At 40.6% G+C, this 144,179-nt stretch overlaps 1 protein-coding gene and 1 long non-coding RNA gene across 5 annotated transcripts; one reads left to right on the top strand and one right to left on the bottom strand.

The window, feature by feature from the left end:
- Positions 1-61,783: 61,783 nt before the first annotated feature.
- On the bottom strand, positions 61,784-138,102 carry MIB1 (mindbomb E3 ubiquitin protein ligase 1). 3 transcript variants are annotated; one of them, XM_030446491.1, is made up of 21 exons: positions 137,492-138,102; positions 126,582-126,753; positions 123,493-123,622; positions 121,600-121,704; positions 114,050-114,116; positions 111,478-111,682; positions 109,724-109,907; positions 109,267-109,411; positions 107,982-108,115; positions 106,891-106,998; positions 105,037-105,234; positions 102,391-102,542; positions 83,513-83,645; positions 83,049-83,135; positions 80,623-80,784; positions 76,881-77,062; positions 75,412-75,604; positions 74,861-74,939; positions 73,183-73,296; positions 72,302-72,402; positions 61,784-67,137 (listed from the first exon to the last, which is right to left on the bottom strand). In XM_030446491.1, exons 1-21 carry the CDS (start codon positions 137,718-137,720, stop codon positions 66,997-66,999), a joined length of 3,021 nt encoding a protein of 1,006 aa, XP_030302351.1. In that variant the 5' UTR covers positions 137,721-138,102; the 3' UTR covers positions 61,784-66,996. The 3 variants fall into 3 exon arrangements, with proteins under 3 accessions (XP_030302351.1, XP_030302354.1, XP_030302352.1); XM_030446494.1 differs by having other exon boundaries at positions 80,656-80,784; XM_030446492.1 differs by having other exon boundaries at positions 65,547-67,137; positions 73,210-73,296.
- On the top strand, positions 92,308-96,029 carry LOC115597960. Of its 2 annotated transcripts, XR_003987299.1 has the most exons (3): positions 92,308-92,729; positions 92,838-93,031; positions 94,395-96,029. It is a non-coding gene; the product is annotated as an uncharacterized LOC115597960 (long non-coding RNA). The 2 variants fall into 2 exon arrangements; XR_003987298.1 differs by having other exon boundaries at positions 92,308-93,031.
- Positions 138,103-144,179: the final 6,077 nt, after the last annotated feature.

Genomic DNA, 144,179 nt, shown 5'->3' with positions numbered 1-144,179 from the left:
TCCCAAGCTCTTGGCAAAATCATAAGTCAGAGGCACAGAAATGCATTTCAGGCACCAAATAGTTAGTCCTTGCTCATGGAGGGGGTCAACCCACTCACGCACTTACAAAGCTTATCTACACGAGCAACATTAAAACCAAACCTAGGAAACCAGGTCAAGGATGGTGCCTGACACTGGGCAGATGTCACAGAATTTGGATTTTTGGGATGCCAATTTAGTTGTGGCAGGTAAAAAAGATGCAGAAGATAAAAAAACTGCCAGTGCTGAGTAGAAGTAGGAGTGCAGATGCATACAGCACATGCCCTCTGGTGTGCTCTCCAAAGAGATGCTGAATCCTCTTCTTTCTTCATTCCTCCCTCTCCATTTCTGTCCCCTGTGGAGAAGTACTCGAGTGGACATGCCTGCAAGCAGTACAGTGCATAAGCTCTCTGCATTCTCCCTTCTGTAACATCCAGAGAGCGAGTATGGTCTAAGGAACAAATGATCTATAAAAGATGTGCAATGTGTGAGAAATGTGAGATACTGGGAGGCTGGATTCTTGGCTATGCAAAAGGTACACATCTGGGCTAGTGAGCTGTCTTGTTTTATGGGGAAATAGGTATTTCTGCAAGGTGACATCTTTCATCCTAGCATAAATATGCAAACAAAAGTAGGTTAAAACAATCCTTTCCATTAAATGTCTCTTGCCATCAATTATCAGATAAATTAGCTGGAATTACATATTTAACTTTCTATTAAGTGGGATGAATCTCTTCCCTTGGGTCCCAGCTGCTTAGATGTCGTTCAGAATTTCTTGTCTTCTACAAGTCACATTTCCTGTTAACTGGAATTACAGAGAGAACCAACACAGCAGGTTGTCCAAGGAAAAGAGGAGTTTCTTGGAGAGGCTGCTTTTTTGAGACCTCTGACTCTCCACCTCACGCCCACATATGTAGCAATGACATATTCCATCTTCATGCAAATCAAGCAATTATGGTTGAGCACAGCAGTGTCTAGGCACAAAGATTATGCCTGGGCTTCTCTGAGTCATTTCAGGAAATGTGAGGAAATTTGTATATCCAGATAACAGTGCAGGAAGAGGGTACATGAGAAGGCTACAGGGGAGGGGAGAAAATGTGTTTTTATTAGAACAGTTATTACTAATATATACTAATTTATATCTTTTATTTTGCACTGGTTTGGCTGGGTTGGTTTGGCTTTTTTCCCCCCAAAGAAACACAGTACTTAAGGAGTAACTATATTTTTTTGCACTCATTTGCTGATAACCATTGTGGAAAAGCTGCAGACTTCCAGCCTCAGAAACACCTGAATAAATGGCTGCTCAGAGGCAGCGTGACAATATTTCTGGCATCCTGAGGCTGGCAAGCCAGTGAAGAGGACCACAGCACAGCTCCAAACATTAGCTATTTCTACTCTCTGCTTGGTCTCCTGCAGACTGAGAGATGGAATAAGAAACATTCCAGCAGCTTTTGTCCATCAGAGGCATCCCCCAAGCAGAAGAATCCTTGGAAACACTGCCTTAAAAAAAAAAAAATCTAATTCATTCCTTAATTGTGATTAATTGTTTAACTTAGTTTGGCTATAAATCATAAAGCAAGCTCAGGGATTTATCCAGCAGACACATGCACAGTTTTTTTGACACACCACTGGCACCAAATCTCTCGATTCACTGGCAGAAGTGCTCGCAGTAAAACCCAGAAAAAGAAACTGCAAAAACAAACAAGAGCAATAAAATAATACGCTTTGCAGAGGATCAAGAAAAGGCTAAACTCAGCATTTTAACTGATAGTCTGTCTTCAGGAAATGCCTGTGAAAACAGTTTTGGAAAGTAATAGCTGATCTGGCTGCAGATATTCCTTGAAATAAGGAAGGTGCAAAATCCTTATTTTTTTTTTTCTTAAGAAAACAAAATCGTTCTCACCAGAGGAAAATCATTCTGCCACCTGGTGAAAGGCAGGGCTCCTTATTATGGGTAAATTATTAGAAGATACAAAGCTGACAGAAGAAGGATTCATGTATTTGTTAGGGCAAAAGGAAATAGCCCAGCATTAAAATTGCATGAATGGAAAGGGACAGACAAACACAGAGGAGGCTGCTACAGTGATGAAGTGTTTACCTAGCAAGGCTGTCCCTGAATCTCTGAGTGCCATCATCACAGTTTTCCTCATTCTCAGAATTTTTTATGGTGTTTTGTTGGTTTTTTTTTAATTGACAGGCAATTGTACCCATGGAAAACTGAACTCTGGCATGCTTTGCTGCATACCTCGTCTTCTTCACTCGCACAAGGCCAAATGTTCTGCAGGTGAGAGAAACAGATGGAGGGCTGGCAGGTGTCATACTCCCATTAAAGTCAAGAAAAAGACAAAAATCTTTTTATTGTTATAACATTTTGTCTCATTACTCCAATTAAGCAAGGCACTGTATGAGTTATATGTAAAAGCAAGCTCTCCTTCTTTCCTCACATTCAGACTTGCTCAAATCACATGTGCCTCTTGCAATGGCAGTGAAATTAATTTCACTGTGTCAATACCTTTTCCAGGGAGACAGAAGTTGAGTGCAAGGCAGAGCAGCCCCACATCTGCAATGCAAATGATAACCTAAACCTATCAGCAGAAAACGAATGCACAGGATGTGGAAGGCCTGGCAGATACACTGTCCTGAAACCTGGGAGCAGCACAGAAAATGCTAACTTCATCACTCTGAGTCCTAGGGCAAAGATAGAGCAGGGGCACATTTAACTGAGGGAGGTGCTTCCTAGCCTGACAGATAAGTGGGTGTGCTTCAGTGTATGGTTTATTGTCCATTTCTTTAAATATAGTTGGAAGCTGCCAAGGACTGGCAGATGAGAGGTGTCCCAGTGCCTGGAGGTGGAGGAGGAGTTAATAAGAGGGATGGCTGGAAGATGTGGCACCTCCTGGGCTTCTTGGTGGAAACAGCAACTCAAACCCCCATGGTTACCTTAGCTGTGGTTTATGGATCCTTAGAAGGAGGGGAATTTCAGGGAGAATAGAGGAGCTGATGTTATAAACCAGCCGTAAGTCAAATATTGGCTTTTCTGGTCAACGTGAGGATTTGTAGAAGCATCTTTCAGATTGCCCAGGCTGTCATGCACTGGGACAGCTCTTAGTGACCTGGTCAATACTGGGATCAAGCGAGCTGTGTAACGGAGGCAGGAAATACATGACGGACAATACTGGGATTGGGATCGGAGGGTGCTGGCTAAGGTGGGCACTTGGGAGCTGTAGAAACACGTGCATTTTAGCCAGCTGTGGCCAGCTGCTGGTCTTTAGTTGCAATGACTGAGTTGCAGGGAAGGAAACATGGAGCAGTGCTCAGTAGCTTTGGGAAAGCCAAAGACAATCCATAGAATCCCAGTATGTGGAGGGGTCCTTCCCAGAGCCCCTGAAAGTCTCTGGTATAATAAAAGTAGTAAGCTTGGGTATTGGATGCAGCATGCCTGGAAATTGTTTGATAGAAATGAAGTGCCAGCCTGTCATTCAATATGGCCATGTCAGTGTCCATGTCTTCTTCATATCTGAATCAATTGAACAGTCTGGGTTCTGATCTGTTATGGCTGTTACTGGCATGGAAATGGGAATGGAATCATACCAAACAATAGCAGCATAATTAATACCTCTTTAGAAACTGCCTAAGCAAACAGGCACAGTAAGCTAATCCAACCAAAAATAAAAAATTATGCCCCTGAACAGCAGCAAGTGGATGATAAGAACCAGTCTTTTATCAAGGCCAGAGGCCTCTTGGACAGGAGGAAAAACAAGTGGAAGATCAAATGGATTGTGGGTCAAGTAAAGCATTAGGCAAAGAGGTTTGAAGCCAAACCACAGGACACATTTGTCAAGCTCTTAAAAAAATAGAAATACAGGATCAAAGCAGAAGCACTTTGCAAATATTAACATTTGTCACCTACTTTTACTTTTGATGTACTTAATTTTGAAGACATTTCTCCCTTTTCTCTTTTTTTTCAAACAGGATAATCTAATCTTTCAGTACACATACTTGCCTCCTTCAAAAGAAACACAGTGACAATATTACTGAAACATGGAAGACTTTAATAAGAACAGATTAAAAGAACCAACATATGGAAAACAAATAATAAAAATATACCAAAAGGTAATGCAGGGGAAAGCTGACAGTGTTGTTAAATGTTCTAATGCAAAGGTCTTGATAGTTTTCCCAGCAAAATATAACTGAAACAGTAACTCTTTGTATTGCCTCATATTCAAGTGGAGGAAGAGCATTCCTCTAGCACTTGAGTCAGCAGCAACATAAGTAAAGAAAATCACTTTAGCACCAAGTGGATCACAGTCCTTACTGATGTGTATGTATTGTTTTGGAGATGCTACCCCATTGATTAAGAAGAACAAATTAGGAATTAAAAGAAGGAAAATTAAAAGCTTGAAAACTTTTTCTGGAGTGTTTTCAGCTGTGTACAGGCCCTGCTACACCAGCTCTGCATCTCATGTCCTTCAGGCAAAGATAGAATCATAGAGTTTGCAGGGTTGGAAGGGACCTTTAAGATCATCTAGTTCCAACCCCCCTTCCATGGGCAGGGACACCTCCCACAGATAAAGTTGCTCAGAGCCCTGTCCAGCCTGGCCTTAAAAACTTCCAGGGAGCTGGGGCTTCCACCCCCCCTCTGGGCAACTTGTTCTGGTATCTCACCACCCTCATAGTGAAGAACTTCTTTCTAACCTCTAATCTAAATCTACTCTCCTCTAGTTAGAATCCATTCCCCCTAGTTCTACCACTACCTGATATCCTACAAAGTCCCTCACCAGCTTTCTTTTAGGCCTCCTTCAGATACTGGAAGGTATCCTCAGAGCCTTCTCTCCAGGTTGAATAAAGATGGTGAGACAAGTCCTAATCCAGTGTCGGGCTGATGTTCCTACAAGTCTGGCTGACAGTTTTGTTTTCTTCCTCCCTTCAGTCAAAACCTTTTTACGTCTCTGCTAACACCCTGATCCGTGGAACTGCAGAGGGAAGCAGCATTTGAAGTCCTCCAGCATGCATCCACAGTGACTTTCCTGCACGCTGAGATTTACAGCTCTGCGGCCAAGGTGCTGCTTTGCAGAGCGCCAGATACATGGAACAACAACAATACCTCAGGCTGAATTTAGGAAATTCGGTAATTGTCAAGTGTGGTAAATCATCTTTAAAGCAAACACTCTTAAAAGCAGAGAGATAAAGTTCATTCCCCCACGACGAGGCGGTAGCGAGGAACACGGGGAGGCTGTGGGCAGGGTTTCAAAGCAGCTTGGGCGCGCTGGGCGAGATCCTGCTGCCTGCTCCCCGACGATCTCTGAGACTGCTGGCACCAGGGTGACAGGCCTGTAATCGTTAACAGGGGAAGTCTGTCTGGTGCCTGCTCTTTGTTCCAGTCCCACTTTCATATTTGAGAACCCTTATGGTATACTTTCTATTCACGGCAACGTTTTAGCCTGTCGCAAGTGTGGCCCCAGTGATTATAGTTGGGCAAATACAGCAAGAACCCACACATGCTTGAGCCTTTCAAAGTATCTTTTTTTTCACCACCCTTCCCTCAGTTTCCACTTGTTAATCTTTGACTGAGTCTGTAGTTTGAACAAGTACTTCCCAAATATATTTCAGCTTAAAAAAAAAAAAAAAAAAAAAAAGGAAAAAAGCCACTGAAACATTTACAGTGCTCAGAGCATTTATGGCTGAAACTCGTTCCACAGGTTCATCCATCTGTCCTGCCTGTCCTTGCACAACAGTGCTCTTGTAAGAAACCCTCTGTCATCCTACTGGGGAACTCACAAGGTCCTTGGCACCACATTCAGTTCCTGGACATCTCATTGGGGGTGACTTCTTGGAAGCAGTAAAAGCAAGGAAGATTCTAGGAAGAGGCATCTCAAAACTCTTACAGCTCTAATGGGGAAGCAGTTATTGAAATGCAGATAGCAATCTCTCCAGGGATCCACCAGAGGAAAGCACATGCCCAAAATGAAGGACTGTGATCACCTCCATAGAAAGAGGGTGCTGTGACACATACCTCTGACTACATCAAAGTTAATTGCAGTATCAGTAGAAACATCAGAGCTGGACCACTCAGATTGCCAACTACTTTCCATATAAAAGAGCTTGTCAAGGGGATCCATTCTTGATACATACCAGTGGAGAAATGTACCTGAAATTTCACAGAACTTGGAATGAACAGGGTCCCATCAACTCCAGCAGCTGCTCCTTCAAGCATTTTGTGAAGGTCTGTCTAGGCAGTCTTGGCACAGGTGAATTTACACAAAGGCTTCTTCATTCTGGTTCTGGCAACATAAACCATTTTTAAAGAGGTAATCAATGATACCATTCTGATGGGAGTTATAACAATTGTTCTCAAGTGAACCTGTTCAGCTATTTTAAATCTCCTTAATCCTGTGCCAGGAAAAATGTGAAATTGGAGAATTTTACATGCCCAGCTTCTTTTTTGAGCCATGCACATATATCAGTCCTGGATTTCATATTTCTGTACAGGAGACTATTCACTGTATGGTGATATTGTTTGTACACCATGATGGGGAAATGAGGATGCTGCAATAATAATAAGGAAGTCTTTTTTCCCTCTGAAGAAAAGCTCTTTGTTTTTTTAAAGCTTTATGGTAGAGGCAAACAATTGTGTGTTCTTAGAAATTACAGGTATTTTTAACATGTAAATGCAGCATTACTGCAATAACCTTCAGCAAGCCTGAAAGACTTTCAAATGAGCAAAGAGTGAGGCTGGGATGTTCATCTCAAAGCTTTTCTCAGACTTACAAGAATCATAAAAATAGGGTGGAATCTTCACTGCATGACAGCAATTCCACTTTCATATTGCCTTGCTTGTGGCCGGAAAAAAAATTACTTTAGGTGAAGCTTTGGCTTTCTGCAGTACTTAAAAAATTCTAATCTCACCTAATCATAGGGAGGACAAAAAGTGTTGGGAAGGCTGAAAAAAGGGAGAGAAAGTTTTCGTAAGAAGATGACTTTTGGTAAATACGTAATAAGGTCAATAACATTTATTAACAGTGCAGGATAAGTGTTTGAATCAAGTACATTTTTTAATGGATCTGTCTTGCTTTACCATAGGAAACTTCAGAACCAAAGAAACACCCACACTCAAGAAGAACTGAAAACCATTGCTGTCCTCCTTGATGCTGTTCCAGGGCTGGTGAAACCACACTATCTCACACTGCCCCATGCAAATGTTCAGGGTGAAGGCACAGTTTATGTTGGTCTGGGTTTTACCTGGCCCCTTAAAACCCAATTCTCTACTGGTTTCTCCCCATTCCTCTCCCAGACCATGGATGTTGCCTCTTGGATGTTGCCTCTCCACCCTTGCTCCACCTCTCCATCCACACAATGTAGATGTTAATGCCCCATCTCCATGGCCTCTCCCCTGTTATCCCTTTTTCCATGTGTGGCTTTACCTTTGTAGATGCTTATTCCACTGTATCTTCTAATCTTCTACTTTCTGTCTGGGAAAACACAATTGGAGATGTTAGGGTGTTTTTTTCTCTGGAAGATACCACTTTTTCTGTAGCCCAGGAAAAGATCTTGGCTTTCTATTAAGTAATAATATCTCAGCAGCTCAAGCAGGAAAGCAGAAGCAACCAGGAAGCCCTTCTCTACAGAGTCTATGGTTGCTGTAGAAAAAAACCTTCTCTACAGCAGTTCTCCATCCTGCAAATGCAGCCACGAAGCGGCTCACATTGTCAAAGTGTAAATCAGGCTCATATCTTGGATGCAGCTGGTACAGTTAGATTACAGTCTGTTTAAATCAGCTCAGAAAGTGAAAAGCAAATAATGAATGAGCACAGAAAATGAGCTTGGCATAACTCCACCACGATGATTTGTTTTCCAAAGTGGAGCTGATTTAGAGATTTGAGGCCTCCATTGGTGCTGTCCAGGTTTAAAGCAAGATATTTCAATAAAAATTATAGCTGAAGAGCAGTTCTGCTGATCCAGGAAATGTTCTGAGGGTGACAGTAAATGCTCGAGGTATGTGCAGAAGGGCTAAACCCCAGCTGGTACTGTTACATCTCTACACAAAGCAGCCAAGCAAGAGGAGTTCCTCAATTTATTGGCTTTCCAGACCCCCACCCTGTCCACAGCCCTGTGACCACCCCTCTACCCCAGTGGGCCAAGAGTGGGTTTATTCAGATTCCTGTGGATTCCCGCATTAGAGGCATCCTCTGGTCAGAATGGGCATGCAGAGGCTCAGATGCCTCTGCACAGCTCCCACCTACCCACCACTGAAACCACCCCTTTCCATGGGAGGGGGGAGAGGCGATTGCCCAAATAGTTTGGGTGCTGGTGCTACACCAGCTACCTGATCTTGCCTGTAGACAGTGAGGAATAATGCATCTGATTTTAAAGCAGCCTTTTTGACCCAGCAGCTTTGGGAAAGCTTTTTGCTTGCTTGCTGGGGTGGCTACAGTGACCTGGGAGTCCAGCTGAAGATGGAGCAGACCCTGCAGTGGGTCCCTCACTTCTGCCACACCACACAGGGCAGAGGAAAGCCCTCAAGAGCCAAACCACTCCTTACAGCCCTTGGAGGATACCAGTGCTGAACAAGTCCTCCCTTGGGCCTACTGCAGTTCTTCTTGTCCTGACAATAAAGAACAAGATCTCCATGTGCTTGCTCCTATCTGCTTTCTATCCCCACGTGTTTAATGTCCATCACATTCTTGAGCAAGGAACCAGCAGTTCTAGCAGAGACTGACCTGTGCGCTTTGTTGGTTGTAATGGAAGTTTTATCCCTTAATGAACTGGAAAATTACCTTTTTTTTTTTTTTTTTTTTGGTGACAGAGGCACTGGCAGCTGACACCAAGTGGAACACCTGGCTGCACGCCTGCCTCTTGTGGGAAGGTGCCCACAGGCATTTAGGAGCTCTCCAGAATGGAGCAGCAGCTTTTTTATACTGCAGCCTGCAATTAGATGATTGAAATCTAAACTATTTTAAGATATGACAAAGTGCCCATCAGAGATTAGATAAGCAGTACAGCCCTACTAATTTCAGTGTCCTGAACATAAACTTACCGTGTCAATTTAAAAAAGCAAAACCAAAGCACAATGCAACCATCTGTCTTTTAGATGATGTGACAGACTGGCTAGGAAAGAAACATGGGTGTTTACTACCAGCTTCCTCATGAATAAAAATGGGGAAAAGGGTTCATCAAACTTTTAAGTTTTTAAAGTTAAGAAGACATATGCAAACCATGAAACCACATATGATGTAATGAATGAAGAAAGAGCTCCTTCCACTATGGGGGAAAGGTGGCTTTTTTTCTACCATACATGAATTCTAGAAGTGACGAAGCAATGGAATGGCTGGTGGTACTTTCTTGGTCTGTGGAAAGAGAAGCTAAAAGGTTCTGCCACAATATTCTCGTTACCAGAAATACTGGCATTTATCAAACCATCCTTAGGAAGCTAGGAGAGGATTTAAGAAGAGCTTTAATAGGACAGAAAGTGGAAGAAGACACACTCAAACTACCCAGAAACTACTTGACTGCAGAAGAGGTTAGGCAGAAACTTAAACTTAGAGTCAAAGGCATAAGATTTTCAAAGTGGCATTGTGAAGGCTGGTGAAGGGACTCGAGCACAGACCCTATGAGGAGAGGCTGAGGGAGCTGGGGGTGTTCAGCCTAAAGAAGAGGCGGCTCAGGGGAGACCTCATCGCTCTCTACAACTCCCTGAAAGGAGGGTGTAGCCAGGTGGGAGTTGGGCTCTTTTGCGAAACGACTTTCAACAAGACAAGAGGGCACAGTCTTAAGTTGTGCCAGGAGAAGTTTAGGTTAGATATCAGAAAGAATTTCTTTCTGGAGAGGGTGATCCGTCATTGGAATGGGCTGCCCAGGGAAGCAGTGGATTCTCCATCCCTGGAGATATTTAAAAAGAGACTGGATGTGGCACTCAGTGCCGTGCTCTAGCAACCGCAACGGTGGTTCAAGGGTTGGACTCGATGATCTCTGAGGTCCCTTCCAACCCAGCCAATTCTATGATTCTATGATTCTATGATTGTGATGCCTTGCTTGAGGCTGCCTGGACCATGCAGATACCTGAAACCAGCAGTGTATGAGGCATCCTCTCAATCAAGCAATACAGAGAGGTGGGTGTTGCAGAAAGCCCTGTCCTGACACCAGGATGTTCCCACTGAATGGACATGGGACAGGAATGCCCACATTGGTCCATCTGGGTGGAAAGGGATGAACCCACACCCTCCTCCTCACCCAGTGTCTGGCCATCAAGGTGTTCCTGGGTTAGGAGCATTTTTTCATCTTTTTCTTAGGAAAGGAGAAAACCTTTCCCGTTTTCTTTTTTTTTTTTTTTTTCTTGCTTCACTCCCTAGCTCTGACTTCTTTCATGCTAAAAGTTCTTCCTCTTTATTCCGTCACCATGACTTCTTTCTTCTCACAAACAGAAGGGGAAAAAATAAAAGGAAAAAAAATAAAAGAGAACAGGTGATGGTGACTAACCAAAAAGGGGAAAAAAACCCCAAAACAAAACACAAAAAACCCACAGCAAAATGTCTATTTTTCAATGCCAGATTTATTATCACGAAAAAATGTTGGTGGAATAACAAGAACACCTCCAAGGAATGTATTTTTCTGAATACATATTCTGAAATTTCTGCTTCTGCTTTTTTTTTAATTTACAAATTCTCAACTTGGCTGCTTCCTATATCTGCAAAATAACCTTAGAAAGACATAATTGCTCCTAAGGGTAGATGAAACCAAACTCAGTGCCTTGAGAGGTAAAATCCTCAGAAGGACAGCAGGCAGCAATCCAAAGCATGAGACTATTACTACCTATATTTGTACATCTTCATTATCTAATTGAAGGTAAGAAAGGGAAAAACAGAGAGCTGGCTTCCTGTGGCTACCAGAGAAAATATTCAATTTCCTTTATGTGGATAGTATTATTTTTCATCAGTGCTTCTAGGCTACAATAAGGGGACATCTTGGCCCTGTATATGCCATTTACTCAGAATGTTGTGTTGGTGGCATGAGCAGTTTCGGGTGCTGCAGAGGTTTTTATGGTTTTGGGGGATTTTGAGAGGCTTTTTTTTTTTCCCAAGTGCTTTACTTTCTTTCACATGGGCAAAGTTTTGTGTAATTTTCCAGTGACCTTGATTATGCAATGCTTTGTGGCTGCTGGCCTAGGTGACATCAAAGATGGCACTTTTGCTATCAGGTGGTGGTGAGCAGCCCCAGCCAGGAGAGGAACACTCCAGGGGGGCACTTGGCAGTGCCAGGGGCAGATGGCTCTCCAGCCTGCATTGATTAATGAGCTTCTCCTGGGGAAGCTCTTATTGCTCCCCCTTTATTTATTTATTTATTTATTTATTTCTGTTAGGAGAAGGAAGTTACAGGGACTGGCAGTCATAAAACACACAGAGGCATCATCAGGTAGATGATGATATACCAGAAATAAACCGAATTTATTTATCTCCCCTTTCAAACTGAGAGAGGGGATGGTCCTAACCCAGCAACAACGTGTGCTTAACTTCAACCAGGAGGTCAAACCCCACTCAAAGGGTTAAATCCAACCTCCTTTGAAGTCGGCAAGGGCAAACCTTCATCTCAATAGGCCCAGTTCCTCCTCCCAGCGTTAAGTGCTTTGATGAATCAGCACTGAAACACCCAAACGAGGTGCAAAGCAACATCCTCTCTCCCAGTGTCCCTCCCTGATGAAGGCATAAGTCTCTCCATCCAGAGTGGAGCCAGAGCCAGGGCATGGCCCTTCCACCCTTTCTCAGGAATATCAGTGGGAAACACCACTCTCATTGAGTCCCTACCCCTTTCTGCAGCCTTGCCAGGGGCAGACAGTGCAGAAGGAAGCAGAATTAGAATTCCCCAAAACTCTCTTTGCTATGTGAGTCCCTTCTGTTGCTGGATAAACCTCCTTGCCAACCTCACAGGTACAGAGGAAACCAGCTACAGACCAGAACCACATGAATGTGGCTGACTTCACCCAAAAACCTTCCAACACAGCCAGATTCTCTTTCACTGTTACTGCAATTTAACCATCCTGGAAAAAAGAAAGAAAAAGAAAAAAAAAAAAGGTGAAAGCCACCTACACCTAGTGTTTCAGGTGGTTGAATGCTAGTTATTTTTGTGGTAGGACCTAGAAAACAAATCTGTGAGAGGTTTCTACCTGCCTCTCTTTGAATATTTCTCTCCTTTTGGGCCCTTTTCCCCAATTTCTTTACTCTGCAAGCCTGGGACAGAGTTTTTATCAACCAGGTGATCTGTCTCCCAATTGCTCTTGAAAATTTGCTCATGAAAATTGCTCTTGGTGAAACAAAGAGGAATGAATATTGCCCATTAATCCCTTGTTTTCAGAATTGCTTTGCATCACCTTCCCAGGTAAGAATTTTCTCACCAAAGCAAGTCTTTTTTCTTCCAAAGTACTTATTTTTCTTTTTTCTTTTCTTTTTTTTTTTTTTTTTTAAAGAAGAAGAAAATGGAGTGAAAAATAAGAAGATAAAAAAAAAAAAAATAGAAGCTCTGGTCAGTCAAGCCCCAGGTCTCTTGTCTCCAGTTTGTGATATACTTTATGATCTCAGACACAACAGATTGTGAGCCTGCAATGTTTGGAAATAGTAGATTATTAAACCTTCTGGCCAGGTGTAAATGCAACCTTTGTCTTCTGATGACTGTGTGAGAATTACCTTCCTTCTCAGAGTCCTCGGCTGGCCCTGCTCTCTGCACTGTTACAGACATCCCCTTGCAGCTTGGAGCTGCAACCACAATGTGCTTCTGCTTTATTTCTCATCTACCCGGGTATGAATGCAATCCATACCAACCCACCTGTTCTGAGAAACAGAAAAAAAAAAAGAAGGAAAAAAAAAAGTACTGAGCGAGTTACTAAAAATCTGAAAGAATGTGGCTTGTGAGTTTTTCTACTTCTTCTCCCCGGGGGGATTTTGTACCAGGTAAATAATAAAAAATGTGTAATGATTGACTAGGCCTTTAAACATGAGCTGAAGGTAAGTTTGCCTTGCTGTTCCAGTTAAATATTCTCACTAGCCCCCTTCTCTTTCTCCCGTTTATCATGCCACAAAGTCGCCTTCAGCTTGTTTAATTCTTTATTCTTTAGAAATTTGGGCAACAGTCAAATCTGACCTTTGGAGTCATAAACAAATTAAATTGTTTCACAATCAAATAATATGAAACAATATTGAATAGCTCGGCTTCCTCGGAGTTTCCTCTTAAAGAGAAAGAAACCCTAAAACAGGACAGACAGAGGAGAGAGAGGGAGAGAAGATGGAAAACAATTCATGCTGACTACAAGGCAGCGAGAGGGGGAAGGAGCAGGGTCTGGTGCCGGACTGCCAGGTATCAGCGCTTTGGAAGATGCTTTGAGAGTCATTTATTAATTATTGACTTTTTCTGGGAGCAGAGCCCTCCCCAGGAAGCACATCCAGCTGCCAGCCCGCTGCTGCAGGGACACGGGGTGCTGGCAGCACCCCACGAGCTGGCTACAGTTCAAGGTGAAACCCAAAGGTGGCCGCAGCAGCCTTGGTGCCACCAGGTCGGAAACCATCCCTCCTCCTCCTCCTCTCCCTTCTGTTTGCCTGAACTTTGGGCCGCCCCCGGTCCAGCCTCCCTGCACACGCGGCACCGGGACGGTCCCGCTGACACGGTCGAGGGGCAGGGCTGTGTCACCTGCTGCCGGCTCTGTTGGGGACATCCTGGGCAGAGGGGGACGTTCCCTTTTCCCTGGGCTTGGGTGCCTGCCCGCAGGCTGTCAGCCCTCGAGTCCTCTTCGGGGAGATGCTGTCGGGTACAGCACTTGTGCGGAGGATGGCTGGAATGTGAAGCATCTGGGGCAGATGTAGAGGCTTGATAAGGCTCCTTGCTGTCCTTAAAAACACTGTGAAGTGGCCAGGTAGGGATTCCCCTGGCAAAGGGGATTCACCACCTGGCACTGAGCTCATCCCTGTTGCCAGGGAGGCGAAGGGGATGGGAGTGAGCTGATGCCCAGATGCCACCCTGCCACCCACAGCAGAGTGGGGGGTATAAGGGATCTATCTCCCCAGAGGCCTGAAGGTGAGCTCCCTCTAATGGTCCTAGAGCCTGGGACTCTGCCCCAACCAGGGACAGGCTACCCCTCCTCCTCCCTTACTTGCACAGTTATGCAGTTTTTGCATGAAGGGACCAGATGGAGAAAGAACCAGAACAATAAATGGTGCCCTGGGCTGATGCCAGCCATCTGGCACAGCAGCTCTATTGGAAATGTGCTCCAACACCATGGCCAGCACAGGAGGCCCTGTGCCCCTGTGCCCCCGTCAGCCTGGGGCATTGACCCACATTTGTGCCAGCACCCTCAGGGATGGTACATTTCTGTGCCCTTCCATCACTGAGCCTAAGGAAATTCACCATCCTTCTCCCCACTGCATGGAGCAACTCCAGGATGGAGAAGGGATTACAGGCACCAGGGACACACACACCACATCAGCACGACCTGTGCTTAAGCTACAGCACTCTCAGGACCATGTGCTCACCTACACTTTACATAGCAATGTCCCAAACCGTGATCACTTCTTCCCATACATGGTGTCTGAAGACATGGCACAAGCAACCATCTCTTTCTGGGAGACACTCAAACAACACGGGCAGCTGCTGCTTTTCTCTTAGGCTGGACACTCAGATACAGATGTCTTGTGGACAGCCATCCATGGCCTGAGCTGCTGATACTGTAACAGATACAAAAAGCCTTAAATTATCCACAGGTTTGCACCATTTACCAAGCAGAGCAGCCAGAGATGAAGCACATTTGGATGCCTTAATTAAGCTAAAGAATTATGAAGCCATGTCCGTAACTGAAATATAGTTTTGTCTTTTGTAAACCATTTGACAGAAGAATGATGAGGCTAAGAATTAGATGTAGGAATACTTCTAAATATTTATACAACGTACATTACACCAGTATCTGAGTGGATGTTTATGTTGTAATCTCCACTTTTACATCCCTTAATTTTACTTTGCTCTATCACCCCGTGTACCCTATTGCATGGTGCCACGGCTGCCCTCCTGCAGGGACTGCCTGGGTCCAGGATAACACAGGTAAAAGCCCTTTCCCTGGGTAATAGATTTCCTATACTCTCAGTGCAGAGGCTTCAAAGTCAGGGCAGTGGCCTGAACAGACTCCTGACCTAAACCAGGCTGACAGCCCCTACCTTGTATAGCCCTGATGGGCTAAACCTCAGCACGTCATATTTCAAAGCCCTCTGACACAGAGCTCCAGCCACCACGTTTCATTACAGCAAGGAAATGCTGCAACAGGGCTCCAGTAGCTGCTGTCATCAAAATGATGACAGAAACAGAGGTTAAGGGTACTAAATGGTTCACTGTTAACAAAGCCAGTGTGACATGGGGTTATTTTGAAGACTGGGGAAAGGAGGACGCTGCCAGCAATGATCCTGAGATACATGTAAAACTCTGAAAATAAATTTGAATAACATTTTCCAAGTCTTCTGATTGAAATATATATGTGTTTCAGTCAAATGTTCATCTCTATCTTTATTGATTTTTTTTCCAAATAATACCCAGTGAAGTGGAAAAAAGTAATTCTGAGGGAGAAAAAATGTCTACATGCTTGATTTTGAAAAGTTTGAAACAAGCCTTATTGTATTGTGCTCCTAAAATACATTTTTCTCCTCTTGCTAATCCAGAATAATCCATCTAATTCTACACAGTACAGTGAGAAGCAATATGAGTAATTACACACAAACCCCCACAAGAATTTACCTTTTTTTTTTTTCTTCCCTGTGGAATACTTGCCAGAAAATGCTGCAGGCAAAAATTTTAACCAAGGAACATTTTGGAGCTTTTACATTAGAAAGTAAACAATCTGACAGAGTATTTCTAATTCTTCCTACTAAACCTCATGACACTTGCCCCTTGTCCCATTGCACTGAACATCTTCAAGGAGGTGGTCCCAGCTGTGGCTTTCCCTCAGCATCCTCCATTCTGCCTTCCCAGCCCAACTCTTCTGCCATCCCAAGTGCCAGATATGAGTACCAGAGATATTCATGGTCTCAGTGCATGACAGTTCTCAAACTGGACTGACACAAGTCATTTAACATTATCACTTTGTTTCTACTAAGCTAATAAAAAAAAGGTGTTGCTGTTCTTGTGAATGTTGGGGGTTTTTTTGGGGTTTTTTGTTTTTTTTTTTCCCTCCACACTAATTCCACCTCTCAGTGCCCTCAATGTGGCACTGGGCAGTAGCAGCTCCCTTGCCAACTTCCCTGAAGTTTAATTTTGCTTTGCAAGGGACAGTTGATATTTGCTGGATGGATAGAGGGGAGGAGCACCATCCCACCCCTGGCAGCTGCATCCCCTGAGTAGAGGGTTGGATATGTTGGCTGCTGCTGGGAGCAGAGCCTGGGGGAGCCAGCTTAGGTGGGATGGAAATTTGCCCCCTTGACAGGCATTGGCAGGCTGCTGCTGGGGAGACCAGAGTGGGGAGCTCAGGCTCCTTGCTCTGGGCAAGCACACATTTGCACTGTGGGGTCATCTCTCACCTTCATCCGCATATCTAACAGCAACTCTGGTTACTGGGATTCAGCCTCAGACTGTTTCATGCTATTCCTGTTTCATCCACCTGCTATTATCTTCTTCTGTTCCTCAGAAATGACTGCCAAATTATGCTGCCCCCTTTTTTTTTTTTTTTTCCTCCCATCATTAATTTCTTTTCTAGGGTGGAGAGCTTCCCAGATCACCCTCCACCCACTTACACACATGCATGCACACACACTTTATAGAAAGTGTTTACTTATGCGGGGGCAATAGTTTAAAAGGTAAATGAAATAGAGGACGCAGGCTGGATTGGCTTAGCAACACAAACAGTGCCAGCAGGTAAAGGGCCCAGGCCTGTTCTTTCCCACCTCAGAATTGTTTTAAAATGACACCCCTTCATAATTAATTGTACAGCACCTGATTAGTCACTATTGACAGACCTAGTGCCAATTGACTTTTTATTTTTTTTGTTTGTCTTTTTTAGTCTCTCTCTTTTTTTTTCTTTTTTTTTTTCTTTTTCCTTTTTTTATTATCTGGCTGGGGAGAAAATATGAGGTGCCTGTAGCCACACACAAGATACACCTCCTGGTGATTACATCAGGCAGCTGAGCAATTAGAGGCAGTAGAATCATCTCAGGAGCTGGAGGCTACAGTAGCAGGATCCCAGCCCAGCCTTAGCCTTTAATATGAAAATGAAGAAGGGAAGCAACAAATCCAATAAGCGCTAGAAGTCAAACAAAGCCAACTGGGAGTTCGTTTGTTGATAAGCCAGAGGAAGAAAAGTGGCTGATAAAGGCAGGAGCTTCTTCTGCTGCTCCAGCCTCTCTCATGGGTGAGGAGGATTAAATTATCCAGGAGACAGTCTGAATCGCTCCCAGTGTCAGAAAACGTGTGTACACTTCATTAGCAATGGAGCTGGATCAGAAAGGGTGGGTTTGTGCCCCTTCCCACTTCCAGGCATCTGTGAGCACTTTGCAAAGCAAATGAGTTTGCTAAGGGGCAGGGCAAGGACACGCGGGCACCAGGGAAAGGGACCAGCAGCTTTTGCTCACCTTGATCTAAACCAGCATTATCTTGCAGGAGCCTTTGAAAGAACAAAGTCAGTCTCCATTACCAAGAGAGCAGCTGAAGTCCCCCATCTCCAGATCTCCAGCAGCCCCAGACACACGGATTCGGTGCAGAGCAGCCCAGTATCAATTTAACTCAGCCAGTGTGCAATCCAGTAAATCCCAGCCCTGCCACTGAGCAAACACTTTACTCTCAAAGAAGAGGATCCCTACAAGACCTTATCCAACTTCAGAGTACTTCTGAGTAAGGTGTTAAGCCCATATCAGTGCCTGCACAGCCTCTTGCTCCAGCATGAGTTAATCAGTTTAAGCCCATACCTTTAGATAAATACTCGTGTGCAGGCAGACAATCACTTGGGATTTGACCAAAGCTCAGTGAATACAATGTGAATGAATGAATGTGCGTGAGGAATAAATAAATAATTAAAGATCCACTTAATTAAGGCTCCTCTGTGGCCATTCTTCTTGCGGAAGAGGCACCGTAAGCAGAAAACCCTGGGGTCAGCTCTAAAGCAGATTACGTGAATTTGGCAAAGGATCTGTTGCCCTGGAAGCTGAGGAGCCCACCAGGAATATGTTTCTCTGGAAAACTTTATTGCAGGGAAAAGCCTCCACATAGTCTGTATTTAAACTTCTTTAAGGCACATGATTTTAAATTTTAGTCACTACCAGATGTAGCGACTCCCAGAATCAGACCCAGAAGCAGAGGAGAATGTAGAGCAGAAATACTATTAGTGTGAACCATCTTAGTTCCAGGAGGAGTCCAAGCCACCTCGGGTGCAAGGTGACAGCCCCGTCTGAACATGCCTGGCCCTGGACTGGGCTGGTATGCGTGGTCCAGACGTACCTTGAGTTACTTCCTCTGTTTAAACCAATACAAAATGCAGCACATGGTTAATAGAAACTGCCCCAGTTAAGAAAGAACCAAATAACAGCTATTTTATATTACAGGTCAGTCCTCCTTGGAAGAACGTAAATACTTGCACCAGCTGATGTCCCCACAGCGCATAGATGAACCCTGGGATCACAACCGTATGTGTCCTTCTGCACTTATTCACAGCTACTCCATCAATAATCAACATTTATGGCACAAAAGAATGCTGCAAGGACTCTGGAAAAAAAAACAACTGTGCCACACTTTTGCTTTTAACTGGAAGCAAAAACGTTTTATTTCTGTAAATCCATTATTAGCCTCAATCCTCATTTTATTTACAGCAACCATGCCACAGGTTCTGTCTGAAAATGCAGTTTTCTGAAGAAACACTGTGGAAATACAGCACACCCCCAAATATATGCAGAACAAGGACCTACACAGAGGCAAAGAATCATAAGAAGAAAGGCTTAGAGAACAGCAGGCCTACAGGGTTCCACATCATATCAGGATCACAAGGCAACACAGCTTCAGAGAAGAAGCTGTGTTATCTATCTCATTTCAGTTGTGAATTTTTTTCTCTGGTTCATTTTTAGGCTATAAATCATCTCCCAGTCTTGCTTTATCTTTTATTTTTCAGGGTGGGCTCTTACACCAGTTCTTTACTTCTGTTTTGTCACTCCCTTCCAGAGTTTCTGGAAGGAATTTTCTGCATTCTCAGCAGAATCCTGTCCTCTCCCCTGGGTCCCTCACTGTCCCTCCAGCTGCCTGATGTCAGGAGGTTAGTCCCAGTGCATGAAGGAAGGCAGGTTCCACACAACATGTTTGGGAACTCCTCATCTCCTCTATCTCCATCCTTCTCTGGTTTTCTCTGCTGTGGTCTTACTCAGCTCAAAATCCTGCACGAGGGTGACTTACCAGGGATTCAGTTGCCTGTCTCATGTCATCTCAGCCTTCCCATGGGAGCCAACCATTGCCAAGCCTGCTCCATCAGGGCTCCTGGTGTCCCCTGTTTCCAGTCAGGATGGCTCTCTTTTCGCTTCTTCCATCTTCCCCATGAAAATGAAAACCATACCTCATAGCTGCAGTTCCAGTCTTCAGAACTGCAGGAGTGGGCAAAAAAATGAAGGAAAAGCCATGTGCTTGCAACCTGAGACACCAGCTCTGGTCTTGAGAGTCCAAAAGTCTTCTTTGTCTAGGTCTTCTCATTGCTTTTAGCTTAAACTCTTATTTCCCCAGCCCTAAGTTAGTTTCTTGGTCTGAAAGTGTCTTTGGGATACTCAGTTCAGCTTCTAAGTTTGGGCTGCATTAATAGATTGGATGTTACCCCAGCAGGAGTGTTCCAGGCTTTCCTATCTGAAGGGCACTGGCATAGGTGGGGGGAAAGGACAAGCACCAGGAACTGTGGGTGCCCTCAGGTACAAAACAGGACACAGTGTCACCAGACAAAGGAAATCCCTACTAACCACGGTGGTTAGGTATCACTGACATCTCTTATAACCCACCGAAGCCACTCCACAATCCAGTCCTGTGCTTTTTTAGGAAGCGGGGGTATTGGCTGATGAAAGGCTCAACATGAGCCAGCAGTGTGCAGTAGCAGCCAAGAAAGCCATCATATCCTAGGCTGAATCAAGACTTCCCAGCAGGTTGAGAGAGGTGATTCTGCCTATTCACTCCACTCTTGTGAGACCTCACTTGGGGTACTGTGTCCAGTTCTGGGGTTCTCAGCACAGTAAAGACATGGACCTGCTGGAGGAGGTCCAGAGGAGAGCCGGGAAGATGATGAGAGGGCTGGAGTACCTCTCCTACAAAGACAGGCTGAGGCACTTTGGGGTTGTTCAGCATGGAGAAAAGAAGGCTCTGGGGAGGGCTTTTAGCTGCCTTCCAGTAACTGAAGGGACCCACAAGAAAACTGGGGAGGGACTTTTTACAAGGGTGTGTTGTGATAGGATGATGGGGAAGGGTTTCAAACTGAAAGAGGGTAGATTTAGGTTAGATATTAGGAAGGAATTCTTCCTGTGAAGATTATAACACACTAGCACAGGTTGCCCAGAGAAGTTGTGGATGCCCCACCCCTGGAAATGTTCAAGGCCAGGTTGGGTGGGGCTTTGAGCATCCTGGTCTAGTGGGAGATGTCACAGCCTATGGCAGAGGGAGTTGGAACAAGGTGGCCTATGAGGTCCCTTCCAACCCAAACCATTCTATGATTCTGTGAAACAACTCTTGTCCACAGTGCCTAGTTTTACATACAGATGCTGTGAAGGGAAGCATTACCAATGGACCACTGCATGAAGTTAATCATGCTCAGGCTGCAGGTTGCTGTAGCCCCTGGGAGACAGCCATCTCTACGTCACTACAGCTTTTGAGCAAGGGACAAAATCTCCCCCAAAGCAAGCTACAGAACACAGGAAATTCACAAGTGAGGTAGTCAGTAGTGGGTTACATGATGAATGTTATCTTCAGCAGGACAACCCTCTTGCTGTTTCACTTTGCAGGAGGTACCTGGAGAAGGACTGAAGTTGGAAGTGCACCCATGTTGGGGGAGTGGGGACACTGGGGCAGAGTGTGAACAGGCACAGAACTTTTTGATGCTACCTGGGACGAAGACTCCAGTTACAAATGGCTCAGGTGACGTTAAGAGGCAAAGATCTGAATGTCACTGTCAGAGGAGGAAGCAACCGAGAGACAAGAACTTGCAGGGGGAATGTAGGTTGTTCTAGACCATGTAGGTGCAGACTGAAGATGGCTGTTGGAAAGGCACTAAGGAGAGGAAAAGCTGTGCCCAATGGATCAGGCACAGGCATGGGCATGTGGAAACTCCAGTCCTGTTGCTCACGTCTACATCTGACCTTCCATGAGGACTTCACATGAGATCATTTGTCTCTATCCTATGGTATCTACTTAGATAACAAGCATCCTAGAGGTTGCTATGTTGTGTGTGTGAGTGTGTGTGTGAGTGGGATCAACAGATAGCAGATCTCAAGGTGTTGCAGCAACACGAATGAGCCTAACAAGAGGAGGAGTGAGAGGCTGTGGACTCCTGCTTCCCTGGGTTTCAGGCAGCTGTAATCCATTAGAGATGACATTGTGATAAATGCTGGTCATTATTTGTTAGTGAGGGATAACTGTTTGAGGGTGGGAGGGCAATGTGTTCAGGCTGAGTGTTTGGAGCCAGGCGCTGAGGAAATGCTGGCGAATGTGGATGGTCTGAGCACAGGGGACACCTTTCAAATCTTCATGGGAGTCCCACCTTGCTCATCAGGAAAGACCTACCCGTGAGTTTGTACTCCTGGGGTTATTTATCCTTGAGACTCTCATGCTTAATCTGGCTGTATTTTTCCAGCTTTTTGAATTTGGAGGGGTGTGAGAAGGGGAGAAGAGAGGGAGACTAAGAGTTCTGCTCATCAGGGCAACTTTGCCTCCAGAGGCTGGAATCCATACATATGTAAAAGAGATGAGGCTGTGCCTGTATCAGCAGGTATGCATTAGCCACAGGTTTATCAAAGGATGTTCTGTGTGTGACAGCTCTGAGAGACTTGAATTATTGATCTTTCTCATTGGTAGTGGTTAGAAACTATAATTTCCATTTTGCAGATTATTTTACCTCTACAAAAATTTTCACCCTTTTGGCAATAAAGTAAAAACCTGAACTGATGTCTCATTTTGAATTACAAAATGAATATTCTAGAGGGCTTTGTTGGCATAATTTTAGGAAGCTTTATTTTGCCAGTGCTCAAATAGTCGACTAGAGTGTACACCTACTTAGAGCAAAATGCTAAAATAATGGGTTTCAGCTTCAAATTCTACACAAAATGCAGTAGATTCCTATTCCAATCAGAATCCTTATTTTTTTCTGCTAAGTGTTTAGAATTTTCAAAAGGAAAAAATTGTTCCAACCAAGTTTTATTATATTCTTCAATTATACCAACAATGTTGTTAGTTTGAATATTTTTTATTATTCTCTTTTTCCTTTGCATGTGTTCATTTGTCTACAGGTAATGATATTCAAGAGGCAAAATCCAGGGAGAGAGCAATAAAAAAATTTAGTAACCCATGAACAACCTATATCTGTCTAAGAGAAGACACAAGTTTTCCCACAGTGGTCCATCTCTGACTGGACAGATGCTCCGCAGGTACTCCCACCAGGACATTACTCACATTATTCCAGAGGACCATTCAGTCCTGCCAACTTTTGCTCATTTTTGCTCATATTTGACCAGGGAGTTGTTCAAACTAGGGAATGATACCTGCACATCAGCAACATTTGCTGTTTACTCTACAGTGTCATCTTCTTTCATCTTCAAGCAACCAAATAAAGATACAGGAACTGCACCATGGGTCTGGGGCAACATGCCACAAGGTCTCTCTGATAAATATTTTATCAGATAAGCAGCATGTTGATCAGATAAGCAGTTTATCTAAGAAGCTGTCACAAAGAGAATAGTTGTTAGATAGCTTATTTTGAAGGAAAATTTGAGCAGCTTGGAACTTTGGCAATTTACTTTCAGCAGCAGTCAAGACCCAGTGCTTAAAGAAAATGTGGAAAAAAATAAACCTTTTATGCACCTAGAGAATTGCACATGCTTGTCATGTCTGGAAAAAGCTCTCCTTCTGACCTCACTGCTTCTGGTAGGTTGCTGAAGGTGCAATGAGGGATTACACCACCAGTTAGGGACAGGGAAGTGGAGAGAGCACTAGTGGGTTACTGGCTTTTCTTCTGGTCACCCCACTTCCAAAAATAAATAAAAAAAAAAAAGTGGAGGATGTGCAGGAAAATCCAAATCAGAGGCACCATATCTCAATATTCAGCTTTCAAAAAGAAGGCTGAGTTGACTTGCTGATGGTCCAAATTCATCCAGAAAGAAATGGTGCCATGTAAAGAGCTGGCAGTTGAAACCAGATTTAAACAAACAAAAAAACCCAAACAGCTATGTGAGAACAAAGAACTGTATTTTTACCAATGGGGACCAACAACAGCATGCCAGAAAAGGGTGGCAGCCCTGCTGGTAGATGTGTTTCAGGCAGAGCCAAGCTGCTGAGCTCACTGCAGGGACAAAAGGACACCAGCATTAGGTGGGAGGCCCACGGAGTTGCACTGTCGGCACCTTCCAGCCTTCCACAAATAACGTAGGAAGGACTAAAACTACTAACACTTGTGTTTAGCTGCTGCTGTCAGTAGCCACCTGTTACACAATTTTTCCTGATTTTCATCTTTCACAATTATTTCTATTCCTGAAGGAAAAGCTTTGGAACCTCACAAGCATCTTTATCCACTTACTTCAGTGCACATATAATTTTTCACAGCCCAGACCACCCCCATCCACTTGCTAACCTCTTAGCTTTCCCAGGCTGTTGCATTTCCAGATGCTAAACACTAATGGCCAAGCAGGGAGGGGTGTACAACCACCAGAAACATATCTTCTACATCCTACATTATGTCATGACAAATGATTTGCCACTAATGAATTTCACCAGGACTAGCAGGGTGGTGGTCACAGGTGTGGTTTTCAGAAATCCCAGCAGCTAGGGGGTGTGCAGTGGCCAGACCTGAGAAGTAACTCTCCAAAATACAGAGATGTCACCAGATGCAAGAGACAGAGGGGTCCGAGATCAGCCTAGGATGGCATTGCTTGAACATGGCCAAACGTGTTCATGAACCTTGCTGATTCAGGGTGGTTTTTTCCTCCTTTTATTCTTTCTTCCTTTAATGTGTCCTTACCCATAACATGCCTTATTCTTTGTTTTTCTGAAGTTCCCCCCAAGTCCATAGTTTCCTGTCCCATCCATGGCCTATTATTTCTCTAAAGCCTCAAGGAGAGGCAGCACTGGTGGGGTCACATCAGCAGTCCACAAAGCCAGTTTGAAGCTGGTCTTGCATATCCTGAGGGGCTGAGAGTGGGATGGGGTCACATCCCAGTGCTTTCAGTAACACCATGGATGGCTCCACACTCCCCTGGTTGGATGTCCTGCAACTTGTCAGCCAAGGGAGGTGGCAGGAGCAAGGTTTTCCCCTGCCTTCCCAAAGAATTGCTTATTTCCTCAGCCCCTTCACCCAGCCAAGAAACATCTTCCCTGGCCAGACATCTCATATTATGGCTAAAGCAGAAGGCCACAGGTTTAGTCAGTTTGTGTACAGTTTGCAATTATTCAGCTGTTTTAATGAGAAGAAAGACCTTGAGGCCCGTGATGTCAGAGATAAGAAAGTGTGGAAAGCAGCAGATGTGTGACCTTGCCACTCTCCTGTTGCTTTCTCCTTTGTTCTGTGTGCTGCAGCTCTTCCAAGGTTTTCATACAGGGAAGGGGTGAGGGGAAAGCGAGATGCAGGTTTCACAGTAACTCGAACTCATGGCTTGTGGAGCAGCCCACTGGTTTTTAACACAAACCATGGGTGGTAACCAAAATCAGGCAGCTGCTTGAGATTTTGGGATCTTGCTGGCTGCAGCCTTTACGACTGACAGAAATGATGTGACAAAACTCAGTGGGGAAGAGTGAAAGGATCTACAATTAGACAGGAATAATTAGCTGAACAAACATCAAGTGGAAACAGCTGGCTGAGCAGCAGTTCTGTAGGGAAGACTCAAAATCTCACTGTTACCAAAACCAAAACCAATAAAACAACCATCATGTTGAAAGGAGTAATGAGCAGCATTGGCCATACAAAGAAATTACCCTTTTGTTCAGTGCAGTTCTGGTATGCTGCTGCTGTTATGGTGTGGACAGTTTGGGGCAATGCATCTCAGGAAAGATGTGGGCCCTTTGGAGAGAGCCCTGGGAGAGTGAAAGTCTGGGAAACACAGCCTGCACAGGAGGGCTGAAAGAACTGGGTGGCTTAGGTCATTTTCCTTCCCATGCCCACAGCCACCTTTAAGTACCCAGCACCAGAGAAATGTCCTCACTGTCAGTCTTCAGGCAAGGCTCCTTCTGAAGTTATTCCACTTTGTAGAGAAGGATGACAAAGACCCTTGCAGGTCTGGTTGGAGCAGTGTGTATTGGAAAAGATTGTCACACCTGCTGGTCCCTGATGTGGCCAGCCAGCTACTCTCCCTGGGGCATCAATAGGAAAGATAGACCTATTTGAAGAGTATTTAGAGCATCTGTGTTACTCCTGAAAATACTTCCTGAGGGAGTTTCCCTTCCTCCCTTGACTATAGAGGTAGCTAGGGTGATCAGGGTGTTAGATAAATGGACTAGGTGCCTTGGCTTATACAATCTCCCCATTCTCCAAAATGCCCTGCCTGGAAAAAAAAAGGAGGCATTTTTGCATGCATTTCCCTAGACTTTTAATTACATTGTCACCATTTCTCTATGTAACATGTAAATCCTAGAGCCATGAGGAGGAAATCAGACATTAAAAACCATCAGCTGGACATGAAATTTATTTGTCAAATTAAAATCACACAACAGCACCTTATTTATTACAGATGAAAACCACCATGGCTGGCCATACCCACTTGGAAATATTTTGCCTGACACTTTGAGAGCCAACAGCTCCCATCAAGCTGTGCCAGCCACAACACTGGGGCAAACAGTGCCAGCTCCCAGGGTTTGCCCTGTGCCTTCCAGGAGGCCACTGCCTCAACCCCAGCCCTGATGCTGCCAAAGGGATGAAGCAGTAGGAAAGCAGCCACCCTCAGGCTGTGTTATTGGCAGTTGTGCTTGTCCCCATCTTTATCTGGCTGATATGCTCATCAAGGCAACCTTCTGGGACAAGGTGCTGCTTTGACACTGCCTGCAGTCGCACTGTGCCCAGCAAATATCACTACTCCAGCAGTGTGACTGCTTTCTTCCACTTAACTCCCATGGCTTCCCCTGGAACTCCTCCTGCCATAGCTGCAGATGGGGGCACCAAGACATCCTGCACTGCAGGGTACAAGGTGGGGGACAAGCAGAGTTTGGGGCAGCCCCTATGCCACCCTCCTTCTGCCCATGGAGCAGGTAGGCAGCTGACAGGGCGCTCCCCTCTCACAGTCCCCCAGAGATCCCCATTGTAATTCTTATCAGGCCAATCCATATTTTTCACTCAAGGTGGCAAAACGCCCAGGGGCTGCCAGGCTGCCAAGATTTCTGCTAAAAATACTCTCAAGACACGTTCCAGCCTGGGTCCATTAAAGAAAAGAAAGAGCGAGGGTGTTCTGCTAGCGATGGAAATGACGTGGATTAAGGCAGAGAAAGGAGGCAGAGGGAATGGGATGAAGACTGGAGAGCTGCCCATGGCACGTCAAAGCCAGGCTGGGCCTGAGGAAGCTGTTGGCTGTCCTTGGGGGGAGAACAAGCCGTGCCTCTGGTGTGTCACCCAGCTCCACCTTCTCACACTGCAGAAAATGCTTGTTTCTTGCCACATTTGCTACAGCTGGTGTCATCACCATGGTGGTGGAAAAAGGAGCTCCCACTGGGTTGTCCCCCAGAATGCCAGGACTGGAAGGGACCTGGTGTGAGGGAGAGAGGGACTGGGGTGAGAGCAGGAGAAGGACAGAGAGACCAGAGGGAGCCTGGACAAGGTCAGGACAAAGGTGGTCTGGACTGAAATTGAGGAGGCTCAAATAAAAATTTTTGGACATCACACACAACAGTGGAGAGGACTGGAAGTAGGAGGGTGATGCAGAGCAGGTGGCAGGAGAAAGCAAGGAGAAAAAGATGTAATAAAGAAGGAGGGAGAAAAAATTAAGGATGGTAAAACCCTCCTAATATGAAAATCATCTGGCCTGATTCTCTGTCAAGTGGGATGCCATTAGCTTGAAGATTCCCAGGGAGCTTCTTTATTTAGATGGTGGTATGTTCTGGAAGCCCTGCACAGTTGACAGGTTGTTCATGGACTTTCCTGACCTTCATCAAAGCTAACTTCAACTAAATGTAGCTATTTATATTTTATTAATATTAAAAATTGAAGGAGAAATTTTGGGATGGGGGTTGGGAAGGTGTTTAGGTTTGTAAGGACTAACACATTTTGCTTTTCTTCTCATTTTTAATTTGCTGCCTCTGTGTTTAAGCTTCATGAAAACTGAAGAACCTTCACTAATAACACAGGCTGTACTTCTCTCTGACCTTGCAGATAACCTCAAACCAAAACGCTCAGCGCCCAAACTGCTGCTCCTGGTGGCACTTTACAGGCTCGTGATAAATTTAACAAGGAGGAGGAGGAAGATCAGGAAGATCAGGAGCACAACTTTCCCAAACTTCTCTTTCTTGAATCGAGGGAAGGATCTGAAGTGCAGGAGGAGTCTCTGTGTGCCTCCTGTGGAGGGCAACAAAAGCGCAAGAGAAACAGAAATATCCAGAGGGCCCAATTTTACTGGATGGAGCTAAGCCAACCTGAGACTGGAGCCTGTATGCACATATATTGGCATTTATATCCCCATATGCCCATCACAAGCATAATCTCAGGTTTCTGTGTTGCTGGCCACAGCCCCTGTGCTTCAAGTCCTGCCACAGGCACCCGTGAGGTCGGTACGACAGGGAAGAAGCCGATGCCCAAGGAGATTCTCCTTGGCTGGAGGTCTTCCTGCCCCAGCAGAATGGGGGGTCCCCATACAGTGGCAAGGATGGGAAGCAGCAGGGGGGTCTGCATGGATGATGTGTGGCTCCTGGGAAACTGATCACTGGCCAGCACATGCCTGGTATGCAGGCATGAACCTGCCTGTGGTCATCCAGCCCCGGTGGCAGGATGTGTGACTGACAGGCTGTAGCTGCTGAAGTATATGATTTTCTTGATTTTTTAAAGATTTTTTTTTCCAGTTCTGTCCCTTCTGGCCTGGTATGTTCCATGCTTGTGATATTTCAGAAGAAGCAGATGTTTCTCTGACCACAGCAATTGTGACAGTGTTTAGTTTTATTAGGCTCTTAGGCAAAAGACTCTCAGCACCTTTCACAAGCTGCGTATGTTAGCCTAAGAGTTTCAAACAATGCTGAGGCAAAGCCAACCCTCAGGTGGATCAGAGAGTGTCCAGAGAAAGACCTTATAGCCGGCTGACATCAGAGCAGCTTGAAATTACCTACTTGTTAATCTGATGTTACAGAAAAAAAAAAAAACAAACCCAAAAAAACCCTTGCCAAAAATACTCAGAATAAAATAAAAGCAGGAATGTAAAAACAGTGTTTTAAATGGTCACAGGCCAAGTAAAAGAGGCTATAAAAATCTATTTAGAGTTGGTGTCTGGTTCGATGGACAACTTAGAACCCTGGAGAGTCTCCATGAGCAGAAAGCTGGATTTAATTACTCCACGCTCCATAACCCCGATCTCTCCATGTCTCCTCTCCTTTCCCTGTCTAGCAGGACTGCAAGTTCCTCAGCCCAGTGACTGTTTCTCAGTTGAGTTTTGTATATTCCCAGGGCAGTGAAACTGCCTTGTTTGTTTCCCCATTCCAAGCAGCAGGAGCAGCAAACCAAACCTTTGGGCACACTCGATGTTGACAAGTCCAGCTGCCAACTGTGTTGATGGAGAGGAGACTTTGTACTACATCGGAGCCCAGGCTGTTGTGTCTTTTCCAATTGTATTGTATGGTTTGGCTTTGGAAAAGAGGAGAAACACATGACTTACAAGGACATGGGAGATTCTCCCATGTCCCCACTGCATATTTCAGTCAAGCAAAATGAACCTCCTCGCAGGAGGCGAAGATTTAGTGTGGGCAGGATTAGAGTGAGCGTGGTGGATGCGGAAAGGAGGAGCAGAGCAGAAACAAATCAATTCACAAACAGAGGAAACATAAAAAGCCACTGTAGATAATCCAGTGGAAAAAAAAAAAAAGGACCAGCTGCAGAGAGCTACCTAAGCTGGAAAAAAGACTCAACAGTCTGCAACACATGATAGATAAAAATTAAAGCTGGTCTGAAGGACCAAAGGACCACGTCCTTCTATGGACAGACAGATATGACCATGGCAGCAACAAAAGTCACTTCAGCCTCTCCAGAAATATTTAAAGGAGGCTGATGTTTCCCAGAGTGTGAGGGATGAGGGTACAGAGGACATACCAAGGGAGAGGGATACGGATGAGCTTGTGCTTGGGAGAGAAGCGTTCAATAGTACTTGCTTGTGTTGCACAGATCTTGTTACCCATTTATTTTTCCTGGAAGAGCATTCAGCCTTAAAATAGTGTAGGAAGCACTGATTAAGGCAAACGCCCACACTCCTGCAGCGCAAGGAAATGGGCTGTCAGTAGTTAGAGCACCTGCACTACATTTTAGTTTTTCCCAAAGTCTGTTGTGTTAAACCATCCAGCTAAAAACCCCAAATTCTGCCCAATCGTGCTTGGTGTTTTCCTAGTCTCCCTTCCTGCCTGAGCATGCCCAGGTGCATGGGTGCCATCCAGGTGCTGCAGCAGCCAGAGGAGTTAGCAGCAGGCAGCCCAGGATGGTGATGTTTGGATGCTGCTGTAACACACTGACAGTTCTGTGAAATATCTGAATGCATCGTCAGTATTTTAAGAAATAAGCAACACAAGGATTCAGGTCTAAAAGGTCCTATAGGTCTTTTCTTGTCTCTAGCTGTATCTGGATATGCTGGGATAAAGTACCTGAAAGAGCCTGCGTGAACGTCTGGTTTTGTTTCTGCTGGAATCCAGGCTGGAGCAGTGACCCCAGCCATGTGGCGTGGCAGATGGGTCAACAGCAATATTGGCAGAGTTTGACCAAAATTATGGCCTTAGAACCAAAAATTCAGCACTTCACATCTGCTCATATTCCCTCCCTTCCTTGCCAGCCCTGGCTCCTAAGTCCACCACCTTGAAAAGCTGAAGTAACCCTAACTCTAGTACCAGAGGTGGTGGGAATTCACACCCAGAATTAACTGGTTAATAATAGTCTTTACTTTTTTTTTTTCCCAACTGCCATGTTCCAGGGCACTTGAATTAACAATTCACCAAGCGTGTTCATTTTGAATAACTGCATTGAAACCAGCACAAACTCAAACAGAAGCCCTATAAAAAGCCAAAGCTTTATCGTGTGCTCAGAGGTGGCAGCGAGAAGGCCTGTGGGAAGGAAACAATACCCGTCTGAGGGGAGCAAGGGTTTATCTGCCTGCCATCAGAACAGGCCAGTCGTGTTGTTTTTCCGTCCGTTCACCATGTGAGCGGGCTCTGGTGTACAGTACCAGGCTGTGCAAAAGCCAGCGGCTGGGTCCTTCTGTTTGTAGGGTTTGCTGACATAAGGTGGAGTTGAGGTTATTGTGGTGTGGGATGTTTCCTGCCCTGGCCGCTGATAACCACAAATCCCAGCAGCAGCCTTACAGGCTCCCTTTGTCCACCGATCCATAGGATCTGAGCTATGTATAGCCCACACACACACACACACAGCCTGAGGTGGGCTTGCTCTTCTCATCCCTGCACTCAAGGATGCTTCACTGCATGCTGACCGCTTCCCTGTCAAGGAGGAGATGCTGAAAACCCTTCCACACCTGGAGCCTTGCTGAACTTTTTACCTCCAGGAGCAAAGGAGGAGGCTGAGGATGAATATGTGTGTGGGGCAGCCCCCCCAGGACAGGCGAGTACACATTCCAGAAGTAAAAGGCTTAAATTGACTGCTAAAACCCAGCCTCATTTATACCAGCTGAGGTGTAAATGAAGGCCTTGCCACCAAGGCACCATTTAGCTCACTTTGCACTGTCTGGCTCAGGGTCAGCGTGGATGGCAGTGACAGTGACACCTCCGTGTCAGCACATGTCCCCTGTCTGAGCGGTCATGGCAGCCATGCCAGACGGGGCTCTGTGTGTGGCTCTTGTGAGCAGAAAAGCAGTGCAAGGGAATGTGTTTTCATAAAGAGGTGATACAAGAGTAGGTGTGGACAGTCAGCCAGGAGAAGGATGAAGTGTGGGGATGAGGGAGAGGGGAGTGCAGGCGCAGGAAGGTTTGAGCAGCAGCTCCCGGGGTGTGGGCAGCACTGGGGGAAAAGGGCCGCACTGGGATGACGATGGAGCAGCAAAAGAGTAGTACCCAACAGAGTGTAAAACCAAAGAATGTGGAGCTCTGAAAGAGTTTCCCTTAGGACAAGGCTCTCTTACAAGCTGGACTGCCTGCCTGCTGCAGCATCACCCCTGGGACCCTGCTCTGCCTAAAGCCCAATGCGTTACACAGTGTGGATGGTTACATTTCAGTAAGTAAATAAAATGCTTCAGGGCTGTCCCCTGACCCTGAAGCCTTCTAGCCCAGCACAGTTCACAGCCATGTGGCCAGTTCTTGTGCCTTTCAATTCAGACTGGCCAGTGGTGCCCTCAGTGGGCACCACTGCTGCAAACACTTGAAATGGTCTCATTGCATAGGGGTGGTGACTGGCATGTGCCAAAACCATCCAGGTAGAGTGCTAAAAATTCAGTGATACAGACCAGCTACATCCTGAACTCATTTATTATTGACATAGATATTGCTGATGACATGGAAGCTTTACCTGCTAGAAGGAATAATTTCTTCTTTCCTCTGTGTGTGGGTGACAGCCTAGGCTCAATGCTCCCTGTGCTACACATCTCATCACCCAGAGGTCCCATACTGAAGCTTTTCTTGTCCAGACTCAACATCCAAGTCACACAGACCATCACTTACACTCAGGCAGGCTCTGCTGCCCTGACCCCTCTTGCCAGGCACATTGTACCAGACACAAGAGCTGAGAGAGAGAGTCACAAGCTGGAGAGATCAGCTTGGTCTGGTTAACTGCTTTGGCACAAGGCAGGGGGGCAGAGTCCCACCCACCAGCTGGGCATCAGGACCATGCTGCCGGGAGCACCAGGCTCAGAGCAAGCAGCGCTCACCCTTGAAGACTGAGAACCTCCTGCCTACAGGGTTAGTGCTGGTACTTGGCAAGGAGGTGATAACAAGCAGCAGTATCTTTACCTGGACTCACACAAAGTGCCCTGTGGCTATGCTGTGCTGCTGAAACAAATGGCAGTCTCCATCAGCACCCCAAGGGGTTTATGAGGTGTCCTTCTTCCAGCATGGAGAGCTTCTCCTCCCCAGCCAGTGAACAGACCCACTTTGCACAGAGGATGGGGCTGTTCAAGAGCACCTGTGGAGAGGAAGACAGAGGTTCTGCTGGCCCACCATCCCTTGCCCTAGCATTCCAACTGCTTGCAAAAAATCTGTCTGCCTGATGGCTTCAGTGTGGGCCTGTGCATGGCAGAGAGGAGAGTGTGGTGGGGGCAATTGATTCAAACCTGAGCTTGAGGGTCTTGGTGGCTAGACCTCAAGTATGCATGAGGGATGGACCACTTCTTGCCCCCACATGGAGCTGGGTGGCTCCTGTGACTGCCATTATGGAGCTACAAGCTGTGGGATGCTACATTCCTCCCTCAGCAAGTCAAACTGGTGTGCCCTCCAGGTAGGAGTCACTTAAGACTTTCGCTTTTATACAGGAGTTGCTTTACTGCATTCACACCAGCTTGGGAAAACAGCACTAATGCCATCAGCTACCAATGTCTATCTCCTGTAATCAAATATCCTGCTCCACATGAAACCTCACCACTGGGCACCAACACTGCTGCTCCCATGGGGCTGCTAGGCAGGAAGATCCCCTGTCTCCTGAGCAAATTTAAGTGAGAAAATAAGCTGAATAATGCTCACCTCTCTCTGCAGCTGCAGTGCCTCAAACTCACAAATTACCAAGCCATGGGAATCAGACCAGATCCCATTTAGTGCAAATTCTAATTTATCAGATGTTTCAGCTCTCTCAAACGTTAATTTCACTGCTGTTTAATCAGACACCATCCACATCTTCCATGTGGGCTAGTGTTTCCCCATCCCTTCCCTTGAAAGCTCAGGGGTCTCACTCTTCTTCTCCCAGTTCATGAATCAAGCAGTTCACCCCATCTGGGCATCACCCTCTTCTCCAAGCCATCTTCTTGTGCCTCATGAGGACAGACCCCTCAGCACCCTAAGGGTGCTGCTTCACACTTGGCAGCAGAGGCATGCAAAGGATGCAGTGAAGCTGAGGCAAAGCTGCTCTTGCCCTAAGCCTGTAACACTAACAGTGTTGTGAGCCCAACCATGGAGACTCCTCTTACCTATCCCAATGGTTCCCTGCCCACACACATAGCAATGGTGGCAGCCTCAGAGGGAGGGAGAAGCCTCGGTTTAAACCACAGTAGAAAGGAGAGAGCGTGGGTACAATGTGCACACCCAGGGTGACATCTCAATCACGGTCAAACGCTCCATCCATTTCTCTGGGCCAGTCACTGCTGGCACATTTTGCTCTCTGTGAATATTCCTCCTGGCTCCTCTGATTTTCCCTGGATAATGGCATTTCTATTCAAGTTGTTTAAACTAACAGAAGCACAATTCGAAGCCAGCGGCTTCGGCAGCTTTGTGTTCATTTACTCAATCAACATCCACCCCCTGGAAAGTGACTTTCAGAGAAAACTGTCAGTGGCAGACAATGGGCTGGCAGTTAACAGCAGCAGTTTTGTGTCTAAATGTTTGCAGGCTGGGGTAAAATGTCTCAACCCAAATTTAAAAAGACAGTCACCTCTTCTCCTCGGCGCCCAGTACAGAGAGGTAGCGGGGAGGGGAAGGTGGCTTTCCTATATCCCCTTCCCGGTGTGGGAATGTCAAAGGAAGGCATCTCAGGGTGGAGAAGCCCGGTGCCACTGCTGCTGAGCAGCCTCTTGCCTTCCCCGTGGCTCTGCTTTGAAATACTGCTGCAAACACCCGCGCTGCCCGGACCAGACAGTCCCCTGCCACCAGCAGCTCCCTGGCATTGCCCCCAAACCTCAGAACTTCATGAGAATAATTTGCCTCCCTCTCTGCGGCTCACTTAAAACATTTATTTTGACAATGTAAGCGATCGTTAATTCCACTCATTGATTTATTTGTCCTAAAAACCCATTGTTACCCCTTAAATGTGCATGATATAACTTGCCATTTGAGATACTAGCAAGTGGTTTATAGACTTGTCTACCAGAAAAAACCCTGTCAGTTTATAATGGGCTGGTTAGTGTGACTCCTTTGTGGCAGTGTCCTTATTTTGCTTTGAAAGCAAAGCTTGATATTGTTTCAACTTAGGACAAAACATTACTTACTTCAACCAATACAGTTTTCTCATGTAGCTGAGACCTGACATCCTCTGGTTTTGAGCATGCCATACAAGTACTACATACCAGCAGATCACCCAGAAGCTAGCGTGACTCCATCTCATCCTTCTAATGAGAATGGATAAGGCCCCAAAACATTGTCAGGCATCCTGTGACCACAAAGGAGAATGGATCAAAAATGATGGAGCAATAAATGCTTTCGGTGTAATAGTTTCAGATGTTTATGTGTGGGGGTCTGTAGAAATTCCCCAGCCCTTTCCCTCCAGGCTGTCTCTACTCAAGCTCCAATAAACAGTTGTTCCTATGCTCAGTGTAGCTTTTCATTTCACTCAGTTCCCCCCCTCCTCTAATCTGGGTACTTAAAGTACCAAGCTTTCAGGACTACTTGTTCTTTGTAGACATCCCTTCTGTCGGTCCCTTCTTTTCATCTCACTTTGCCAGCCTTCCTCTGAGTCTGGCCAGGAAGCCACATGGAGTAGAGGAGGACCGTCCTCAAGGGACCTGAAGAACACGCTGGACATCTAGGAATTCACAGGACATTCACCATGTAGATCATGAGACGTCCACCATGCAGGTATCTTTGTTATACTGTTCATTAAAATAATGATAATACCTGGATAAAGTACTAGCTTGGTGGACACTGGTATGTCTCCCTAAAGCTTTTATTGGAATCTTTTTATCAAATAACTCTACTTTCATATATTAGAAAAATAAGAAGGACGTTTCTAGCCTTCCCGGCTGCACATCAGAGCTTGAAAGACAGATCATCCAAAGATGATCATCAAAAATCATTAAGAGAAAAATGAAGAGTATCTTGGACTTTTCTCTGCTCTTTCAGATTTCCAAGCACCTCCAGCTCTTTGAGCCAGGCCTGATGGCTGCACGTGTGAGTCTGGCAGCCCGGGCTTCCCTCAGGTGATGAAGCTTCCAGTTTCTACATCGCTTGAGAAAACCGCGCCTGTTTTTTTACCACCAGCATTTCCCACAAGGCACACATTAAAATGAAAGCTGAGTGGCCATGCCAACATAAATCACACCCTGCACCTTCTGCCCGCTGACAGATGCACCCAGACCTCACCCAAAACGCTACCGCCCTTCAGAGGCCCTCTCCCTCTTTCTCCTCAGTCATGCCCCCGAGTCCCTGATCCCCCGAGGCTCTCTCCCTGGGGATGTCCCAGGGATTTTCACCCCCGCCGGGACTGACGGGCAGATTGATCCCAGCTCGGGTTCGGGGAGCTGGGAGCCTTCCAGCGCACCCTGCGTTTTGGGAAGGTAAATACACAACCAAAATATCCAAGCTGCGGGGCGGCTTGACCTTCGAGCGACCCTTAGCCTGACCTAACGCTGGTCACTCTCACCAGCAGATTTGTTTATCTTGGGACCTCGGGGCTCCCAACCCGAAAGCACCGGGCTGTCTCCCAGCTCTGAGGTCTGCCGGCACTGGCTGCTGGCCCCGGCTAGGAATGCCCGATGAGATGCAGGTTTTATTTTTAGTCCCTATCCCCAAGACCTCACGCTTAGGCAAGAGGCTGTGATCCTGCCAAAATAAAACCTGGTAATTGAAACGAGGGCATGAAGCCCCTTCCCCAGCCCGTGGAGCAGCCGTGCGCACGCACTCGGGAAGCGGCTCCCAGGAGGGATTTTCCTTTCTTCAAAGCCGGGAGGAAATTTTAGCCAAGGGTTTCCCTTCATTTGGCCAGGGAAAGGCGGCACGGCCGGGGGAAGCTGCAGATGCAGAAATGGAGGGAGATTTTTCCTTACCATAAGAGACCGGGGCGCGGGGAGTGGGGGGTGGAGGGCAGAGGCCGTCCGCAGGACGCATCATTTTGGGAATGTCTGCTATCCCAAAAGTGAGTGGAAACAACCCATCTGAAATATGCAGAGCCATTATCGGGCCTGGGCTTAAATAAACTTTACTGTCCATTCAGTGATCAACCTCCCTGGGAGCCGCCGGCTCCATTCATCACTGTCACCTTTTCAAAGTGACTGTGATGACAGTTCATGATCATTAACTAGTAATGGTGTGCTTTGCATTAACAGGAGGGCACATCAAACGGGCAGGCTCGGCAGCTCGAAAGTTAACTGAATTATATAATAAACATTCTCCGGCTAACCATGTACAGATGGTGACAAAAGGTGGGACACAAAAAAGTGGTAGGCAGGAGAGAGCAGGGAGAAGAAGCGTTTCGGTACCACACCTATCGTGCTGCTCGCCTGCCCCGCAGCTTGCAGGTAATTAGGAATAATAAAACAGAGTTTTCCAGGAAGAGGGACCAGAGTAGCTCGCTGGAATTGTAGAAGTTGTCCTGTCAGCAAAGTCGCCTTAAGATTTCACAGATCTACTGTGGCCGGGGGCTTTTTGCTGCGTTTTGTCCTTTTTTTTTTTTTTTTTTTTCTTCTCCCCTCAAATGGCATTTACTGCCGGCAGAGCTAAGGCACTCCGGGCACAGTCTGGAAGGGTGAGATTTAAAATTGAAAAGAAGGGGACGTGAGGAGGGAGATTTCAAACACATCTTTCATCTTAAAGGCTCAGGACAGCTTGTCACCACTTCTTACTGGCACAAAGCACCAGCTATGGGCCCCTGTGCATCCTCAGTGGGTGCTCGGAGCCAGAAAGGCCCATGCTCAAGTGGGCCCACCAGCTCAGCCAGCTCAGGGAAAACAGCCTTGTTTGGAGAATAGCTTGGGAAGCAAGAGCTCCTAGCACAATTCCCAGTGCAATTCCTATTGACTGAGAAAAATTTAAAAAGAAAAAAAATTTTTTCTTTTTAAAAATCTGATTTTTTCCATCTACTCCTTAACAAAAAAGGAAATAAAAAAAGCCATAAATATTTTTAGGACAATATATTATATTTTACTTGTAACAAGATCTTTCATGCAGACAAAAAACGGTGCCTAGAGTCAGGTTTTAAAGTCCATAACTCAGCACTTTAGGGAAATGGAAAAATACTTTAAGTGGGACTTCAGCAGAAATTGCTGGATGCTCAGGGCTTTTGCAAAAGTCCAGCAAACCCACTAAAGCAAAGCAGTCTCCTGACACAGACCTTAGCAGCCTCTCTACTTAAGACACTTATCTATGTGCACTTAAGGGGGTTTAGATTTAGGCACCCTTTTTTTTTTTTTTTTTTTTTTTTTTTTTTTTTTTTTTTTCTACTGCTCTTTTAAATATTTTAAATTAGTGCATGGACACAATTAGGGAGACTTTTGTGCCCCCATGACTTAGAATTAAGAAAAAATCATCAGTCACCGACAGTTTGTCTTCCTTCACTTCCCCACACCTCAGTACCCTCAGCAATCTCTCAGATTACATACTTTTCCATCATTTACCTGTCTTCTGTATCGAAGTCTTCACAGAGAAAAGTCCCAGAAACCGTAATCTGGGCTCAGTTTTTATTCTAACCTAAATGGCCAGCTATAAGGGGGAGTAGAGGGAAAGAAGCTGGCCTGATTTTTACTGTTTCTCTCCCAACAGTGCTTCAATCTGCACTTGAGGAGTTGACACCCCTGAATGATGCAGGAAACATTTTTGGACATGTAGTTTCAAATAACCATTTTTTTCAATGCTAAACTTATCTGTGAGAAGCATCTACTTTTCCCTTGTTAAAATTGGGCCGTTCACTGTTTGGGCGCATGGATTTGATAGCCTGAGGGTCAACTTTCTGAGATGCCCAGAGCTCCCACTTGTGTTATACGGGGCCAAAATGTAGCAGGTCAGTGGGAATGCTGTGGGGACAAGGTTACTCATGCCTAGAGGGAGAGCCAAGATACCCACAGGCAGAAGGTCTTATCCAAGCCTTTGTGCAAGCAGATAGCAGTTCAAAGCACAAGCATCTGTCTCTGCATCTCCCCCACCCCAGATGTCACTGGTTTCCTGCTCCAGGGTGGCAGCAGGAGGACACGAGCTCTCACATCTCAGCAACATCCCTGTTGGCTCCAACCACTGATTAAAGAGGGGCTGGTCCAGGATCACCAGTTGTGAACTGTGAACAACTGAGATACTCCTCCACCTCTGCCACTGCCCCTGCACAAGGAGGTGCCAATGGGTAGAAAATGGTTAGAGCAGTGAAAATGGGTAGAGCAGACACCATCGATTGCTTTGGCCACCACCTCTTTTCCCCCTGAGACACAAGCCAGAGCCCTTCATGCTCTTGGTCACTTTTCCCTAAGCCTTCCTGAGTCTGTTCTGTGCTATAAGCCTGGATAAAAAGGCTGTGCCTAGACTGGGTTTTGATAGTGCTGCCTATCTGAGCACCCACATGCTCTGTTCAAGGAGGACAGAAAAGCAAACCAAACAGTTGCCAGACATTAAGGCGAAGCATCATTTGAAGCAAACAATTTAAATAAGGTGGCACAGGCATAGCAAGTCTTCCCTTCAAGGCTGAGGAAATGGGAGACTTAACTTCCCATACAGCTGCCCTTGTCTCTTTTAAGCTGCAGGAAAAGAAATGAGAGTGTCCAGTTGCTAGCAAGCCAGCTAGGACACCCACTGTCTTTCATCCTCCCTCTCGTGCCCTGCCAGGATCACAGCTGGGCTCCACCACCTACACAGCACAGCATTTCTCTTCAGGAACATGTTGGGACACCAAGCTTATTACCACCCTACAAGGGATGAAAGCCTTTTAGGAATGGTAGGACGAAGAAGTCACATTATTTTCTGAGATTTATATTGCTCGTGATGAAGAAGTCATATTATTTTCTCAGGAGATTTATATTGCTCTTGGGATGTTGTTTAGCAGATCTTTCTGTCCCTCTTTCTTGCTCCTAAAACAATGCTTTTGACAGAATGGCAGAAAACTGCAACTGGTTTATGATTTGTTCTTTTATATATGCAGATGTTTCACAAACATTTCAAATAACAATCCATCCTGGGGACATAGTGGGTGAGAGAGGCAACACAGCCAAGGACTTCTGGGCCCTATTCCTGGCCCCAAAAGTCGTCGGCTGTGTCATCTCACCCAAGTTACTGCAGGATTACTTCATGCCTCCACCTCCTGCCCCTTTTTCTGCTGCATTTCTTTAGAAAGTGAGCATGTCGCAGGGCAGAAATGCTTTTTAGAATCCTTTTAAAATGCTTGTGCAGTGCCTGAAATAATGAGAACTCCATGTGCAACTATCTTGCAAATGAGATGCTTTGTATTTTAGTATCGACATAGTATTTCAGGCAGCCCTAAAGCTGATACTGAATGGGAGCTGATGGACTCAGATATACTTAAAGCAAACAAACAAACAAACAGAAAAGAGTAAAGCCATAGTGTAATATTAACCCCATGCCCCATATGGGATTGACAGAGATTTTGCACTTTTTCCTGAAGGTCTGTGCTGGGCTAAAGGTTACCATATGCTGTAGGAATGCTCTGCAAACACCAGCTAGTGGTCATGAAAGTCAAAATCTTGAAGTTACTACACAGTCAGAGGTGGTTAATTGCAGCTTCTACAACCTGTTTGCCCAGGTATATAGAGCATTCAACTGCCTGGTTACAGGTGATGTATGTTAGCTTTTCTCCTCACACATGACTGACTACTTTTCTACATACCATTTAAAAGAAAACACAAATAAAAGTGGTTTTTAAATAGAACAGGATTTCTTCTCCAGTGTGGCCTCTACAAACCTTTATGAGTTCCACAGTGACTGGTCAGGAAGAGAAGATAAAGAGCAGTAGCCAAGTGGCTTAGATAGGAAAGAGAACAGAGTTTTAAGCAGGAAAAGCAAACTCTAATATTGCCAGGAACTGTTTTCTTGTTATGCTGTAAGGCCTCCATGTATTTTGCAAGCAGTTAACTCCTTCCACACACCTCAGGTGTCAGGCAGCCTCCCTTGGCCTCTGATGTGGGCCAATGCATGTGGTAAAGCTGTATTTTCCAAAAGCTCTCAACTCTTCTGAGTGCTATGGTCCTTCTGTCTTAAACAAAGACCAAGAAAACAAATGGGCACCAGAGAACACAGATTCACAGAGGTTATAACTATGCTGACAAATGTATCACATTATTGTGGGACCCAACTACAATCAACAGAAATGGAAAGAAAATAGCTGCGTTGCTACCAACTGGATGGAGTCATGTTCAAACTGAGTGAGAGATGTCCTTCTCCCAGCCATGGCTCAATCCATGGGGAAAGATGTTCCTCTGTGGGAAGAGGTTTCCTCATCCACAGAAACTGAATGAAGGAACATGCTGAGATCAGGAATGTCAAGATAAAATGGAATAGGAAAGTGTCCTGAAGGCACATATGAGACTTCCTCTGCCACTGCAAAGCACAAATACAAATTATAGAATATGTGAGGTGCAAAAACCACAGGAAATTAGTCTGACATGGATGTGGAAGACAGAGTGAAAACTGAGACTTCTGGCAGTCTAATCCAGCCATTCTCCTATGGTCCTGGTTCAAACATTCAAAAGTAGATGGTGATTTAAGTTCTTAATTATGCCAGTGTCCACTGAGGCACCTCTGTCTTCATGTTCTAAGCAGCTCAATAATCTGTCACAAAATGCCTGCCCTGGTATCTCAGCAAAGAGAAATTACTGGCTTCTTTTGGAAACTTTTGTCCCCACCCACACTATTCCTTCCTCTCAAACAAAAAAGCCACAAACCCAGGAAAACAAGAAAAGGCAAAGCCATCCTCACCTGGTAGAAGATGTGAGAGATGCTGGTAGTAAAGTGACTTGAGGAGGAAAACATGTCAGAAATCATTTTATCAATCCAGTCAGAAAGGAGAAGATAGGGTGCAGGATTCTGATGCTAAGTTTTTCCCCGAAGGTATGGGAAGGACAGGCTGCAACCAAGCCAAAGGGAAACAGAGGAGACTCTAAATACTGAAGACTGGAAGGAAAGCATTGCCCACTGCGCTCAGTTGCAGATAGGCCCCAGCAGCTGGATTCCCACTTCCCACATTCAGGAAAAATGCTCTGAAAAGGCAAAAGACAAAACAGAAAGCTCAGTGCTGAGTAGGAAGCAGGTCTGGTTAACATTATGAAAGGAACTAAATTTCCCTTCCCCCAGCTTCTTCAAGGGCTAGAGATTTGTGTGTAAAGTAACTCAATTTTTTTCCTATGGCCAAAGGCTGGTGCATTATTTATTTGTGGTCAGTTATGTTGGACTTCTGTCATATTTTGCTGTGGGTACTCTGTTATTTAATAAAGTCCCATGGACACTAGCCAATGATTTTTCTTGACAGGGACTACTTTCTGACATTGCATCTGGACAGCTGTACTATTATTATTATTATTGTTGTTGTTGTTATTATTATTATTAAAGGAGAATTAAAGTTACAAGAAATCAGTTTATAGTCAGAAGGAAGAGGAGTTGTCAACCCTTGCAGTGTTTTTTTCCCTTAACATGCTAGATGAATACAGCTGTTGTGTGTATGTATCAAGCTGCTTTTAAATCCCTCTAAATACTGCACGCCTCGGTGATTCCCCTCGCAGCCAAAGCAATAACCTGCCCTGACACTGCTTCAGAGAGAACACTTTTTAGGGCTTTTTTCTTTCTAAAAGTCCAGAGTGAGACCTCTCAAGCAACTTATCCCCCTGTGCCAGGAAGGCAGCCCAGCTCCTGCAGTCTCCCATGATGATGGCTGCCTGCCATAGTCAGGTTTTATATCTTTTCCTCAAAGCAAGGGCACTGACAGCAAATCACCTCAAGCCCAAAGCCTTTGTTCCCATCTTGCAGACCCAGATCTTGAACATGATCAGACTTTCAGGATGGAGATAGCCACAGGGCAACTTCAGCCCAGCTACTGCAGGGATGAAGGCAGCATGAAAACAAGGACCTCTTTGCCTCCTTAGTGAGAACGTTTCAAGACAGCAGCTACAAGGCCTGGGAAAATAAACCAGGCGAATTAGACAAGAGAAAATTATAAACTGTTGAAGTTCTGGAGTACTTCCAGGTATTCAAACAGGTAATAGATTTGTTTAAATAAGTGGAAATAGTTTCAAAATGTCAACTTTGCCGCATTGTCTAGTTTCTCCTTTCTGGTCTAGCTCCAGTCTGGGAGGTTTCTTTATGCATGAGCTCAGAGAAAAGCCCCTACTCCAAAAACATAGCAAAACCCCACAGCATTTCAGAGGGGGATCTTCAGCTGACATGTGTCTAATGCTTTCCTGATTCCCCGTTGGGTAGACAGCTTTGGGGAAATGCTTATAAAACCTACTGCCCAAACAGCATCAGAGAAATATCCAGAGAAATAAATAAGCAAGTTAGATAAATGTAGCACTTACTACACTCCTCATTGCCAAAGTCTTTAAGGATGTTGGGTTCTTGATAACCCAAACAGACGTTTCAGCCAAAACCTCACTGCTAGTTTCAATTAGGTAGGTGGCACAAAAGACCAGTGGCCCTACTGCCTCTCTAAGTTCACTTAAAGAAATCAGCAGGTACAGGAAAAATAAGAAAATATAATGGTATTGATATATATATACCATTATTGGTATTGATATATATATATATATATATATATATATATAATGGTACCTAGGATGTAGCACATATGTGTATTTGCTTCTCGCAGGAATGACAACATTTTGTCTTTATGTGGATAACCCATTAAACTCCACACACAGTTTATTTTAAGATCTTTTAACCTTCAGGATATCCAACATTAATTTGTGATAAAGACTGCTATATTCAAAAACTCTTCTTTTTCACTGTAGCCCTGGCTAAGACAATAAGTACACGAAGTACATGTAGTCATGAAGTACAACTGTTTACCTGTAAATGTTTTATAAATATGAATGGACTATAAGTTCAGCACCTCTGAGATTCTGTAGGTATGGTTCTTAATTCAGAGGTGTGGGAAAGCAAGGCAGATAGGGATTTATTGTTACTCAGTTGCTGGTTAGGGGATGAGACAGATATCCCAGTTCTCATCAATGTTCACAGACTTCAAGACAATCTCCCTTATTTATGTTAATGATCACAAATTGGCTGCAAGATTTACACCATCTTGTATTTAGCTGAGCATCCTATGGAATTGAAACTTGGGTAACCCAGGTCTGACAAACTGAACTCAAACTGAACTCAGGTTCAGTGAAGCCTGAGAACAATATACAGCCACATGAAAAGGGAAGAATAAGGGGGAGAGGAGGGCAGACAGGACCAGGAGAGACCAGCGTGGTTCACTCATGGAACAGCTGAAGCTCAGAGAATCTGCTCTGGAAAATCTGATGAAAATCTGACTCAGTTCACTCCGTTGATCAGAGAGTGATTTGTTCCTCCATATGCTCCATAACAAAAGCACTCCTGATAGCAGTAACATGTGGAGAGAGCAAGTATTTCTCAATTGCAAATGATTCATTGACTCAATAAGTATCTGGCCTAAACACCTGAGATATATTTAAAATTCCATCTATTTCCTAAAAAAAATTCCTTATTTTTCGAGTGATCAAAACCAAACGACGACAGTTAAGAAAGGTAAGAGGAGAGTCTTTTTTTGATGCCATTTGTGATCAGAGACAGAAGCTGTTTACCATTGGAGTGGACCAGACAGGGAGCAATTCTTTGCTGAAGCCCTTCAGCTGCTCCTTCCTTAAGCAGAAGAAGCCGAACATGTGCGGGGAACTCTGAGGAGTTCGTCAGCAGCGATGCTGCAGGGGTCTGAGGGGAAAACAATCGGGCAGGGGAGGTGCTGATAACATTCCAGCGCAGAGGGCTATTCCCAAAGGCAATTAGTGACTCAGGAGCACACCCATCCATCCCAGGAGGACACGGCGCCAGCCCCGAGTCACACCCAGCACCACCGGGCTCTATCAGATGACTTTTGCCATGCCCGGGAATCGGCGTGAGTTACAGATCAATTTGTCACTTCGGAGATGGAGCAAGCACCAGCCCTCCAGGTCACTGAGGCTCCAGCCATACGTGAATCAACAGTCAATACAGCATTAAAATCCTCTTGCAGTTTCATTCAACTTCTGTGCTGTGGGCGCTTAGGATCGCAGGGTGAGGCTTCTCCTCTGCAGCTGAAATGACTGCATTTTGTAGGCCAGCTTCAGCTGCTTGTCTAGTTACATTCCTCTTGTCCTGGATGATGCAAAGCAAGACACTTCTGGTTCCTGCACCCGATTCCCCCTCTTCTCTACCTGGAAATGAAGCAGCCAGGTATATGCAGCATCCTTGTGTGCAAGCACCACAGTGGGGATGTGAAGGAGCATGCTATGAGTGCAAATTATCATTCACTCCCACAGCTTTTGAACTTCTTTTCTTTCTCATCCCCATTGTTGCTGGATTAAGCTTTCCTAACATACAGGTCTGACTCTGGATGTCTGGGCTAGATTTAAAGTTCAATGAGGTTCTTTATTTTCCAGGAAACACTCTTCCTTCCTCTCCTTCCGTGATTGTTCCCACAGGTTTTAGAGTTTCTTGTTGGATTTTTTTTTTCTTTCCTTCTAAGTTGACCTTTGTTCAGTTGCTCTTGTAGCAAGAGTCTTGTACATCTCACAGAGGGTTTCAGTACAGTTGTGTTCCAGGCCAAAAGGGGACTTTAGCTGGGCAGATTGCAAGCCTCAGAGCTTCAGTCATGGATTCAACCAGTGCTTGGTTCTCACCTTACTTTACATGAAGATTTATGCCTCCCACCAGAGCACACAAGGGCTGTTGCCCTCATCAAACTCAAGAGTTCATTCCTGCTCTTGCCTACCACAAGAAAGGCAAGTCCACTACTGAAGTACTGATACCTTCCTTGCCCAGACATTTCAAGGCTTCTCATGAAATATATATATAGGGGAGGGATGTCTGTGTGTATAAAATAATATAGAAATAAAATCTCCCTTACTCCTCCATCACTTCCCAAATGTCTCTCTTCACCAGTGGGTAAGTAGTTACCATTTGGCAAACCTGACCACATTTACTCTGAGATAGAAACATAGAATCACAGGAGCTGAGCTGCCTAATACCAGTCTCCTAGCAGAGAAGACAAGACTTCAGACAAGTCTCATCTGACCTCAAGCCTCCACATCTTTTCCATCTTTCAAACATAGCTCATCTGGCTAATGATTACTCCTGCCCTTCTTTCCTAAGAGTTCCTCAAACATAGGCCCACATTACAATGGAAGTTGCCCTGCTCACTGCAAGCTTAAATGCCTCCTGCCTTCACCAATCTGATACTGCATGTACTAAACACTTAAAACATCCATCAGGTTGTCCAAGCTGCTCATCTTGGAAGGCTCATCCACAACTTCACTGCTGAAATGATGGGAATTTCCTCTTAAATCTACAGCCTGTACTCTTAAACACACAGTTCATGGATAACTAGACTCATCCCTACTCATGTATACTCCTTATAGCAGTTTTTTTCATATACTCACTGTCCTTCAGTTCCAGTAACTCTTCTGTTCTTTGCACCTTTCCCCTGCTGTGGTTACCAAGCATGAGTTTAGCCTCTCTCAAAGACAGGTTTTCCAGCACCCTGGTTATTCAGCTACCCTGTGCTGCACCTACTTGCAGCCTGGATTTATTCTTTTTTTTTTTTTTTTTTAACTCTTCCTATGAAGGCACCCAGAGTCCTAGGCAGCATTGTTCTCTCTCCCCAGCACCTGGCTCAGCAGTATGACTGCAGTGCTCCCCTCTCCCCTGGAAAAGGTTCCACTTGATCCCACATCCAACGCAAACTTCCTGCAGCACCCCAGCTTTCGCTTCCTCTGAACCCCTCGGCTTCAGCTCACTGATAAAATATTTGTTATTTCTCCCTAAATGCTGCGAGATCTCCTGCTGCATTACCCTTCATGTCACTTCTGCTGCTGGGATTACTTTGGTCTCCTTGTGGAGATCCAGATCCGAATCTTTATGGGTATTCTTCCCCAACTCCAGATCATCAGGGTACTCCTACATTGACGCTTATCAAAAATATTAATGCAACTTGGTCGCCAGATTTATTGTTATGAAACTCTACCAAGAAAACTCCCCCAAATCTGTTACTTCTTGTTCCTAAGTAGGTCACTGCTGTTATCTTATTAGCCAGCCCCTTACCCGTGTTAGCACTCTGCTTAGCAGAATGCAAACATTATTAGAATAGAAATTAAAGTACTAGAAATGCGTAACAAAGTTGTGAAAGATTAAAAAGCTGTGTATTTTCTACCTAAAAATAAAGTTATGTTGAAAAAAAGAAAAAAAACATGCTAGTCCATCATAAGAATTTTTGGTGTTTTTATTCTTCTCTTGGTCACTTGCCTGCATGTATTTAATAAATCTTTCCCTCAAAATCTGCCCTGGTTTTTTGTGGTTTTTTTTTTTTTTTTTAGTATCTCAGGCTGGGTTGACAAGGGAGTAGGTATTAAAATTCCACAGCACCCCGTTCTTAAAAATAGGTACTTACATTTGCTGTTCATTAACCACACATTGAATTCCCCAAATCAATAGTATGAATCAAAGTTACAATAAAAATCATGACCAGTAATTTCATGTGTAAGGTTTTTTTAGTTTTGTGAGAAAGAAATCGAGATGAAACAGCTTCTTTCTATAACTTTTATTGGTGTTACATGTGCCAGCCCTGCACATTCACTAACCAAAGCAAAAGAAACAGGCACTCCTAATTTGAGCCAGCTGGGATAAAAATCTGTATTTAAAAAACAATCAAATTTGTAGATTCTTATGAGTTAGGAGCTTTTTAGTTCAAATAACCCATTTCACACTGCCTTTAACTCAGTCTGCTAACAGATACAGAAGAACTAAAGCATCCTTAACTTGGCTGGACTATACTTTGAGTTGACACAGCATTAACATCCCTCTCCTGGCACTGAGAAGAAGACTTCAGACCAGCAATGCCTGACCAAGACCCTCCAAGTCTTTTGGAAAGCCTTTCCAACACTTTTGGCAAGTGACTCCTCCTACCTCCCTTTCCAAAGAATCCATTAATACAAGCTGCATGAATTGCTTTGCCAGATACCAGTTGCAATTTATCCTGGGAAACAGACAGGTTGCTGTTAATCTCCCACGACACTGGGAGATTACAAAAATAATCCCTCCAGGGATGAAAAAAAAATAGAAAACATCTTGATTTTCCTCTTTGATCCTTATATAAAGTCAGTTACACAGAAGAAAGCATTCCATGGCTCTCTTGCCTACTGAGTTAAGTTCTGCTCAGTTCTCCTCCTGCATCAAATTGCTCTAAATTTGTGACTCTAGACCTATGGATTCTCCATTTTTCCTTAATTCCCAAATAGGCTCATGGGTTTCTGTTGGAGACATTTTATGGACACAGCAAGAAAATCTCAGAATCAGACTGAATGCTGGGTACCAAAAAAAAAAAAAAAAAAAAAAAAAAAAATGGTGGGAAAAAAAGAAGGTACTGTAACAGCTAAAGACAAAACTTCAAGCCAGGACTTACCCAGGACTGCCACAAACGATTCTGCTAAACTAATAAAATCTCCATGAATGCTTAGCAAGGCAAGGACTCACACAACCTGTCAAGGAACTGATTGGCACCAACCTGGTGACCCACCACAAACCTCTATTCCAAGTTCCCAGGTCCCTATGAGGCCAACGTGGTGGCCAAGGACAGTTGGACCTTCCTCCATCCCCACTGGTTTTCCATGAAACCCCCCCCAATCCCAGAAGCAGTGGCTGTTCAAGATGGGCAAGAACATGCTTTGATGCCAATATTCATTAGTAAGGACTCAAAACACATGCAAAGTGAGGGAAAATGGGGTTGCTGACAGCAAGCAAGCTCATGAACCTTTCTTGGGGATGCCCAGTGCCTCTGCAGATGAGGCCCTTGGGTACTCAGTACGTGAAGACATGAATAGTCCTTTCTTTCTGCCCGTACAGGAGACACTGGTGGCATTGTTAAAGCACAAGCACGACTGAGTCTAATGTGGCTGAAAATTTGGCAGCCCCGTGCTGGCCTTTTTGCTTCCAGCGTGATCAAATGGCAGCATTTCTCACCCCGTGTGCAGGGCATGAAAGGATTAGCCGCCCTCCCCCAGCAAGCAGGTGAGCCCAAACCCCTTTCCAGCTCACTACATGTCAGTTTACAAGTAAAACATAAGGTATAAATGCAGCTATTGTTAAGGTGAAGCAGCCATCCTGGCTGGGGAGTTAGATTAGCAATTTGCCCTTTGTAAAAGGATTAGCAGAGCCCTATTGTTTCAGTGTTTATTTATCAATTTGCATTCTGCAAAGGGGGCATATATCTGACAAGGGCCCACGTTCTCCATGTACACTGGGCCAGACCCTTTTTCTTCCAACTTCCCATGGCCAGAACCTACCAGAGTGTTTTACAGACATTGAGAATACAGAATTGAGAAGAAACCAAATCTTTGGCACTGCTACTGCTCACAAATAACATTTTGTTGGGCTGTCCAGTATTCAGGAGTCTTTTGACTGAGAGCAACTACTAGGTTGCTGCTAGCTACGTAGATCACACACCAGAACTAGTTTCCCACTTCTCAGATAGCTGAGCTGAACACTCAAAGCCCATTCACCTTCGTTTTGAAACACATGGGCTGCAGCACCCAGTCTGTGGCAGGTCACTCCCTTACTTGGATCACAGACACCAAAGCAATCAAGCCTTAAGATGTGTCACCCCCATAATTAGCACCAGTGCCACACTTGCAGTCTTCACCCATAGAATGGTTTGGGTTGGAAGGGACATTAAAGATCACTTAGCTCCAATTTAGACCAGGTTGCTCAAAGCCCCATCCAACCTGGCCTTGAGCACTTCCAGGCATGGGGCATCCACAACTCTGAGCAACCTGTGCCAGTGTCTCACCACCCTCAAAGAATTGATACAGCTTTCATAAGTCTCACAAAAGCCTGTCTTTTCTGATGATGAGGCTGATGGTTGAAGAAATTACTTGGCCCACTAAGTGCAGAGGTTAGCACTAAGGCAGCAGTCCTAGGCAGCCCAGCATCAATGATGGATCCTCAGCTTAGGCTGTGTAGGGCACTGACACGCTCTTCAGGAGTCTTGTAAACAAGTATTTATTTCTGCAATGACTGGCTCAGTCTCCACACACCACGGGGACTCCTCACTGGGGTTCAAGTTGAGGGAAGAGTTTTCACACAGAGCCTTTTGCAGCAGGAGAGAGGGAGAGCACGCTCACCACAGCCAGCTCCGCCAGGAGCGCAGACTGGCCATTTGGCAGACAACAGCTGCTCCCTTGGATTAGGTAAAAATTCCTGTGTTAGAGGGAATGGGGATGTTTGGGAAGGTAAGTGGAAGAGCAGATTTTTTAATTGAAGTGACACCAGTGCATTTGTGCCCTGGTGCAGCCCCACACCCCATGTTTTCTAAGGCAGCAATTTAGGAAGTTATTCTTTTAAACCCTAAGATCAGTTTAGGAGACGAACAAGCATCCAGCTGTGCTAAATTACTCTCCTATTCCCCCGGGACCCAGCAGCAAACTACAGCATGTATTTTACAGGCAGATGATTTATTTACACGGAGTAACATACAGGTATTGATTTTGACCCATAAAATCCCTCTACAGCCGGGGAGCTACACGTCCAAAAGCCTTCTCCCAGCCCAGGCTCCATCACCACAGCTGTGCCAGAGCAGGACCTCCATTTGTGAGAGGGGGAAGAAGCAACTGCAGGGGGTTCTCTGGCTTTTTATAACTCCCTCCACCCACCCATTCATTTTTCTTTTTCCCAAGCAATTCTGGTTTGTTGATCATCAGACATCTTGCACAGGCAATTCATTTCTCCTGATCACAGTGGGGGGAATGAGCAGGCTCTGGTGGGACATGCTGTAAAGATCTTTAAAATCTGCTCTGTGCTGTTGGATTATTGTGGATACTCTGATTCATGGTTGAAAAGGGAGGCCACGAGTGGTCTCGATTAAAGATATGAATTTAGGAATCATCAAGGAGCACAGAAGGCAAGCAAAAGGCTTTCTGCTATGAGAATCTTGTGCACACATTTGTGCACATACAGAAGGAAGGGAGAATGTGTTTCAAATGCAAGGGACAGATCCTGTCCCACAGAATTTACAATCTACATTTAGACTAGCACAAGTAGCAGAAACATTGCAGGGATGGTGGGGAAGGGTTACATAAACACAACTTTGTGGCTGGCCTTTGTTGTAATTTCCCTAATTAGAAAAAATGAAATGTTTCCACTTGAAAAATCAGTGCTATTCCCGTTTCTACAAATTCGAGGGAGGTACACAAATACGTGAGGGCTAAACTACTTGATTGGATTTAGCCAGTATACCCTCTAGAGTAATAGTTTTCAGTCAACAGCCCTTGAGGTCTGCTTTAAAGATATATGAAAAATCTCATGAAGTTCATTCCCTAAAATTACATTCGCTGTATAGCCCTGAATATTTCTGGGGGGCAGAAAAGAACAAATCATGCAATATTGTTAGCAATTGCTTTCGAATGACAGACAAGAAGAGGGTTGTTTTTTTCCCTCTACTTTTTCCACTGAGAAAATTGATTACCACATCCTCCTGGCCAAGGGCTGGCAAGCTCCCAGTGTGTGGAACTACAAACCTCCCTATGGAAACTGGACTAACAGGGGTGGCCACTGGTACTTCAAGTGCTTGTAAATGCCAGCCATATGGATGCCGCAAAATCGCGAGCGAGTCTGCTCACCAGACCTGCAGAGGCCTCAGTCACCTTTTAGACCAGACCAGCATGGCTGTTACCAATAAATATGGAATCATACTTCAACATAGCAACAGCCCACACGCATTCACCTATCACCAGGTGCCATGGCTACAATACAACACACCGCAGCAAAGCAATGGCACCACCACCACCACCACCACCACCACCACCACCACCACCACCGCAGCGTTTTTATCAGTGCTGTAGGCACCTCCCTTCACGAGGCAGGAGCATGCTTTGGAAAGGCAGTGGTGTTGGCACATGCAATTATTCACAGCTTTTCACCTAACAGGGCCCCTCATCTTTCTGGCTTTCCAAGGCTCCCCTCTCGATATGTGAGAGAAGTGGTTGCAACCCTCCGATACCTCTTGACACTCCTGCAAAGGATGGTGATAGCAGTGCAACTTCCCTCTGTGAAGACAACTGCCGGGGCCTAAAACTGCAGCCGAGTGTAGTTCCCATCCAGCTCAATGCCCAAGGTGTGATACTCTAGGTGGAGAGACCACCAGGCATGGTTAAGAGGAGAGCTGTGTGAACGTGACGGAATATATCGCCTGATGCAAAGAAGAATGAAGGAAAAGTCAGTTTCTCAACACTGAGAATGCCTTCACATTCCTCTAGCTTAGAAGTGGACCAGGGATCTCGTCGTATTGTTAATATTTAAGCCAGTTCATTTTTCCACACTGGATTGTCATCAGATTTTTCAGGCTAATCAATAAGCTGCTGTCATAAACTTCCTGGATTTATGTGAGGAAATAAGAAGCGATATACATTCAAAGCCAGATGAGCTTTTAGATGGCAAACACATTCTGGCAATTAAGCAGAATGTGTGTGAGCACATGGGTCTGGGATGGGACTTCAGCACAGAAACTGGAAACCACTCCAAAGGTATCTTTCGTTCAGATTCCCTTTCCACACCCTGCAAAAACTGCTGAGTGAATGAGGCTTCCTGAACTTTGCAACTGGCTGGAATCAAGGCACTTTCTATTTTAACTCCCAAAATACCAAAAGGCAAATAAATTAGAGTTTTAGAATGCTGGGAGTCAACTGCTTTAAGAAAAACAAGAGGTTGAGAACCACTTGTTGCTTGCTTCGTTTTAAGGCAAGCAGAGAGAAGAGACATTTTTAGAAGAAAGAAGAAAGAAAGAAAAAACAGAGAAAAAAAAAACAAAAAACCCACAGAATTAGAGAAAAACTTAAATACAAATAAAGGTTTCTTAGAGATATGCAAATTGGAAAATGGGACTTGCCCAAGCCTGTTTCCTTAAAAAAGCAGGCAGGTAGATGGCACTGCTGCATACAGTCCTTTGCAAAACTTATGTTTTTGTTACTTGTCTGGACAATCCATTAAGGTGGAACCTCCATCTCCTTCTGGAGAGCACAGATGTTCTGCCGTGATACTGAAGAGTGGAACATAGAAAGCAAAGTGTTGTGTTCAAGAAGCACTAAGGTGCAAGACCTAAGGGACACATTGGTCTGCTGTTTTCCATGGATCCCATCAGCACAAAACAGAAATTCTGCTTAAAAAAAATGCACTACTACTGGATGACCAGAGTATTTCATGGTCAAGGCTAAATGAACACCACTGTACCAGGTAAAATAGCTTCATTGGAGGCAAATATTCCAGAGAGTACCGTGACTACTGTTTAAAGGCAAACAGATAGAGTGAATTGATAAGCCAGGGGTCAACAATAGGTTCTGATATAAAACATTTGCAAAAAAAAAAAAAAAAAAAAAAAAAAAAGTAGACCAGATCATGCTACAGTAACTTTTATTGCAGAGATCAGTAGGCCAGCACAGCTATTCATAAGTATTGTATATACAAGTGCCTGATGCTTAGGCCAGCCAGAAGAGAGCTAAAATGGAAGCATATAACAAATTAGTGCTAATATGCAAACAATCATTAGAAGTGTTAACAAGCAATGGTGGAGAGGCTCTGTTTTTCATTTTATTACTGATCTCTAGTAAGTGTTATTACCCTCATAGAATAACATTTTATTATGAAATGCACATGCACTGCATTAAAGGCTTCGATAGTCCAATGCTTGCCAGCAGCAGCAAAATTGTAAACACAGTGGAAGAATCATTTCTGAAATGCCGACAGCCATTAGTATCCATGAAGTTTATAGGATGCAGGGAGAGCCAACATGCTGTAGCATAAATAATAGGAATTTACTATGACTGGGGGATCTAAGAAACCAATTGAATATTCAGTTTCTTCCCATTTTTCCAAAGAGCCTAAACACACATGCTTAATCTCAATCAATCTGTGCCTGAACTAGGGGCTTGAGTCTGTAAGATATTTTCAATTCTTTTTAGCCAATAGATTTCTTCAGCATTTTCCTCTTTAACAATACAGCAAACAGCTGCAACTAATATTTTTCATTATGGTTTTGTGTATCTGTGTTGTTTTACAACAAATTTTACTTAAAACAACAAAAATGCAACTGAGCCACTCCCGCTTACTGTAGAAATGAGAGTTTTCTGAAGACTGGCAGAACTGGACATGGTATCAGATACAATAAGGACAATGTTTATTTTAAACTATAGCTAAGAACATATGTTGAGAAAAGAACAACTTAGAAATGAAGGAGTTTACAAGACAAGACGAAGACAGATTTAATCTTTGCCTACTTTCCATTACTGTTCATCATTACTGATGCATTTTTTTTATGACTACCTATTTATTGTAATAATTTCTTCAGCTTTGACATATAGTCAAAGCAATAAGTTAACAGGGTTTACATTTCTGTGTTGCAAATATGGAGTCTCTACCCATCAGGAAGATCAGCAACAGGCGCTCAATCTGTGTCTTGTATCACAACTGAGTGGCACTGAGCCCCTCCTAAGCTGCCTTCAGCAGCAGCACAACCTTGAGCAGCAGCACAACACAGCAGATAAAGTGCACACAAACCACCACCTCAGTACCATGTGCAAGCTAAACTTAGGAAAGTTTATTGAATTACTAAATAAGCAATTAGATAACATGCGGTATTAAAATACAGATAGGGTTGTGACAACCCAGATACTAATTTTGTGATGGTTTCTTTTTTAATCCTTTCCCGGAGAAATATCAGGAACACTAAAGGAAGAATAACCCCTTCCCTTCCTACATGTACCTCTCTCTTCAGAAGATGGCTAAAAACCAGTGAAGAAAGGGCAAAAAAGAAGAGAATGCAGCAAAGTCCTACTGGGGAATAGGGTTTTAATGAACACACAAAGCAACGAGGTGACATCTTTATCAGCCCTCATAAACCTTGATTGAATACACAGCGATAAGGCCTGTTTAAGCTGTCATCCTCACGATAACACAGGCAGAGACAACGCCAGCCTTAGCAACGACCTGTGTAAGAGGGGCCCTTCCAAAAGTGCAGGCACCACTAGGTAATGTATGTCATGTAAACAGTTCAAAGCTTGTGCAGATGGTTTGTTTGTGCCACGGTGGGAGGTGGAGGGATGGCCCAGAGGGTCCATGCACATCTTCTGGCGGCACCGGCTTGATAGGGAACTGGCTTCAGAGCTCCTCTGGTTGTGGGGATGGTGAGCTGTCTGGGGAAGATGGGTGCTTTTGAGTCAGAGTGACCTTTAGCACTTCGATCTGCAAACACCAAGAATTTAATATAAGTGGAAAGCTTCTTCTGGGTTTCGTGTGTGGTTGGGTTTCTTTCTTTCTTTCTTTTTTTCTTTTTTTTTTTTTTTTTTTTTTTCCTTTTTCTTTTTTTCAAACAAGCATCCTATTTGAGATGTGTAACACTAGGAAGCAAGCGTGCACTCGGGGCAGAATGACAATGGAAGTTGGCAGCAACGTGACTTCTTAAACAAGAGGATCTGGGCCTGACCATCTTAAAACAGAAAAAATGTACTAAGCTTTTCAGGTCTTTTCTAAACCTCTTCAAGAAAAATCTTGGCATCTGAATGGTTAGTAAGCAAGTATTTAATTATCTATTTTTCTATATTTACATCTAGCTTTAAAAAAAAAAACTAATAAAATTTACACTTGAACTTTTTTTCTCCCCCAAACTGTTCTTCCCTCACTCCAATGATTGCAGTGACACCCACTGGCTGCAGCAGGTTGAGTTTCAGAGTCATTACTGGAATGTTTCAGAGTACTAAGAAGATCACTTGAGACACAAACTCAGAAAATCATGACCACTAAAAAGCTGGCATGTTGTCATTCCACTTAGTAATACAACTCAATAACTACATCCAGCACAGCTTTCTTCCACTAAAAGCTTTAATATGTAAATAAATAATGATAAATCGTTACCTGTTAGGTATAATAAAATTTACATTTGTAGCTAATTACTAGTTAATTAATAATTCTTACTGTTTAGGTGATGGCAGATACTAGTTCCTTTTATGTCTGTTTGGTCTTTGGCAAGACTGTGAATTAGCACTAGTACTAGGTTTTAGTTTTCCATCAGGAAAACACTAAGCTGAGCTGGTAAAACACAGTGTGCTTGGCTGGCAGGGGAGGCATTTTAATCACTCAGGAACTCATTTATGCTGTTGTATGCTTCCTAACACACACCAGTAGATTCAGAGCAGCTTCAAGCAGTATTTTCCTCCTTTTACACACAGGAAAGAGGGGAAACACAGAACTAAGAGATTTGAGTAAAGTCTCATGGGAACCCCACGGAAACAAAATCTAACAAATCCCAATCTAATGGCCTCAATTAAAGGATGACTTGTTTCTTCAACTTTATTAGAGTGATTTCTCTGTAATACATGTAGGTTCTTAATGTTTAAACAAAATTATCCAAGTTTGAGCTCGAACACAAATAGCTCCTGTTACACTAAGTGGTCACCCAAAAGGAAAGGCTAGGTTTTAATTTAACTACAACCTGATAGATTTGAAAGGATAAGGGAAACTTCAGAAATACTTGGAATAAAAAATAAGAACAAGAAGAGGACTACTTTTTGCTTGTTCTATGGCACAAGCCAAGAGCAAATGGCTCCTGGCTGTGAGCATGCAAGGTGTGTTTGCTGACTTACTCAGATTAAAACCATTTAGTTGACTTTAAGTTATTTCCCCCCATCTACAGCCACCAATATTCCCTCCAGAGGAGAGTCAGAAGCAGAACTATTATATTCATGGAAAACACATTTATACAGGACTTCCCGCAGAGAAAAAAAAAAAAAAAAAAGAAATGTTATCCAATGCCTTCCCAGCCAAACTTCCTCCTGAGGTGAAAAATCCTTCCCTTTGATAAGAAAGTTGTGTCAGACCACATTTCTATCCCTGACAAAAGAACTGCTCTCCCTTGGCTTGTTCCAGTTTTGGCAGCCGTGCTCAGCAGAACCACACTGCTCTTCCCTGATAGTCACCACACTTAACAGAGCCACTGGCTTATCTTTGAACTGAACAATAAAATATAAATGAACTATGAACAAGCACAAGCAGTTATTGTGGGAACACCACCCACCTCAGCTCCAAGGCAGGCACTTCTCCTCTGGGTTAGAATTCCATCTATAATGCAAAACGTCATCACAGACCTCTCCCTCCTCTGCCCTCCTCTCCCTCCCCCCCTTCCCCCCCAGACTCACAGATACCTACAAAACTCTCCAGCACTGCATGTACGCCTTACACAGCAAAACCAGCCAGGCTTGTTAACTTCCCTTCTTCCCTCTCATGTTCTTTCTGTGTTGGGAGGAAACAACAGAAGGAGGGGAGAGACACTTTCACTCAAATACTAGAAGTTGCTGCCTTTCAGATACCCTTGTTTCTAATCTGCTGACAACCAACCTAAGGATGCACACAGCTGCCTAAGGAACCTTGCTCTAGAGCTTTGGGGTAAGTCTGTGTCCAGGTTCCTTGTGGTTCTACAGACCTCCTCTCAGGTTAGTTATCCCTCAAGAAAAGCCAGATGCACTAACTAATGAAAAATATTGTGTTACCTTGAGTGCACTACACTACTGCTCTCACTGCTAGCTACTGCTGGCAGGTTATTGTGCCATGAATATGTCTTAAGCTATACCCAAGGGATAACACTGCAGCTTTTAGAGTATCACCCAATTCAGCATTTGGCCATGACAAGAAAGAGCTTAACCTAGAACGTGCCAAGTCTTTGCCTGTCTTCCCCAGAAAAACACAGCCAGCCTAGGCTCTGTCTGCTAATATTCCTATGATCTCTGGAGCCAGCTGCCTTAGTGGTTAAACACCTGTATCTGCTAAAACAATCAGGCCCAATTTTGTAGGAAGGGATGGACCAAATCCAAGAATTCCAAGCACAGCAGTGATGTTCCCACTGATTTCCTCTGAAAATTACGTGCCACCTGAAAAAAAAAGTAGCCCTGCGTTTGAGAGTGGAGGATGAACAGGAAGAAAAAGACCCAACTAGATGAACATTAGAGAAACAAGTCCTTTCCTCATCCTGGAAAGTTACTGAGGACAACACTAGCTCTCCTACAACCCATTGGGGAGATGCAGGATGGTGGTAGGGAACAGATGGGGAAGACATGTGGGATATATGTTTGACTTCAACCAAACCAGACAACCAGTAGCAATTACAGCAGCATTTTTGGCTAAACAAAAAACCTCCCTGTCTAGATGGGATTTTTTGTTTGTTTTGGTTTGGGTTTTGTTTTGTTGATTTTTAGGTGTTTTGTTGTTTTTGGTGTTTTTTTTTGTGAAGACTATTTAAGTACCTCCTCACAGCCAAGAAACTCCTGTGAAAGCAAAACTATGAAATCAGCCAGTGACTAACTTTTCTTGAAGTGCTCAACAATAGCTTGCCAAATCTTGTCACCATTTGATTCAGCATAGCACACAAAGCCTAAAATTAAATGGTCTGGCATCCCAATCCTGTTAAAGAAGGTCAGCTTTTAATATCTAATTTGTTTGCATGCTATTTGTCCTGAGCTGACATTGTTCCATGGGTTAGTAGATGCCCAGAGGGCTTGGCACACTCAACCCTATTTGGCTCCAACACTTTAAAGCTGTAAGTGGCCTCCAACTACCACCTCCTGCAGGGCAAGCATCTCACAGGGCAAGTTACTGAGCAGCTGATCTGCAGTAGCTTTTAAACACTGGTGGCTGTTTGCAGGCACAAGCAGTTCACAGTAAATCCAAGGTCACTTCCCCCTTTACATCTTTCTTTGTGTGTGTCATGAGAAAAGAGAGTTGTACTGGGTGTAACAGCCTTCCTGCTTAAGGGACTGGCTTGAAACTCCCACATCTCTCTTCTCCACATCTAGAGTGGTTTCAGTGTAACTCTAGAACATCCCATGTCAGGGAGAGTTGGTGTGGAGGGACCTATCCATGGCGTTGGACCATGCTAGACAAAGGAGGTAGAGGTACAGCAACACGATGTATCCACAATAAAAGCTCTCAAGAAAGGGAACAGAAGAATTTGTAACTCCTCACTTTCAAGAGACCACTGTACTCTCAAATTTGCTGAGTTTCTCTCCTCATGAAATTCCTAAGAATTCCTAAGGCCTATGACAGTTTAGTCTTCAGTTTCTCTACATCCTTACTCTAACACAGTTTTCTAAGCCAGCAAGGAGGTGAGAAGTGCTTCTACACTCCAGGCTCTCCATATGAAGTAGTGAGAGAATAGTTTCAGAGGACAGATTACAGGAAGACTCCCTCAGCCTTAGGCAGAATCAGAATGACCTGACCAAAACCCAGTAATGGTAGAATTAGGTGCTTTAAGTGCTACAGAACAGACAAATACAGAAAGCTTGATGCTTTGAATTGTAAGGCTGTACTATGAACAGCTTAACTAAGTTCTTTGTGCTACATATAGAAGTATCCTTTGTTCTGCAGGTCTCATTGCAAAGAAGGAAAAAGAGGGGGTGAATCATAGCACTGTATTTCAAAGCCAACAAACTATATAGCATACTAATTGAGAAATAAACGCTGTGTAATTGGTATTTCTCTTATATAGCTTTCATAGAGAATATCACAAGACACCTTAAACAGTAGTGATTATGAAATGTTAGGAGGAGTAACAAACAGATGTAGTTTCAGATTTACTTCACTCACAGTGACAGAACTTTTACATAGCTCTCTACAGGGGCTGCAAGAAGCCCAACAACAGAAACTTTCTCTTTGCAAACAACCCCCATGCTCCTGCAGAAGACCCTACTGAACTGAACAGACTTCCTCCAGGCAGCTTAAGTGGGTGAGATACACGTGACTGGGAGACAGGAATTTCCAGGTTGAGTTTCTCTGGGAAGTAGTTTTTCACCAAAAACTGAATCTGAGATAGGATGACAATGGAAATTTCAGGCAGCCAATTAAATAAGTAAAAAGAAAACTCCATCTCAACATTTACTTGTTCCTGATTTTCCTTAAATGGCTGAGTACAGCTGTAACCAGACCAAAAGAAAAACCCCTACTCTACCACTACCACTTGGGCGGCAGCCACACATTTTCTACCATTATAGAGAAATATGTGTTGTTGATCAAATAATGTAAAATTTTGCTACAACTGATGGCAGGAATTCCTCCTGCCAGAATCTGCAATTAAGAGGGGAGTCAAAAACAAGGATAGGGGAGGCACTCTGCTTACACAATGTCACTGTGCCTACTTCAGTGTCATGGAGATTAATTTTAATGCATCAGGGGAAGCACTACATTTAAGAAAGGACACAATAGGAAAGCTGGGACACACAGTTCTGCTATCAAAAAAACAGACAGAAAGAACTGAAATGGAGGACTTGAGTAGTGAAGGACAGAAGCACCGAAGACAAGAAACACAAAATCTGTAACAGACTGATAAGAGAGAATGGAGAGTTGCAAACATGAATGTAAGAAAGGTCCCTGGTTAATTTGGCAAGTGCTCAGTAAGAACCTGTGCCAACCTGAATGACAGTAACCATACTTAGATTCCTATTTGTGAAATATGACTTTGGTACAAGGGTTGGAAATTTTTGTCTAGGGAATAGCTGTCTGGTCTGTTCAGACTCCTGGTAGAAAGATAATGAGTTACTTGAAACTCCTGTCTCCGAGTAACTTGCATACTCAGGGAAGCCTTGAGAAGCTGGACATTCCTTCCACTGAACAGACTGATAGGCTTCAAAGCATATTTCACTATAAGCTGTGTTACTGTAGGGTGGAAAATATTAATCTGCTCTAGCCATCTAAGGAGACTGTGGTTATCATGAAGAATACGTGGGACACTTATACAAGAATTCTTTTCCCCTGCCCCCTGGACAAGTTCTCTCATATAGTTTATCTGCTCCAACTGAATGCTTTTGAAACAAAGCTCGACTAAATGAATACTTTCAACCAGAGCTAAAGGTAAACACTCCACTGGAACTTTGCCCTAATCAATAGTAGCAATGTTCATGTCACATGAGAGTCAGAGGATAGAATATGGTGCTTACTGAAGTCAGCAAATAAGCTAATTATACTTATCCTGCTTGAAGAAGGGGACAAGTGAGGTCTGGTCCACCCACATATTAATGCAATCATCATTACCCTTATCCCTTGTTTGCTCTGTGCTTATTAAAAAAAAAAAACACAACCAAACACAGCTTTGTCTCAAAAGGAGGGTGCTACTGACCCCTTGTGGAAGAAACTCTCATATATTTTAGGATGCACAAGCGCCACCGGGTAAATCAGCTCAGATTTGTCTACTTAACCCCACCCCTACTCCAGATTTATTTTTAAAGCAAACTCAGTGAAATGGTGTTGTGAGGAGACAGAATATTCTTAAAAACGAACTTTCCTACTCTTAGGCAGTTTGGCAGAAATCAAGCTTTGCATTGTCTTCTTGAGGACAGTCAAGTAAACCCCAACAAATCTGAGCCAACATCATCAGATAAGACACTGAACTTCCTACAACTTGAACTCTTGCACTGTAATATAATAAAACTTTCACACTATCAGCGAGTATAATTCTTGATTTTGAACATAATTTAAACTAATTTCAATGCATCACTCCATTAATGGCTGTAAAAAAAAAAAAAAAAAAAAAAAAAAGCTGACATACTACTCTCATAATTGCCAAAGGAAAAAGTAGTATTTAAATCCCTAAAGTAACTTTCATCCACAATCTCTTCATGAGCATCAAAGCAACATCAACAGGCTTAGTTCTTTAGAGTAAAAGCTTTCCTATGCATGCTACTTTGTTGACTCAAATCTGGCTGCGCTAGATCACCAATGATACTGTTTCTACCTGAAATCACCTTTCCACATTGTGGAGAATCAAGCCTGGAATGGGTGACTCTCACTTTTTGTTCAAATCCTGCTGATAATTTTTCTTACCTAAATAAAATGGTACACCAATGAAGTATCAACTTCTGCATGTCAAATCCAAAGGATATGCCCAGAGTTTCATCCTCCTTGATGCAAACAGATGGCTGCATTACTGGATACAGTTGGAATTAGTTAGAACAGCAAAGTGCCTTATATGGAGGTTAATTATGTTAGACAATATCTACATTATGAAGTATTATATGTATTATGTTCTATAGTATGAAACAGCATTATCAAAATCTAAAACCATCAGTATCAAACACCAGCACAGACAGCAGCTTCCACTGCAACTAACGTTAGGGGCTGAACAAGTCTTAAGCCTACGCCAATGCTGATAAATATCACTTTCAATTAACAGCTAAAAGTATGTGAACTGCTCCTAAGTCCCAAAGAAAAGAACCAGTGGCTATTCAAAATGTATTTTGACAATCTGTATTAACTGTTTAAAAAAAAAAAAGTTAAAAAACCCCCAAGATATCTGCAGCACTACATTTTCATATAGAACACAAACCAAAGTTGAGGCAACCCTGAAAAATGAAAAGAAACTGAGAAAGAGAGCAACAAACTTTTTATTCTGTCAATTCATTTTCCACCTGTACACTTCGATAAATTAAAGCACTAAGCCACTAAAAGTCTGGTTGGTTTTGTTGCCTTTCATTACATTTTTTTTAATGCATCCATTAAAATGAAAACTACAAGTATAAAATATGATGCAGCAACTGTTGTTGTCTCAGAATACTGGAGATACTGTATTTGGCAGGAGATTTTTAAATGATCACAATCATGTAGCCAGATCTGCAAAGACCATTTAATTCTAAGTAAACCCAGAGTCTAACATAAATGTTACAGCAGCTCTAATTGGTATTATGAACTGCACATTTTGCAGAAAAATTTGCACATATGCTGTGGATAGAAATTTTAAAACAACCTTTTTGTTGTTACAACATAATCCACCCTGCAGACTTCTACTGTGGTACTTAATATTTGACTTTCTGGGAGATTCAAAGGAACACAGCATTTCTGATGTTGCTACAAACTCACTCTTCAGGGATATATTAAAAAGAACCAGATTTTTTTAAAGTTTGATTGCAAACTTCCAAATAAATAAAGTCTGGTACAGTTTGAAACACTGTATGTTAACAACGTACAGGGTTACCAAACATTTGTTCAGGTATAGAACATTCTAATGATATGGTGACATCTAACAGCAATAAAACTGATAAGGAGAAAGTCAAATGAGCCACCACTCGCTTCCCAATGATGTGTGCACAAAAACTGGTATTAATTCAGTCCAATTACACTTTTAAACTAAAGCTTTTGAAAAAGTCAGCATACATCTTATATAATAAGCTTTATTAACCATACAGTACATTAGCATTTCCTCTGAAAAGCTTAGACTTTTCTAAGCAGTTTTAATGAAAGCAATTATAGAATGCCACCTGCATACAGAAATTCACTATATTCAAACAGCCTTAAATTTCTCCAATAAACAGTCATGTCAAAATCTACAATTTACTGAAAAAGTTGATTTTAACAAAAGCAAAAATATTCCCATGGTTCAGTAAACCTGTTTTCTAATATGAATAGTTTGCATTCATAAAGACACTAATCTTGGGACAAAGGAAGTGCTTCCTAGAAACTAAAAATGAAACAAATTTTTAAACTATGAATAGCATGCAAACACAGATTTGTTGCCCATTATCTCTCTCTCTCTTACAAAAGACATACTGGGCTGGAGTAAAGCAGGTATTTTCACATGTTTGTTTATACAATGAACTCTCCTCTCATGCCAAAAATGTCACATAAAGAACCTTTTATCAGCTGTATCTGTCACAAATGCTGCATCTGTAAATTTAGAGTACTAATCAACTAACTTATGGAAAGCTTAACAATACCTACATTTGCCAATTTTCCTTTATAGAAAGTATATACAAGTTTATAAATCCATGGCAAGGGTATTACAATTATATTAACATCAATTCATTATCTGGATTCAAAACATACCTGCATTCTGTAAGGACTCTATGGCTGCTGCCCATTCATTAGTTCTATCAAGGCACTGTACAGTCATTAATTCTCAAACATTCTCCAGGACACGCTGAAGAACATTGTGAACATGTTTAAGTTGTTAAAAAGCCCTGAGTCAGAACTTTTGTATTTACCACAGGCTTAGCTATAAAAATGGCACATACTAAAGCTTCTGCGGATAACAGTTTTGCTTTGTCAACACAAACAAGTTACGAAATGCATAAAAAGACAGTAAGTATAAATTCCAGCAACTTATGCAAGAAGGATGTACAATGTACATTGTGGCAAATCACAGGCTGCTATTGTACGTTAATTTACACAGTCAGTAAAAAACCTTTGCAATGTACTCAGACATCAAAACTGATGAAGCAAAACAAAACCGATGTGTTCCCTATCCCTTCACAAAGACAACAACAAGAGAAGAATTCAGTTCTTTGACAGAAAGGAGGTAGCACTGCTAATAGTTAGGCTGTAGTGTGGTTGGGGGGTTTTAAGTGAAAATTTGACCCATGCAGCACAAAGAACAGGACAGGCTCTTCAGTTAACCAGCAGCTACTGGAAGAGTAAAATTAAGTTTCTGACATAGAAGTTTGTAGAGGAAGATTAGATCACCAGCTCAAAGCAGCTTCTTCAAACAATTTAGTGTTTACACAAACTGCAATACTGCTAAAAACAATCATACATAAAACTGCACCTCTAGAAAATACCTAAACAATAAGTAATGACATTATTTTTAAAAGACTATTTCATGCCTTTAAGAGAAGCTAAATACCAATTGTAAGACTATGATAACAAGGCACAAGTACTTGTGCAAATCTGCTATAACTTCACCTAGTCCACGTTAAGAACAACCCCTCCTAAACAAACTTTCACATTTCCACATTTATCCTCTTACCAGTGTAATTTTCAGTATCCTCTTCAGAAAAAAAGGGATTCCTCCAAAACCCCAAATACAAGTACACAGTATTATAACAAATGGGAAGCAGGTGACGAAATCCAAATTTTGAGAAGTGCCATATAACAGAAAGAAGTCTACTATACAGAATTTAACAAGCTATAATTATTTAGCATATTCTGTTGGCCTCTCAGGTTGCCTTTGTACTTTAAATCACTGTGTACTTATGTGACCACTTATGCACTTTACTAGATGGAAGAATTGAAAAGTACATTGCTTAAAAATCTGAGTGTACCTCGTACCTGAACAGTATGTATTAGTAGGTCCCTTCTTGATTGTTTCCAGAATCAAACTGAGAGATTCAATTTAATTTTATTTCAAAAATGGTATAAAATACTGAGGGAAAATTATAATAAACATAAGTTACTACTCTTATAATTTACAGTATATTAGAGAAATGCCTAACTGATTTTTCTCTTTCACTTTGCTTCCTAATAATAGAGATATTAATAATGAGACGTGCATTTCCATCTTGTGCTGAAGACAGAGGTATAGTGACGTATCCTCTACTCTCCTACTTGTTATGATCCCCTTTGGCTTGCAACTGAGCTTCTGTTTTTCATCCTTCAACTACTTAAGTGTTATCCTGTGGATGTTGCAAAGATGACACCAAAATAAATTGAAGGAATGAACTTAGTAGCTTGCTCAACAACACCAGTTCACCTTCTACATCAGAATCCAAAGACCTGTGTATGGCCAAATGAAAACTGCAATGAATACTCAGGTTCACTCAGACCTTGAGTGGAGATAGTGAGATGCTACACTGAAAAGAAAACAACCCTTATCTGAAAGACTTTCCAAAGCTCCTTGAAACTTCAGTACTTCAGAATACAGACCCAAGAGGCAAGAAAAGGGAGGGCTATTTCATTTGACCAAGACAACCACTACATAAATTATCTGAGAACAGATGACCACTAGTATACAAAATTAAAAAGACTACTATATTGACCTCAGATTGTATCCAATGAAAAATTACTGAAAAAAATGATGAACATTTGCAATTCTGAATCAGGATTATAGATGGCTATAGAAAGGCTGTGCATTACATTATTTTGCTATGTTAGGAGCCACTCTCCATGTATTTTTCCAATGTATCACTGTAGTTATTTCCTGGAAAACTATTAAGTGTTCAAACCTGATTGGTTAAAAGTTTACCCACCATTACAGTTTACTAGTAACCTTTTTCTGAGACTTTACCAATGTTTGCACAATTCAGACATATCAACATGAGCTTCAAAAGACTGATTTATCTGAAAGGATATGAATTGTATCCCTTTATCCTTACTCAAATCTTCACCTGAACTATCCCTTTTTTCACATTTTTTACATACACAATGAGAATTAAATGAGAAATTAATCTTAGCTGCAAGTAAGGCACCTAAGTGACTCCAGCATGGATTTCTTTTTTTTGTTCTACAAGAGCACATCCATATGAAGTCTGCACAACAGAGGGCTACGTAAAATACACAATCAGAAACTGCCAAATCACTAAGAAGGAGTAAGCACACATTCCTTTTACCTACAAGAGTTCCTTAAATCTCCATACTTCCTTCCATCCAGAAAGATGGAAGGATGTACCTGTTATCAAAATGTTGCCAGTGTGCAGCTCCTGACAGCAGCATTTTTGCAATGAGGAACCTCTCTGTCACATCAGGGACAGCTGATGTGTCTGTCACTCTGTCAGCCAGCTTCAACTCTCCCAGACATGATTGACAAAATTCACTGCTCTGTCATCAATATCTCCATTTGCAATACTACCCAGCAATGTTCACAGGTAAGTTCTGGTTTTAACACCCGACTCAAATGAATAAGCAATATTATATCTTTGCTGTTGACACTGTTTGCCTGTAGACAATAAAACTAATTTAAGAGAGGAAATCTCCCAAGATCTCTAGCTTTTCCTAATTCACAGACCTAGAATTTTTAAATGGCCACACAGATATACCTATATCTTCCTCTACAACCAAATTCACTCATCTGAAATGGACAGCTGACCCACTGCTCTCCTTTCTAGTCAAGTTAAAAGCAATTCTATGCAAAATTATGCAGCTGGCAGAAATTCACTATTTGCATTCACTTGAACACGTTTAACTAAAGTGCAGTTTTCAGAACATGACATTTGTGAACTACCGTTTTCTATTTACTGTTTCCTTCCCAACACATCCTCAGCAATAAAGGGCATGATAAAGTTAGCATTATCTTAACATTGTATTCTGAGGCCTGATCTTACAGGAATAGTATATTTATTACTATTGTGTTTACATTTTGTATTGATTTTGCATCATCTACATTTGAGGACAGAAAGCACTGTGAATCATACCTGTCATAGGAAATGTCAACATTCTCCAGAAACATATAAAAGAAAAAAATCCTAAAGATTTATATTTGATATTAGCTGACAATAAAAAAAAAACAACAAACCCTTACATCACTTGACACCTGGTACATAGAAGAAAACCATGAACAAAACCAGTATAAGATTGTCCCTTTAAACTCTAAGGGGAAAAAGAAGGCAGAAACAAAAATGGAAAAAACACTGCTTCAAAATTAGCTTCAGGCTTAGAAAGAGTAGAGCTAACAGCAGACTGTTCAAATACTGTTCTTCCATTTGGTGTGTTCAGAGTCTTTAAACAGTTACCACGTAATGAGCCTGCGCTACAGTATCAGAAATGTTTTCATTAGAACCCTTTACTGCCTTTCAACCTCGAGGAGATTCGTATCATCAAAATGTCCTTATTATTTATTCCATAGCCTAATAACATAGACACTACTTCCACTACTTAATACAAAAGGATCCTTCGTTCAATCGCCTTGCGGCATATGGGGCACTCGCTCATCCGGTCTCCGCAAAGCTGACACGTCCCGTGGCCACAGAGGAAGATCATGTTCTTCAGACGATCCAAACAGACAGGACACATGGTCTGGAAAAGATTTTTGAGAGGTTACATAGTCAATGGCAGTCCTGGTGCAGCATCAACAAGCAACATATAAATCGCTGGCATCCAATAATAAATGTGCTGTCTTAAGTATAGCAGGTTGCTGTCAGAGCATTACCCTGCCACTAAATGGAAAACTCAATTTAAATAAAAGATTAAAAACCAACAGACACCAAACATTTTTACTTCACATTGACTTAATATATTTTCACTTTTTTTTCCCCATCTTGACAGGAAATCTATGTAACTTATTTTTAAATATGAAAACCTAAAGAATGACAATCCAGTAGTAGGTTGGTATCAGATTTTCAATATCATTACCCAAGTTTGCAACATTTAAGATACTCTTCAGCAACATTCCCCTCAATGCCATGTAATCTTCAAGGGAACAAACAACACAAACAGCTTTATGTGCACAATGATCAGGTAATGATTTACCAGTTTCTTCTCAGGCCATCTAACCACTCATATACTTACCTTTAGACATCAAGCCCTGAACACATGCAAAAATAACAAAAAAGCTGCATAATCAAAACTATAAAGATTCGACACTTGTAATTCCAGCCTTCGTTTATGAAGCTATCTAGATTTTCAAACAAAAAAGTAAAATTCCAAGTGAGGAATAATTTAATAAATCTGTGACCTTCAGTCATAACAGTAGCACAGCAAACTTTTAAAAGCAGTTTTAATCGATGAACAATAAAGTGACAGCCAATGCCCAAAAAAGATCCCCTAAAATTTTCAACAGCAAAGTCCATTTTGTACCAAGCTTCTAAAGAACAATGTCCTTCACCTTTTCCCATATGCAGAAATTGATATTTTGGTAAGGCATGTTCCTTCACCATAAACATCCTGCAGCTATATTAGGATTTCATTTATAACAATTTATCAAAGGTTAGTAAATGAGCAGATGTTGTAAGAGATGACAGTTGTTAAGATCATTCTATAGTTCAACAAATCAAACCTAAGATGTCTTCAGATCTGAGACATCACTCAGATCTAACAGCTATAAATGACGATATAATATAGGACATACTGACTCAGCTCAGATTTTAAATGCAAATTCATTTTATCACCACTTTGCACCTGTGAATTGTTTCCTTACTCATCACTGGGGTCTTCAATTTGTTCACCTCACACGAGAGAATCCACAGCAGGAACCCTATCCCATATAACCTTAAAGCATTAGAGGGTTCTAATGATTTCTAATGATTCTATGGAATTAATACTCATTACTTCCCAGGGTAGAGAGCTCAGCTGAAGCCCAAAAAAATTCACCATCAGTCTGCTTATACAGAGTTTAAAGTGGCACGGAATTTGGCCAAATGTTTATTTTAATCTCCAGGATATGGGTATAATGGGCCAGTAGGAACGGAAAGCTTTCAAATAAAACCTTATGTCAACTTACAAGCACTCTCCTCAAAAATGCTATGCTCCAGTTTTGCCAGAATTTTCACAGTACTATAAAAAAACACTACCAAACTAAAAATGTAAAAAAGACCAACTGTCTGTCAGTCAGTCCTGCCAATTTTTCCATTAACACCAACTCATCACTTTCACATCCCAATGGGACAATTACAAAATTCTTCCTTCAGTAACCTATAATCTTCAAATAATAACTAAACAGTTATTTCCAATTAATATATAGCTGTCCTGTGACAAGTGCTTATAACCTAACAGCAGTGATACGTTGTCCTTTGACAAAGGACTGCTAAAGCAAATCCAAATCTTAACTTTGGAGAAAAAAAATTATAACCATTATTCTATGTTTTTAGTTTAATTATTAGCTTTTGTGCTAAATATTTTAGAATTATTGAAGTTACTAGGGTCTGCTTCTCTTCAAATGTCACACCATTATTTGAAAATTAAAACATCTACCATAATAATAAAATATCAAATCTGTTCAGACATCATTACTTTTGATTATTCCATTCAGTGAAGCACAGAAATCCTAACGTTTTCATTTTATAGATCTTTTCTACAACTGTATGCAGCATCAGCAAACTGCCCCATTTCTTCTGCTTTGTAGAAATTCAGAGTATTTAAAATACGGTTTAGTATTATGTTAGCTGTTTAATTTCTGAATAAGATACTATTTTAACATTTAAGTTACTTCATACTGTAAGAGAAGCAGGCAGAGACCACCAAACTTCCAGTTTGCCCTGCAATTCTATTCTGACAAGGATTTACTTTCTTGATTAGATCATCAGTTTCCTAGTGGGATACAAGCCCAAATAACTGAGTTTTATCCCACTTGCAAGCAGCATTCATTCCTTAACCACCACCTTCTATGCACTTTTGCAGTGGAAGAAAGTTCACTGCATGCCTTATACCTAATTTGTGTGACAGAGGCAGAAAATAAGCAGTCTCTGTTTCTATTGTATCATTAGTTAGAATGTTCTCTGCATGAAACCACCCTCCACATTTTTATCTGCATGAAACATCTGACTCATTTTCAAAGGAAAACAAATAGTATAAAAAGGGACTGTTCCTGTTCATGTGAGAATTACTTCTTTGGCTAAGTAAAAATAGTCTGAAAAAGTGCTCATCATAAAGGTTATACCTTTAAGTATAACTTGGTTTGCAATTCATATAAATTTTTAGCACTAACAAGGTGTTTTAAACTGCTTCACATGTCAATTCCTCATCACTAAAAACAGTTTTTCACACAATATACAGGTGCAGAGTGACAAAATAAATTTCTTTTTAAGGAAAAAGAAAGTGGTGTAAGTATGGTGAAGGAACATACATAACATATTAGACAGATGATAGTGATTATGTATGAAATGAAGTGAAGGTATTGCAATTACAGCCAAAAGGGTTCACATTCAGGGAATCCCTGAAGAATGGTGTGGTCATCAGATGTGGGAGATTCTGTTGACATCAGCATCACTTCTGCTTGGCACCAGAAAAGGTTTTAAAAGCTTGCTGCACTAACATACTAGGTTATCATTGAAGGTATGAGTTGAAACATAGGATTACACCTGCTGAAAGAGAACAAATTAATTTTAAGTACAAAAATAACAATGAAAAATAACAGTGAAAACTGAACTGTTAAAGCACAAATCAAGAGACAACATGATTACAGAGAAATGCTGTGCACCATTTCAAGCACAAATTTAAAAGATGACTAATTTTTATCAAATCCAACCTGCTACTCACAAGTATGAAATAAAAGTTGCCCTGTCACACCCTGTCACAAGACTAAGCAGAAAAGACACTAAGGGAAACATGAAAGTGTCTCAAGACAAATGGCACACAAGAACAACCAGAATTTCATTCGTCTAGTCTGAGGCACTGAACAGTCTTCAGTTTTATAAAGCTTTAATAGAAATTATTGGACTAAAGGGCATTCCAAAGCAAGAGTACCCTTCATTTCTCAAAGCATTCCAGTATTAGATCTTACTACTGCAAATATGTCAGCCAGAAATACAAGAAAAATAAATTCTCTTCTTCCTAATACAGTTTAACTTCCTGATGTTAGAATGTTTATGGCCAGCAAATCTCCAAGTCAAGATAAAATTGTTCAGAACACCTAAGAGCACCTAAGGAAAACTGAAAAAAACCTAAGATCACATCTACAAGAAGAAAAACTAAAATAAAGTAGTTTTTCTTTTATGTCCTGTTCATAGGAGTACTAGCATTCCCAAATAGAACTCGTCTTTTATAAACTCCTAAAATAAAGTAACCAGAAAACAAACCCACACATGTAAAGAAAATAGTTACTTGGATTTAAGCACTTATCTGTATATTTCACATCTATAATTTTAAATTATATTTTTTTTCACCCAATGTTAAAAAGTCAAATAGAAGCTAAATAGTATGTGCAAGACGTCAGAGATATCTAGATAAGTCCAGTTGTTACAATCAAGACGTATTTTTCAAATGACAGTTTTTAATCTTCATGTTCTTTTACAGACAAAACTACAAAAGGAATCTGTTTTTAATTGGATATTTCAGTTTCTATTACTGAGATGTTGGTCAACCCTCCATACAACACGAACAGCTCTTCACGGATGTGCAACTGAGGTTAAGACTTGCCAGGTTATCAGCTCTCAAATTTAAGGTATTTAGTGGTATGGGCCCTAAAAAAGTCTATTTAAACTGGCTTAGACTTGACCACATGAACAGCTGAAAGCAACAACTACCAGGACTAGATGAGATGCTGCCATCACTGAAGTACTGCTGACTGTTGTGAGCCTACAGAAACACAAGTAATACACTAATACATTTCTCTGATTCTTGTATCCATGAGAAGTTTCTTCCAGCTGTGTTATACACAAGGAAGACAAAACCCACAGCATTATTACAGTTCTAAGATTGTAAGTTCATACAATAGTCAGATACCCCAGGTCCTTTCCTACTGAAAAATCTCAGAATCAAGGGTGGGGTTTTGTTCAAAAGGATACGCAAGGAAGCTGTTCAGTAATTTAACATTGGAAAGTTCAGCATGTAGACAGCTACTTAAGAGATTTTAATGGACTTAGACTTAAAAATGTAACGAATTTTAAAAGGTAACTGTTTCTAAATTATGTGTGATCAATCAATGAATAATCAATACAATCTGTAGTCAATTTGTAAAAATTTCCTCCTGCAAACACTTAATTACAGAAGACAAATCTTGTCATTTTTATTTCAAATACTCAAATTATATGTGCAGTACTTTCCAAGGCTTTAATTTTGCAATCACACAATTTTTTGAAGAGTAAATAGACTAGAATATTTGTACAACAGTTAACAGCCAGTCATTTTTCAAAGCCAGTTTGTGAACACACAAGTAAAGATTCAGGAAGAGCCAGAACAGTCAAGAATATCTACTTCAATTACTATTCTGTAAAACCAGCTTTTGCAGTACCTATACACTCAGGTCAGCTGAACAGGCAAAGAACATACTGACTGGGCAGAGCACCCATTTTCAGACACACCAACAGATGCTGTTAATAGGTGAATTATCAAACTCAGTCACTTGATTTTCCCTTTGTTTTGTTTTGTTTTTTTTTTTAATTTTTAAACCTGTATGCAGAAGACATACAGGCCACTTCACAAAAAATATTGGTTCTTCAACATTTAATTTTGTTTTAAATAACAGAAAATGCACAGTTTTTCAATTATTTTAGTGATCCACAATATTTTTACTCAGCACTTTTACCTGTTCCTTGATGTCTTGTAACTGTTGCTGCAGCTTCTGTACATCCGCATTGACATTGGTGTTGTCTTTGTCTTTCTGCATAACTGGAATGTTTCCACTTGCTGTAATTTAGAGAAAACCAAGACACAAGATTATGCATCAATCTAATGAAATGGGAATAATTGTGTTTTCAGTGTACTAAGTACAAATTTTCAATTATCTGAAGCATTAGTCAAATGCATATGATAATCTAATTAGATTCACTAGAACACCACTGCAACTCACCTCCTAAGGAACTTCCTTTAATTTAGTGCCATCTCCTTTGATAAATATTTCCTCAATAATGATGCACAAAATGCTTGTAGCCCCTTAATGTTATCCGAGTCCCTATTTGTCAGTGAAGTTCCTGCAGTGTTTTTCTGCATGTGTAAAAACCAAAGCCAAATCCTTTCACACTGAAAAGAATATCTACACATTCTATGTGGTGTTTGAAACTACACGAGCATTTTGGAAATAGTTTATTCAAAATTTGGGCAAATATTAACTATTATTGTAAAATTAATAATAATATTAAAATAATATTAAAACACATTTGTTCATTTGCATAATAACAGACAAACTTTAGCTTCTGCTTCATGGGACATTATTCCAAGCAGCTGTTTATGTTTCAGCTTCTACTCTGGATGCTGGAAGCAATCCCTTAGTGAAAGGACTGGTGTTACAATCACACCTGCTCCTACCCATGTAGAAAGCAGTACAAACAGTAAACAGAGACCTGGTTTCACACTGGTTTTGTCAGACTTTTCTTTAAAGAGGAGAGGAAAGATTTAGGTAATTTAAAAGAACAAGAGTAAGAAGTTGGTAGAGGAATGTGAAAGAGTATGGGTTTTGGAGTCACTCACAAATATCATCAGTGGTATCTTCTGTACCTTTCCCTCCGCAGCACATTATGAAAGGTACTCTTCTCTCAACCACTGCCCGACACTGTACACATTTCTTCATCAAGCTTGCACAATCTGAGAAGTCAGAGAAATAAATCAACTCTCAGTCCTGCTATTTCATTTTGGTTCTTTCCTATCCAAGAGCTTGTTTTTTTGCAGGAACTACATAGCAATGTCATAACCAATGTTTATAATACAAATAACTGTTTGTGTTCAACCTCACATAATTTTCTGCAAATCACTCCTATAAACAATGTCTTGTCTGGGATTCAAAGTGAACTTACTATATTTATTTCCTTTAAACATATTTTAAGTGAGCAGGCTCCTCTTTCTCCAAATGAATGTCTATACTTTTTAAACTTATGCAATTCTTGTGGAAAAGCTGCACAAATTTGCGACCCAAACTTCCAAGAATGTCTTGACTACTTGCTTCTTCCTCTAGAACAAAGATCTTGCTTACTGTCCTAATAATGCAGGAGCAAACAGGTGGCAACATCTTAATCATAAAAATAAGGATTATCTTTTGATACAATCCTAGAAAGGAGGCTGTAATTTTTCTACAAAAGTCAAATGATTTTCTCATAAATGCTGAAGGTTACTGTGAATCAAAAGAGTCTGTCCTACAAACTACCCAAGTCTGAAGACTTTCATCCTGCTTGAACATTACCATCAAGAAAATAATCTAGAAAAAAATCATCTACACCTGTTAAACCTTTTGCTGTTCTTACTGCATCTCAGATTTGATGATACGCATTTCACTGCTGAAATCCTTCATCACACCAATCAATCTTTTTGCTGTTCTTTTCTGGGTAATTAATAAAAAAAAAAACTTCTCTTATTATCTTTCAACTGCAGACAATGAAACAGGACAAACCAGGATAACTGTAAACTCAGTGATTCAATGTCAGGTCTCTCAGCCAGAAAAGAGGAAGAAACCAGACTTCTTTAGTAGGACCAAGTAAACAGTTACTTATGGGAATGATTACCTTTCCTCTTATGTAGATCTTCAGCAACAAGGGCTGCTCCTCTCTAGGCATATGGCCCTTCAACACAGCCCTGAAATGTCTGGTGACAAAGTGATGGCTATATTCTAATCCACTTATCCTCAGAAAAAAAAAAATCTGGACATCTCCTGTGACTTTTTTTGCTCCACAAGATAAATCAGAATGAATCATAACTGGGGCTCTTTAAAAAGATACAGGATGTGCCTTTTCAGGAAAAATACAGCCCTTCTGCAAATCTACAGCTTAGCAATGAAGCACATTTAATATTTATTCACCATATTCTTTTAAAACACCATTCACCCAAATGAATGGCCCCCAAAAGCTGCAACAAGGCAATAAAATTAATTCTAATCACTTCAGAAGCTTTAACAATACACAACAGGCTTCCATAAACTGAGCAACCTTACTCACAATAAATAGTTCAGATGGAAGAACACTTGCTTATTCTGAATTCTTGAAAATCTCCAATTGTTTTCTTACTAGCATGCCAAACAGTGCTAAAATTTTAACTATCACACTAGACTATCAAGTAAATTGGACTTGAAGTCAGATTACTAATAAGCTTTTAGCAATCTGATTAAAAGTGTTCTGTTTCAAGACTACTTTAAAAAGAACTTCCTGTCAAGTTTACTTACTCTCACAAGCACACATATGACCACAAGGCTGGAAAAGCACTGCTGCCTTTTTGTCTGAACATACTACACATTCTTCAATCTGTAAAGAACAATAAACATGCATATGAGAAGTTTATCTTCTATGATCTGAGCAACCATTTCAGAACCCTGAGGACCTCAGTGGGATGAGGCCCCCAAAACCAGGCACAACTGGTCAAAACTCTGAAAATTACAGTACAACAAAATTCATTATTCCAAAAAAGAAAGTGAAAGCTGACAATAATTAGTAACTTCAAAACCAAGCACATATTAAACTAAGTTTACAGGCAATTCTTCTTTCTAAGCCGCCCTAGAGAATAAAAGAACTCAGAAGAACTGAATATTACTGAAAAAATTATACTTAAGAAAGGGCAATATACAATGCTGGGACAAATTATCATTACAATGAAAAGTTAAACCTGTCCAGTGAGACATATGTAAGGAAGAATACTGCTAAAAATACACTTTTCCTTCATCTTTTTACTTTACCATTAAAAACAGAAAGAGAACTAATAAACTTCAGAAGCTTCTACCTTTGTCCTAGACTGAACTTGTTCTTTACAGATGAGACATTTTTTCACACGGGGTGAGCACAGAGAACACGTGGCAATGTGTCCACATGGGCCAAACAGGGTATCTCTCTTCATGTCTGAGCACACCATGCATTCTTCTAAGGTTTCAGAATCGTTGTTGATCATAGATGGACTTCGGGAGCCAACCTGACCACTACAAAGAAACTTTGGAGTCAAAACTTATTTTTAAGAATTTTTAAAATTCTTACTTTAAAATGCACATCAACTGGCTGTTTATGATGCTAGGCATTCTGGCATCAGTGTATCACCATAAAGCAATGAGAACTGCATTTTCCCAAATACAGCTGACACCAGAGTGCAAGGTCACGTGTTCAAAAAGCCCACGAAAGTTAGAATACCATCTCAGGAACATAAAAAAACCCTCCCATCCTAAAATTTTTAACAGAGACATACCCTGTGGATTCAGAACTGCATGGTTTAACACCCAAATCTTGAATATACTTCCAGTATTTAGCAAATAACAGACTTGTAAAAGACCCCAAAAATCCCGTAGTGAATCCACCTCGGATCTTTGTCCTATGCTGCTGCTCACCCAGCAGAGGGAGCCAGTGCTGAACCAAACCAGTTCATCCCCACAGCCCTCAGAAGCCCATAAAAGGTGGTGAGAAACAGAGCTGCCTGCTAAGGCCGAGGCAGATGGACAGACACAAATGAAAGACTCCGAAGAAAACAAGCATGTTCCACACTAGAGCAGCATCAACAAAACCACTCTCTCTTCATGACATTTTGAAAGTACGTTTTTGATATTCATAGAGGAATTAAGGAGAAGTAATGTAAACCAATGGTGAGGACACAAGGACAAGTAGCAAGCTGAAACTCCTCTTACTGCATGCACTTGATAACATGACATTTCACAGAAATCAGAATTCCTACAGAACTGCTTCTGAGACATCAAGGACTACCCCTTCCTTCTCTTTTTATAGAATCATACAATCATTCATGTTGACAGGTAATCAGGAGGTCACCAACCCAAAGAAGAGTCAACGCTGAATTCCAACCAGGTTACACCAGGTGGCTTTGCCAATTCCAGTCTTGAAATCATGCAGTGACCAAGATTTCACAGCCTCCCTGGGCAACCTTTCCCAATGCTTAATTGTTCTTTCTGTGATTTCCACCCCACAAGACCCCTTTTTTATGGTTTAAAGTTCTATCAAACTCTACCTGTACATTGCCACCTTTCCACTCTCATCCCTCCCTTGTATGAAAGTCCTGTAAATGTCATGTATGTTTTAACTAATGTTTTTGTAAATAGTATTTCATGTACTATGGAGTATAAAAATTAATTAAAACATAAAAGCTTTTTCTTTACTTTCAACACAATTGTTAATGAAGAAACAATGTTTTAAATTCATTGGTTAATCTAAGGAAAGCAGAGATTTGGAAAGTGTGTAGTGTATCAATATACAAACCTGACTTTTTCTTTGTGACATTTAGCCAATGCTTTGCAGAGACTGGGATCTGGGCAGAGATCAAGAGGAGACTGACCCTTCTTATTACGAATGCTGAGGTCAGCTCCGTTGGCTGCCAGGAAGCAGGCAATAGACGCTGCACTCTTCTTCTCTGCTCCCTGAGTGCCAAGTCCCATTATTAACTGAAAGTAAACAAATACATAAGCAACTTTAGAGACTCTCTAAAGAGTTGGGAATAGTCTGGCTAAAAGAAAACTACTTGACATGCACACATGCACATACACACATACATAAATCTTTAAGTCCAGGGAAGTGTCTCTAGAACTAAAGATCAAAACCAATTGTATTCTGGCTTAATTTTGAGTTGGTTATACTCAGCTTTCCTTTAAGGAACTAAAATTCAGCAAGGAATAGTTCAGCTACTGAAGTACTCAATTTCCTGCACACTTACTTGCCTTCACTTGTGAAGTGGCTATCCTTCCACATAAACATTACATAGGCTGAAGTCCCAGGGGGTGTATTCAGAACACAGCCAAAGTATACTGAAATTCCTGAGTTCAGAAAAAATGCTACCACCACCAGTACACTTGGACTGAAAACACAGTTGGGAAGAGATGAGAATGCACGCTTACTTTTAGTCTAGTGAGTGAAGTACCTGCTCAAGTAAGACTTGAGTTTAGTTGCCTTCTCAGCCTGGATGGATTTAATCTCATGTATCAGCCCTCCTGCCCGGATCACGTAGTGCTCCTTTGGCATTTTACAACTATCACTGCATTACCCTATGTATTACACAGAATTCACAGGGCCAGCTAGAAAAAGATTGAAGATAGAAGGCTCACTACCACAGCCCAGCCAGGAGAGGATTCACCTTCTCTGGAGCATTCCAAGCCTGCTCCAACATCCTTTTATATTAAAGCTTGATAAGATATAATGCTTAAGTATAATGTAGACTACAATTAATATGAAACTGCTGGCACCACTACAAATCCCTCAAACTATACTAGGCTATATTCAAAGGAGCAGCTTTGGCACAGCTCCAATTCAAGGAGTTTTACATGCTGAATTATAGAATTATCAAGGCTTTGACACTAGAATAGGGACAGGATTTTGTATGCACCTCCTTCCCACTAATTGATTTAAGTGCTCAACTTGACTGATGTACTTCTTTCTATGGCACTTGAAGTTTGTACAATCTATCCCTGCAACTGAACTTCTCAAAGGAGAGTGTCAAGTATCACCTCTAAAACCTAAGTAATTTGGCCAAATAAACAACCATTTTGTATTAAAAAAACCTAGATGTGCTATTTTAGACACAACAGCTTACTAGAACAAATTTAAAATACCAGATACCTGCCACTGCAACCCTAAATGTTGGATGCCTTGAAATCTGAACAACAAATAAAAGTTTTCAAGATCCCTCTTAGTTATTTCCCTTATCCCTCAGAGGTGACATGCAAAGGAATAAACCTTGGTTTGGGCCCATGGCTTGCAGCACATGGAGTATGTATTGAAAGCCTTTACCCTCCATTGATAACTCCAAGATTATCCTCATCATACAGCCACCCAGTTTCCTAGAGAAGCATTTTTTTTTAACCTCAGTCTAGTTTTTTCTTCTTGTCAGGAGTTATTATGTCAGTATTACTGAGGTACTATGAGGCTCTTGAAGGCCACTTCATGAGTTCATGGATACTCACAGTACCACATTCTTCCTTGGTAAGAACAGTACAGCTCTAACAAATTCATAGCAGGAAAACTGGTAAGTGATGGGAGATAAATTGTTTTGTGGTATTTAGGTTACTGAACATTTTTGTTTATAAACTCAGGTAACTTTTCAGCACCTCAATTACAGTATTAGCTGAAGTGAGGCAGAGATTTTGTCTAGCTTTAGCCCAGTACCTTGGATCATGTCAGTAATCCACTCAAGGTAGCACAACGCCCAGTGAAAGCTCATCAGATCTTAGCTTGGCAGAGTAGACATATTTTGAAGGCACAACTGCACCAAGCAGTTTGCTATAGTCCTTTCTTACTTGCTGGGACAGAGTTCTCTTACCATCCACACTTGTACCTTATGGGCTGTTTGTTCCTGGAACCTGTCTCCCAGGTGAAAATCAAACAGTCTAACTGTATGGTTTGTTTCACTCACTGTGAATATGCACTACTCCAAGCACTTACGCTCCTCTACCTGGAACAGTCATCAACATTATTCAAGAAAATCCTGAGTCTTAAAACACCTCTGTGTGCTTTGAAAATGCTTTGAAAATACCAGGACCATACTGCATCCCATGACAATTCTCTGGTAGTCTGTGACATTTCAAGCATGCAGAATGGAAAAAAAAAAATAAATTAAAAACCAACTCATCACAAAAATAAACATTATGTCTTAGGGCCTAGTATGACTGCAGCAAGCCTCCTCTGGAGGGTGCTAGCCCTGACATGCACCAACACAAGCCAGTCCCAGTCAATTCACCTGAAAGGGAAAAGCCTTGGTGTAATCCACACAAATAGTATCAACATCGGGAAAGTAATTGTAAATACTGAGCAATCTTTGAAGGTAAACACCTAAATGCCTTCCACTAGCTTCTTTAGTTTAAATTAGGATTTATGCAGCAACATCCTTTTGAACCTTAAAAGCACTGAAAGCACCTGAAAGATACCTATATTAAAATAAATTATACTAAACGATCTTGGAATAATACATTTACTTAAAAAATACCCTAGACCAAAGAACACTACAACTGTAATAAAGCAACTGAATTGACTTTTCTGTTGTGAAAAGAAGAAAATTTCTCCTCTTCCCAGCTGTACAATCATCAACACATGCTAGATAAAATTATTTAAAGAAATGAAGTTCATTGCTCACAGCACTTGAACACAGAAATGTTTTACAGATTGGTATCTAGCGAGTTAATTAAATAAGCACTTATAAAAACATATGTTGTACAGATAAATTAGAAAAATATTATGACAATGATGATTGAAGTATAAAAGATGAACTACATGACAGTGTCAACATTTGTTCAGCAAATTTGATCCACTGTCACATATCTCATCTTTAATACTTAAAGAAAAAACGTTGTTTGTTGTTCTCAATCCCAGTCAGCTCAAGAATTTTATGTCTCCTTTGCTTTTCAGCAAAACTATAAAACTTTATCTTTGCATCTGGCATTCACTCAGCTTTTTCAGTGTGATTGTTTCTTTTTTTAAACAAAAGATTTTAACTTTTATTACCTGGAATGTCTTTGACTATTTCCTTACTACAGCATAAGTGCTGAAATAAACTCTTCAGAAAGATAGATAACAATAAATATATGAAAATTAGGATTGACTTGGTCTAACAGAATATTTTCAGATGGTTATAGAAGCAGCTAAACAACTAAAGCTACAAAGACACGCAAGATGTTAAATCACAGAAAACACAGTATTAGTCTTATTCTGTACTGTAATACTGTTTATTTCTCTTTCCTAAAAAGCTGTTTTTGCTTTTTTTTTAGTATGGCATCCATGTTCACTTTGGAAGAAAGATTTTCAGAAATATGTTGAACTAAATAACCCCATATTTTTCTTTAACAAAGACAATTACAAAGTCTTATATAACACGATTTCTGCCTGCATTACAGACTAATGCAGAATGTCTACATAAACTTATGCTGCCAAAAAAAACAGTCCAACAGTACAGAACTAGACAAAGAGACAAATTTACAGGAGAGAAAAAAAAAGGAATAAATAAATGCATTTTATTTACTGTGTTCTTTGATGGCTCCCAAGCAGTATCTACCTTGCCCACATCTTGCATATCTTGGAGTTGGCGGAGCTGTGAAAGGGTGTGGTGTCTCAGGGCTTCATGCAGGGGAGTATCTCCATCTTTATCCTGAATATCCAGCTTAGCACCAGCACGGACTAAGAGCTGAAAAGAGAGAGAATCCAATTTAAAAAAAGAAAAAATCATTTACTCCTTTTAACAATAATATCGGTGAAATTACGGTTTAGGATGCTCTAAAAGGTCCATATCATTGTTCTTTTTATCTTGCTAAAATTCTCAGTTGAGTTTGTATTTGTTTTCCATACTTGGAGCTCAGCCCTCAACTAAAGCAGTTGTCTCTTTCAAATATGAAGTTTATTTGAGCAGAAGCCTAATGCTTGCCTGTGTTCTGAGGGAGCACTACAACAGATGCTCTATTAGAGGATTCTTTCTAGTGTTCAAATCTTTAAATCTTACAAGACACCCTACAAACAATGTAACAGCTTACAGCAATATACCAAAACCAGAAATAGTAGGCAATACTTTAGATACGAATATAGGCTTTACTATTAGGTTTCAGTGACCCCAAAACCCACTACTTTCACACCATGCTAAACTTTACAACTTAATTTACAGTGTTCTACCATTAGCAAAGTAGTTAAGCATGTTCTTAAATCTATCCTTATTCAGTAGAAGACATAAAAACTACTGACACTATTAAATACTATCTCAGAACACTTTGGAAAGTAATGAACTATAAGACTCTTCTTTAAGGCTAATTTTAGACACACGTTCCAGGGCATATGACATGAAAGCAAGTACAGGGCTGCACAGGCCCTCCTTTTCATACTGCCTTAGCATACATCTCTCACATAATTCAACAAACCAGAACTTTCTTGAATCTGCTTTTAGCTAGGACAAATCAACACATGCTGACAAGTAACAATTGCCCCTAAAAGTTAAACCCTGTCTTTGTTGCTATTCAGAAACCTGCAGATAGCAGCTGAGGTTTTAACTTTAGTTTATTTCTCATATTAATGTCTTGTGTCTGCCACTGGCTATTTACTGTTTAAGAAGTTTCTTCTGAAAGAAAAACTCTAAGGGAGCTCTTTTCAGAGAAACCTGGAATCCTTGTCAAATAAATCGAAACTGAAAGACTTTGCAGAAGTTTTTTAAAAAAAACAAAACAAACAAACAAAAAACATCATTGAGGAAGGAAAAAAAGGCAAAAGGCAAACCACCACCCTTTATCACGGCACCAGGGCTTTTAAAAGAACGCTGCTACCTTTGACCACTATTCCACAGATGCCAGAGGGTACAAGCCAGCCCTGGAAGGTACCCAGTAGGAATTAATTTTGAAATAGAGCCAACATGTTCTTTGCATGGCTGCATGAGTTATTTTAAGACTTCTCAAAGTTAAACCAGCTCTGAAGTGCAGATACTCTATAGGGTTATCCACTTAAAGACTGTTGGATATAAGCATGCCATCCAATACACCTACTAGTTCTTCTACCTTCCTGCTCATCTGCTACCTCACTATTACATCCTCAGGTACCGTATAAGGTCCAGAAGGGCCAAAGAGCTCACACCAAACACAGTGCCAAACAGCTTGCAGGATGCAAGTGACACTGACTCTAGGAAACCATTTTTTTGGTAGCAAGCAGTTCCAGATAAAGGGTCATATCACCTGTTCCACTGTAATGGGATCACATCCATCAGCTTTTGTAGATGGGCAAACCTTGTGGCAAAATAACGCTAAACAGAACCACAGACACTGGTCTGTGTAATGGGTAAAATGTTCTGTAGGCCTGAATAAGGGACAGTTTTTAATTAAAAGTATCTCTCACTCTATATTCTAAAAAAATTTAAGTAGAGGGCCATGGCCAGGTTGATACATTCACTCATGGGGAACATCTACTGCAGTGACTGCTGTCCCTGAGTCTCAACAGCCCACAATAGTAATCCACATACAAAGTCACATGGATCCCCTATAGACAGTGTACACCAGCCAGAATGGGCAAGCTGTGCCAGGCTCCCATTTCCTGTGCCAGTAACAAAGTTCTGTTAAATTAAAGTATTAACTTCTGCAATCATGAAAGCAAAAAACCAGAAAAAAAAACCCCAAACCAAACCAAACCAGAAATAGCATCACTTCTGTTGTACTTCTGTTACTGCTTATAGCTCTCCCACACACTCTGAAGACTGAAATAATTAAACTTGCACTCCTGAAATGTTCCTCATATTGCTGACTGATGGTCTGTGCATGCTGGCAGGTTTCTGAGTTGATCAAAATCGATCACATACATTCAATAGCTACATGCTGTTAATTAATTTTTTAAATGTTAATGGAATATCCATGTCTTAACAGCTACAATCATCTTGAGTCAAGTACTACTAGCCATATGGTTTACTGGCAATAAGATACTTACTCTAACAATTTGTGTATGCTGTCGTTCCACGGCAAGGTGCAGAGCAGTTTGCTGGTTAACATTCTGGATATCCAGGTTAGCATTGCCCTGAAAGATATCCAAAGCATTAGAGCATTATCACCCCAGCAATTCATTTCCAGGCGAGGAAGTCCATTAGGGCACAGAAAACAATCCTGAAATAATTCGTACTTTGGAGGTTTGAGAGCAGATGTGATGAAATACTTTAATTATTCACTGTACAGATGCCGATCAGCTCAATCAAACCAGGTATAAAATTTTTTAGTCTCTCTGCACCATTAGGCCATTGAAATGATTGCAAAGGCAACTCTGAACTTTAGGGCTCACCACGTGTCCCCCCCTGCTGCACTGCATCTGCATTGTAGTTGTAGGCATAAAGCAGCAAACTATTTCCACATCAGATGATTAACTGAAGTGTGACTTTTAAATCTTTAGAAGAGTCCTACCTGATGCACCAAAAGTTCAGCCACCTCCACGTGATTATTGAGAGCTGCCAGGTGCAAGGCAGTGTAGCCGTCATCTTTTTTCTCATCAACAATCCACGGTCGTGGTAACTTGGACAGTAACACCCGCATTGCGCTGAAACAAAAATGCAGAGATGGCATAAATGCACCTATAATGTGTTTGTTGAACTGGCAACTGGACAATGGTAAAATAATACTTATTCTCAGAGCTAAAAAGTAGTAGTAGCTAAAATAACACTGGTATTTTCTCACAATCAGAAAGTGGGTGAAAAGCTATACAAACAGTTCCAAACCACAATAATGTGATGTTCTATTACTTCTAGTTAAAGCATACAAAGAAGAACAATCCATACTTAAACCCATGTGGAAATATTTTTTTTTTCCAGAAAAATGTTATCTAGCAGTATAAATTACCTTAAAAAAAAGTATTCACACAAATTCTGAAATGCAGAATTATTCTCCCTCTAAATCCTTATAGCATCCTTTACTTAATTATTTAATGAGCAAGTTCCATAGGCAGTAACAGTTAAGATTTCCAGTTTCTGAGATAAAACTGGAGTAAGACATCTTACGCACAGAGATAATAAATGCTGGAACTGTAAAGCAAGTATTGGCAGAATACTTTCATAACAGATAGTAGTTGAGTATAATATACCATGGTAGTGTTTACTACTGCATCCCATTTCTCTATGTGCTTACCAAGATGCCTATCAAAGGAAGGGGATTTATTACCTCACACCTTGAAGCAGCTCCCTTAGTAGTGTATGAAATCAGACTAAAATCCATTAAGTCCAAAGACTACAGTGTTAAGGCTATCCATAACACAGTACTAGACAAACAAATTGCTCAATCTATCATTCTGTCAGAAATATATTTTTCTTAAGTTCAATGGTCTTCACTTAGCTTTTGGCGAATTATGCAACCAAAACTAATTCCCTTATTATCTTATTCTTATCAACAGCACATGCAGCTCCTTTATGACCTCCTCAGAGACAAACAGCAATCGTGCTATAATCGTGTGCCAGGAAAAATCTTCTGTCACCTGATCCTTCCCTACCACTGAAGCAATATGCCTTTTACAGGAGACATAGAGCTTCTTCATAAAATGCAAACTTTAATATCCAAGTAATACTAGCTCATGAAAGTGGAGCCACTCAGTCACAGAATGTTTTGCAAGGCAGATTTTTAAACTGAATTAAACAGTTCTTTATTAGCTACTTGATACTGAAAATGTGAGATCTCAATGAGCCTCAGAAATATCCTCATAAAATGAGCCTAGGAATATTCTCAACAGATAGCAGTAAGATGAATGGGCTCATAACTGAGCACCTGAATCATTCCAATAACATTACCTTGAATATCCATACAGCCTAAGTGCTATTCACTCCAAAGCCCTCTTTTAGGGTAAGCTAATGAGCTTCCAATAAAGCAATGAAACAAAAAGCTGTGGCTGAGGATAGCTCAACTCCAATGAGCCCTCCTGAAAAGCACAAGTCAGATTACTCTAACAGTAGGAATTTCCACTCTTCCCTGCACTCTGCTTGGATGCTATCCTAACAGACCCTGACTTAAGTATTTCCACATTCTCCTGCTACTACACTGAGCATTCAACATAAATCCACTTAATACACCACACTGACAGCTGCAGTGTAGCAGTCACTTCTTTCCCCAGATTCAGAATGTCTGCAGGAAACACAACTAAGCCACTGCAGGATCTCAGAGGTCCACAGGAGACACACGAACCAGCTGCTATGTGGAGCATCCACAGCCACGCTGCTCTGGAGGTTTGTCCTCCACAGAGTGGACATCAGTACTTGGCCAGGAACCAAATGCATTTTGCAGTCTGTGGGTTACCTCAGTCTTTTTAAAGTCCACCATAATCACAGCTTTCTTGAGGTAAGCAAATAAGTAAGAAACCATTCTCAGCCTCTTAGGATTTTGTATTTTCCTAGCAGAGCTAAGCTTCTCACTTCCTCACTTATAACACAGCAAAGTAAGACAACCACACTTAACAGATTGTACATTGTGAGCCATGGCACAGCTTCTATTGATAACGCCTTCTACAGCTCTGTCACATGCTAGGAAAAAAGACTAGGATATTTGAAAATAGAACAAAACCTACCAACATTCATTTTTTAAAGATTCACTTATGCAGGAGATTCCAAAATTAATAAGTTAGTAAAATACAAATTACCAAAGCTTTAGGAAATGTGGCAACACAAACAAGTATTAGTTGCATTGAGAGACACCATTTAATTTGTAATAAAATTGCCTTTTTAAACCTAGGATATAAATATATCCATAGCTCACAACATCAAAACTGTTTCTAACTGCCTTATAGAGGGAAAAAGTCTGGAAATCTATGGTTCATGTCGTGTCTGGACTGTACCTGGACCCACCACCATCAGCTCTTCAGGAAGCTGGGCTGACACACAGCACACCTCACGAGCATCAGCACAGCAAGACAGTCGACTTCCTAAGTGGATTTCCACAGGGTAACCTGCTGGCAGATCAGTGCTCCTAACGACCCCCATAAATCCCTAAATTGTCTACTGTGGATCATTAAAAAAAGCACCAAAAAATTATCTGAAAATTTCTTATAACTGACAGAAGCAATGTAACCACTGGTAAAACATAGGGCATTGCTAATCTAAGAAAAAAAACAAGGTCAAGAAATTTATTTTTTTACAACTGCAACTACAACTCGAGGAATGCTACAGGAAGGCACCAACACCCAGATCTCTGATTACAACCAGCCTGCCTCCGAAGTAATTCTAGTCACTAAGCAAGGAACTATCCTAAGCAACTCAGCTGATGTTTTACATCTTTTTCATCAGTAAGGAAATAAGGCAACCACCCACTACACAAATAATTAAAAATTTAAAGTACATTCACATACTTGAGCAAATGCCTTGAGAAACATTACTGTTGCCATTTCTTTAGTACCGCTGATCTTTGAAAGAGAAGATACTAATTGACTTAATTTTTTGTATGCTATGAAAAAATTCACTCTTTCAAGTATTTGGAAGAGCCCTTGCCAGATCCTCTTTCAAATCTTTTCCTATTTAGTTTGCTGTCAAACATGAGGAAATTTTTCATCTGAAGTTCAAACTGTAAAATACTTGGAGGCATCTTGCTTTCATGTAAATGAGATGCCTGGTACATATTTGCATGCTTTTACAATGCACTGGTCCTACTGAAAAATCAGAACCATCAGTAAAACAAACAAACAGCTTCTACTGGTAATAGGTTTTTATCTTACTTTTCACAATAAAGCATCAAAGGACCAGTAAGTACTCCCCAGATGTTTCTGCCTATGCAAGTAGCTATCACATCTCTATCTCTTCCAGACTGCACTAAGTTACTGGACAAGCAGGACAAAAGGATGGTTTTGTAGACATGAGACCTTAAAATTCTGCAATATGGAATCATGGAATCATAGAATTGGCTGGGTTGGAAGGGACCTCAGAGATCATCAAGTCCAACCCTTGATCCACTACCGCTGCAGTTCCCAAACCATGGCACTGAGTGCCACATCCAGTCTCTTTTTAAATATCTCCAGGGATGGAGAATCCACTACTTCCCTGGGCAGCCCATTCCAATGTCTGATCACCCTCTCTGTAAAGAAATTCTTTCTAAAGTCCAATCTAAACCTCCTCCGGCACAACTTGAGACCGTGCTGAGAGTTGCCTGGGAAAAGAGACCAACCCCCACTTGGCTACACCCTCCTTTCAGGGAGCTGTAGAGAGTGATGAGGTCTCCTCTGAGCCTCCTCTTCTCCAGACTGAACACCCCCAGCTCCCTCAGCCTCAACTCATAGGATCTGTGCTCGAGTCCCTTCACCAGCCTGGTTGCCCTCCTTTGGACCTGCTCCAGGACCTCGATATCCTTCCTGAACTGAGGGGCCCAGAACTGGACACAGTACTCGAGGTGTGGCCTCACCAGCGCTGAGTACAGGGGCAGAATTCCTTCCTTGGACCTGCTGGTCACGCTATTCCTGATACAGGCCAGGATGCCATTGGCCTTCTTGGCCACCTGGGCACACTGCTGGCTCATGTTCAGCTTCCTTTCAATCCAGACTCCCAGATCCCTTTCTGCCTGGATGCTCTCCAACCACTCTGTCGCTACCATTATGAATCTCAGAGATAGCATCTTCCTTCTCATTAGCTGAAAGGTAGTTTCTTTCACTGCACAAGATCCTCTTTTGCCACACTGCAGCCTTCCTTCCTACAGCTATTCTATTTTGCAGGATTTTCTAGAGCTGCCGCCAAAATTTTGACAGCTAAGTGGCTACCATTCAGAACAATACTCACTGGAACAGGCATGCACTTTACCATAAAAAATAATGTCAGTGAAAACAGTGTATGCCAATTATACAGTAATTCTTGATTCAATTTTCCACATAAAGTATGAAACAAGAAGCCAAGCTGCACAACTCCATTTTCAGGACCACAAACCATAGGTAGTGCCAAAATCCTGCTTTAATCTTTCATACATTAAAACAGACCACAGACTACTTTCACTGTGATTGCACTGAAAAGGTCAAGAAATCAGCAAATCTAACAGTAACCGTGACAGCAGAGGAGGACTCTTCTGACGATTATCTTTAGGGTATTTAACTCTTAAAGACTGCATGGCTAACTGAGTAGCTGCAACAATAAGATGATGCTTAAAGCTCTTACTGGAACACTGAAATTAGGTCATCACTATGCTATTTAAAGATTATTATTACACATTACTAATGAAAAAAAAGAAGTTTGTAACAGGTAAGCTCTGGCATTTGTTGGTCTGCAGTATTTCCCAGGAAGCTGATCAAGATTTTGGGCCTTTTGCAGTTGGATGATCTTTTTTAAGTTCTAAAATTTTTTAGATGGGACAAGAAAAGAAAATTTTTCAAAAGAAAAGTTTTCAGGAAGCTTTCTGTAAAGCTTTAAAGGGCATAAGGAAACTAATTCTTCCCCATGGGAGCCAGTTCAGTGAAAAAAGCTTCTGTGTGTGTGTGTGTGTGTGTATAAGGGGGCTGAGATCAAGAAAACTGTTGCCTTCCCAGGCCAAGCTGATGGGTGTACAGTCATGTACAAAGCTTATCATAATTCAGGTAATTAATCCCCATAAAACAACACTCCAGGGTCTAATAGTTAGCACTAATTTAGTAGGAAGAACATGCAATTAATACTGTACTATGTTTAATCTGAGATGTAGAGGAACAACAGCAAATGCTGCTCCTGCATGCACTTCAATTTGACCTTGAACGAGTTTGGGGTTTGTTTTGGTCTTCTGGGGGGGTTTTAGTCTTTTGTTTGATTTTGTTTTGTTGTTATTTTAAATCAAATTTTTAGAGAGTTTGGAATCACAGCCTAGCACACATATGATGTATTTATATTATAAATAATAGCAGATACAAATACAACAGCATTTACTTTCTGTTTGCTACATGAAATGCATCACAGATCCAAGCAATACACTAACTCATTTTTAGCCACATAGAGCAGTTCCTTCAACACCACTTACTAACATCAGAAATACAAAAAAACCCTCAAATCATTGTTATAAGCAAAAGTTTCAGCATATTGTATATTATTAACCAACTTACATATAAGAATACTTTGCTTATGCACTATTGTACTCATAGAATTTAACACACACTCATCAGCATTGCCTGAGAATGCCACATGTTAACAGATTTATTTGAAAAATCTACAAGTTAAAAGTAAGTAATTGTAAGGAAGTTGAAACGAGTACCTCATGGTACAAAAAAGATCCCAGATTTAGCATTCTTTACTGCAAAGGCATCCATTCACCTTGTTTAAAAGACATACACAGAAATACCAGAAAAGATTCTCTGCTATCAGCTGGAATTTGACTGCAGAATGAGTTAACCAGGGAAGGTTGGGGGTCTATATGATGGTGGTGGGGATGGCCTTTTGGGGTTTGTTGGTTATTTTTTCAAAGACCAGATACTTCAGCATTAAGAAAAAAAAAAAAAAAAAAAAAAAAAGCAGCTACTTCACAGTCAGCATATGCACATTTCACTGGAACTGCTACTGAAAGACACAATTCCCACTTTTCCCTGTGCTTCAATTCCTGCATTATGTTGGCTCTACAGACACATGACTGTCTAGTGAGTGAAGCAACCTGCCAGACTCTTGATTTGGCAAGTCTGCTTTCAGACAGATCAATGAGATAATCCAGCTTAGCCTGTGACTTCATGATAGCTAGAAGAGATAGGAATAAGGAAATGATGAAGCCAGAGCTGCAGGGAGGGCAGACTGCCCCGTCCAGAAGCAGTCTTAGATCAGCAAAAACTTGCCAGGATTCCTATCTCTAGGATTTCTGATGACTCAGTGTACTTTCTACAACTAGTTTCTCCACTCCCCTGCCATCCTCCTCCCTCAGGTTTGCTTTCCACACTCTCAGTGTGACATAGTTTCATAATACAAGATACTTCAGAGCAATACTGGTTTGAAGTATATCTACACACACCACCACCACCCCTCTTCTACACTTACTCCCACCCCTGGCTCAGCTAAACTTTTCACCTGTTTCCTGTTAGGTTCTCAAACAGCTGAAGAAACAGATCAGATTGTAAGACAATTGCAAAATTTTCTTTTAAGGCTATTTAGTCTAACATGCATTTTACAACACAATAGAAGTGAGACTACCTTTTACCAATCCCATTCTTGTCCTCTGACTTCCACTTCTGCTTAAAAAAACACAGAACAACGAAACCAAAATGTGGCCCTAACACAGCATCTAAAAAGTCACCCCCTTTTGTTGGATTATTTCTTCCACAGAACAGCACTCTGAGCCTGCTCACTGTGAAGCCAAAGAAAGTTGTACCAACATAGTGCAAGAAGTAACACAGGAGCAGGACAGTGCTATTTTGGGCAACAACATGATCTTAAGTGCACGTCAGCACACAACTTCAAACCAAATCAGCTCCCTCATCTGGTTCACACTGCACTTGCTGTGAAGTACAGGGAAAAACGAAGAAGAAAGTAACCCCAGGAGCAAGTAACAAAGAATAGATTAACACCTTAGCTTAGTACTACTGAGCACGCCGTATCTGGAAATTAGTTTAATATTTCATATCTGACTGATGGCACAGAACAAGTTTAAGTAGGCAAGCTGTTTCCTTCTTTTTTGTCTCTCAGCTTTTCAAGTATCTCTTGGAATTTGAAAAATCTATTTCAGTATACATGAAACTGAAGGAGCTGAATGAACAAACTGAAGGTATAGAAATTTACATGATGTTAACAAAAACCTATTCTGCACTAGCCTAGATCTTGCACAACTTTGTCTTCAGTGTACAATTATGAAATTGAAGAAATGAAAAAATGTGGCTTCTCTCAAAAATCTACATTGTAACACAAGTTCCAAGGTAAGCAGCTACCAAGCTCAGGACAAAGTCAATGGAGAGGAAGCAAGCAGAGTATAAATCCAGGACAGTGGCCTGCTCAGGACTCCACAATTCACTCTTTATCCTACAGCACTGATCTTTACTAAATGAGTAACTCCTAATTTCATCAACAGTAATTGAGAGTACATTTTCTTTAAATAAATTTATTTTCTTTAAATAATTTTCTTTTCTTTTAATAAATTAATTTAATTTTACATTGAGAAATTCTCAGCCCTTTTTACTCGTCTTGCTCCTTAACAACATAAAGAATTCTGTTTGGAAAATGAACTCTTAAAAGTATTTGGGTTCTCGCCCATTCCTGTTGTATTTAAATGGCTGAAGTGGAGTTACTTTATAGTACTTTATATGTACAGAATGTACATACTGTACATAATATAGATACGTACACACATAATATACATATTCCATATGAATACAAATCCCCTTCTCATATTTGGAGTGTGTAGGTATTGGCCTTGTTACAGGTCAGTTTTGTACACATGAAAGTCAGATAGTCTGAGCTGTTCGGTTTTTTTTTTTATTATTCCTCTAAAACAACCGAACTTTTCCAAAGCACAGTGGCACTTAATTTGCACATAAATTAATTTTTTGGAAGCGATTTGACAGCTAAGCATTACAAACAAAATACTATGGAATTATTAAGCATAACAGTGAGGAACGACACGAACGTACTAATTTAAGGTGTTCCAAATCAACTCTAACTTGGTTCGAATACGGAAACGTGGGGCCACAAATCGGCACCAACTTCTCATTTATAAAGCGACAGCACGGTCTGCAGCTGAAAATTCAGCTCAAAGTAGATGAAGAGCTGGGGTTAATGACTGGCATGCTGTTGTTACTCGTGTCGTTTCTCACTGATCAAGAAGCAGGGTTACACAACCCGCCGTGGCAGCGCAGGGAATTTATTGTTCCCTATCTGCGTGAAGCCCTCGCCCTGCTACTAGCGGTGCTGCCTCCCCCCTCCACCTCTTCCTCCTCCACCTCCTCCTCCTCCCAGCAACGTTTCTAAGTATAGTGCCAACCTCATCAGGGTTTACTAGTAGCAGCGCAAGCTCAGTGAAAACCTGGGAAACCTAACTGGAAACACGAGCGAGAGCTTTATTTGGCAGTGCTAAAAAAACCTGGGGGACAAATGGCTGAGGGCGGTGGAAGTGCAGGCTGCACAATCAATAGGCAGAGAGCGGGATAGCGGCTCCCTCCGCCGCCGGATCGACAATCGACAGCTGAGAGACTATTTTTTGCAATGGTTGACTAAATATGGTCAGGGAAGAGAGAGGCACAAGAGAGCCTGTTTGCCTGGGAGTGCATGTTTCAAATGCTTAGCTGCCTATAAAGCCGTAACAGTTTTGCTGGTGCCCTCTGAGTGGGAATTACGGTCAGTGTCTTCTGTAGTGTGCGCGGGAGCCCTGACCTCGCTCGCTGACTTGACCTCTGAAGATGGAAAGTATCTTCAACACAGACCTGCCTACAGTTAAGCCTGGAAACACAACCTCAAGCAAGAAAAGATGCAGTGCAATATCTAAGGAGCTAGAAGAAACCAATATTTGCCAGGGGAGGGGGGAGACGATCACGCTTTTTTTTGGTGCCTTTTTGGTTTTTTTTTTTGGAAGCGACTCCAACTTTTGGGGGCTTGGTTATGCTTTTTTTTGTTGTTGTCGGGCTTTTATTTTTATTCTTGCCTGTCATTGTTTTTTCATCTGACAGTGGGCCAAGTTCACCTTCCCTTGGCTTCCTAGCATCTATCCCCGGAGTCTTAACTCTCAGTCCAGCAGGCATAAGGTATAATTTCTATACAACATCATCCATATTTTAGCATTCCAAGAAAGGCAGCAGGTGCCAATCAGGCACCCGTCTTCATGCCTTCTTTTTATTCTTTTTTCTTTTAAGTTTTATCTATTTAAGGTGGTGAGGTACTGTAGGCACCGACATTCGCCCCCCCTTGCCTCCCCCTCCCATGTACTGAAGAGCTGATTCAGCGAATAGAGTGAGAGAGCACTCAGGATGAGATGGCTGCTGCTGATGTGTCTCTAGGTCATTACCTCTCTTCCAACTGCAAATGCTGCATGATACTAAGCTCACAGGTAATAGAACATCAGGAGACCTACATTATTCTGCACGTTTAAAGGATGCCTATGACTTTCTGCATGTATAGCTTATTTACCGGAATGTTTTTTTTTATTATTGTTATATTAATCCCTCTACTCTGGGAACAGCTTAATTTTGAGTGTGTTAAAGTACCAAGCATTTGTAGTGTAAAGAGCAGGTTGAAAGAGAACAACATTACCCCAAATTTCATAGCAAAAAAAAAACCCAAAAAAACCCAAAAAAAACCAACCCAACTTGCTTGGTAGGCAGATTTCTTTTTAAAGAACATAAACTCAAAAATTGCAATGCCATAACTGTTCATTTCAGTGAAATATATTCTTATATTCCTATGCACAACTAAAAAAAAATACCAACTTAGGAAAGAAAATCTAATAAACAGTGTGGCAGTGCAATGCTGAGTTCTCAAAGAGGTCTAAGGAAAATTTTCAAGGTGCTTTATCTCTGATGAACATGAAAACAACCTACTTAGAAACTAGAATGTGACTGCTGTGATTCTAATGCTGCATTGCTGTTTCTCCTTGTAGTACTGTGCTAGCTACTGCTACACGCTGATTTGCTCTCTATCAGCTGCACTAGGTTTTTGTCATGAGCTGCAGAAATTTGTACTTCCTCTGCTCTCAGCCTTCCTTGTAACTATTACATTTACTAATTGTTAAGCTTATTTCAAATTTACCTTCTAATGCTGTAAAGACAAAGCTTACTCTTTACTGTAACCCAAATCCACTCCCAAAAACAAAATAAGCAACCATAAGATGTATCTGGCAGCCCCTTAGAAGTCAAACCCGTCCTGTACATCAAATATTTAACTACCGCTCCAAACCAAGGCGCAGAGAGTCTGACAAAACAGGGTTAAACTTGGGGTTTGTCTTTCTGAGGGCTTTTTAAAATTATTTTTAGTTGTCAAGTATTTCAAGTGCGGACAAGGTTTTGACAGAAGACGGTGAGTGCCAATTTAAAAAAAAAACAAAACAAAAATGAGAAAAGCTGCTTGCAGAAGCGTTGAATAAGTATTAGCTTTCACATGTGACCTTCGGCCTAGCAATCCAAATCCTGTCACAGCAGCTAGAGGTTGTTTTCTTAGTTCAATGTCATCATCTTTATGATAAGCAGGATCACCAGTGGCATGTGCTGTTGTTTTGGTTTTGGGGTTTTCTTTTGTTTTGTTTGTTTTTTTTTATATCACTCTGAAATCAGTGGAAATAAGTATAGAACTGCAAAGAGTTTGCAGAATAGCAGATGTGATGCAAAAAGTATGCAAGTGGGACTGGGGATGCTAGGAAAAGTAGTTTATAAAGGATATAGCTGCCATATTAAGACAAATCTATACTTTTCTTCAAGTCACCAGATGCAAACTCTATGCCAGCATGGATATCTGCTAGAAGACCTGGGAGGGAGATGAAGTTATTACTTTGGAATACAACTACGAATTCCAAGAAAACACGTTGCAAAACTACCAGAGATCCAGCTCTACGGCCAAAAGCGGTCCCTCAGAACAAAGAGCAAGAGGCTCAAAAAATCTGGAAAAGCACTTCCAATGTCCAGGCCACACCAGAACAATGAACTCGAACTGGTTTGTAAGCTGCCGTGCAGGTAAATTGCATTGCAAAGTTCAGTTAGAATAAGCAGTTTATTTTCTACCATTAGTTAATCATAACACTGTTCTTCCAAAGAACCATCGGCCTGAGATTTCACTATTGACAGCAAAGGAAAGCAGCAAAATATTTTTAAGGTTCATCTGACAGGTAGACAAGCAACTCTCTGTGTACCTGCTAAGAGTACATACTTCTTTATGTACCCATATGAACATACAATGCTATGGAATGTAAAGAAGTATGTATTTTTGGAAGGCACTGAACAACCCGTAAGAGGAAACTAAACAGCTGTTGGAAGAAACAGGTTTCCCTCTTGTCTGAATGACATGCATGTGACAAATTAACTTCCTAAGGGTCAGCTGGTATCGCCAAAATAACTCCTACTTGTTAGTAACAAATCACAAAACATTAAATCAAGTGACTATAAAAGTGGGTAGGAAGAATTGTTAACAGCTGATAAGCAGAACATTAGTTGTAAACAAAGAATTCCAAACACTGGCTGGCAATGAAACCTTAAGACTGCAGCATAGCTGCAAAATTCATCATTCCAGTTCTCCTCAATTAAATACATCCTAAAATAACCTTAAAAGCCTGATTATCAAAATACACCTCATTAAAAACAAGCCATTGTTCTATTAATCACAGCAATTTCTGCAAGACTTAGCTGGCTGTATTTAAATTTACAAGTAGCATAGAATAATCTACAGGTTGCAACTAAGATAAAGCTAAGACATTAAGGCTGAGACTTAGAGAAAAGGAGAGCCAAAATAATTGAGTATGATAAATTCTACAATTTAATAAACGAGACTTAAGTTAGAATTTTCTCTAAATCAGCACTTATTATGCTCACTGAGCTTTTTGATACAAAGTGCAGTGTCAGGTTCATGCACAGAAAGTGACAATACAGAGATTTCTAGGCCATAGCCACTGGTCAGCGGATTAAAGTTATTGACAGATTCCTAAATGAAAACACAACTACAACCTAGAAGGTAAGTTAACTTAAATACTCCTTTCAAATAAGCTCAATTTATTTAAAATCCAAATTTGAGAAAATTCATTATGTAAATATGACTTTGTCACATCCAGAAAATTTTAAGAACTGCATGATAGTTTGGCAACAGTTTCAGGTTCTAAAAGCTGTATTAACTAAAACATTCTAGTGCATAGTATCCCTAAGTAAAGATACTCAATATCAAATTCAGGAGGAAGGAAAAATACGAGGCAAGACCTTCAGGCTCATCAATCCAGCCTGTTCTACTCAAAGCAGCAGCTTTGTAAAAGCAGTTTTTACATATAATATGTTCATGATAAGTAGAAACATTAGACTCAGATTAAAGATTTTAATTGGACCTCTGTCCTTACTAAAACGTTGGGCAGTTAAACAAACAAACAAACAAAAAAACAAAAGAAAAAAAAAAGAAAAAAAAAAGAAAAAAAGAAAAAAGAAAAAGAAAAAAAAAAAAAGAAAAGAAGAAGAAGAAAAAGAAAAAAAGAAGAAGAAAAAGAAAAAAAAAGAAAAAAAAAAAAAAGAAAAAAAGAAAAAAAGAAAAGCACCATTTTTAGATGTAGAATCTAATTCTTAAATACTCAGGTAATTCTCAAATAGCTTATACTATAGATAGCCTGCTATTTTCATTACCTGAAAATACAGAACAACATACATACAAGAAGAAACATTATCTTGTGAAAATAATTTTCTCAAGTAAAATATTAATATTTGTTTTAAAGCTATTTCTCTTACGAGCAGATTATTTTGGCATGAAGACTGCAATATCTTCACAGCTAAATTAAAACCTGGTTTACAGTGGGAAACGAATCAAATTTAGTAGCTTTTCTAATTGAAATGATGCTGCTGAAACTTGAGCACTTACAGAATCAATTTGGTATTACCAACAGCTTTACAGAGGGGTTAACTGCTAAGCATTTACTTGTTTTCCTGAAGTGTCCCTGTCCCTACCACCAACTGATGTGGCTTTCACTATACAATGAGACCAACTTTTTAACAACTTTGAATGGGTTTTAGTAACAATTCTTTATGTTGTGCTCTTTCGTGTCTTCTTAGTATAACATTGCAAAGCTATTCCGAAACAAAATGACAGTTCAGAGTGATACAAAAGTTAAAATTATACCTTGACATTGCTTCCTGCTAGTTCATGTTAGCATATCTCTAAGAATACATATCCAGTCACTCTGAAATGTCACATCCATCACTTAGATCAGCTGTTCAATTTTAACTGAGCACACGTTGAACTTTGGGCATCTGCTGACACAGTTGTAACTCAAACATTTCAACTGTGTGACTGACAGGGATAACAGATGCTGACATTATCAAATGCTACACAGCTTTTTTTCCACGGACGTTTTTTGTCCCGATATGGCCAGTACCATGAAACTGTATTGCCATCCAAAAGTGCACTTGAGCAGCTGTATCTGTAGAACAGTTCCTGTATAACTGGTAAAAATAGAAACCAATTTTATAGCCATCTTTAATGCTTAAGTCCAAGCAACACACCTGCTATGTTTCTATTAGGATACATAGTGTTTGGAATATATTTACATAAATCTTCTCACCAGCATCAGACTGTGTGACAAACAGATGTAGACTGTGCACTTGACATACTCATTACTAGTCAATGGCTTGAACTAAGGTTGCCCCCTACTTCCCACTGCAGTTAAAGCTCAAAAAAAAAAAATTCAATGTAAAACAAAAATGCTACGTGAGCATGCACAAATGTATTTAGGACCTTAATTCAGAAGAGATTGGCTGCAACTCCACATAATTCTTTAAAAGGTGTATTTTTTTGGCATTAAGCATTTTTACACATATGATCAGGGAAAAAAAAAATAAAATCTATCCTGCTATATTATATAATCATTGCTAAAAAGTTAATACTAACCAGAGATACAGTAATGGAATTTAAAGCACTTGACATTTATACTCGTGCTAACCAGCATTACAGCATTAAAGCAGCTGCAAAAGCATTGCCTGCCAGAAAATGAATGGAGGGGGAGGGCTGGGTGGGGGGGAACCGAAACCTTCTTGGAAGTGAAGTTTAACATAAAAAGGCAAGGAAGCTCTACAGGAGTACAAATTGTAACACTACACTTTCCAGGCACTACTCTAGAATCTCATTATTGCAGACATAAAGAGGTTAAATCTGTAACTATAATTTGAGACTCGTCCAAAGAGCCCCTAAGAAATACTGGAGGAAGGAACAAACCAGGGCACGGTACACAGGCCTTTCGGGTACACAGTCTTCCATTTTGCCATCCCCAAATTAGTGAAGCAATGTGATTTTGCACTGACGTGAAACAAAACAAGTAAAACGGAGGAAAGCCACATGCTCTTTGTGAACTCTCTTCATGTACTTAAAAATGTGTTACTGAATGATAATCTTCCTTCACTCCAATGCTTTGCTAAAGCTGGTAAAATGGAACCAAATCACCTCTTCAATGGATTTGGTCCCCTTCAACCAGCTGTAGCTATGCATTGATCACTACAGGATTTCTTGTGTTTTTCAAACTGGACATGAAGTCTGCTCAGAGTAATTACACAGTTCTCTCTGCAGTTGAGCTCAAGTATTCTAAGCAGTTTGAAGATAGAATGCAACAAATTTCAAGACTGTATTAATAAAGAGATGATGGTGTTTAATATTCTGTCCATCTTCAGTGAAAACTGATCTCTTTTCACATTTATAAAGACAGGTTAACAAATAAATATATTTTGCAATGATGTATTGTCTGTTGTATTTTTCCTCAAGTCTGCTGCCCATTGTAACAGAACTGACCAAAAAAAAAAAACCCCAACTGATCTAAAGGAAGCAATTATGAACAGTATCAGCCATGGAGGTAAAGTCTGCTTTCTGGGGCACCGCTCTTCTGTGGCATTATTAAACCCCATGACCCCATCACCACTCCTTTTTGTTTTTTTTCATTGCACAAGGGAAGAAACTCCACATGATAGGAAACTGTAATTGCCATCTTGCACATGCTGGGCATATTATTTACTATTTAAAGATAATAAATTTGCCACTGACCTCAACAGCTACAGTCTAATCTGATATCTAATTATAGGTCTGCTCAGGGAGATTATTTTCTCTCTCCAAATCAACTTGAACAAAAGTCTTTTTTCAAAGCATTTTCTGGCATAATACTTTAATGAGAGGTTTTAGGAGCATGCATTTTTTTGCACTCAGCTTCACAGCCTACATTTAGTGTCAGGACTGCAAATATGAAAGCAAAAAAAATTATTTCACTGTCTTAGAATGTAATTGTACAACTCTCTGATTACCTCACAACTTGTCTCTGTCAGGACCTCCATGACAATACAGAAGTCCTCAAGATGTTCATTAACATCAAGTGCAGGTAAGAACCCCCACCTTCTCAAATACATTGCCAAAACCAGTTAAAAATTCCATAGCCAACCAGTTCAAACCATCTGCAAGTCTAAAACCAAAGAGAGATCTACTAAGTAAAACAATCATGGGGAAGAAGTGCAATTCCATTTTAAACCACAACCTCCTACTTGCTAGTTTAGGAACATAAAGATTACATACTCCTTCCTATTGGTCAGCAATACGTGAAATCCGTGTCTTACTCCCATGTTTCATATTTTTGATTTGAAGTCCAGCAGAATTTATCACTCTGAAGAACTAAATCATATGCATGTGCAAAGTTGGGTCAGCTGTAAAAGCAGCCTCTGTGTAAGATGCTAGCTGCAGTGTGAATAAAGCTCTCTTCACAAGATACAATGCAAATTTGAAACTAACTGGGGCAACGGATATAAAATACGCCCACACTTCACAGTCACATCTTCAACTCAAAAAAATCTGAAGTCACAGGTATACGAATAGATCAAACATAACCACGGGTTGATAACATGGAAAAAATAACCAATCTGTGCAGTATTTTCAAATTGTACCTTCTTTTTTTGTCTGAAAAATCTCATTAACACTGAGAAGGGAAGGTCTGCCAAGCTTTGAGGTTCACAGCACTTTGAAAGAAGGCCAAAATAAAAGCAAAATAATACGACTGGCTCAGTTAAAAATCATGAACAAGAAGCTACGTATTAAACAAAATCTTGACTTCCCTGCACTTCATTTCAAATTTATTTTTAGCTCAATCTCCCATGAACAGTTTAAAGCTACATACAGGATAAACTGAGAAATGTCCAATACACATTTCAACATTACACATCAGGAGGAAAACCGAAAGTTCTATTTCTATACCAATTCACAAGGTATGAACAGAAGCTAACCAGTAAAAGGAAAACCATTCCACTAACAACAGAATGGTGTCCAAAACACACTAAACCTTGATTTCTGGAAAACACTGCCAAACTTCCATGGAAGATTAAGCATTGAGAAATATCCGAGCTATTTGACATAAATTGCTATATTTCTTATAATATTTAGGTAATATTCAAATGTTTAATGTATAAGTATTAACTTTCATATGAAAAATCAAAACCTTCCAAATGTTTTCCTCAGCACAGTCTGTGTGGTTTTAATTCAGTTTTTTGTTGTTGAATTGTTTTTAGTTGTTTTTTTCATTTTTTATTTGTTTCTTGGAGATCTATCTCCCTACTTTTAGAAATGGGAACAAAATTACTTTTAGCAAAATTCAAGCAATTTTGCACTGAAAATGAAATTGCTTCCAACTACCTACCTGATATAAATTAAAAAAAATTCTATAGAAATCTGGTCCACTTTACTGTGGTGTTCATGCACTTAACACATCCAATGATTTTATCATCAGTAACTATAAAGATGGATGTGAACTTCAACAAGGCTTGCATACATAGTATGTTATTTTTATAAATGTAGATATATACACCCACATGCATACATACTTATATACATATCTGAATACATGTTTAACTTTTATGAAATAGCATTTCTTTATACATTTATATACTTGACCCTAAGGGAATTTACTGCACTGTATTTCATATAGGGCAACATGGACTGAAAACACAAGAACTGCACTTTAGGTGCAGCAGGAAAGCTCAGACTGGGAAAGATAGGTCCTTAAGTAAGGTTTCAAGGAGAACATATTAGGTACTTCTTGTGACCCCCTACCAGCTACAAGCTAAAGTTCAAGGGGGTTATTTTTAACAGTGATTTAAATAGCTTGTGCTAGAGCATTTAACTGATTAGCAGTATCAATTGTTCTGGATCAGTATAGGAAAATAAAGTGGCAAATGCAAAACCTTTGCTTTTATTGAGAAAGAGGGCAGTGGGAGACCCACAGAATCAACGACGAAATAAAAAAACAAAATCTTGAAAGGAATAAAACTTAACTCCTAAATTAATCCAACTATGATAATGATTTTTGGTCAAACAACAACAAGTTAAAACCCCAAAATAAACCAGTTTTGAAGATTTTATTTTCATTAACTTCTTCCTAAGCTGATGTGCAAAACACCTAATGCTGTGAACATCTGAAAATACAACTTCTGTGTTGGAGACAAAATTCTCTCTTTTTATGTGCTTCAGAAGTGCTCAGATAAAACTGCAATCAAAAAAAGTAGATATCTAACAGCTTTAGACATCTGTTTTAGATGCAAGTGAAATCCCATGTATGAGGGACCTGCATGGGGTTCAAAAATCACTAATACTGGAAATATTTACTTTTTCTTCTCATAAGAGGTTCTGTAAAGGAGAAAGGACTCTGGGGGAAAAAAACTGCACTATTCCTCACATTCTGCCAACCATTAAACTTACCCAGACTGATCTACAATTTTCATCCCTCCATCAAAGAAAAAGCCTGCAGCTCCCAGAACATTCACCCACAGAAAAATCTTCAGCATCCCTATGAAGAGGTTTTTTTCCATACACTTTCTCGGCATCTCACAAAAGCCGTAGGCAACCACCACAGGACAAAAAAAAATAACAAAAAAACCCCCCATCTTGGTAACAGAAGTTAGGAAACAGTCCTCCTGGCTCATGCTGTTATGTAAATAATGGAGAATTTTCATTAAGTGAACAAATTACCAAGTGAGACTTGAAATTATAGTCCCCTGATGTCAAAAATAAGATCTGTTCGCTAGGTCATTGACATGTTCTTATAGCCCTTTTATAACCACTGTAAAAAAATAAACTTATTTATCGTCCCTGTAACACTTCCAAGTCTCTGCTTTCACTTGGTGAAGCGTGATTCTATTCTAAATGCTCACGTACACTTTTTAATTCTCACCTTTGTTCTAAGACACTACCCCAGATTTTGTTCCCAGACATTGATACACAGCCTTATTTGTCCAGTTTCACTCAAGTGAGAAGTAGCAGAATTTAGTAAACAAGTAAATACATTTTTATTTTATGTAAACTACACCAAATTCTCCACCACCCGATTAACACAGTGAAATCTTGCCATACTGACAGCCTGAATAATACCATTTATCCACACAGCTACAAGCAGCCATCAATGCAGCAAGTTTTAATTAAGTTCTATCTATGCAAGTAACTTACTGAAAAATTTATAGGCAAAATTTTACAGCCACCACATTTTCCAGGTACTTGGGAGTTACCTGCATAGGGCATTAAACTGGGCAGACTAGTACCTTCATTCAAATAATGTCTTCTCAAGTATTAACAAGATGCATATCTAAGCAACATAAAAATGTAGGAAATAATTGCATGCAGTTTTAAGGATAATTTGAAAGAATATGACAGTTCTGCCCTTCCATGTACTCGTCTTGCTTTTACAATTGGCAAAATAGTATTAAAAAAAAAAAAATTTACCTAGGGTTTCCTCGTAGTGCAGCATGGTGAAGAGCATTAAACCCATTGTTGTTGGTGATGGTAACATCTGCTCCAGCTTCTAACAACACAGCAAGGATGTCATCACGCTTCTTACTTATTGCATCATGAAGTGGAGTGTCACCTTCAGAATCCTAAGATGAACGACTTACATCAGTATTTACATGCATATGCATAAAAAAAAAAAAAAAGATGCTTAAATATCATTAGGAAAACAGACTACATGAACACAAAACAGCTCTTCAGACTTTCAAGTGTTGGTATACTTGAGAGTTCAAAAGAAGATACTTTTCTGATACTGTTCCTGGTTTTGCAATCCTTCAGTGAGGTATCCTACCCAGGACTTCAGTCTTCGACTATTCTGCTACCTGAACTCAAGAATGCCTTGCATTTGGTAATTCAAAAGCCATTGGTGTTGACATCAGCTTTTCCATGCCTCACATTCAGAATGAGCTGATGCCTAAATTACAACTTCTCGGTAACAGAAGGACAGCAAGAAAAACTAATGCAACAGAGAGAGGACTAGCCAGGCAGAGGGAAGACAGGGAATTTTTAATGATGAAGGCTAGGATTGAGCCAGCAATTAACTATATAAAAGACAATACCAAAAAGACAGCGTAAGGAAATAAGACCATAAGGAAATCAAATAAAACGCAGTCCAAGAAATAAATTTAGGCACATCTGTTGCTTTAACTGAAGCAGATCGGTTTCCATGAAGCAAAGGCCAATGTCATAAGCAATATTAAGCTTTTAAACTTGTTCTGGCTAATGCCAGGTTACATTACAAAAGACAGATGACAGTATTTCAGTACATAATTGAACAGGCAAAAAAAAAAGTCTTTTTAGCTTGCTGATTTATTTTTCAGAGATCCCAAATAAGGGAAAAACACTTTTTATTCCTAGAAACACTTTGTTCATTACTTATTCAAGGACCCAAATGGCTGAGCTAAAATGGAATGTCCTAGACCAACAGTAAGAAAACACATCCATTTAAGCTTATGTGCTACTTTATAGGCAAACTTTCTAGATTTATGCTTCCAGTAAAATTCTAAGACCATATAAGTCAGGAAGTCTTTTGTCACTGACACTGACTCAGCTGCAAACTGACTAACGCAGGAATTGAACGTTTTATAGCAATACTAATACAGAACCGGATCTTTAAAGATCTTTACAGTGAAAATAAAAAATTGCCAAACAAGAAGTGCCAGAATATGTAAACACTTCACTAGTGTGAACCAGTTTTTCAGAACTAAAGAGCATATTTTTCATTTGCTTTAAATTACCATATTTACTGTTTACAGACTAACATATGTTTCTGTTTACACAGTGAAATGGCTTAAGTATTAGAGTGCTGGCCAGCTAAATTCCAGTCATGCCTCAGTCTGACTCCCCTGAGGTCTGACATCCACCAAATCAATGGCCTGCTCACATCTGCCCATCAGAGTTCCTCAGCATACATGAAGGATCTGAGAGTTCACTATTTTCAGTAACAACTGTGTTTTCCAGATGGAGTTTCATTGCACCATTCTACTGAAATTCTCAATCCAGACAGACTTGTATAATTTTGACACACATCCCTTTCGGCTATCTATAAATATATCATACATCATTATATGATACACAGTCACCTTTTACTGAGCTTAACAGATTCATTATCTCTACTGTTTAAACAAATGTAAGAAGGGTCTGGATGGATGTTAGCTGCCTAATAGCTCAATCTCAGCAAGATCAAGACAGTACCCATAAAGACAGGTGAAAGCAGATAAATAAACAATCACTATATTCACTGCTTTCAAGAAAGTTTGCTCCTCTTTTTTATGTGGATAAATAATTTTAAAAACTTACTGATGTTGACATGGCAAAACAAGAAGGTAAATGTGTTATTATTGCATATCTTGATTTACTAAGGACATTAAAACTTTTTCTTTCTGTTGCAAATCTTTTCAAACTTACCCATTCTGCTTTGTTTTGCTAATGCACTGCATGCAGCTGCATTCAGCTCATGCAGAATGTAGATGCCCACTTATTTAATAGCAAGTTTTTACCCTACCTTCTCAATAGGAGGTTGAACTCATATGTCACAGCTTCTGTCACATTCATTATATATCAAATACTATAATTTCACAAGGAGTTTGAAGTTCTATGCAAAGGGGCTTTCTAGATAAAAGGCTTAACATTTTTAAAGGACAATCTCACTAAATAGTTCTATCAGCGATAAGTTAATTCTGAAAAAAAAAAAATTTCTTTTAACACAGCATTATACAGTACCATCAGCCAAAAAATGCAAAAATGTGCCTTGTAAAAGGGGCAAACAGGTGTGGGTTCAATATAGGAGGAATTAACCTGGAGAGAAAATTAACACATAGAGATACCTACAGTCTGTGAAAATACCAGTTAACATCAACTGGCTAGAAAAAAAATCAGGTGTCCATCTAGCTGACAAGAAAACAAATAGATTTAATAGCATTTTTATTACACCTGATCACATGCTGAGGTAGAGGCTGGGACAGATAACTTCATGAGGTCCACTACTTTCCATCTTACTTCCATTACTCTTCTATCATCTACACACAGAGAATTATAAAAATCAGGAGCTAAGAAGTTCATCTACATTAATGTTTACTTCACCTGGAGACTAGGATGGCAGCCAAAATCCAGTAAGGTCTTCACAACTTGCAGATGACCTTTGTTGACAGCAATATGAAGGGGAGTCTGCCTACGTTTGTTGCGAGCGTTCAAATCCGCGCTGCCTCGGTGTAAAACCTCTATCACAGCACCCTCATCACCAAAGGCTGCATGATGGACAGCCCTGTCTCCATCCTTGTCCTAAAGCAGAACAATCTGAATCAGTATATTCCACCTTTTGCATTTAAACAAGTTAGTTTAAACTGGACAATTGTGCATATTTCTATAAAGGAAAGAAAAATTAAATAATCGTGATGCCATTCCAATACCTAAGTAAAACAATTGCTGAGACCACAGCAATAGAGGATGAAGAGTTTGTTCCTATAGAAACACACATATTCTGTAACATACCATGTTCTATACCATATACAGCTACTACCCTGAATCTTTGTGTGACGTGTTCATCAGAAACTTGAATAGATTAATTTGGTATTCTATTACAAAACAACCACTGTTAAAAAAACCCAAAACAAACCAACAACCCCCCAGACAAAAGCCAACCCCCAAGACACATTATAGTCAATAACCAGAAAGTATTACAGATTTCAAATCAAAAAAATGGTTTGGCTTGGAAGGGACCTTAAAGATCAACTGGTTCCAGCCCCCTGCCAGAGGCCGGGACACCTCCCACTCGACCAGGTTGCTTGAAGTCCCACTGCCTTGTTCATACACTTACTACATTTCATTAAATGTGCCTATAAACTAAGTTAAAGGTTAATAATTTTTTTCTAAAGGAAATTTTGGATTGATGTTGAAGTTAATTAGAAGTTTGGATTCTATGATGATGATTCACAGCATTAAAGCTCTGATTAAATTCAGTTTGTTTGAGTTGCATCCCAACTGAGAATTAAAGTATGAAAGTCAAATAGTTGTCAGTGTAGGTTATTTTAAAATCCGTATGGCTGAACTGTATTATATAAATTATTAATCAAGTGATTTCAATATTAATGATAACAACTTCCATAAGCTAGTTTCTAACCAATTTTTTGTGCACAGTGGAATATTACTATGTATTTGTAGGATTTGATTTCAACAACAGAAAATACTGAATATTCTAAGGATGTTTATACACTGCAGCAGTGACTAAAAGTGTAAGTACAACCAATTTAGCTATAAAAAACACGAAGCAAGGATTTTTATCCATTACTTTCATGCCACAGACCACAACAGTGCAGTAAATGGACTAAATTTTTGCTGTCTGCACAATGGAATGACTATGCTGTGTTTGTAACATCACTAACTTACAGGCAGCTAACATTTTAAAACACCTGAAATATATAATAATCCATAATTTAATCATATATGATTAATATTATAACGATGAATGCAATCATATAATTAGCTAAGAATACCATCTCATTTAAATAAATTTAAGTTACATAATGTGGCTTGAAAATTTAAATAAAAATCCCTGAGAATATTTTTAACACTAGTGTTACGATACTTCTGAGGCCTGAGCAAACAGGAACAATTCTACTGCTAGCTGATATCTAGGTGTGTTATTTAGAGGGAGCTTCTACTTCTCTAATTCTTCTAACCCTTCCTTACACCAAACAAGAAAGTATCAATCCACCACTTAATTAACATGGCAGCTTTGATGCCAAAGTACAGATGAAAAGCAGGCGGATTTGCAACAGGATATGTTATGTACTGCAGTGATAGCATGCTATTAAAGTGGAAATTTTTTCACTCTCTCTGACTTTTAAAAAGAAAGCAACTCCCATGGAACTGCTGTTTCTGTGTCTAGCAAAGTTTAAAACTTAAGAGACACACGGTATTTTGAAATATTTAGGTTACCTCTGCTTCTACGTCCACATTCTGTTTCAGAAGCAACTTCAGAATGTCAACATGGCCGTTCTGACTAGCAGCTTGCATAGCTGTGTGCCCAGCACACTGTCCATTCACCTGGAAGCATATCAAGACTTTGAGATAAGTTTCAAGATACACACACCTATGTGACAGTTCAGCAGTACACACTCAAGTGCACTAGGAAACTTAAACAGCATGCATATGAAAGTACCAAAGAAATTTTTAGACAACTGCCTTTCTGGCATATGCAGATAATCTCTGAGGTCTTCTCTATTTCATTTCTACAGCATCAGCTAGAATGAAGGAAAGAAGCAAGAAAAGGATTTATTTTCAACACTAAGACCTTAACAATACCCAGATTAAAAACTTCCATTTTGGGGCTAGATTTTGAGAAGAGGTCTCCGAATGACACCAGTGCTCTGCTCTACAGAGTATTTAACTTCATTTTCTAATTTATGACAACAGGAGTCAGTCTGAAAAAAATACCATGTTTTGTATAACTCTGAGCTACAAGTTCCTCAGAACTGATGGAGTTTACCCTCTTGTCTGCAAGAATTATTACTGTTGTAGTGAAAAGAAACCTTTGGTTGTGATTTTAACACATATTCCCTGAAAAAGGCCATATGATTCTAATTTTCTGTTAAGACTTTTCACTCCTAATTGATTAGACAAGCTGGTAAAAGGAATCTGACATAGAGCAGATCAGATTATTTACTTTGTGAATGAAAACAAAACAACAACAAAAAAATCCAACAACAACAAAATCTGTCCTCCTTCCTTCTATTCCCTTGAAGACACTTCACTAATTTTGGTTTTTTGCTTCAACTCTGGCAGAGAGGCTGGAAGGTATTTTAAATCATGGCAGACAAGAGAATACAAAATCTCCTCAATGAAAAATTGTGTAAAGTATCATATTTACATAGCCACCAACACATTTCACAGGACAACAAATGGAAGAGTCAGTGGAACCAGATGTACTACTTCTGCTCAGTCATGCTAGTGACTGGCAGGAGTATCTAAAGAAAGCTTCACTTCCTCCACTATTTCAGATGCCCAGAAAACCAAACCAGAACACTCACATCTACATCTGGTCTCTTTAGCAGGTCTTCCACTTTAGCAACATCTCCATTGGCTGCAGCTTTAACCAATTCCTCATTCAAGTCTCCAGATTCTTGGGTTTCAAATAGTTTTTTCAATAGCTGGGACAATCTCTCTATAAAAGATAGGATAATTAAGATTATAATTCCAATCAAGAACAGAAAAATAGCAGCTAAATTGTCGTGTTTCTAAAAGCATATACATACTAATACATGAACCACCATGGCAACTGTAAGCTATTATTCAGTTCTGAGTAAGAGCTGTACTCCAATATTCTTTAGACAGCTCAAACTGTCACATCAGACAACTTGAAAACGAAGCTGATTGAACCACAAATAGCTTGTCTACCACAAAATATAGAAGGGTGAAGATAAGGTAACAACATGAAATTATATACTGATAACAGGACTTTAGTCTTCTAGCTTAACTTCAGGTACATCCTGCCCTCTGGTAACACTAAATCATATTGCTCTTCTAGCTAGTTTTATGACAACTGTGACTTTGCCTTTATTGCAAAAAACTCACTGTATCTATGCATCTCTAGGAAAATGTCTAGAAAACTCCATAGGTTTACTGGCATTACAGTGAATATGTGAAAAGAAAAAAAGCCAACTAGCTATGACCAGAAAAGAGTAAAAACATTCTAGTTTAATTGATCTGTGAAACAACCAACAGAATGCAAAACACATTGGATAGTCTTTGTTTTGATATTAGATGAACAAGAGCAGCTTCAATAGAACAGAAATGTAACTATTTAAACAAAAAAATCCCACTGTAATTAGTCAAAGGATGTTTGACTAAATTTTAAGACAAATTTTAATGAAAGAATATTATCCTGTGTAACTGTTTGCAACAGATCCCTTACTCATGCTTGCTATCCCACACCACCTATTGAAGAGTCTGCTTGCTACAGACATTGACACTTCTCTTCAAACCTTGGTCCCTATACCAATATAATGTCCCTTCCAATAATTTAAACTTTGAAGTCCTTAGGGCAGACCTCCAAAGACATTCCTGCACTGTGGCCTGAAACCCAAATTTCATCTGGACTTTTTGCACCTTACCAAGATAACAACAACCAACATCTCCATAGTTACTGCAAGCTTTTCTTGTATCTTTGTCAAAGGTATAAAATCAATTAGCCAAACTCTTAATTGTCTGAGTGTTTTAACCTGGCATACAAACTATGCTCTAGTACTTATTAACAGATTTTTAATTAACAAAAATATCTGCCATAATATACTACTGGTTATTCTTCAAACTTACCACCAGAAGCATTACTTATAGCAGATCCTGCTGATGCCACCTTCGAGACAGCTGCTGGATTGTATGTCCAAGATGTCCCACAAACCTCTACCTTTAAGTCACTGTCTGAATAGATCTGCTGGACCCGACCAACTTTACCTAAAGTCTGCATTAAGGAAAAGGTCAATGCAAATAATTCAAAAAATCTACTATTGAGAAATATAAATGTTTGATAATAAAGTTACACATTTTATGAAGTTCACTGTTTAGTAATAGTCACTAATAACCTTTAGATGATGCAATTTCATCAAGCTAAGGAGATTGCTACATCTGAGCAAGTATCACACTGCTTTTGATGAAATACTCCTAGAAGATACTCACTTTGACTTCCACAACTTCCAGGTACTATTACCAACTATAACTAGCAATACTAGCACTACCTTTACAATTCTATGAATCCAAACATACAACTACTTACTGGAAGCATTGCTTCAGCCCACTCTCCATGACCTCTCTGAAGAAGCTTGATTCGCTCTAAGTCGTAACATACTTGAACAAGGTCACCCACTTGAAACTGAGAGGTACCTCCTTCTGCACCTTGGGCAGCATCTCCACTTCGGACAACATTGGCTTTCGTGAGAACAGCTGGATTAAATGTCCACCTAGACAATAAATCATTTAAAGCAGATTTAAAACATACAGAGTGAAATATGGTTTAAAATTATCTATTGGATGAGATTCTGCTTGTACACCTACCAACATTCTGTAATTGCATACTATGGCTTATTTGTTGCTAACCATTTTTTGTCCATAAACTTGTCTGTGGCTCATTAGTTGAATACTGCAGGGTAAGATTCAGAGATGTACATTTGTAAAAGCAATGAATAAATATCCTACCCAAGGGCAAGCAAACAGACAGCAATATAATAGTCCTGAAAATACCAACACCATTCATTCATTCTTCCAGGGAGAGGAGACAAATCTGTTTGAAAAGGGTAAGAACCAAGCTGTCTTACAAAGGATTGGACTGTCAGGAAACAAGGGAAAATAACAGAATTTTGTTCCTTCCCTCCTAGGTCAAAATTTGCAACATTTAGTTAGAAAGTGCTTTTCAATTAAATGGATGTCCTAGATATAGCTCAATTTTTAACAACTCTATCCCAATTTGTACTATGAATTTTACTAGTTTAGAGGTATTTAACCGTTTTTGTGCCAAGTTATATTCTAATACACAGTACAATTCTCTCCTTTATGTGCCAGTTAGTCTGGGGCTGATTGTCATTCAGCTACCTGATCTAGCTGAGAACTGACAGATAATCTCTATAAAGAATAAAAAGTCAGGGAGGAAACTACAAGAAAGAGAGCAGGTAGAGCTCTCCCTGGCTTTGGAAGCCACGACTGTCAAAAAAAAAACCCAAACCAAACCAACAAAAAAAAAAAAGCCACCTGCATCCCTTCCGCTTGTCTTAGCTGGGAAAGTAGGTTTGGATTGCATTACTTTGCAATATTAAGAAACAGGATCTCAAAGGAAAGCCTGAATGAATAATGCAGTTAATCCTTTCTGGACAAACTGAATAAACCGGTCTCTAGATACAGCTGAAGCAATATTCCATTCATCATCTACCTTTTAAAGATAAGCCTAATACATGAAAGAAAGACAACACAAAACCCTGTGGGCCTACCAGCTCAGAACCATTTGTAATGCAGTTCAAACTTCAAATGTGAACTGTGTGCAGGGAGTGGCTTTGGCAAATGCTTCCCCAACACTACCCATTCTTGGTCCACATTCACATAAACTAACATTCCTTTGCATAATACAATGCTAGATATAGATTATATCAAGGTCACTCAGTATTAGACAAGATCCCCAACGTAACAAGTTTATCACTTGTTCTCTTAACTCATTTTTCTAAAAACCTGCAATGAATTGCTATTACCATTTTTCTTGAAAACACAGGATACTTCGCAATTTCTGCTTAAAACACTACGTTTTGGAAAGAAGTCCAGAATATAATCATTTTGGACTCAAATTTTCACCAAGTGAGAAAGGCAACATACTTCCTTGGACCCCTAAAGCATCTTCAAAGGTACATATTGTGGAAGGAATATAAAAATTCTAAAGGAAATCTTAATAGACACAAAAGAACAGAGAGTTTGTTGTACCAAGTGACCACAAATGCTGAAGAGCAAAGGAAGTCTGTGAGACTCAGTGATGAAGGCTATATAACAAACCTGTTGCCACTTGGATATTGTACTACAATGTCATGATCCTCATCAATGCCACAAACTGTTCCAGTTGTTGTTAAGGTTTCAAACATGCCATCAGTCCATCCTCCATGACCATGCTGCAAAGACTGTACAATTTCCAAATCTAGGTCAATGTTTACAAGGTCACCTATCTGCAGCCCACCAGGGTTTCTGTTACCATTTTGCTCACCTGAAAATGGAATAAGAAGAAAATGTTTACATAACCACACTGATTTTTCACACAATTTAAAGAACAGAAGTTAACTTCTGAGACTCCTTGTCTCTGCAGCTGTGGTGACCAAAAGGTAAAAAGGAACGAGCAGGTAAAAAAAGAATGGTGAAGCTTAATTCTTCAGAAAACATCCCAGACACAGGACTGATGAGACAGGGAAGTTTATGAAAGGAAGACATACAAAACAACAAGGATTTATAGAAGCCTTAGCTGGAAGAAAGGATCTCTAGAGACCACCTGGTCTGTCTGACATCCCACACAAAGCTTAACAATCAGCTGAGGTCAGTTGTGGCTTTGCTTATCTGAGTCCTGAAAATCCTCAAGGATGGAAGTTCTACAAGCTCTCCAAGTAATTTTTCAAGTGCTGCAATACAAAGCTCTAGGCATAACAGAAAATATCTTCAATATCTGCCCTGAACCTCAAGTCACTTAATGTGGCCATTAGGTCACTATCATTTGTTCTAATGCCATACTACACCACTGAAATTTTGGTGCCATTATTTTTCATCACCTTTCAAGTAGTTGCAGGTGGCTGGTCAACTTTCTCTTAACTTCCTTCTTAACAGACTAAACAAGCCCAGCTCCTCCTCCCTTAGAATCTTTACCACTTTAATAAGCCACCATCACACCTACATTTTCTCAAAACTTTGAGCAAAGGATAGAGGAGATAGATGGACAATGACAGAAACAGGACACAGAATTCTATACACAGCTTCATCATTGCTGAAAAGTCAGGGATAATAACTTTTTCTATTCCGTTGACCACCATCCTTCTCCATGAAATTCCACTCATTAATTCCACTATGAAATTTGTAATTATGGTACACTGCTGGCTTGTTCAATTTGGTACTCATTACAGCACCCAGGTCCTCCTCAGCAAGGCTCCAAACTTACATACTACTCTGTATTAATTAGGTCCCTGCCTGAGTTTTTGTTTTGGATTTTTTTGCACTCTACTTCAAATATCACAAAGCTTCGAAAATAACTTTCTAGGCTTTAATTCAAGGATATATTTAAATTCACACCACGAATGTATCTGTGAACTATGTTCAGAAGACAAGCAAAAGGGACAGATGTTTTAACAAAGACTAAGACTGAGAAGATGGAGCATAATGTAGCAAGAATGACAAACTGAGCTCATGGTCATCCACTAAGAGAAACTTAATATAGTGGAAGGGGAAGAATAATAAAGAATAGTCTCCTACTATCTTTATTAATCAGTATTCACACATTCTAATGTGGTATCATCCTAAAAGCAAGCTATATGCAAAAACCACAGACCTATACTTTCAAAGAACCAAAATGAATAAAAGAGTATGCACAAAAGAACCTAAGTTCACCTCTGTAATGAAGAAGCAGTAAGATCCTATTACTACTTTCTATTTTTATTCATGTCAGACTAAAATGACAAAATTAATTTTAAGCACAGATGTAGAATATAAAGATCAGAGTGCATTGGCTTTTTATTTTCAAAAAATTAATCTACTTGACAGTAAGCAGCAAAATGATTTCTTGAACAACTGGGGTTTTTTTCCTAAGCAAAACTTTCGTTTTCACCTTCTCAGCAATGCCATCAATAAAGAAATAGCACTTTCAGGTCATACTTCAAGTACTTTTGTAAGAAATTACATAAAGACAAGTAAAGAGAGAGCTCTCATCACTTTAGAAAAGCCAGTACTAACAGCTGATTTTTTAAATGCACTTAAATATAATAAGAATCCAAAAAAGAAATGTGAAATTTTCTGTACTGCCCACTTTTATGATAAGGAAATACATATCAATAATTAAGAACTTTGTGCCAAATAATCCATATACTTTATCCCAACTTGCCCAGTTATTTTTTCTAATACACTGTGCACACATCTACAGCCCAGATAAGCCATTACAAGAGTAAGTCCGTGCAATAGCTGATATGAAAAACCTCAACAATGATTTTACAATATATGCTACCATTAGTATAAAATAACAGGTTAAATTATATGTTCAAGTGATTCCTGTTTATGTACATGCTATTTCACTGAACACCTCTGAATATTTAAGACAGTCTAAGAAAGCACAGTTATGTTTGGCTCTGACTCTTCAGTGAGTCAGACATGTGACTCAATGTATTATTTAGTCAACACTGAACAGCTCCCTTGCCATCTACTTGCCACAGTACCAAACACATTTTACAAAGCATTACAATTTATCCTTAATGCACAGGAACACCATCTTCATTTCGCTAGTAAGGATAGTCCTTTTAGGTGACATTTAAAAAGGAAAGAGAAATCCAGACTAAATATAATTAATACACATCAAGATAAAATAAATGTATCTTCAACTCACCTAGTACAGGACAATGATCCCTGTAGAAAGAGCCTCCTTTTGCATCTTGGACGCATTTCAGGTCAGACTACAGAAGAAGATTGAGACATCTTTAGTCCTCACTGACTGACTCTCCATATTAATAGAAGTCTGTGAAACTGGAACTTAAATACACCCAGTTAAGAAAGGCTGAAAATTATGTGTACAAAAAGTACAGCCCCTGAATTTGTTACTGATGCATATTATTTTCAATACTTTCCAATCTATCAGCATTGACATCCTGAAGATTTTAATACCCTTTAACAACACAAATGGCTATAAAAGATGAGACATTTTTAACTCAAAGTTATAAGAATAGCACAAAGCTCCTTTTTAGTTTTATATACAGTTATCTTTCCCTTTAAAAATGCCTGTGAACACAAGTAATGAAACAAAAAAAAAATCCAAAGTATCTAAAGACAATGGTCAAGGCCACAGCCTTTCCTGTACTGATCATTTAACACCAGCCAGTGCTGCCCCTCTTCCCAGGCCTTTTCCACTGGTATATGTTTAACTTGGAGAGGAAAACCTGGCACTCACATTCTATAGAACTAAAAACTTCCAATTAAGAATATACAGACCACAAGGATATTTCTTAAAAACAAAAAAAACAACAAACCACTATACTGAGCTGAACATGATCTTTTCTCTTTAAAAAAGTTCTAAAGCTCATCCTCCAGAAAGACTCTTTTATGACCTATTATCTGAGAAACAGAAGTATGAAAACCAACTTCTATTCACAAAGCCAACAGAGTTCCTATAATACTCCATTCCTCTAGTTTTTTTTTCCCTGTGCAACCCCTTAAAGCCAAATGGCTACCATCTGCCATTGCTCCTTATGGAATAATTATCACTGAACAAAGGGGATTTTGTGTGCACGGTGAGTTGGGAAGGAGGTAGGAAATAATTTGCTAAATGTGCCAGAATATTCTAGGGGATGGGGAAGGCAATAAAGGACAGCTGGTGATTATGATATAATCAACCTGAACTAAGCAAATACTTTAGGAACTATTTTTCCTACACCCAAGGTTTACTGACAGATTATACTCCTACAAAAGGATTAAAAAGAAAACCCTCAAGTCTTCTGAATCATCATAGTGACACACAACACCACCCTCAGTGACCTGCAATTGCTAAGCAGCCAGAAACAATACCAAATCCAGCGGGTATCCTGATCTATGAAGAATGTATCACCACTTTCTTAAAAAGCTACGAAAACAGCCAGATGAAAATAATGGGATTTAGCTGCTCTTCAAATCCAACGAGTAATCAGAGACAGGGAGTTTGTTCAGCCCAGGAGCAGGGCTGTGACAAAGTGCTGCCACCCGGTGGGCTGCTGCCACCCAGGTGCTGGCTTTGACTCTGCCGAAGACAAAGGGTCTGGGCTGACCCTCCCCAGATGGCAAGCTCAGCCATTCCCCCCCCTACCCACACAGATTTAGTGCCTGGGAGCACTTGGGCTCAGGCACTGAATACAAACTCCATGCAACAACCAGCAGCTGTCTACACAGGAGTCAAAAATTGTTTTCACATTCTTCAGAGCATTAATAGAGTGTGGGAGGGTCTTAAGTGGTCCTCCTGCCAGCCAGGCAAGATCTGGGTGAAAGATTGCCCATGTTACAGCAGGTGTTAACAATACAGAGCAGACTGATGGCTAAAAGCAGAAAGAATAAAATATTCAGTAAAAGGCTAATAATTATCTTGCAGTAGAATTCATTAGGAAGCAGTTTAAGATACCTTAAATTTTTATAGAGAAATAAACACACCCAGAATCCTACAAACCCGCACTCTCTTTACTCTGCCTGTTCCAAGCCCTGCACATAGTTTATTTCTGGAGTATAATGATACACTTGGTTGTAAAACTAAGTGGTAGTTTGATGCTGAACCTCCGCTTCACATCTGTCTTCCTTTCTCTTACATGGTAAAGTCAGTGTTAGATTACTAAGGAGCAAAGCAAGAGTCTGATCTAAGTATCACAGAAAAGCAAGGTAACATGTTTATTTACATAAGCCGTCACCAAAAAATGTAGCACTCAAAAAGCACAAAGATGAGGCACTTGACAAAGTCATTAAGAAACTAACTTGCATACACTGTATATACAGCAAAGAGCACTTTAGCAATTTTGCAAACAGCACTACTAACAAAAGAAGCATCAACATGAAAAATGCCTGCAGATGTCTGAAAAAACCATAGCTGCAGCCCAAGAAGATCCTAGAGTCAGGAAACTGCTTTTGGTTGCACATCACTACCAGGAAAGCTGGGTAAGTAACTATAGTTCTACTTCTAGTACTCGGCTGATAGACCTATTAGAAAAGGAAATGGAGCTTTTTCCTAGCCAAGCAGTTTTAAGCAAAAAATTGGGGATGCTGTTAAGATCCTGAGGCTCCTCCCTTGGGGACTGCGTGGCAAGAGGCCTTCTGAGTAGGTAGGGAGCACCAAACACACTTACAGCCCAGCACACCAGGCTGCCAGCACATCCCTACTCCCAGCTCTGCTAAAGAACTTCTGCTTCTCAGAACCCCCCAGAGATATTTTTTTAAGGTTATAGAGTCTCCCTGAGTCTTGTAAGTGGATTGGAACTGCAGATCGTTTGGAGAAGAGACGTGCAAGTGCAAAAGGGAATGTAGTAAAGCGCAAGGGATGCTAAAATGGAAGTTTCAAGCAAATGTTGATAGCCATGCACAGAAAAATAAAGTGACAACTTAGAGGTTGGGTGTAAAAATGTAGTGCAGACAAACCTTCAAAGATGAAAACAAAACATAGGCTTTTGTACACTAACTAGGTGGAGAAATCATTCAATGAGCCCTAAAGTTATTAAACCTAAAAGCAAGCTAAATTCTGGAATTTGTGTAGTTAGAGAAGATACTAAAACTCCAGTTAACCAAGAAATCATAATGAAAACTCAAGGAACAGCATGAACAGAAAGCACTGCACAGCAGAACCTTAAGATCTGTAGCACCAGCTGATGCACATGAGCAGTAAATAATGTTTTTTGCCTTCAGAGGGAGAACGTTGGTCTTCCAGCATCTACCTTCTGACTTGCTGAAAAACTCTTTACATCACAGCTGAAGGTGATGAGACTACATAAAGATACATGATCTGCTGAGCCAAATGGTAAGTCTAGAAAACATTAACATTTACTCTGACTTACCATTCAATTAGACCACTGAAAAAACAGCAGCAACTTCATCATCACAAAAACTTCTGGTAATGAAAAAATGTGTATTACAGCAGTGTCAGGACAGCTGGCAGATGGTGTGAAAGCACCACCACTCCTGACCTTAAAGAGGGGAAACAATACTGAAGGAACAGCTGCCTACTGGAAAAACTATTAAGTTATTCCCATCAGTATGGAATGTCATCCATCAAAACCAGGGAGGACAGTCCACAGATTTGGTAAGGAAACTAGGTGTGTTGCTAAGATAAAGAATGTTTGATCCAGAGATGCACTGAAATAGCATCTAACACCAGCAGAGGAATTAATATTGGTCTTACACATACACCAGCAGCCCTGGTGCCACCACAGCTGCAAGTGTTTGAGGTAGCAATGAATATACCCTTTAGAGGTCATTTTAAGTCTTTAAAATTACAACAGCTTTTGGCAAGGAAACAAGCCCTTACAGGGCAAATGCAGAAAGCACAGTGCATGCCACTTTGTCTCCTGATTGAGACAAGAAGGGATGGAATAAATCCATCAGTTTTAGCTAGTGGTTTATAAGAAAAGTTGTATTTTTAATTTAATGAACTCATCAGTTTCAAGAAGCTGAGAAAAGTTAAAACAATAAAAGAAGAAAACAGAAGGTAGAGAAAGTGACTGAAATGATAAAGAGATGACAGACAAAAGAACAATAGCAATAGCTTCTTACAGAAGAAAACAAACTTCAGACAAACTCTGAACCATTTGTAACCTGTCTACTGCTATAGGCACTTATAAAAACTTTAAAAGGTCCTTAAAAAGGATCAATAAGTACATTTCTGACTATGTTTCTAAGCAACTCACTTACGGAGAGATGGCTTGGTTGAGACTACAGGAGAAATTTATTGAAATAAGACAACGTAAGCAAGAAGTGAAAAAGTCTCCTAACGAATGCAAATAAATGCACAAGGAATACATAAATGTCTCCTTCCTCTCTGTATTCCAATAAGATCTAACCACCTAATTTTGGCTACGCTGTGAGTACTGTAATGAAAAGTACCTGCTGCATACATTAAAGTGGCCAAAATTCATGTCTGTGTTTTAAATCAATTTTGATCAGCAACTAGAAGCAACAGAAGGACACTAAACTAGCAAAATACTGAAAATTCTTGTTGCTCCTTCCTACACCTCTCATTTAGAGCATAACGGTGACAAAATAACAGACTAGAGAGATGAAGCTGTAGCTGCACCAGAAAACATGATTCTATATATTTTTATAATACCTGCAATGCCTGGTATGCTAAGACACTTTTTTCAATTTTTTTTTTTAAGTGTCAATAAGTAATTCTTAAAATCCTGCGAAGTAATTTCAAGGATTATCTTTAAGGGTAACACAAAAAAATGCTGACAAACAGAAATATCAATTTTGAAAAGAGAGTTTTCAGTAACTTCAAAAAAAAACATGAGGGCAAAGAATCTTTGCCATTTCCCTTATGCACCCAGCTCTTCAGAATGCCCTGAAAAAAGTACACACACACAGATGGCTTACAGATTACTGTGACAATGATGGATAATAACTACAGTTACTTCTTTCAGAGACTACACAGATGAAAGGAAGATCCTCCATAATGAAAAACAAGAAGAGGAGGTAAATCATAGCAAAAAAATGCAAGAGCAAAGAAATTTGGTAGAACAAAACAGTTCCTAAATAATGAAACTACTTTAGGGCACTCCTGATGATAGAACTATTTGATAGTTTTTATAGCAAAATCCTTCTATATTAGGTAGCAGAATGTAATGATTATTGAAAACCTTTAGAAGTTACCCATTTTACATCATCAGCTGGGCAGCATGAGGAATTAAAAACCAGAAACAAGTCCAAAAAGCTAAATCACACTTTTCTCACTAACTCTGTATTTCCACAGTCTGATTTTTTTTTATTGCAAAAGGCTATGTTCACACATTTCTAAAGAAGGTAATGTGGTTAACACCTTGGTCTGGCTCTAGAATCTGAATATAGATGTGAAATGCAAGCAGTGTCAATAATCATATTAGCCAACAGTACTTTGTTCCTACTACTGATGTAGCAAACATATTACTTAACAGTATCATAAAAACAGATTTCTATTTGGAAATTTGTGGCCTGTGGCAGTAGAAATGCCCAGATTTAAATGCCAGCTTTCACAAAGAAAGGCAAGATGCACCTTTCTCAATCACTTCATATGTAAACAGAGCTACAGCAAACTCAAATAAAAACTCTAAAGGTCTGACCACAAATAAATGCAAGTTTTCAGCCAGCACCTGCTGCTCCACCAGCCAATCCTTGTCTCTCCCAAGGAAAAGCTGGCAGGCCAGATAGATTAATTTTGAGGGCCAGATGCAACCTGTCAGCTATCAAACAAGCAGCCCTGACTTACAACAATAAGCTGTGTTTCTTTAATCAGCTCCATTTGTGTCTGAGTCAAGTGTTACTCATTTGCAAGGAGGAGTCTCTTCCCAGCTGTATTTACATGGGCATACACTCAAGTATTGATTCCACATTCTCTGGATATTCTTAACCAATTTTTAAGTCCCAAGACAAGTTTACATCAACTTTATATGAACTTCCTAACAGTTTATTAATCAGCTTTACATAGTGGCACATAAATAGCAGTAAATAATCATTATGAATTGTACACATAGCGATCAGTTAATCAGTTATAAAATTTGGCTTTATATTCAAATGACTATTTGTCACAGATACTCAAGAATCCATTTTGTCTGAAGTGAAAATTGCATTTAATAAAAGTATCTGACAAATCATTTTAGGAATGGATTACCATCAAGTAAGCACTACCTATAAAACCTCAAATTACCCTTTTTATGGATATGTATGTACATCTATTATTTATCTATTATCTTCTCTTTACATCTAATATATGGATTTGATTGTTAATTAAATGACAGACCAAATATTTCTGTATGTACAAATCTCATGGAAAGGGTCATGCTTAACCATTCAAATTTACAGTTGTGGTAGTTAATCAAATATTCTAAAAATATGTAAAACCTCCTTATGTGCCAATAATTTTGCAACAGAATATAGCTGAATCCCAAATAATAAATCTATTTTTATTATTAATGGAACAACTATTTCAGAACAGAGTATAACTGATCTTAAATGGTTTTTTGGTTGGGCTTTTTTTTGTTGGTATTTTTTTTGGTTGGTTGGTTTTTATTTTGGTTTTGAGGCCAGAAATCTTTCATAAGTCCATAGCACAGCCTAAAAACTTTAACATAGTAACTGAAACTAAAACAACAACAAAAAAGTTAATCTCTATCTTGTATCTATCTAGATTTTGTAATTGTGTTCCTCTACCATACAGCACAATAAAATATAAGGGGAAAGACACTAACCACAATAATAATATACTACATAATACTACATTTAACTTTCTTTCCCTTTTGCCTGTACATAAGGAATTTTCTTTAGAACTGGGTAGGACCATGAAGCACATAATCCTATACTGACTAATAATTTATCCTTATCATCTTCATGCATCATTAAAGATATACTGCACTAAAGATATTTACTCTATTTAAACCTGATACTAAAATATGTATTTACTGTACCTACTGTTTAACCTTTTGTTACTGATACACATCTGACACGATGATACTTCAATGTTAACATAGCTCTCCTTTGCAGTATATTACAAAAATCATGCAAAGAAAATGCTAATTAAGATGTTATAAGCAGCTGAGAATCAAAGTAACCTTTCCCTGACCTACATTAGGATAAGAAAACCCAGCAACAGAAGGCACTTGGGCTCTAGTCTGACCCATTTTCTCTCTAAAACTGTAGAAGTAGCTGTAGAATCTAAGTAGTGATAAAAGAAAAACATAGCGCTTGAGCAAATTAAGGTTTTAACTTAATTCAACACCTTTCCATTGACAAAAAAAAATTGCTCTCAAGAGGATTCCAAGTGTTGCCAGTAATTTAAAAACTGCTAATCTTGCAGCAATCACACCAAAAGTTGAAGCTATCTGAGGAGTATAGGAGTTGAAAGACAGGGTCTTAAAAAAAACATGACAAAGCAGCTTCTTTTCTGAATTTTAATGTAAGCACAATAGTAGCATAGTAATATCATCAATTTACATCATGAATGTGATGTAAATATTTACTATACTTTGGCAGAAACCAGTCCTTAACTTTAAGTTACTCACATAAATTCCCAGATCAGACTTTCTTCCTAATACATATGCATTATGCATACAGCTGTATTCACAATGACCTGACTAATAGGATGCAAAGTGACAAAGGATATTACTAAAGCAGGATAATAAAGCACAACAAGTTATTCATATTACCCTCCCCCCACCATGCATTTTACCCTTTGTGTTCTTTTATACTCACCATGCCCTCAAAGCCAACTCTGTAAAGGTTTTTAGCACCATTGTCCCATAGAACATATGCTGCACTATGTGGACTCGACGCACTCCAATCTTGGATTTCAGTCACCTATTCAGTTTTAAAAATAAGAAAATCATTTCTAGAACAAAGACTCTAGAAGCCCAATTTGAACTTAAAACCTTAGTTAATCTTTTCACAATAATCCAGGATACAGTAGTTCTACTGAACTAAATAAAATTTGTGATGCTGTTCTCAGCCTCATGCAAGTGTTTTCTAGGTGCCTTACTGAGATGGCAGCCAGAATATATACTTTGTAGGCCTATTTTTCTTTTTGTATATTTGGTAGGCATTCTAACCACTTGAACAGAGAACAAAATCTGAGCTGTAAAAACTTATTTTATGATGCTTTGATACATTCTTACTAGACACAGTATATAAATAGGAGAAATGGGATGAAAACTATTTTAGTTGCTTCAATTTGTCTGGTTTGACCTGAGTTAGCCTAATGGTGCTGCACTGTGCTAGGTGACTGAGCTTTATTTCCAGAACCAATCTGTTTAATAACAGCACAAAAAGAGAGTGTAAAGGACTTTCCCTGACATTTCTGAAATCATGAGGCCATGCAACAAATTCTAACATTTCCATTAGTCAAAAAGCTCAATTTCCAGAATTTGTCTTAATTATTTTTTTGTATTTAAAAGTTGTTTCTGTTATATACCATTTACTTTTACCCATTAAAAATATTTATATGCATATATTCAGATTGCAAATTATCTCACTAATTTAAGTTCACTGCATAAAGCACACAATATAGGATAAGGCTTATTTTGAAAACTTCAGAGATTTCAAAATAACTTGCCAAGTTCACAGCAAATGATAAAGAATCAAGAGGAAAAAAGTTGCATTTGTATATGCCTTGTTTAACAAGACTGAAATTGACTATTCCCTCTCAGTAAAACCAAAAATAAAATCCCCCAAAGTGCTGAAGCTTCCATAACTGTCTAAGATATAAAATAGACTAAATATCTCATTTGGGACCTTTTCATTTTCTGTTAAATGCTGCTTAAATACACTAAAAAAAAAAAAAAAAAGGCAATTAAAAACACCAGTTCACCAAGATATAAAGGCATCCAATTCTCCTTCTAGAACATGCTGTATATTTGTGATAAATGTTTAGTACATTTTACACTCCTTGCTGTATGTTTATTTATGAACCCTAATTAAGGTTTGTTTTAAGTAAGCTGTAAACAGAAAATGTGCAAAGGTTATGATGAGCAACACATCATTCCTTGCAATTTCCCTTAAATTAAAATATCCTTATTATACAACTGTATAAAACCCACTCATATAATGTCCTAAGCCAGTAAATAATGTCCATATCCAACACTTGCAAAGCTTCTAATTTTAAACTAGAAAAGTCTCTATAATTATTAGATGAAAAACAAAACAAAAAACCAAGGTGAAAGCACTGAAAAACAAGAGCAAGGGATACACAAATGTACTCACCCACAAGCAATAAGACTACAGAACACAATGATGATCAAAACCAGTTATAGTAATGCTGAATCATAGAATCATAGAAATATGCCCAAGATCTTAATATTGTTACAAGCCAGTCTTACACAGAACAACCAAGACAAAATCTTACTAATTTTAAAAAAATTGTGCTGGTACTCTAAGAATAGGACATTTTAAATTTAAAGGAACTGGTCATAGTACACATACAGCCCCTCTGGCTTTCTAAATGCTTGAGCATTACAGAATAAAATTTTAATCATCCAGTAGATTAAAACAGTAACTTTTATTATTTTTTCACTCTTCTACTAGAAAGACCACTGAGGCTTTTATATGAGCATGCAGAAATGCATTTCTTATTTAAACCAGTTTTATCTTTACCTTTCCTCTACGCCCATTGCCACCATCTTGATCTTCCCATTGCCAGTCAACTCCTCGCACCACCCTGGCACCTGCAAAGATTCCTCTTGCTGTAATTTTCTTTGATTTACGGCGAGACTCCAACAATACCCTGAAGTTATTAAAAGAAGAACCCACAAATGTCAAGATAACAAAGTTCAAAACTAATCTTTGGGGACAGGAAGGAAGGAGAGCATCTTGAAACACAAACAATCCCTCAAACGCAGATTTGGGTGCATGAATAACATCCATCAGATAAAGATCCCCCATGATCTCCCTATCTCATTTATTGTATGTTTACAGTTAGTTTTAATATTGATGAAATCTCTAAGTAAAAAGGCTAAACCTCTTTCCCAACCATGACTCAAGTTTATTTTCTACAAGCTTCTAACATATCTTGGCAAATTTGAGTTTAATAGATTAGCATCCATTTTTTCAGTCATAAAGTTATTTTTTAAAGCAAACCTCTTCTTTCCCTCTGACTTCAACAGAACTGAAGTAGATAATCCCAAACAGAACAGCTTATGAGTATTTAACTTACAAGCTGAAACAGATAAACATTTTCCTGTCTTTTCAGTCAGCTCAAAAATCCACCAGTTTCCATGCAACCAGATTTATTACTTCATGCTAGGAAAATACTGTCAGACAAACATATTTTTCAGCTGAAAACCTGACTGATTCCTGACCTCTTCAGGGAGTTTATCAACCTCCTGCTAAACGTTTAACATCCAGCAGATGGCAGACAAGGAAAAAGTTAAACTGTGCAAAGAGCACATGAAAATATTAACCATTTCTACACAAGTAATATAGAAGAGTGATAGAAAACACGAAGATATGTTCATAGCACCATTTGAGCAAGATATCCACACTAATGAAACTGAAACAAAAACCATCATACATTATTTTGGTATACTGCTTGCATGATATCCCTGAGTTAAGAATAAGAGAGAACATAAGCTTTTTTTCATGCAAATGTCCTTAAATATCTTGCCATTTTTTCTGTGAGGTATCCCTCACAGTAGTACTGCTTTGCCTTTTTGTTCTTCCTCAAACAGTTAATTTTAATCAATTTTTCTCAGCTAAGCTTGATCCAATAGAAACAGCTCCTTGGCAGATGAAGCTTCCTTCTAGACAGAGTTGCAAAACAGAGCACAATGGGAGTAAACAAAGAAAAGGATAAAGTGACAAGATGCAAAAGATTTCCTGCAAGTCTATATATTCTGTCTCTAAAACTAAAACTTAAGTTTTACACTACCGCAGAACACTTAAAACTACAAAGGAAATTTCAGTTAAAAAAAAAGAAGTCTGGCAAGTATTCTCAGAAGAAATTAGATTTTTAAAAATGAAATAAACAGAAAAACATATTTCTATTTTGTTACTTATTCTCTATTAATTATATTAAGCTAGAGCTTTCTACCCTGGGACATAATGTATTCTTCTGCATTAAACATTAAAATTGAGATCCTAAGCTTATGACATCTATTTGGTACCTAGATCTGCAGTCATGAATCTCAAAAAACAGAATCTACTTTTCAATTAAGCCACTGACATGGGCATTTTAGCATACAGTTAAACTTCAGAGCAAATGTTCCAGAAATTAAACACAGTTCCTACAAGACACAATGCAAGAACCCAATCTGTGTGCACCATTCACTTCCCTTAGCTGTAAAGACACTGATAAAGACAAATCACTGATTTACAATATATTTGTAAATCTCCTACAAGAAGAAGAAGAAATATTGTCTTGCATATGTCACATTTAACTGTATATCCGATCTAATAAAAAAGCTTCCAAAGATTTAATGAAAGAACATTCTGGAGAGCTATCACACAGGTGATATCAAAGCATGTAGCTTTTACACAGTGCTTGACTGTTGCTCTTGAAGTACCCAGTTGCAGATATCACTGTTCTCAGTTAACTGTTAGATAAATCATGACATTGAGGAGCTTTGGAATTAGGCAAGCTATTTAAAGTCAAGAACACAAGAGTAGCTATGCAAGAATACACTGAATGGCCAATTTTGTTCAGAGACAGTGAGAGATGCTAACATAAAAATCAAGGCAAGGACAAAGCAACCCTTCACAGTACCTTTTCTCTGCTTTCTGCAGTGAGCCATGTAAGCAGTTCAAGTCAAATATTTTGTGTGCAGAACATTGTGTTTTTCATAGCCCACAAGGAGGGTATTTTTTTCCAATCTATCTACACCATTTTTCAACCTCATTAAACTTTCACATTCAGGAACTCATGGACAAATCATTTGGTGATTACACATTGTGTAAAGATAATGGCCTTTGTTTTAAAGCTGCTATACAATAACACAAGAACTAAGAAGAGAGCAATGAGGTTAAATCATATCCTTTTCACTCTACTCCATGCTTTCTAAACTTTCCTTGTTTTCCAAGCTCCAAAGACTGGTTCTAGCTACACTTCGTCACAAAGAGGCAGAAACATTAACAGAATCTACAACTCAAGACACTATCTTAATTAACCCAACTTTCAGTAACCCAGACACTTTTCATTAACCCAAATTTCAGTAACCAAATCTTCAGTTTAAAAGTTACTGATAATAAACTGGTCCTAGAATCATTGAACAAATCGTAGAAGGGTTTGGGTTGGAAGGGACCGCAGAGACCATCTCATTCTAACCCACCTGCCATGGGCAGGGACACCTCCCACCAGACAAGGTTGCTGGCCCATCCAAGCTGACCCTGGACACTTCCTGGGAGAAGGCAGCCAAAACCTCCATGGGCAACCTGTTCCAGTGCCTCACCACCCTCACAGGAAAGAATTTCTTCCTACCTAACCTAACTCTCCCCTCTTCTAGTTGAAAGCCAATTCCCCTTGTCCTGTCACTACACACCCTTGTAAAAAGTCCCTCCTCAGCTTTCCAGAGTCTTTCAGGTACTGGAAGGCTGCTATAAAGTCTCCCTGGAGTCTTCTCCAGGCTTAACAACCCCAACTCTCTCAGTCTGTCTTCACAGGAGAGGTGCTTCAGCCCTCTGATCATCTTTGTGCCCCTCTCTGCTCCTTCCTATTTAATTTCATGAAGGAAAAAAGAAATACATTTTACCTTTCACTTCCTGGTGTGGTAATTCTGTAAAATCGATGCCTCAAGTGATGTTTGTCCCCATGATAGCAAACTGTGCACAAGTCATAATTTGTGCATTCAGCACATTTCCATCGGATGCCAATGATGGGTTGCTGTCGACAAGTATCACACATAGTCCCATCATGCTTGATACCTGTGAGGAGAAAAAAAAATACTACTAACAACTTTGCTACATCACTATACAGATTTCTGCTGCAGATCATCATAATTTGAAACTAAGAATCTAGCAATAGAGAAAGGCTTTTAGTGACACCCTTTCAGACTATATGACTAAGGGGAAAAGACAAATGGACTCCGGCTCCTATCTCCAGTTTTCAGTCTGTTCCTGAAATCTCTTCTCTTTCCTCACCTAAAAAAACCTGAGAAAACTATGTTTGGATTTTTCCACCAATATAAATCAGAGAAAGAAAATGAGAAACCCTTTAACTAGACGTTAAAGAGAGGAATACATGTAATCAAAACACACAGACCACCTGGACTTTTATCTCTGGATGAAGACTACCAACACACCTGATATCACAAAGGTGACCGTGCTTGTGTGTGACAGTTCAAAAATCACTGGTTTGACTTACACATTTTGTACAGTGGAAAAGATAAGTGCTTATCCCTACTCTTTCTTTTTATAGATAGTAAAAAAATGAAGCCTTCTTGGATATGCCATTAGCTTCAAGAAAATATATTACCATTTTTAAGACATTTTACTGCTTTTTATATTTTGGGTTTTTTTAAACAATGTGCCAAAGAGAGACCAGACATCACGCACTAGCACGTATTCTGCACAGCCTTCCACAAAAACTTTCAAGACTACTTATCCCTACAGCTTTGACAAGCTACAGCAGAGTGATCAGTCACCGTTTCCATCCATGCACTTTGAATATAATGAACAGCCACAAGTTTACTTCAAAAAAGTAACATTCTGCTGTCCTTTGGAAAATAATTGAGCAATAGGAGAAGCACTGGCATTCAGTCTGTAGCACAAGATAAAAAAAAGTACTAGGAGGGTAGAGTAACACAAACCTTTCCCAGTAACTCACCCTTAAAAAAAAAAAACCTGGCAAAACCCCAGATCATTATGAAATTAGTGAGCAAAATTAACAGGTTTTGTCCCCTTCAGAAAGGATGCTTTGGGCAATGACTACCAAATTCACTATAAACCTATTATTTGTCTCAAACAGCTGAGCTACAAGTGAAGAAAAATCAACAGTTAGAGGGCCAAAACCAAAGGAAATGCCTTCTTGTCAGATAATTCCACAGAATCACATGATAGTTGAGGTTGGAAGTAATCTCTGGAGATCATCCACTCCAACCACCTGTGTCACAAAGCAGGGTAAACTAGAGCTGGCTGACAGGACCATATCCAGTCAGGTTCTGAGCACCCTCAAGAACCCAAATTTCACAACACAGATTGTTTCAGTGTTAAATCATCTCTATTGTAAAAATAAGTGGAAATTTCTGTGTTTCAATTTGTCCCATCGCCTCTTGTTCTGTCACTTGACAATACTGGAAACAGTTTGGCTTCATACTCTTTACAACCTCCATCAAGTCAAGAGTTCCCCGAGCCTTCTCTTCTCTAGGCTAAACACCACCAGATTCCTCAGCCTGTCCTCCAAACAGATGCCTTAAGATCCCTCAAAACACATTTACAGCCTTTCACTTGACACACTCACTATGTCCACGTTTCTCTCACAATGGAAAGCTCAGAACTGGACTCAGTGCTCCAGGTGTAGCCTCACCAGTAATGAGGACATGGCAAGCATCACCTTCCTTCACCTGCTGGCAACTCTCCTCCTGATGCAGCCCACGATACCACTGGTCTTCATTGCCACAATTGCTGGCTCATGTCCACTGAGACCCCTCCCAAGTCCTTTCCAGGAAAGTTGCTCCCCAGCCAGTTATGCCCAAGCTTGTACTGGGTGCAGAGGTTACTGCTCCTCAGGTACAGGACTCGACCTTTCCTGTTGTTGAATTACATGAGATTACTGTTGGCCCATTTCTCCAGCCTACCCAAGTCCCTCTGAATGCCAGCACAATCATCTTGTGTAATATTTCTCCTAACCAAGGTTTCTCGATCCACCTTCCTCCAGCCTTGATTGTAAGTGTATTTTGGACAATTTATGGCCTCAGGATTAATTTTTTTTCTGATGAATGAACACTGGAATAAATATTTAGTTATGGCTGGAAAAGACAACACATTTGAAGCAAAGACTGCACGCAGCACCACAGAGATCTGCACAGCTCTTCAGGGCAGCCAAAGATTGCCTTCAGTGACAACAAAACCCCAGAAACTAGTAAATAGTAAATGATATAGTAAATGATCACTGTAATTCCTGGAGCAGCTCATGATTAAGGCAGCGTCCACATTGTGACCATGAAGTCTGTGCTGAAATTTTAAAGGTCTGGCACAGGCAAGTCCTGCAACCCATAACAGTATTTTCCCACAAACTCCAACTGCCAGACAACACACTTCATATACCATAATCATTCCTTTTAACTAACAATCTACGTATTTGCTACCTGGTAAAAACAACTAAAACCATTATTTTTCTACAAAACACGAATGTGAAAATTACTCGTATACTTTCTTCCCCCACACAATTACATCAATGGCCTTGTCCCAACCATGGAGGGTTAACATCAAGGTGAAAGCTATCTTCTTAAGTACATTGAGACTTTTGATGTCTGGTAACTATTATCTGTAATACTCAAAAAATTAGTATTAGCGATGGTCTCAAGGTAGGTAACTCACTGCTACGAATTGCACTGAACCACTTTCCTACTTTTTTGGTAGATTTCAGGAGTAGGTGGATTACAAGGACCCAAATAACCAGCAACTGTTTTGTTGCCTTGCTTAAAAAGTCTTTAACTAGTCAGGGTGCTTAGGGTTGAGGGGTGGTATCTGTTGCTTTTTTATTATTTTTAATTGATTACTAAATTGGTATTTAACAGAGAAAAAGACAAGTTACACATCTTTGGAATTTTTTTAAGAGTTGCTGAACTTCAGTGAAGACAGTTTGCCAATGATCACAATTATTCTAATAATTAAAGGACCAAGGAATTGGGTGCTACACGATTCCTCAATTATTCCCAGCAGTAGGAAAAAGGGGAAAAGGTTAAGTATAACGCAGAGTAACTCAGAACTAGGTCATCTCACTGTAAACTTCAACAAAACCTGCACATTTCTAGCCAGCGAGGCAAGAGCTGCTGTGGAAAAACTCAGAAATACTTCCTTGGGAAAGATCAAGAAAAAAAATACACATACAAGAAAGTTTGACTAAAAAGCCATTCTGATTATAGTATCTGGAACTTAAAAGAGGACAGCACATGTCTGTATTTGGAGTCCCTGACAGAGTCACATCTTTATCTCAGAGATGCCTAAACACCGTGACAGACAAAGCCTTTCTTCATCCATTCTCTGACACGATTCCAACAGCAACACCCACTTCATTTAACGGAGTTAAATCCAGTTGGCAGCCAATCACCAGTGGTGTCCCCCAAGGGCTCAGTTTTGGGGCCAGTCTTGTCCAGTGTTTTCATCAATGATGTAGATGAGGAGATTGAACATTTCCTCAGTACATTTACAGATGACACCAAGTTGGTTGGGAGTGTTGCTCAAGGGTAGGAAGGTTCTGCAGAGGCTGGACAGGCTGGACCAGTGAACTAAAGCCAGTAATATGAGGCTTAACAAGGCCAAGTGTCGGGTCCTGCACTTTGGTCACAACCACCTCATGCAATGCTACAAGCTTGGGAAGATTGGCTGGAAAGGTGACAGGCCAAAAGTGAACTGCAGATGCCGGACAACAGCGCTCTGCATACAAGCCAGCAGTGTGCCCAGGTGGCCAACAAGACCAACAGGATCCTGGCTTGTATCAGGAATAGCATGGTCAGTAGGAAAAGGGAAGTGACTGTGCCCCTCCACTCAGCACTGGTGAGGCTGCACCTCAAGTGCTGTGTTCAGTTCTGGGCCCCTTGCCACAAGACACTGAGCTGCTGGAGGGAGGTGAGAGAACTCAGGGTGGTGAAGGGTCTGGAGAACAAGCCCTGAGGAGAGGCTGAGGAAGTGACAATGTTTAGTTTGGTGAGGACGAGGCAGAGAGGAGACCTTATTGCTCTCTACAAGTACCCAAAAGGAGGTTGTACGAGGTGGGTGCTGGACTCTTCTCTCAAGTGAATAGTGATAGGAGTATAGGAATTGGCCTGAAGTTGCACCAGGGGAGGTTTAGACTAGATCTGAGGAAGAAATTCTTTACCGACAAAGAGTAGTTAGGTGTTGGAATGAGCTGTCCAGGGAGGTGGTGGAATCGCCACCCCTGGAAGTATTTAAAAACCATGCAGATGAGGCACTTCAGGACAGGTTCTAGTGGACATGGTGATACAGACATTGATAAATACATTTTATTGGGGTGGATGTTGACAGCTGAGCACGGTGATCTTAGAGGTTTCCAACAGTGACAATTCTGTGATTCAGTGCATGCCTCACCTGACCATGCTGCTTCATTCTTTCTATAATGCCAGCAAAGGGTTTTTGCAGAGATGAGCTGTAAACTGGATCAAGAAACATACCTAATTTAAAACCCACCAAGATTTCTTTGGAGAGAGAAGTACATTTGTATGCCTCTGGTGACAGTAGATTATAAGAATTTTAACTTTGCTAAAAAAGATGTTAAACTAAGGTGCTACTCCTACTGGATCACAAAATGTGACAGCTGAACTATTCACACTCATAGTACAAACAAAATGAACTATTTAAATTAACAGTATGTTTTAGAGAAGGTTGAAAGAATATTTTTTTTTTAAAACTGAAATAGATATTATAGATGAGTGTGGTGGGTTGACCTTGACCAGCTGCCCACCCAGCAGCTCTCTTGCTCACCCCTCCTCAACAGGACAGGGAGTGAAAATAAAATGAAAAAAAGCTTACAAATTCAGATAAAACTGAGGTCACTTACCAACTACCATCACAGGCAAAACAGACTTGACTTGGGGAAACTTGAATTTATTGCCAATTAAAAAAAAAAAAAGATGTCAAGAAAGACTAAACTTAAAACACCTCCCAACAATCCCCCCTTCTTCCCAGACTCAGCTTCACTCCTTGATTCCAAGCTCCTTTATGTCCCTGCTTGTCTCCAGGAGAATCATAGAATCATTTTGATTGCCATAGCACTCTTAAGATCATTGAGCTTAGCCATTAGCCTAGCATTGCCAAGTCCACTATTAAATCATGTCCCTAAATGCTACCTCTGCACGTCCTTTAAGTACTTGCAGGGATGGTGACACGACCACTTTCCTGAGCTGCCTCTTCCAGTGCGTAACAACCCCTGCAGCCGAGAAATTTTGGTGAAGATGGGGAACGAAGGGCTAAGGTGAGTCAACAACAGCCCCTCACCCTTTTTCCCTGCTTCAACAGGGAGCCTCTCCAGGAGGGCTGCAGTTCTTCAGGAAAACACTGCTCTCCATGGGCTGCAGCTTCTTCCTTCAGGGCATGTCCACTTCAGCATGGGCCCCCCCCCACCAGGGTGCAGTGGGGATCCCTGCTCCACTGTGTCCCTCTGTGGGCCAGGAGGGGACAGCCTGCATCACCATGGTGTCCATCTACTCATCAAAATGCAGTACTGAGGACCTGATGTTGGCACTACACACATCTAGTTGAAGGAGACATTATTTCTGATGTTTCATACTAGCTCTGCTCTAGCCCAGTGGACTGAATGCTCATCAGGCTTGAGAGCCTTTCAGTTTACTTTGACCAAAAAGTCACCAGTTTGTGTGCTCCAAAATCACCCCATGATGTAAATCAAAGCACAGTATGGAGGAAACAAAGTGCACTGGAGAAAAAAAGAACAAATAAAAAACAACAACAACCAAAAGAAACCAGGTAATAGAGTACTTTCACTACGCCTAATTACTTGTTAATAGCTGCCATTTCCTAATGTCCCTCCAGCCTTAGTACACCATAAAATCCAGTATTCCTTGTCTCCACTTACAATTAGTGTTTTTATTATTTGCATTTTATATTAGTTTCCCACTGTTATTTTCCCGCCGTGGTAATTTTCACTTTTATCATCTATTCCCAAAACATACCTGGAAGGGCACCTAGCCCACCCATTTGTCTGTCACCACTCATCTATACATCAGTTTTACAGCCCTTGCCTACAAGTTTAAAACCCATGCTCAGACTCAAGGCTGTGAAAGGAAATTGAAGCAGCGTCACTCAAATTGCTATTTGAATTTGTTATAAGTATCTTTTTATTATTAAAGATAATTTTCAAAAGTGGCAATATATAACTGTATGATAAAAGAACGTTTTAAAAGTAAAATAAGATGTACAAAGGGTATCCATACTGCTCCCTGTTGAGCACATCAGAAGTCAACAGTCATTTCAATTACTTCTCAGAACCAAGAAAATCTGTTTCCCAGTGGACTTGTACTCTACAGACCTTTAAAAAGCCCAAATATACTCATATAATAATGACAATACCACTAAGAGGCAACAAGTACCAAACTAATTAAAAAACTGGTTCATTTACACACATTCATAAAAAGCAATAGCAGTATTTTACTCTATCTGTTCTTCCACTGCAGATAATTTTTACATTATGGACAGGCTCTGGGCAAACTGAAAACAAAAAATTCTTAGATTAACAAGATTTTTAAAAATTTATGAAAATTCAAATCAGTGCCCCCACAAGCATAAGTCATCTGTGAAATATGCTGTTTGGCAGACATCTGACCAATGTATTATATACAAGTGATGCCAGACTTGACAAAGCTTGTGTCCTATCTGGTAAGGATTTCACAAGATACACAAGGAGGGAAAGGATTATTGTGTACAAGACATGGGGGAAGGGCACAAAGGACTTCTTCATTTAACAAAGAAAGAGAAAAGAAAAAGGGAAGAAAAAAAAAAAAACAGAAAAAAACAGGCTTCCCACGTACCACTGCTCATGAAGCTATCAGATTTTTTTACTTGTAAGAGGTCCCATAAGTATTTACAAATACCCACTTAGAAGTCTTAAGACCATTACCATTTGCAATTATACTTGATAAGCTAGAAACAGAAACAAATAAAACCATAGGATAAACCATCAAAGGTGGCCTACCTTTTAAAATATTTTGACAAGTATGACTTCATGATGATCTATGCAACTCTTCAGGTTACAGAAAATTATTAATACATGTACAGAAAACCACTCAAATCTTCAGTAGAAAACATTTAAATTTTCTGTATTATAACAATACAGCACATAGAGCTCTCCATGCAGCACAAATGCTCATTCTAACTGCAGGATAATTCAACCCTCAGGATTCCATTTCCTGACCACAGCCCCTCCCCATATTCAAACAAAATTGGGTAAATACTTTAAGCAGGAACATAACAATGTTATTTTGGACCACCCTTATAAAAGAAGAAACAGATGACAAATTTTTGCCTAAGCTTTGAAGAAAGCAAACATTCAGAAAGAGAATAAGCAGGAGAAAGTTTCTGTAACTATCAGGAGTATTAAGTGACTGTAGTCAGGAGTGCTCTCTACAAACATGCTACCCTACAGCATTACCTTTGGCAGAGGGCTGCCTTTCCTTCTAAATAGAAAGTTTGTGTTCATGCACTTCTAGCTTCTGCTCATCAATAAGTCATAAAACTATTCCTTTATGTTTCTTTTCCACAGCACTATCAGAAAAAGAGAACTCTCGTAATTCTTAGATCCTGGCAAAAGGCTATTCTACAGAAAGATCTGGATTTACTTCAAAGTAATCAAGCAGCCACATCACACTGTTAATGTATAATAACCCAATACTTACTTCATTTAGGAGCCTACTAGAGAGGACTTGTAACACAAGTCTCCTTCCTTCTAACCAAAATTCCCTTTCATTTCAGATTCTTGCCTTACTAATTTCTCTCAGTCACTCTGTCTTCCTTAAAGAAATGCTGGCCAACATAAATATGATCACCAATGGGCAGCTAATACAACTAGTTTGGTGGATGCAACAAACTAGCAGAAATTCTTCATTTCCAACATTACTATATCTGGAGCAAACAGCTTCCAAGAGATACTTCACATAAATCATCAGTGAGAGTTTCTTATAAAGAAGACAATCCTAAAATCTTCATACTAATGCTATTCAAGTTCTAGAAAATGTTAACGTAGTTTTGCAACACTGGTAATATCCCACAATCATTTTTTTTAAAAAAAACATCATTAAGTTTATGAAACATTGTTCTGACATCAAAGGAAAGACATATACACATATATGTGCACTTGTATCAAACTTGGGTTGTTTTTCTGGGGGGGTTTTGGGTGTTGTTTTTTTTTTAGAATGAGCTTCAAAGATTATTTCTACAATACAACTGGTTCCTGATGTATCACTACTGTTTCTGGCTGCACAGGCCTCAAAATCATCAAAGCAGCAACTCTGGCTTCAAGCACCACTTACAAGAACTTATAATCAAGTCTGGGGTTGAGCAGCTAATAAAAAGAACTCCCAAAATTAAACAATCTAATTATACTTTCTACTACTCTATTTTTATATTTATCCTCACTATAAATTTACTATCATATCTTGAATGTAAATTTATGAATCAGAAATATTTTTTTCATTTTAAACTGTAAAAGTCAGGATTTAACACTCTTCTAAGTATCACCAAACCAATAACCACCTCATATTTTATCACATCTCCTCATTCAACAGCGTCATTATTAATACTGCTGTTAGAAATTCCTGTCACCTAATACCACTTTTCCTGTAATTGCTGATAATCAGAATTACCTAGATGCCCCTAGAGGTAGTATCAAACAACCATCCAAAGTCAGAATCCCTTATTCTAAACAATACCTGAGTCACTAAGTCACAATATTCTAAGTCACTACCATGAAGAAAAATAAATAATTACAAAAATCCAGAAAACTGAAGAAGGTAGGTGATTTGCCTAGGAACACAAACCGAATCAGTAGTAAAACCTGATTCAGCCCAAATTCACAGCATCCTATTTCCATTAACTTTCCAGTGCTTCCCCTTTTGCTGCTACTACTTCACAGATTTTTACTCTTCGCATCTCCAGGGAACAGTGACCTCAAAGGAAACTCCCTCTAGCGAAAACCATCCCAAGTAGCTCCCTGCAGCAGTTCCACGAGGATGAAGCATCTACTGGCCAAAAACCTCAGGAAGAGAAATACCATTCTGCAAATGTGAAAACATTCTGCATTGCTGTGAAAACAGCAATGTTTGTGAGGTTTTCTCTGAAGCAATATACATAGTCCTACCTGAAGCAGAACTTAAATTCTAATACAGAAGTATAAACATGAATGAAAACTAGAAATAATAAAGCACCAAAACAAAAATAAAAAACAAAAACTAGGGACTTAAAACTGTGTAGACTTCCAGAAGCAGTCAACAGGATATCATCAGCTTGCAAATACATCAAGTAGAGCTAGAATAATGAGCATTCAAGGCTCATATTCAACATTTATGCACACACTTCAGGTTTAAGCAGAAGCAGTCCCACTGGTTTCTACAGGACATCAAATACAGGTACAGTTGCAAAGTATAAACATCTGCAAAACAAAGACCGACAACTTGAAAGACGACTCTCAACTTATTTTGGCAAGGCCCAGTTCAAAAAGATTTTGAGTACCTCCATTAGCCTCTACCCTCCAAAATGACACAAAAACAACTAGGGAAGAGAAAGGTACTCAGACAGAGAAAAACCAAATCCATCTCAAAGGCTCACTATGCAATGTGTGGTGTGCTGTTCCTTTTTTTCTTAGCTAAATTTTTTGTAATTAATTAGAATAAATTCCATGATTCTGTCTCGTCAAAGTCTGTTGGCTTCAACCCACTGCTGTAATTTCTCTTTCAGCAACACTACACATAGCTGGCTCAAAGATGGTCTCTCTTCTCCATCACATTCTAAATGAAAGACACATTGCAAAAACATAAACCTAAGTACCTCTACAAATCGTTTCAATCACATAATTATTGAGGCAACCCTGACTGGTTCAAAATCACTTCACTGATTAAATTATTTCTGATTAAATTAAACAACACTTTTTTTGGAGAGAGTTTTCACCGTAAAAACAGGTGCTAAAATGAACATTTCCCTGCAGTGTTTGCAACACTAACACTGCCGCATAATGTCAGTGCAGATCTAAATCCATTGTCCAAACTGAGTGAATTAAAAGCACAAATATCAAGCAGCCAAGTAATTAAAGAATGAACGAATGCATTATTTTTCCAATAACTTAGCTGTTGTACAGCAGCTCTGGCAACACAAATAAAAGGCAACATGCAGCTTACAAGACAAAACAGTATTTCAACCACTTGATGTAATCTCTAGCAAAAAGGTGGTACATTTTTTTTCTTTTTTTTTTTTTTTTTGCAATCCCCCTTGTATTTGACTCGGAATGACTGTCACCATTTTAGACAACGGCTCCGACACATCAAGTGAAGAGGAACGGGATGGATACAACCAAAACAAAACCTTGAGGTACCATGGGTTCCCTCCCTCCTCCCCAGCACACCAGGAGCCTGCTCTCTATGGCAGATGGCCTTTGTCTACCCAAATTTAAAAGTCCCAGGACAACTTCTCCTCTCCCCACGGCCACACGCTACATGTATATTCTAACTCGGCGTGTACATACACATATGCACCCACACACACAGACACCCACGCTGAGACAGGCAAAGGGAGGGGGGAAGGGTAGCAGACTTTCCCCCCACACAACAGAGAGATAAAGGCGAGTCCTAAAAAAGGGAGACAAATCCGCCCCCAGATCCTCGCTCCGCAGCGGGGACCTTTGGGTGCTTTGTCCACACCCCCACCCCCCAAAAACCCGAGGGGCTCGCCCCTTCTCCCTCACCCCGCCCCGGCTGCCGCTCACCCGTGGGCGCGCTGTCGAGGATGCGGAGATCGTAGGCCCCGGAGCAGCGGTAGTTGGCGGCGGTACCGTTGTCCCACACCACGACCACCTCCTCGGGGCTCTCGAAGCTGCGGACGGTGCCCACATGGCCCTCGCCGCCATCCTGCTTACCCCATTTCCAATCCGGGCCCCGCACCACCCGGGCCCCGACTCCTTCCACCATCACCCGGTTGTTCCGCGAGCTGCTCATCCCGGCGGCGCCCCGCGGGCCCAGGCCCCGGCGCGGCTGGAGGGGGCGGGCAGCCCGCAGGCGGCGAAGAGGGACCCCGATGGGGATGGCTGCCTCAGGCACGGGAAGCGAGGACACGGGCCGCGGCAGCCGGTGCGGCGAGGGAGGGAGGGAGGGAAGGGGCAATCCCGACGCGACGGTGACCAGGGGAAGGATGGGGGAGGGACCCTTCCGACGGGCCGGGGGGACGCGAGCGGGGCGGCGGGAGCCGACGGGCGGGCGTCTCCGGCCGACACTCCTCCTCGCTTCCTTCCTTCCTACCGACCGACCTACCTACGCGCCCATCCCCAGCGGTGGCCCCCGGCCCGCGGCGCCCGCCCCCACCCCACAGCGGCAAACCCCGCCGGCCCCCCGCGCCCGCCGCTACATCCGGGAACTGCGGCCCCGACGACAGCAGCAGCACCAGGGAGACCGCCGCCGGCGGCCCCCGCCTCCCGCCCCGCTCTGCGCATGCGCCGCGCCCCAGCACCTCCGCGCAGCCGCAGCGCCAAGGGGCCCTGGAGAGGCGGTTGCGGCACTCTAGCGCCACCTGCCGAGCCGCGCTGGGCACTCAGCCCCGGGACTGGTACCGCCGGTACCGACTGCTTCTTCCCCGAACCGGCCTTCCCGAAACGGGAAGAAAGTGGAGGAGGGGGCAGGGGTTGGTTGTGAATTTATTTACCCCTCGCCGGTGGAGGTTCCCGGGGCTGGCGGTTTCCTCTCGGGGCTCGGGCGCTGCTGTGTCTCTCCTGCGGCCAGAGCCCCCAGCCGCACTGGGGCGATTCTGGCGGTACCGTCGGTGCCCCTGCGGCCCGGCCCGGATTCGCGAGCCGCCCTGTTCCATCTCCATCCTGAAGAAACTGCTCCTGTCGCCTCTCCTATAGCGAAAGAGGAATTAAGAGTTAAATCTGAGGGATTATGAGTTAAAGTCGGTGCCCCTGCGGCCCGGCCCGGATTCGCGAGCCGCCCTGTTCCATCTCCATCCTGAAGAAACTGCTCCTGTCGGCTCTCCTATAGCGAAAGAGGAATTAAGAGTTAAATCTGAGGGATTATGAGTTAAATTTGATCTACTACAGTCTCGCTTAGGTCAATCGGTATTCCATTTTCCTCGTTTTTCAGTTACTTCTGTCCCCTGAAATCCTATTTTCCTTTCAAACTGTGGCCATGAGCCCTGCACATGGCTATTGTGAGTCTAGGGGGGCTGTACTTCTGTAGCCCAGGAGCTTTTTTTGGCTGGTGTTTGGGTGCTCCAGTCAGCAAAAGGGGGGGATGTGTACCTCCACCTGCCCTGTGCCACCTGGGAGCATCCCTGGAGGATGATGGAGCTACTCTAACTTTGTGCACATGGCTGCAGTGCAGTTCTTCATAAACTATCCTTTTTGATAACGGTCTCAGGACACTCAAGGATTTCCTGTAACATCACACATTCTGGCTAATCTGGCATTGAATCTGATTCTTCATTTTTAAAAATGGTCCCTCAATTGTTTGTATCTCTAAGCATGACGTGTGTCAACATTTTAAAAGCATCTGTCTTAAAGGACAGAGGAGGATGAACCAGACAAAAGAACTGTTTCTTTGTCAACCAGGAAATGGCTGATAAAAAGCAGCCCAGCTACGCCTGGGTCCTGGGTATTTTCACTGTTTCTGTGCTTCTTCCTCCCACCTTTGTGGTTATTATACAGCTAGAAGAGTCAATTAGATCACTTCCTGACTTCTTTTGTGTAATTCTCTCACAACATAGCAGAGCAGAATAATGAATATGTAACCACCAGACTACCACCACATTCCTCACATAATTCATTCCTTCCTAACCCATGATAAAGCTAAGGAATGCTGCCTTAAACATGAAATGGTGTCCTGACAATCCGCACTCCCAAGGACCATCTGATTTTTACTTCTACAGTGGAAACTTCAAAACAGTAATGGATACCACCACAGGAAAGGGTTCTCTTGTAGGTGCTTCTCCTGTCACAGCTTGTAGCAGCTTATTACATTTGGTACATGTAATTGCAATTAATTGTATAACACATGGCAGAATTACCCAGAAATTCTGCAGAGTTCTTGATCTACCGAAGAATCTTTCTAGGACTTATCTATGGTCATAATGTTTCCATATGCCTCATTCTTTTTCATGCTTTGATAGTTATGGGCAAGTATAAGGTTCATGAGTATCTAAGAATAACTCAGAGCACATTGTTCTATTACTCTTTGATAGGGTTGGATGAAAAAGGCTTTCTGCAACCAGAAAACCCAGTGCCAGGGTTTCTGTGCCAGGAAAACCCAGAAAAGTCTGAAATCTGAATTAGTTCTCCTGGAAAGAATCAGAATAAGTCATCCCTTATGTGTATTTTTCCGAGAAATTCTAAATTATAGACCTTCAGAAAGCCTGCTGCTGCAGTTCAGCAGTGGTGCACGTGGGCAGATTCTGTCCTGGAGCTGTTTCTATTCTGACAACATTTCTCTTGCCCACTCCTGCTTTACCTACCCCAATAGCTCCTGCCTCTCCTACTCACCTGCTCTTTCCTATCAGGAAACTTGCAAAAACCAGAATCTCTAAAGATGTCTGGGTTATTTTAGAGATGGCGTAGACACATGAGACCACAGGTAATAACTAGAACCCAGCAGAACTGAATTTCTCCCCTAACCACTGAGAGGAAATTCTCCATAGCTCAAAATACAGAGGCTTGCATCATTTTATTGGTGTAGTACAAAAATAAAGACTGGATAGACTGATCTGATATAGTCACTTGCCAGTGACTACATTACTGATTTCTGAACTCTTAATCTCTCATTGCTTCTACTCCTACAGAGCCACAAAGTTGTGGAATTCACAAAATTGTGATTGGCTACATGAACAGGTTTTCCAGAATTGCAAGTATTTCATGGTGTTATGTTTTCAAATAGTACATTATATTATTTATTCTGTATGCCTGCTTGGTGATTAAACAGCAAGGGAAACAGGTATTTAGCTCCTAAACCTTTTATCTGAACCAGTCTTCAAAACAATCAGTAAATACCAGTTTCAGATGCAGATTTAAAAGGACCCAGCAGAGGATGTGGAAGGACACTACCTCAGGAAGTCATGACAGAGCAGTTAGAGGAAGGGACTTCACTGTGCTTTAAGCATACTTGTGTGTAATTGCTAAGCCTGATTAATACACATTCAACACAGAAATGTGGATGCACAAAAAGAATGACAGAACATGTTCCCTTCAGGCTCCCCAAAATTATGCCCATTGCTGAGTCATGGCATCCTCCATCTGGTGGTTATGGGCTTCCTCACTGCTTCCTGCCATATTAGAGCAACCCAGCAAGGGGCCACGCAGGAAGACCTCTGGTTAATGCAGAATTCAGTGCTGTGCATAACCTGATGACATCCCTTCAAACTCCTTATTATTGTTGGTGTCAAAAATGCTGTCTCTATGTTTAAACAGTAAAACTTTTTATTGAGAACGTGAGAGCTATGTAAGTAAAGCAGCACGCTGGGCGGCCGGGGAGACACAGCTCCAGCAATCGGCTCTCACCTTCAATAAGGTAAAACCGGCCCTTTTATACTTTTCATTAAAAAAACCTTCCCCTCAATCTCCCATCAGTTTATCATTGGTTTTCATGCTGCGGGCTTCCCCAGCACTGGTTCCCGTTTCGCGGGCTTCGCTCTGTTGCCGAGGGGAACGGTTTCACGTTTCGCGGGCTTCGCTCTGTCACTGAGGGGAGTGGTCACGTGACGTCCCTGTTTCGCGGGCCCCCGCGGTCGGCCCGTCTGTACACCCCGAACAAACAGCCCAAGCAAACATTATTAAACTGAAAGATACGCTCAACAAAACAATAAACTACAATTTTAGACCCCTATTTTTCACAGTTGGTGTAAGAGCAGCTGCTGCCCTTCTTGAGGGCTGGACAACTCTTCAAGGCAACCCCCTGTCCTAGTTTGGGCCAGGATAAAGGTGATTTTCTGTCTTGTACTTTTGCTTTTAGCTAAGTCTCTTGTAAGTAGTTGCACTTGCTGAAATTAACAGCAAGTTTCTCAGACAGTGTCTGCTTCTAGGATTGTTAACACTTGTTTATAGTTACTGCTAGAGACTGGTATGCAGAGCCAAGGACACTGCTCAGCTCTGAGGAAAACATTTTACCCTCCAGAAGGAATAAAGAGGTCCCACCTGCAGCCCTCCTTTGGGGAGGAACAGACAAGATAGATGCCAGAACTGACCAAACAGAGTATTCCATCCCATACACGTCACACTCAGTATAAATTTGAGGCATCACGGGGGCCAGGCCAGATCTTTTCCGGATTTCTAGATTTCCAGACTTCTGGGTTTCCTGATTTCCCTGTTTCCCTTCCTTCACCCGGCATCCTGGAAGGATCCCGTCCATTCGTCTGCCTGTGGTCCTGATCCGTGCCAGCCCATATCTGTGTGTTCCTGCCTCCAGTTCCCGACTGCTGCCGACCCCAGGAGTCCAGCCTGGACTTTCCCAGGGCTGCCCTGCAGCCTCGGTGGTGACGTGAGAGTTATTGGGGGAAAAGGGGGAGGAATGTGGTTTCCATTTTCCTGTATATTTGTATATATTTAGTAATTTTTCCTATTTATCATTACTGTTCATTAAAGTTGTGTAGTTTAGTTTCCAACCCATAAGTCTCTCTCCCTTATTCTCTCTCCTTTCTTTATCAAGGAGAGAGAGATTAATAGAGAGTGTCTGTTATTCGGTTTAATCGCCGGGCCAGTGTTAAACCGTGACACCCCCATAAAGCCAGAAAACAAATAGGGTTTTGGAAGTCATCCGGCTTGTTCTCCTATTCATCTAAACCATTCCAGAAAACTTGTTTGCCTAAATTCTGCCTGGTTGCCTTTCTGTTCTACAAAGTGTCACACCTCAGCAGTGACTCCTAATGTAAAGTATTTGCATGGATTACCTTGATAGAATTTTTTCTGGACTGTCTTGTTTGATTAAAATTGAACTTGCAGTGTAGGATCTGGAACACACGATGCAGAAAGGGGACTGTGCCTATTGCAGGAGATAATCCCATGTGAAAAGCCTGCTTTTAAATGGTTCAGAAGATAAAAATCCTACCTTCTTGGAAAGACAGTTGCCAACTCATGGAGTTCTGAAGTTTTGTTTACTCTCTTGCACAAATCCCAAGTTCTCAGAATTTGTCATATGAGTGATGTATACGAATAGCTTCACAGGAGTTGACAGCTTGTTTCTAGTTTACAAATAATGAGTAGATTGTAGTTTTCTTTTTAAAATAAGAAGGTAGATCTTACTTACACCATCCTGAGTCCGAAGATTCTGCCTCTTCAGCTCAAGATTGTATTTGAACACACAGTTTTCTGAGTTCTCCTCTTAAAAACCAAAAGCGTTTTAGATACTAATGTTATGGTTTCCCCCAAAGTTTTTTTTTAGAGTGCATTTTTTTCCTGTGGAAGAAAGTATTAGGAAAAGAAATTCGGAAAAAGTAAGCAACTGCCTTACTTTTACCAAAATGTGCCTACTCTTCTGGGTGGAACCAGTTAACTGAGAAGGAAAAATGGAAGTATTGGCAAATTACATGAAAATTACTGTTTCACTGAAAAAAAAAAATGTCCCAATGTTTTGTTTTGTTTTGTGGTTTAGTTTGTCTGGGTTTGAATTGAAAAGTATGTAATCACTCTCCACAGAAACTTCTGGACTGATGAACATGCTAAATAATTTTAAGTGAAAATATGCATAATGTATATTTTCTAGAACCTGAAGAATCAGTTAGGAACTTTAGGCCACATTCTTTTTATCCATAGGTTAATGGGGGGGGGGTAGAAACAAAAAAACCCCAGAAAATAAAACAAAAAACCCAAACCAGACAAACAAACAAACAAACAAACAAAAAAAAAAAAAAAGGGAGAAAGAAGTAAAAATTAAAAAGAACCCCAAAACAAACAAAAATCCACCCCCACCAACCGTAATTCCTCAGCCTCTGCTGCCACCAAGTGGCCATCTACCATGTCTCATTATTGCTAAAATACCTATCCTGTTAGCTGTTGCACTGTATTTCTGCTGCATCATTCACCGGATTCATTATCCATAATTAAATCCAATTTATTCCTCAATTTTCAGAAGTGTCATGAGTAATTTGCACTCATTTCTTTTTCCTAGTTTCTCTAAATTAAAGTATTTTTTAATGTCAGATAGTGAGCAAGCTGCTATACAGCACAGCAAATTGGTTTGGTGGGTTTGGTTTTTATTGAGCTACTGGCACCCTCTATGAAACTGTTAATTAGAACACATATTAACATACAGTGGTTATTTCCCTAAAGAGTTCTATCTGCTATTTCTGTTCTAGGAAAAAACAGCTGAACAGAGAACAGATTATAAATACGTCACTTAATTTTCCTGCTGTGAAACAAAACTAATCCCATGGACAGCTGATAAAAAAAAGAAAAAAATTTAAAAAAAAAATCTGTATCTCGC

Source organism: Calypte anna, chromosome 2 (assembly GCF_003957555.1).
Source record: "Calypte anna isolate BGI_N300 chromosome 2, bCalAnn1_v1.p, whole genome shotgun sequence".
NCBI classification, from domain to species: domain Eukaryota; kingdom Metazoa; phylum Chordata; class Aves; order Apodiformes; family Trochilidae; genus Calypte; species Calypte anna.
The sequence above is the reverse complement of the archived record's forward strand: the minus strand, read 5'-3'. Positions and strand labels throughout refer to the sequence as shown.

What these genes read in the sequence shown, in the direction of transcription:
- MIB1 (XM_030446491.1), bottom strand. Translation starts at nt 137,720, where the DNA reads ATGAGCAGCTCGCGGAACAACCGGGTGATGGTGGAAGGAGTCGGGGCC. An exon ending in GGATCATTGTCCTGTACTAG is followed by an intron (nt 111,683 to 114,049) that starts GTGAGTTGAAGA and finishes TTCCATTTTCAG; the next exon opens with GTGAGCAAAATGGTAACAGA. An exon ending in ATGTGGACGTAGAAGCAGAG is followed by an intron (nt 105,235 to 106,890) that starts GTAACCTAAATA and finishes GTTCTGCTTTAG; the next exon opens with GACAAGGATGGAGACAGGGC.